This window comes from Pelobates fuscus, chromosome 6 (assembly GCF_036172605.1).
Source record: "Pelobates fuscus isolate aPelFus1 chromosome 6, aPelFus1.pri, whole genome shotgun sequence".
Classification (NCBI taxonomy): Eukaryota; Metazoa; Chordata; class Amphibia; order Anura; family Pelobatidae; genus Pelobates; species Pelobates fuscus.
Window position 1 is genome coordinate 201,449,840 of NC_086322.1, and position 144,179 is coordinate 201,594,018.

General features: G+C 41.7%; 2 protein-coding genes across 6 annotated transcripts; one reads left to right on the forward strand and one right to left on the reverse strand.

Moving 5' to 3' along the window:
• Positions 1-15,244: 15,244 nt before the first annotated feature.
• Positions 15,245-83,675, reverse strand: USO1 (USO1 vesicle transport factor). Of its 4 annotated transcripts, XM_063458654.1 has the most exons (26): positions 83,371-83,675; positions 69,499-69,585; positions 67,667-67,731; positions 65,527-65,600; positions 63,553-63,594; positions 60,767-60,864; positions 56,152-56,254; positions 54,893-54,948; positions 53,386-53,506; positions 49,428-49,606; positions 47,116-47,256; positions 46,227-46,315; positions 40,785-40,939; positions 39,502-39,707; positions 38,125-38,145; positions 34,070-34,180; positions 28,584-28,702; positions 25,974-26,155; positions 23,417-23,538; positions 21,006-21,144; positions 20,301-20,464; positions 19,753-19,824; positions 19,192-19,290; positions 18,958-19,059; positions 16,952-17,167; positions 15,245-16,314 (listed from the first exon to the last, which is right to left on the reverse strand). In XM_063458654.1, the coding sequence occupies exons 1-26, from the start codon at positions 83,437-83,439 to the stop codon at positions 16,201-16,203; spliced, it is 2,946 nt and encodes a 981-aa protein (XP_063314724.1). In that variant the 5' UTR covers positions 83,440-83,675; the 3' UTR covers positions 15,245-16,200. The 4 variants fall into 4 exon arrangements, with proteins under 4 accessions (XP_063314724.1, XP_063314726.1, XP_063314725.1 ...); XM_063458656.1 differs by lacking the exon at positions 63,553-63,594; XM_063458655.1 differs by lacking the exon at positions 38,125-38,145.
• A 9,888-nt stretch (positions 83,676-93,563) lies between these two features.
• Positions 93,564-118,352, forward strand: G3BP2 (G3BP stress granule assembly factor 2). Of its 2 annotated transcripts, none has more exons than XM_063458660.1 (12): positions 93,564-93,871; positions 102,975-103,093; positions 103,884-103,965; positions 104,509-104,682; positions 105,717-105,807; positions 106,306-106,408; positions 108,507-108,687; positions 111,624-111,725; positions 112,211-112,313; positions 113,311-113,439; positions 114,232-114,350; positions 115,915-118,352. In XM_063458660.1, exons 2-12 carry the CDS (start codon positions 102,999-103,001, stop codon positions 116,179-116,181), a joined length of 1,446 nt encoding a protein of 481 aa, XP_063314730.1. In that variant the 5' UTR covers positions 93,564-93,871; positions 102,975-102,998; the 3' UTR covers positions 116,182-118,352. The 2 variants fall into 2 exon arrangements, with proteins under 2 accessions (XP_063314730.1, XP_063314729.1); XM_063458659.1 differs by having other exon boundaries at positions 93,564-93,847.
• The last annotated feature ends 25,827 nt before the right edge of the window (positions 118,353-144,179 follow it).

Genomic DNA, 144,179 nt, shown 5'->3' on the forward strand with positions numbered 1-144,179 from the left:
ATTCTAGTGTAACAACGGCTGCCTGCACTGAGTTATCTTATGCTTTACCACAGTGGAGCACAAAGTAGTAGCTCACCTGTGAAGGACTGCTGACAGGGAGCAGTTAACCGGTTAAAAGTCACACAAGTTGCCTAAGTGCTAGCTGCATCTAAATAATAGGTCAAAGTATAAAGAGAGGGTTTGCAAACAGTTTTGAACAGGTTGCCTAGGTAGTAGAAAATGTACAGACAGTGACAGAGTAAGGCATATAGAATAAAGATTCCTGAGTCTTGTGCCTTCGAGAGCACCCCTTAATAAAATGCCTGGTCTTATCAATCTCCCCCCATGAACATAATAAAGGAAAAAGAAAGGGAAATAAAGTATGTACAGAGCACATAAAATTAGTGTTAAGAGTCTCCAATGTGCACTCCTGAGATGCTGGACATGAAAGAACTTGATGTTGGTAATTTAGCAATTGATAAGCAGAGAGTTAGGTGCCGACACCAATAATGTGTCAGTATGTGTCCAGAGCCCCTGACGTGCACGTTTCGCCAGTGAAGCTCATCAGAGGGGCTACGATGCCAGAACCCACTACTTCCTAAAAACTTTAAGGGGTACTGGTCCTAGGTTAGGTGGCCCAATTAGATAAAATATTTTCTGTTCTTAATCCATAGGCTAGTGGTCCCGCGAGGCCAACATCCCCAACCTCATACTCGGAGGTAATACGTCCCTCGGGCCAAATCATAGCTAGCCGCCTCGCATCAATGCAAAGCGAGGGCCTCATCTGTCACTCCCAATCTTTCTTATGCTTTAATTGACACCGAGAGGCCAACACCCTGCCACAAAGTTCGGTGGCCTCAAAACTTCCCCTCGGGCCCACGCATAGATAGTGCCTCTCAAGCCGCTTGGCAACTAGCAGGGACTCATATGTCACGCTCAAAAAAGCTTAATTGTTTTACCGCTTGGTATTTAGCTAGCCCACCAGTACCCACCCACAAAACCATTACATACGACTGACTATATATATTTTATAATTTCAGTTATGTCACTAACGCCAGATATCCCTGAAGAACCATCACTGCCTAGCACACCCGCTAGGCCTGCCACCTCTGGTCCGGGTACAGATGTGAATATCCCTGCATCCCTTAGATCATGGACCATACCACGTCTTACAGCAGAACTCAGAAGACGCTGCATCCCTTTCCCAGCTACAGCTAGAAGGGCGGAGTTGTATAGGCTACTGAACGCTACCACTGACAACTCCGAGGCAGGGGAAGGCCCTAGCGGGACCCAAGTACCAGCATTTCATGCTATGATGATGTCCCTTATGACATCCATTGGTACAATCAGCGACAGGCTGGACAAATTGGAGGCCGGTAGTGCTAGTCAGACCACTGAAAACACAACGGTCACCACTCAGCCTCTTTCTAATACCTTACCCGGTAATACCCTGACAGCTACGGCAGATATAGAATCTATTGATCCCTCACACATGGTCCCAGCTCACCTTAAAAAGGACATTCTGGAGGGCAAGGATGTTAACCTAGCTTCATTGCTCATTGCCTCCAAGGATGTCCTTGAGAACAGGACCTTTGCTTGTGGGGACATTTCTGTAGTCCTAAGGGCTAGAGACCCTCGCCTGAACAAAAAATTGAACATCCCAGAATTTGTATTAGGGTTTGGTATCTATAGGGATGTATATTGCACTGTATACCCAGGGAAAAGAGCCGAGCTGGATGCGTACATGCACAAGTTGGTGGATCTGGGGCACAAATACGGTGGTACAGCATTTTACGATTACCACCGTTCCTTCTCTGCAAAGGTGGCTGCAGCTCTGGCTCAGTTCAATTTAAGCATTAATTGGAACAAGTTGGACACTGAGCTATTCTGCAGGCACTTTGCAGGCCTCAGTCCCCCAACTTGTGCAGTATGCTCATCAGCAACCCACAGCACAAATTTCTGCCCTAATACAGCTGTGGACCGGGTTATGGGGGACAGATATAGAACATGGGAGCGGGACGGATAACAATATACCCTTACTGCTCGGCACTTCAGGCTCTACGAGACTTAAACCTGGAAGACGGGCAGGGATGAGCAATGGGAGACAAAGTGGGACACTGGCCTTTGACTGACCCTCTTAGTTATACCCATACACGGTGGGCCCATATTACATGAGGCGGAGGGGCTGGAGATCTCCACCTGGGGGGTCAACGACCGGGGGGTCTCTCGGGGGGACGGGGACTGCAGAGATGACGGAGACGGCAGTGTAGAATAAAGACCTGCAATCGACCTCCCCGTGAGGTACATCCCCCCCCATTTTTTCTTTTTAAGGGGGTTGCGCTGTTATTGTTTAAAAGTTGCACTACTGAAGGCAACAGAAAATTGCATTAGGCTTGTCAGTAAAAGCAAAAAATTCAAGAAACCACTGTGGTACTCCGCAGATGTGGCCAAAATAGTAAAAAACAAAAAGTTAGCATTTAGTAATTATAAAAAAAAAACCAGAGTGAGGAAGACAGAATGACCTATAAGATTAGGCAGAAAGAGGCTAAGCAAGTTATAAGAGCTTCCAAATCACACACAGAAGAGAAAATAGCACAGTCAGTAAAAAAGGGGGACAAAACTTTTTTTAGATACATAAATGAGAAAAGAAAAGTAAAACAAGGATTAGTTAGATTAAAAACAAAAGAAGGAAGGTATGTAGATGAGGATAAAGGTCTAGCTGACTGCCTCAATGAATATTTCTGTTCAGTATTTACAGATGAAAATGAAGGAAAGGGACCTCAGTTAAGAAAAAGGATAAATGAGTCATTTATTACACGTGAGTTTACAGAGGAAGAGGTTCTATTTCAACTGTCAAAAGTAAAGACAAATAAGTCAATGGGACCTGATGGAATACACCCAAAGCTATTAAAAGAGCTTAGTGGTGTACTAGCAAAAGCATTAACAGATTTATTTAACCAATCATTGATAACAGGAGTAGTCCCAGAAGAGTGGAAGTTAGCGAATGTTGTGCCCATTCACAAGAAAGGTAATAGGGAGGAGTCGGGCAACTATAGGCCAGTAAGCCTTACTTCAGTAGTGGGGAAAGTGATGGAAACAATGTTAAAGGATAGGATTGTTGAACATCTAAAAACACATGGATTTCAAGATCATAGACAACATGGGTTTACTTCAGGGAGATCATGCCAAACTAATCTTATTGATTTTTTTGATTGGGTAACTAAAATTATAGATCAAGGTGGTGCAGTAGACATTGCTTACCTAGATTTCAGTAAGGCTTTTGACACTGTTGCACATAGAAGGCTTATCAATAAACTACAATCTTTGAGTTTGGATTCCAATATTGTTGAATGGGTAAGGCAGTGGCTGAGTGACAGGCAACAGAGGGTTGTAGTCAATGGGCTTGTCACCAGTGGGGTACCTCAGGGATCTGTACTTGGACCCATTCTCTTTAATATTTTTATTAGTGATATTGCAGAAGGTCTTGATGGTAAGGTGTGTCTTTTTGCGGACGATACTAAGATATGTAACAGGGTTGATGTTCCAGGAGGGATAAGCCAAATGGAAAATGATTTAGGTAAACTAGAAAAATGGTCAGAGTTGTGGCAACTGACATTTAATGTGGATAAGTGCAAGATAATGCATCTTGGACGTAAAAACCCAAGGGCAGAGTACAGAATATTTGATAGAGTCCTAACCTCAACATCTGAGGAAAGGGATTTAGGGGTGATTATTTCTGATGACTTAAAGGTAGGCAGACAATGTAATAGAGCAGCAGGAAATGCTAGCAGAATGCTTGGTTGTATAGGGAGAGGTATTAGCAGTAGAAAGAGGGAAGTGCTCATGCCATTGTACAGAACACTGGTGAGACCTCATTTGGAGTACTGTACACAGTACTGGAGACCCTATCTTCAGAAGGATATTGATACCTTAGAGAGAGTTCAAAGAAGGGCTACTAAACTGGTTCATGGATTGCAGGATAAAACTTACCAGGAAAGGTTAAAGGATCTTAACATGTATAGCTTGGAGGAAAGACGAGACAGGGGGGATATGATAGAAACATTTAAATACATAAAGGGAATCAACACAGTAAATGAGAAGACTATATTTAAAAGAAGAAAAACTACCACAACAAGAGGACATCGTCTTAAATTAGAGGGACAAAGGTTTAAAAATAATATCAGGAAGTATTACTTTACTGAGAGGGTAGTGGATGCATGGAATAGCCTTCCAGCTGAAGTGGTAGAGGTTAACACAGTAAAGGAGTTTAAGCATGCGTGGGATAGGCATAAGGCTATCCTAACTATAAGATGAAGCCAGGGACTAATGAAAGTATTTAGAAAACTGGGCAGACTAGATGGGCCGAATGGTTCTTATCTGCCGTCACATTCTATGTTTCTATGTTTCTATGTTAATACCTGTTGCAATGTTAATATGCATGTATGTTGTTTTATGCTTACCTTGCCGAGTGGCGTCCTATTATATTATGTCCTGACTCCATGGGCTGGTGATGTCGGTGGATGTCGGTGGAGCGGGTGCAGTAGGAACCATTGAGGCCTCACCCTCTCTTTCATTTAATTTACCCATCCCGCTCTGATGGTGGTGCTCCCAGGGGTACACGTCTCGGCTTGACCACCGAGGTGCCCCCTGGCGGCCCCAACCGTCGCACGACTATTTCCTCCTAGACTTAGGGAGGTACCTCACCCTCCTTAGGAGGGACACCTCTACTTGGGGACTCAGTTATATCCCCATTTTTTTATATCCTGTGTCATTCCTTCCCCTCCCTCCCCCCCCCCCCTTCTTGGTTTTCCCTTGTTCCCCTGATGACCCCCTCCTATCTCGAACACCAACTCTACACTCACACCAACACACCTGACTTTGACGGCCATAGGAACTCCCTACCTTCACCTACATCACACGGGAATTGGGGGGACTGGGAGCAGACTCATCACTGTAACCTGATCTTCACAACAGGGATCTCTCCCTCGTCGGGGCGTGAGCCAAACGGACATTTGCGCCGGTCGCACCACCGGACACCCACACTAGGGGGCGGTAACTGCAAAGTAAATCTGGGGGGTTTCCTTTGAAGACCGGGTGGGGGATCTCCGTGTGCCTGGAGACGCCTACTGAGATGGCCAACTCCTACCAAGCTGCCCCACTGCTGGTTCTAAGTCTCAACTGCCGAGGCCTGAATGTCCCGGAACGTCGCACCCAACTGCTCCGTGACCTGAGAAAGTCACGTATATCGATAGCGATGCTCCAGGAAACCCATTTCCTGGACGGTGCTGCACAGAGACTGCGGAATCGACACTACCCACACAACTCCTTTAACAACCACTCCATATCACGCAAGGGTACTGGACACGATGTCGGACACTCAAGGGAGATTCCTATTCCTGAAAGGCACCATTGCTGGCAAGATCTACACATTGGTGTCAATTTATGTGCCGAACCAAGCGCGGTTCCTACGTGGCACGCTCACCAAATTGCGAGGATTCTCGGAAGGGGCACTAATAGTGGGAGGCGATTTTAATGCCCCGCTGGACCCCCCGGCTGGATGCGTCCACAGGACACAGCTGCCTACCACTCTCGAGTATCCAATCTATACGAAGATCGATGAACGAACTGGGGCTCGTTGACTGCTGGAGAGCACTACACCCGGACGCTAAAGACTATACTCACTACTCAGCTCTCCATAGTCGTTACTCACGTATAGACTATGTCCTACTCCAACAAGAGGGCTTACCACGCCTCCGCTCTGCTACCATAGGCCCCGCAACCTGGTCCGATCATAGCCCGGTGGTTGTGGAACTGGAATCTCCGCTATATAAGCCGGCTCGCTGGACATGGCGAATGAACGAGTCCCTGCTCCGAGACCCTGAAGTGATTGGGGAGATCACCCAGACTCTAGACCAATACTTCAATGAAAATGATGTGGGAGACACATCGCCAATCACGATATGGGAAGCGCATAAGAGTGTCCTCCGAGGCACGCTCAATCGCATTGCCTCCCGCAAGAGGAAAGCAGTTATGCAGGAGATGACGGAACTATACGAAGTCATCACGGCATTGGAACTTCAACACAAACGAACGCAACAGGCAACCACCCTAGATGAATTGACGGACACAAGGCGGAGGTTGAGGGATCTTATCATACGCAGGTACCATCGCTCCCTACCATCGCTCCCTACAATACTCAAAGAATTTTTTCTACCTCAACGCCAATAAAGGGGGCAAATATTTGGCCGGCCTCCTGAAAGGGGATACCCCGCGAACCTGGGTGCACAAAATACGCCTCCCCGGTGGCACAATGTCGGCTTTCCCGGACAAAATAGCCAGCGAATTCCAACGCTATTATCAACAACTTTACAACCTCGACACCTCCACAACAAAGACATCGGAACCAGAGACTGCTGAACGCACTAGGACTTACCTACGGGACAACATACGCAAGCGAATTAACCCTGACACGGCGACCCTACTGGATGAACCTATCAGTGTTGAAGAGATGGCGGCAGCACTGAAGAGCACTAAAAGGGGGAAGGCACCGGGCCCAGACGGGTTCCCGACGGGATATTATAAGGACTTCTCCACAACCCTCCTACCCTGGCTGACGAAAGCTGTTAACACCGTCATAGACGGTGGGCGCTTCGGCACCGAGTCGCTCGCAGCAACGATCACGGTTTTACTCAAAACAGGGAAAGACCCCGAGAGCTGCGGCAGTTATCGACTAATCTCTTTGTTAAATGTGGACACGAAACTCCTGACTAAGGTACTGGCCACTAGGATACAACGAGTGCTCCCAAGTATCATCCACGCAGATCAAACGGGGTTTATACCCTGAAGGGAAGCGAGGGACAGCACTTTACGCCTATTTTCGCTACAACACCGAGCGCGGAGGACACGGGATCGCCTTCTCGTCCTCTCCACGGATGCCGAGAAGGCATTCCATCGGGTCAACTGGACCTACATGATGGCTACGTTGAATGCCATGGGATTGGGACAGGGGATGATGTCGTGGATATCCGCTATATACAATAGGCCACGTGCATCGGTCAGGGTTAACGGGGCGCTGACCGACAGTTTCGAGATTATCAATGGGACTAGACATGGTTGCAATAATGAACCATGGGAGACGCCCGAACGTAGATAGGGGACATAAGTCTGATATAAATCCCATGGCTAGGAGACACTCCTTGAATCCCACACTCACACCTGTGTCTTCCCCTTCGACAGCTCACGTACTGCAAACAGAATCATAGACAAAAAACAGTAAAAAGAAATACTATGCCTTGAAATGTTGTCCAATTGTTAACTGTCTTATGTTATGATGTATCATATGTTATTACACAAGAGCCTGCGTGCTCCACTTTCACCTTGTAAACACTGAAAGTACTTATCACATGCTCTTTAACAATAAAACAGATTTACAAAAAAAAAGACTTGCTTTCTGTGACTTATCTAAATAAAGAATATTGGTCACCGTATTATGTCTTATGGTATTTTATTTTTGCTCACTTTTTACAGGCCTACTGCTCTGTCGGTTTCGGCACACCACAACCGACTAAATTCCAACTAATTGATATTAATGTTATTATATGCTATGATTCCATATTCCACGACCACAAATGTGAAGGCTTGGCCTGTAGTTGTGGGAGGGGCTTGGTTTCCCTATAAAAGGGCTACCAATCCACTCTTTCCCTATAAAAGAGCTACCAATCCACTCTCACCTTACCGTTAATGGTCTGGCGAGTCAGCCCATCCGCCACTCCCTCTATTACAAACACCCTCTAAGGTGGGCCCACTTTTTACAGGCCTACTGCTCTGTCGGTTTCGGCACACCACAACCGACTAAATCCCAACTAATTTATATTAATGTTATTATATGCTATGATTCCATATACGGCTATATTGCCACGACCACAAATATATATATATATATATATATATATATATATATGATTTAACTGTATTATTACAGGCTTATTTTAAATCTGTGCATATCTGGTGATCTGCATGATACAGTCAGTTCTACCCTGGATTGTTAAATTTTTAGACTTTGTTTCTTTAGTTGTTTGGTTTTGCAACAAAAACGAGGAAGGGCTTAGATTACTGCTCTCTCGTTATATCTATTCCTGTGTTATTTTATTTTTTTGACTCAGGTCATGGTCACAATAAAAACATTACAGAAGAAAACCAACTTTTGCATGTCATCAAACACTTACGGTATAGCATGACAAATATGATATCTAGCAAGGAATGGCATTGGACCAGGAGCTGAGGGAATTTAGTTTTGGGTAATGGGAGACAGCGCGTGTCAGTGTGCCTAGTGTGCCCAAGGGTTTGGCCTGAGGGACTAGGGGTCCAGCGTTGCTAAATGCAAATAGGCTGAGTGTGCTTATCGTGTTATAAGAGTGTTATGGTCAGTGTGGCAGGCTGGGTTGTACAGGGTGCATGTGCTCTATGGTATGGGCTTTTGGATTGTGTGCTCCTGTTTGGAGTGATACCCCTTAACCCTGGAGATGGGGGTGGGGGAGGAGGAAGAGGGGGAACGTTGTTGCAGTGCTCTTATGCTGTATATTTGCAAACATAAACATCGGGGAGAGAGCAATCCCGAGAGCCACGGAAGGCATGCCCATGTAACAAGAGGGCTGTTGGGGGTAGGTATTAGTCCCTGTGTTCTTCAGGTCTTGGCCGTTGTGAGGGCTCCTACTCCAGCCCATCAGGGGACGAACAGTGTCACCTTGGTATGGGCCTCTGTTGGTGGCTGTTCCGCTGGTTGGTTTGGTCCCGATGCAGACAGAGTCCTGCTGCAGCCCCAGGGTTGGTAGGGGATGCGTGGCGCCCTGCATATCTGTGATCTTGTACGATATGTTGCCGTGATGGATTAAGAGTGCCCGAGGCCGCCTCCAGTGGTATTGTATTTTGTGCAGGCAGAGGAGAACCGTGAAGGGTTTCAGCGAGCGGTGCCAGGCCAGGTTCGCCTCCGATAAATCAGCATAGAAGGAGAGCTGCATATTTTCAAACTCATATGGCGTGGTGGGTTCTCGTCACTTGAAGGACCGCTGATCTATCCTCATGGTTCAGGAAGAGCACCAGGAGGTCTCTCTGTGCTGTGGTCGGGGCTTTTACTGGTCATGGTAGGCGGAACAACCCCCCAGGGTTGTTTGTTTGGCCTGTCTAGGGGGCAGGAGAGCAGACTACAGGCGCCGGATGAAATGTGGTACCTCCGCCTTCGGTATCTCCTCATCGATGCCTCTTATCTTGAGGTTCAGGCCTCTTCTCTGATCCTCCAGGTCTGCGAACCGTTGGTCCAGTATGTGGTTGTGTGTATTTCTTTTTGCAGCTGCGCTGTGTCTTGCGTGTTTCGGCGGGAGTCGGCTTCCAGCGTGCTAAGGCGACCTGTGAGGCCTTGCAGGTCTCCGCGGATCTAGGCCATGTCAGCTTGTATGGTGAGCTGAAGGCCCGCTAGCAGTTCCTTCATCACCGCTGTGGTCAATGAAGAGTTATCTGCTTGTGGGTGAGTCTGGGGAGGAGCTGTCAAGACGGGTGAGGGGTGTATGTCAGCCCCGCTTGTAAAGTCGTCAGATAGATCCGAGCAGTCGTCAGCGTAGTCGGTCATGTTTGTGCCCATGTTGTTGTGGGCTTGCCGCCATAGGTCCCCGATATAGCCGAGATTTATTGGGCTTGGCCTTTTTGGTTTTCTGGCCCATTGCAGTAATTGCAACGGGTGGATCAGTTTGGTACCTTTTGCAAGTAATTTAGGTCACTTTAGGGGGTCCAGAGTGTATGAATTTTATGGAGCTCCGAATACATGCGGCTATTCATGTCAGTAGCTTGGCTCCACCCTCCTATGTTATTTTCTTTACTCACCTCCTGTAATTAAAACAAAGATTATAAATATGAAAATAGAACAGCATCAGGCAGTTATTGGTAGACAAGTTTAAGGGGGGTAACCCCAAATGTAAACTATGTATAGAAAGAGGGGTAGTGTACCAAACTGGGGGAGCTGGGATGGATAACAAGTATACAGGTACAAGTAATCAATCCAGATAAGGAAAAATCTCGATATCTAATATAGAAAATAAAAAATACTTTATTAATAAAAGAATGTTGAAAATTGCCAAATGTGCTGTGTACAAACAAAATGTGAAAAATTTGAAAAAACAAAAAAGGTAAGTTGAAAAAATACCTAAAAAGTCCTAAATAGGAAAATAATAGATCTAGATAAATGATTGTTACCTAGCAGGAACTATGGACGTGATCCCAAATAAATCAATTTCCTATTGAAGGATCGAATAAAATCTATCACAAATATACTGAGTGTATAAATAAGCACACACGAAGCAGAGGGAGGGTAACCAAGGTGGTGGAAATTAAATCATAGCTATAAGGGGTCTATATATGGTCGCCTCACATCTGTGTCCATATTTAAACATATAGTATGGAAACACAGAAGGCAGACATATATAAAGCTAGTTTACTGTGGTAAACAATGGGTCCGACTAAGTCTAAACTAGGACTACCACTCCCATTACTAGCAGGCATAAATATATGACTGTGGTTTGTTACAGTGCCTGTGGCTCAAATAGTGCAGGGAACAGAGGGAGGGAAATGGCACTTTTGAATATAAAATCTTATTTGCTTATAAATCAAAAGCTTGCGCGCACAGAATAGACCTAAACCACTGGTCTGATAAATAGAAAGGTTCATGTAAGGGTAATACTGCACTGGAAAAATAGCTGTGCTACACTCCCACCCCCGTGTCTTCGAGGGCACCTCAAGCTATACCCATGGTATCTATAGATACAAGGTCATTAGTAAAGTTAGTTAGCTACAGACGTGCAATAGCTAGCTTTGTACTGCAGAGAGCCCCAGATGGAATTTTTTCCCCAAGTAAGTGGGTTAATCTCATAAGAGCAGACATTAGGCTGTTAGAGTAAGACCTGACAAAGATGGGGTACATTGACGTTGTGGCAGGCTTATGCAATGTATCATATAATGCAACTAAATCATTATTTTTGCCTAGATTAAGGTGTTAAAAAAAAATAAAAAATCTGTCAACATTGAAGTTACTGTTTAGTGGATAAGGGAGTGCACTGGATCTTGTGTGTATATATATATATATACATACACACACACACACAAATACACACACACATGTTCTACCCAGAGGTGCTCAGAAATCAAGAATTTCAGTCCACGCACAATGGGGAAGGGGGACATGCAATCTCATGGTCAAGGATGTGCACAATTTGCCAGAGGTAAGCTCCCTGGGTTGCCCAGCCACAGTATCGTATCCAACTGCTTGCCTTATTGCTTTTTATTTCCAGAAATGGGTAGAAATTTTGGCAGAAGTCTGGATCCTGCAGTTCGCAGTTACATCCTCAAGTTTTACTCCCCAACATGGCAGGTTACTTCCCTGCGCCCCATTCGGTTCAACAAAGAGCAGGTTCATCTTTTCGACCATGAGGTCAAAGGCATACAGTCAAAAGACGCAATAGAGCCTGTGCCGGGAGAGGGGGCTTTTACAGCAATCCATTTCTGGTATGGGAAGAAGGCATATAGTTCAGGCCGGTTATGAACTCTTTTGTGGTTAACCATTGTTTCAAAATAAAGGGCATACATCTCTTCAGAGATCTTCTTTCAGAGAAGGAGATTGGTACACCTGGCTCAATCTCAAGGATAGAAAACAAAACTGCTAACTATAATAGAAAACAGAAAAGAGGGAGTCAGACTGTTAGACAGAAGCTCTGAAACTGGAAAGGTATAGGGATTCACCAAGAACCCATGAGAGAATATAGACAGATTATAGATACTATACAAGATAGTAGACAGATTATACATACTATAAAAGAAAGTAGACAGATTATAGATACTATACAAGATAACTGTGAGGTATTTAAACACCCTCATGTAGAGGGTGCTTTATCCGTCTCTGATGAAGTAGAGCTATTCTCTACGAAACGCGTCAGACAGCTAGAACAGCCAGAAGGAATATCCACACAATCTTTATCCAGCCAGGGTACCTCTGCAGAAGAACTCACCTATCCCGGATCCCAGGCGCATCACTGACACAGTGCTGTTCCCCCGAAGTGAGGCTCGAGGTGGAACGCACTGTGGAACGCACGCCATCCTCACGGGCAATTAGGATCTGGGCAAGAGGATTACAAACAGCATCCGTATCCATCTGAACTTAATCATAAGGTGGTCTTGCATTTTTTACCTGTAATTGACTGGCATTAACATTGTGGATATGTTATTTACTTAATTTTTTGAACTTTCGATTTTTAATAATTTATAATAAATAATACTTTGATACCTACAGTTGTTTCCAGCGAGATATATATATATATATATATATATATATATATATATATATATTGCCTAATACAAACCAGTTTTGTTGTACAGAGCTTGCTCACTCTATAAACTATTTGTTTGAATAGATGATAGGGGATACTTTGTGAACACATAAAACCATCTGGTTATTGTATCCTCTAAATTGATACTTATTTCTATTTTTATTTCTGCAATTGAGCAGTAAGGTTACCATTTATTCTATTTTCTTCATATATTTTTTCTACCTACTTGGGTTCCACACAATTGTGTCTCCCTATACAGTTTTATTAGACATTTAAGGGTTAATCCATACAAAGCATAACCTATATTTTAGACTACTTTTTTCACTCTCCAGTTTTATTAATTTAATTTTTTTTATTAATTTTTATTTATTTTATCTCATTTATTCTACTAAGTAAGCTCCTGGATAACGGTTACTATCTTGTATAGTCTCAATCTCAAGGATGTCTATCTCTCAGTGCCAGATTGTGGTTGCCTCCTGTGGTTCTGTTTGAAGGACATTCTGTGGCAGTTTATGTGTCTGCCCTTTTGTCTCAACTCGGGTCTGTGGTGCTTCACCAAGCTCCTTAAGGCACTTGTGGTAAACTTATGGAAGCACGGGTTGCAGTCTACTAAGACTATTTCCTTTTTTTTGCTTTGCTTGGAGGCATCATTTGTGCGACCATAGATGCTGTTTGCAGTGTGGTTTTTCGGGTCCCACACGGATTTCGTACTTGAATTGTATGCCAGCCTGTGGGGTTAGGTTGTTACCAATGAAAAAGGGTCAATGGGAGGACCTTGGATCAGCCTAGAAAGCTTTATGCACGTCAATTGCCTGGAACTGGTGGCAAATACATTCACAATCAACAGCCTGGCAAGAGACATGTCAAACTGCTGGATCCTCCTCAGGATATGTCAACTGTGAGGTCTATTAACAATCTGGCAGGTGCTCACAGAATACTTCCAGTGGGTCACATCCACTACAAGCCATAAAGGTTAACATCGTCTGATCGAACTCGGGAATCATGGCCACCTTATTTGACTGTGTACACTCGGAAAGCAACCGACTGTGTACACTCTCTAGTCAACCTACTAAAAGTGGGCAAGGTAGGACAACAGGTAAATAGGCGTCAGGGCCATTACAGACCTCTTTCTACAGGGATTTTTGCAATTACTGAAACAACTGAAACCAGCAAGGTGTTCTGGAGTGGTCCAGTCTGCCAAATATTTTGTGTGTCAAACTTTTTTTTTTTTTTTTTTATCCATGGTATCAAGGATAACCTCTGCATTGCCATCTCTAGTCAATCCCTGGCCCAAGATACCAATCTCTTAGTGGTGCTCACCCACAATTGTTTCACGGACTCAGGATTGTGAACATGCAGTTCAAGAATTTCATGTGTTGCAAGCAGTAAAAATGGGCAAGCTAAAAGATCTGAGTAACTTTGACCAGGGCCAAATAGCGATGGCTAGACGACTGGGAGCATCTCCAAAATGTCAAGTCTTGTGGGGTGTTCCCTGTATACAGTGCTTTGTACCTACCAAAAGTGGGGCAAGGTAGGACAACAAGCGTCAGGGCCATAGGCACCCAAGGCTCACTGATGCATGTGAGAAGCGAAGGCTAGCTCATTTGATACAATCATACTTCTGCAGTTCAAATTGCTGAAAAACGTAATGCTGGCCATAACAGAAAGGTGTCAGAACACACATGATAAATCCTGTCCACCACTGAAAGTGCCTTCAATGGGGTTTTCTTTTAGATCCGTTAGATGGCCAGTTGAGTTATTCTGCTGGGAAACCTTGGCATTCATGTAAACATTACTTTGACGTGTACCAACTACCTAGATATTGTTGCAAACCACTTAACACCCCTTCATGGCATTGGTTTTCCTTGATGACAGTGGCCACTTTCAGCATGATAATGTACCCTGCCACACTACAAAAATTGTTCAGGAACGGTTTCAGGAACATGACAGAGTTCATGGTGTTGCTTTGGCCTCCAAATTCCCAAGATCTCAATCTGATTGAGCATCTGTGGCATGTGCTGGAAGAACAAATCTCATCCATGGAGGCCCCACCTGGCAACTTGCAGAACCTAATTGACCTGCTGCTAATGCCATAGGAAACCTTTAGAGTCCATGCATCGATGCATCATAGCTGTTTTTCCAGCACGAGGGGGACCGACACGATATTAGGTAGGTGGCTTTAATGATTTGACTGTATATCGGTGTATATTTATAAACAACTCTCACCTGCTTTGGCCTGAATCTCACTAAGCATGCCAGGAGTTCATCTGAGACAGGCGATATTTTGCACTCAACTTTATGAGTCATATAATCTCAGAATGGTTTCTGTTATTTTACTCTGAGGTCATCTGCATCTAGAAAGGGCAGATCCAATTTATGTTTTTTCTTTATCGGAAATTAATTTGCCTGAGGGCAAGGCAACAGGAGCTTTGACACTGTCAGGGTTTACTAAAGTGAGCATTGTTGGAAATTCAAAGTGAATTTAAAAAGTTTATTCCCTTTGAATTCACTATAATTCTCACTGCAGTGAACAACCCTGACAGGGGAAGCCCCTGCCCAAGGTGTCTGCTGTGTGTGTTGACATCAGGTGCAAAACAAAGTTGCACAGAACTGATATTGTAAGCCAGGAAGATCATAATTAAGCTGGCTTCTAGACAGGTCTGGGAGGCACTCCTGCACACAAATATTTTTGGAGTTAAACAAGTTTACAGGTTTGTATTCTAACAAGTTCAGTAAGGAGGTATGCTATGGTATGCTATAGAGTGACCCGTTAAGAAAAGCCAACTTTAACTACTCAAAGTTTAAAGACATTTTTCCAAAATTAGCTCTGCCCATATTAATGTAGATAATGAAACACACACGGTTTAATGTAAAAATAAATGTCCAAGACTAGAGTTAGCTAGTTTTAAGTAAATGCATTACTTTATTTGTAAAACATGAAATTAATGTAATTCATATTTTTTAACTCTTAAAATGTCATTCTGAACGCAATTATATATGGCCTGATTTAAGCCAATAAATTATATAATTTGTTTTGTCATCACTTGTCTTCAACATTACAGTAAACAACGAATGCCAAATGGTAAATGTTAAACCTTTTGAGAAAATTGTATGTTAACAGCGTTTTTATGTTTACTCTGTTTCTTAAAAAAATTTATGATGCAAGTAAAAGAAAATCTAGCAAGACTACATAGACATGGGTTTTCCATGTTTTTGCAGCAATATTATGTGATCATAACTGATGTGGAGCACAGCTGTCTCAGGCCTGAAGGCACTAAACAAACATTTTCATGTCTACCAGCCATTTTTAAACAAGCTAAAATAAAAATATTTTTTAATAGATCTATATACTGTCCTCGTTCAGCAAGCTTTGCAATGTATACCTTTGGAAAGGGAAAATATTTTGGCTAAGGTAAGACTGAATAATCATTGAAACAATGCCCATTCAATTAGATTAACGAAACATACAGCCATCTGATGGATAGTGTTGTAAAAGAACAAAACTATTTATTGTTGGAAAAAACATCATTGACATTGCATAGCAATGTTTAGTAATAGCAAAGGCAGATCAATGCAGGACAGATGCAGTGGTACATGAGTAACACTACATAACACTTGGAAAAATATTCCAAAGAATATACCTCTATCAAGCCTCTAATCCTGGTCAGAAACGTGATCAGTTTTTTTAATATTTCTTTTACCTAAATATGGCAACAGTTTCTAAACCTAAATAACAGTCCCTTTGGTGAGCAGCCCATCATCTCCTACAATACAAAACTGCCATAAATGCTGCATTAAGGAAATCACCACAGGTTTTCTGTCTTTAAGTATGATAACCAGATCACTTTCAACATTCTTAAACATCTCCTTCTCTGCCAGCTTCATCATCGTCGTCGTCATCCTCCTCTTCATCCTCATAGTCTTCATCGCCAGCATCTCCAGACTCCAAATCGTCATCGTCATCTTCCACCTGTGGTGATACAGAAACATTTATGAGGGAAACACCTTATGAAGATCCCAACTTACTTGCTAGAATGCACACAATGTATTAGGAGTCAAACAGACTCTTGAGTAGTAAGGGTGTAGCATTACCAGTACTTATGGGCTAAAACTAAATTTGTATTTTGCCTGGTTAGAACAGGAGGTGTAGAATAGTTGATGACTATGGACTAATGGGTTACATTTATAAAAGAGTCTGGGGTGGATTTATCACAATGGAAAAATTGACACCACAATGCTAAATAAATCTGGATAATTACTTGCATGACATTGTATCAGTTGCAAAGCCATATACAACTGTGGATGTGTCTATGCACCACCACAGAATTGAAGGAACACTCCATTGGGATATCATCACTAACTAGTGCAATGTTGTGGACTACATCCCCTGTAATGCTCTTACACCCATAATGCTGACAAAGTATCATGGGAGGTGTAGTCCAAAACATCTGGAGTGCCGAAGGTTGCCTATGCCTGAACTAGTGGATCATGGATAATGCAGCAGTTTGGTTCTAGGCTCGGTCCCTTAATACCTATCTGCATACATTAAGAAGTAATGTACAATGAACACAGAGACCTTTGCCCACAATATTTGTGAAAAATCTTACTGGATGTCCAAGTTCCTTGAGTTTTTTCTTTAGTTCAAGAATTTTCTGATCTTGATCAGCTAGAAGAACTAAGAGGTCGTCCTGCTCTTTCTTGGACTCTGCCACGTCTTGCTGCAGTTTCACTTTTTCATCTTGCAGAATGGCTGATGTACTCTTAGCTGCATCGAGCTGCTGCTTCAAAGAGTAATTTTCTTCAGATGCTGTTTTAAGTTCTCCCTGGAAAAAACAAGGCAGCCATTTGTGACAACCAGTAATTTAAATATTACCCATTTTAAAAATTTACAGATAAATGATTGACTACTCTTAATTGGAATTAATTCACCTTTACTTATGAAGTGAAATGATCTCCAAATGTTGTCATACTAAATAATACCCTGAAAGGGTCAACTTTCCTCCATCAGAATTCTTTTGAATTTGCATTAGACTGGTGCATTCTGTTTATAATTATCGTATCCATTATTGTCATTCTAAAAATAGAGTTTAATCTGTTCATTATTGCTTTAAAGGGGCTCAAAAGTGATGGAAGTGAAAAAGGCTCTGTCTATGGAGGATTCCACAATCTCCTCTATAGACATTAGTGTTGTAAACAGAAAAAAAATTTTGAGAAACAAAATCAAACACCTTATTCCTCTCTTTAATTGTGTTTTTCGTTATTTAACAACGTGCGGCATTCCAATTAGCAAATGAGTGCCTCTATAGTCAAATAAAGGGAAGGTTAACAATTAATAAAACAAACTAACTTCTCCCTTACATGAATTTAGCAATATGAGGTTACATTTTGTTTTGCAAGAAATTTCCATTATTACTGACAAACTACCCATGTAACCTTACACCTGCTGGCTAGTTATTATGATTTACATTTCTACCAGAGATGCGGATGAGCTTTGGTTGATCAGGCCAATCTCCAGTTGTGGCAGAAGTGCAACTCCATTTATGCTCAGATTAAAAGCAGCGAAGTATAAGCCTTTGGCTTTAAGGCTGATACCCATTTGTTGTTGAACTGCAACTCCCATCACGTGTTGCGAGGAAGGAAACAATTGAAAACAATGAAACTTCATACTGCGCAAAATAGTTAATCATCAAACGCTCAGGTTGCTTTGTGTAGTATTAATTTAGATTGTATGGAATCATACCCTACCTAGCAACAAGTGATAAAGCATCACAATCAGTGCATTACATTGTACTGTGTTTCGCAGAAAGAGGAACAGAAGAGCTAGAGAAGACTGTTCTCTGCTATCAACACTCAAGAGAGAAGAGGAATAATATTGAAACAAAGTGCAGAAGAAAAGCTTTAGAAGGAGAAAAAGAAAATGAAAGGTAAAGACATTGTCAAATGAATGTAATTTATATTTTTTGGTATAATTCAATATTCACTACATATTGTCTTATTTAAAGGAACACTATAGGCACCCAGACCACTTCAGCTCAATGAAGTGGTCTGGGTGCCAGGTCCCTCTAGTTTTAACCCTGCAAAGAAACTGCTAGGTTTACACTGAGGGTTAATCCAGCCTCTGGTGGCGGTTAGTGCCGCTTCCGCGCTTCTTACTGTGAAAATCACACTAAGAAGACGCTGACGTGCATAGGAAAGCACTGAGAAATGCTTTCCTATGGACGGTTTGAATGTGCGCGCGGCTCTTGTCGCTCATGCGCATTCGGCGCTGACATCGGCTGGAGGAGGAGAGTTCCCCAGCGCCGAGGGAGCCCGGCGCTGGAGAAAGGTAAGTGGCTGAAGGGGTTTTAGCCCCTTCAGCCCAGCGGGAGGTGGCCCCTGAGGGGAAGGGGGGGGCGCTAGGGATTACATAGTGCCAGGAAAACGAGTTTGTTTTCTTGGCACTATAGTGGTCCTTTAAATAATTGTTGCATATTACTTATGGAATTGGTTGTAATTGCTAAATATGTTTTAAATGTATGTGAATACAACAAGAAAAGTATTTGCAGTAACAAATGTAACAAATCAAAAAAAATGTTACAAATCAAAAAAAACAAAAAGGACAGCAGTAACAAACCTTTAAAACTGTAATTTCCTGCAACAATGTAGCTACTTTCTCTTCAAGTTCGGGATTTGTGGAAGTAGACACTATATGGTCACCCGATCCAGTAAATGAGGTCTGCAAACAGAGGTATATGATCATTAAAGTACAAATATTAAGGAGTGGTAAAACAAAGATTTAGCGAAAACTGAATTTAAAAGTCAATAAAAACACCTATTAGTACACAGGTGAGAATGTAGAGAGTTTTACCTTGCTTTCTATGTTTTGTAGGAGTTCTGTTCTTTCTGCTTGTAGTCTGTTGATCTCTGTTGACTGTACGTGCAATTGGGAACGTAATGCTTCCAGCTCCTGTAAAAGAAATAAGAAATTAATGGAGTTCCATCAGAAATATAAATTAAAAATTATTAAAAAAGTTTAAAATAAATGCTATTTGATTGCTTTCTGACATTTTGAAATCTGTAAAAACGAAACAAAAACAATTACACCAATTCCAGGAAACTGATTTCAAACCAAGGGTAGTACTAACTTTAAGCTCTACTCACACTGCTAATCTCCAAATCTGGTTTATTAAATCTTTTCACAGACAGCGTTTTTTTCTCTTAGTACTCCCCATTGCCTCAGTAGTAATATGTCCATAGAAGGACAGCCCTGAGGATGCTCATGGGTATGCATGGTCCAGAGCAAATGTTTTATTGTGACATTTTTTACTGGTCTTTAAATATTTAATTACAATTAACAAAAGCAGCCCTCAGAAAATATCCAAGAGAAGACATGTCATACATAAATGATGAACAAAAAAAAGAATCATACCTTTTTATGCCCTGCTGCTTGTTCAGATACATCAGCTTGCTGCGCTGTTTGTGAATCAACTTGAGTCTGTTTCTGAAATTACATAAAAGGTCAAATGAAGGACGTTAAATGTCCTATTTCCAGCAATTGTCCTACAGATCCAAGAGTTCTCACCAAGATATAAAAAAAAAAAAAAAATCTCACGGCTATGATTACCCCTATCATGAATATACTGTAGATGCAATACATTGAACATAATAGCAATAGAGATAATGGGGTAAAGTATTATGAGACTGCGTTGTATGTTGGATAATGAAGAACAGCTGCGTTCTGCCGTGTGTTTTCCACCAATATAGTAAAACATTTATGAATTAAAACCACAGACAATTTTCTAAGTGGTGCGACTTGGTTCCATCAATGTGTGTGAAAATATTTTGTAACAAATGTTTGTTTGGACACTTGGTAAATAAATGTGATTTATACTCCAGTGCTTATCACAAATGTTATGAAGCATCTGCTTATTTCCAGTTATTGTTGGAATCAAGTTTTAAGAATAACACAACACTTACCAAGTTCTCTATTAGAGCATCTTTCTCAGACAGCTCTCCTCGTAGCGATTCATGTTGTTTTCGCAATTCTTCAATTTCATCTTTTAAGCGAATGACCTCCTCGGCCTGGAATCCATTCATTTGTGCATTGCTGTTATGTGCGTTATGATGCTGGCTATCTTTACCTGTTAGACACAAGTACAGGAGTATAATGTGTATCAAAAGAGTTTGTGGTCTTGTAGGTCTGTACTGGATTACTAACAAATCCTAACAGAGATATACTGCATTTATCTCCCATTACATGAAACTGAATCATTTTTTACATTTGCTGTAAAGAACTTGAAACTAAAATTTTAACTAAAAATTGTGAAACGTTTGTCATTATTTATTGCCAGCTGTTCTTAATGTTATTATATTATTGATATTTATTCAAATGTCTAGTAAAAAGTGGTTCTTACCAATTATACATTAAAAGTTTGTAGAGTATTGATTTCAGTAGGTAACCAAATTTTTAGCAAATGTCTGTAAAGCACAGCTAATTATATACTGTCGGGCTCCATCATTCTGGTCTGATATCTATGCAACTTAATCATTATATTTGCTACATTTACTATAATGGAATAAAAAGCTTGTGGGTAATATAGTAATAGACACACATAAATAGATGTATATTGTACACAGCACTGATTCCAATGCACAGTGCACATGCCTTATAATAGTATATACCTAGTTGTACTTTGAGAAGATTGTACTGGTCCTTGTGTTGCTGAATCTGGGCTTGCTGCTGTGATATTGTTGTCTGGTTTTGCTCGGTTTTAATTTGCAAAGCAGCAACAGATTGCTTCAGCTCTTCCAACTGAATATCCTAGGAACAAAAAAAACAAAAAACTTAAATACCCATTCTGTTTTGCAGTGCATTAGTTTAACTTTATGCTTAAAAAGAACATGATTGCGTTTGTGCTGCCCAAGTGTTTAGGCAAGTATCTCTGCTGAAATGGAAACAGGTAAAGAATATTGGTGACAAAACTGTAACAAATGTACAATCTGAGCTGTAATATAATTGTGTCTGTTTATTCTAAAGGGTTCTTTACGATTAAAGGACCACTCTAGGCACCCAGACCACTTCAGCTTAATGAAGTGGTCTGGGTGCCAGGTCCAGCTAGGGTTTTACCCCTTTTCCCCTTTCCAGAGCCGGGCGGGAGGGGGACCCTGAGGGTGGGGGCACCCTCAGGGCACTCTAGTGCCAGGAAAACGAGTATGTTTTCCTGGCACTAGAGTGGTCCTTTAAGTCACTATATATATATATTTATATATACTATGTATATGTACTGACCAAAACCCTGTGGGAAGGCAGACCCAGAATTTGCCCACTAACTGTGATTTAAGTATTCGTGTCTACATACTGTATCAATCTTTATACGCATTTTGTTGGTCTTTGTGCTCAATGTATTTATATCTACCATATTGTTTTCCTTGTATTTTGGATAGTGATAGCAGCATAGAATGCTCAAGAAACACAAACTTTTTATTTTATTATGATTATTAGTTTCATTGTAATAGACAGTGCTTTACTTATTCTTAGTTTGCTATCCATTTCCTTAAGCCAGGTGTCCTGGTCGCTTTCCACAGGCTGGCAATTACTGACTTGGCGGCCGTAAGGATAAAATACAGCAATGAGTTCTTGAATTTGGTCTTTTCCCTGCCCAAATGAACCTCGTGAACAAAGATTGAATGGTTTAAAAAAATGTCTGGGGAGATGTATTGGTATGGTGTACAAAAGATACAGAATTTGAGGGATTACATCCATCGATATAGCATTGGCCCATCCATCGGAGATTGGGCTTATCCCACACCTGCAGGTCTGCCTGTATGGCGGTCAGCAAACGTGGAAAGTTCAGTGTATACAGAGCGCTAGGATTTGCTGGGATGTTAACTCCCAGGTACTTGATTGATTTTGGGGCCCACTGAAACTGATATTCTCTTTGTAGTCGCTCTGCTTCCCCATGTTGTACCGTGAGGTTGAGTATTTCACATTTATCAGTGTTAATTTTAACGTTAGCCTCTGAGCTGTATTTGGTCATTTCATCTACCAATTGTGGGATGATGGATGGGACTTGGACTAATATATATTAATAGTAATATATTATTATTGGTATCTGATGTTTTATTCTCCTGGAAGTATTGTGTGATAGAGGTCGAAAGCGCTTGACGAACTCTGGAATTTTGTAGCTGATAGGGGTTAAGTTTCCATTGATATTTTGTAGCTGGTATAGTGGGGATTGCAATAGTTAGTGGTCGGCCCAGACAATATTACCAATATTAGTATCGCGTATTAATGAAAAGTCTTCTTTTGGGGTCGAGTAGAAGGTGAAATCTTTGGTGGTTGGGTTCTGGATTTTCAAGCAGTCAACAAGTTGACTACCATGTAGCTGCGCTTCTGGGCCCTAGCCGATGCGAGATGGAAGGGATTTGTAGCAGTGCTGTCTCTCTGGGCATCTAGGGAAATATTATAGTCACAAAGTCACCCCCTATGAGGAGGATTCCCTCAGCATGGCGTCGTACCACTGACATTATGCGTCTAAACAAGGAACGTTGTTTTTTATTGGGGAGATAAATATTTTGCAAGGTGACAGGAGGTGACAGGAGATGTTCCCACTAGCCCCTTAAGAATACTGTACCTCCCTGAAGTGTCCGAAACCTGGTGTTGGTACGTGAATGCTTACCATTATGGCCACTCCTGATTTACTCAAATGGAAGTTATGTTAAATATTTTTATCTCGATTGTTTACATTTGGGTAAATAAAAAAAATAAAAAATGTAAAATAATATGCAAGTTGAGGTAAAAACAAACTGTAGCAATTATTGTGCACTGGAGCTATGTGAGCAGTCTCTCGGTCTTATGTCAAACCGCTTCCTATTCAATTTTCTAAAAACTGGATGCATTTCCCTTACCGCAAACATGCCACTTAATTTAAATTTAAGTTCCTCATTATCGGCACAGGATAACACATTCACAAAATAAACAAACAAATTTTAAAAACACTGTAAAATTCAAAACAAAAAAACACAACATAAAACATAAAAGGCTATAAAACACTATAAAACATATAGTGGCCAGCTAACTATGAAATTTATACCTGTTCCCGGATGACATTTTTGTAATGAGATATAATGTTGTCATGTTGCTCAAGAGATTTCTTTACTTCTTCTTCTTTTTTGTCTTCCTCGCTGGATTTGTAGATGGCTTTTGTAATAGCAACTATAAACAAGAAGAAAAAAACCCACAAATTGCTAAGAAACCAATAAACAGCTAAAACAAACACTGCATTTGTTATTTACAAACACCTGGACTGTTCTTGTTGTATTGTCAAACAGTGATTAACATTAAAATAGCTATATATGTATACAGCACATGACCTAGATGTCCTAAAGAAAAACATTCCATTCAGTGAAGTGCAAGAAAAATGTGGGTACCCACATCTTTTGTGCAGAAAATAACATTGTATAAATTAAGGTGGTCAGAAAAAAAAAATATTTGAATTCTCAAAAGACGCGCATACATTGTTTAGCTCCTGCTTCCTTCGATGATGGTTATTATCACATCTTAGTGGTTTAAAGGTTCTCCATGGGTACTATTCAAAATGATGCAGTCATTGTATGTTATTTAAAAAAACAAAACTCATACAAGCTTGTGTAGTCTCTTCCCACCTAAGTGTACACCACAGCAAACAGCACACGTGTATACAATAAAATACAAATATCAGGAAAAGGTGGTCAGAATAAAACCCCAATTTTTGAAATCTCACATGCATCCTTTTGAATAGTACCCATCCAGATCCTTTAAAGAACTAAGATCCAGGGAAGCAAGAGCAAAGCACTTTAGTACACAATTATGTGCATCCTTTGAGATTTTAGAGATTTTATTCTGACCACCTTTACCTGGTATTTATACTATGTTATTTGATGCACAGAAGATGTGGACCTCATAGTATGGCTATTTGTAACAGTGACTGTGCTTACTGTGCTGATTAGTAAAGGCAGTTGAAGGAGTACAATAGTAGTTTCAAAGATGACACAGGATTCACTTAAAATCAGAATACACAATAAGCAAGATCATAGTTTCAGTGAATCATGCTGCAAAGCCCCACTGAAATATACTTTTCATTAGGTACACATTGGTGCATATCTCTGTGATTCAATAAAAAAAAAAAAAAAAAAAGGAGTGTGCTCTCTTGTAACTATGCATCACATCACAATTCCCAACTTTCACCTGCAATTTTGGAGAAGAAGAAAGCAATTTTCATCTACGTTTACCTTTTAATCAGCAAATTAACTCTCAATTTGGCCTGAATAATATATAGACAGTAAGAATGCCAACCTACAAGTGTCCTGATATTTCACATTTTGTGGCTGACAAGGCTCACTGTTGCAGAAATTACATTGTTAATTCGAATATGGAGTTGACAGAAAATGTATTCTGGCTGGCTCCTCCAGACATCACATTTGTTAAGAAATATGAAGGAAGAACAAACTTTAAAGGGACACTATAGTAAACAAAACAACTTTAGCAGTCTTGGTGTATTGATCATGCCTCTGCAGTCTAACTGCTCAAATCTCTGTCATTTAGGAGTTAAATCATTTTGTTTATACAGCCCTAGGCACACCTCCCTTCATGTGACTTGCACAGCCTTCCAAACACTGCCTGCAGAGAGTCATCTAATGTTTACACTTCCTGTATTAAAAATACGGTTTATTTTAAAATTTCATATCTCCTGCTCTGTTAGTAGCTTATAAGACCTCATAGGAGTCTCCTGTATATAACTGAAGTTCAATATACAGAGCAGGAGATAAAAACTTTTAGAGTAAGTTAAATCGGATTGAAAGTGAAACCATTTCTTTTCATACAGGCTGTGTGAGTAACAGGTGTGGCTGGGGCTGCATAAACAGAAACAAAAGTGATTTAACTCCTAAAGGGAACATAATTGAGCAGTGAGACTGCAGAGGCATGATCTACACACCAAAGCTGCTTCATTAAGCTAAAGTTGTTTTGGCAACTATAGAGTCCCTTTCAGTATATGCTTTTACACTGATAAACTGTGAATCAAAATAGAATTTTAGTCCTTTTAAAAATAGTTAATGCATAGAGTACCAAAAATAATTGGAAATTTTGCTGATCAGATAGTTATTGGCCAAATATTTTTTGCAGCATTGGCAATTTTAATACAAGAAAAAATAAATTATATAGAGGACAGAAAGTTCATGCAGCACAACACAATGCCAAGAACCAATAAGTGAACAGTGCTGTCTCTATGAGCATACACAGATTCAGCAAGTGAAGGACGCTGACTTTATTAGTGTTTGCATACTTGCACTGTCAAAGTTCTTTTACATTTGAATGAGGAAACTACTTCCTTATATGATGTGAGTGGGAAGGGCATGCTGCCTGGGCTTCAAAGACTGAATGGAAAAATAAAGAAATGGGAATGGAAAATAAATAAGTTTGCTAGTGTAGCTTCCTACATTTATAACCAATTCCAATATCCTCTGGGTAAATATCATCAGGTGTGGTAATAAGAAAGTTAACAAGTTGCCAATCCCTATTATAAGAGAGCACTCTGCATGCGACAGTAAGGTGACCCCGTTGGAATATTAGTGTGCATGCAACTTCATTATCAAATATTATGAAAGCCTCACCCTCTAGCTCCTTAATCAGCTTGGTAAACTCATGATCGAACATCATGTGGTCAGGACTGGAAAAAATTGGCTGGGGTTTCTGGGCCGCCTTCGAGTAATATTCGTGCTTGGTTATGAAGCCAAGTTTTTCTGTAAAATTTTCTTTTCCAATCCTCTTCTCTATTAGTTGCTTCAATTTTTCTCTGAAAAGACAGATATTTCCACCAGTTTAGCTCTTTGTTTGTGAATATTGTAGCAACACATAATAATAATAAAAAAATAATAAAAAACACAAAAAAAATAACTCTCACAGCTGCAGTGGGTGGTTAGATAATGGAAAAGTTGATTCGGAATATAGGGAATTATGGTTAACTGGTGGAAAGCAAGTTGCAAATTAAGACCAAAATAGCTAGAGGTGGAGAATAATCAATTTGGAGCTTGGTTGAGTAGGGTGTGCTTTTCTATAATTGTAAAGCTGCGGAATATGTTGGTGCTACATAAATTATAAGTTCTCTCCGAGTGGAGTTTTGGTCTATGTCACATTGTTCAAATATTTTGTATGATTTTCTTGCCTGTTATTATACCCATCAAACATTCTCTTTTTGCTACGCTGTTTATTACACATTTACATTTACTGCATTCTACTGCGTATGTTTCATTTAATTTTCTCAGTAAAACTTCAAATGATAATAAGCGCAGTCTAAGACAACTTTCTAAAGATGGAGCAGTCACCATGGAAATCATGCAGATTGCTCCAATGTAAGAATGTCATAATACTGCACGACCCCAACCAGCTTTACTAAGCAATTTACATAAAACGTAGACCTGTACCATGTCATGCAGTTAGGTTAGCCTGTTAAGGCGATAAGATTAGCTGGTTAATATCGTAATACTGCATCTTAACCCAGCTTGATTCAAAATATGTCTAAGTTGAACAATTCACAAAAATTAAAAAAGGAGGCATCTATGATCTAGAAATGTAGGGAGAAATGTTATCGCTGTATTAACCCTATTATGTTGCTGCATTTCCCCTTTCTTTTGAACCCTTCATATGTGCCTTAACCCCTTAAGGACCAAACTTCTGGAATAAAAGGGAATCATGACATGTCACACATGTCATGTGTCCTTAAGGGGTTAATAAAAGACTCACTACCTCATGGAACAAGCATTACATAGTAGTGAACCACCAGGTCAGAAGGATTGCTTGCATAGTTTTAATAGCCGTGTAGAAGCCTGTGCCTAGTTTATTGCGTCTAGCATTTTCACCTATGGGTGCAGCGAGTTATATATTATGGGCTACGTCATACCTTAGTGTGTTCACATTAATCGCACTGTCACATGCTTAACTATAGTATTACAGATCTAAAACCTTGCATTACATAGGCTATCTAGACAGACGTTGCTTATGTTTATAATATGTTTTCGTTAACTGACATAAAAATAAAAATTAGGCATTGCTATCCAGGAAATGCAATTCATCATTGTTAACGATGTATTAACCCTATACTGTATACCACTCGTGCATTTCCCTCTCTTTATTCTGTACCCCATTGCACATGCCTTAATAAAAGAAAGATTGACAAAAAAGTAGACCTGATATAAACAAAGTGCTTACAGACTTAATAATTCATCATATAGTGTACTGAAACAAGCAGAGCAGTGCAATGCAAAAGAGAACACAGAGTAAGAAAAACATTGTACTAAAAATGCAAGGATAGGCATTAAAGACTAGAAAAAAAAAATATAAAGTGATCGGCGTAAAAAAAAAAGGCAATTCACAGTATATAATTACGCTACTACGCGCAAGTGGGAATCTCCCTCACCCACCTCTAAGCATGCACAGAAGAAAGTGGAAGAAAGCTAGACAGCCACCAACCTCTAGAGTGGAGCGTGAGTGTTCTAATATGAACACCTACCCTAAATGGGAACACAGGGAAAGAAAAGACTATATTGTGTAAAAACATCTAACACTATAGTAGGAATAAGGTATAACTGGTAAAACTCATATGGATATGAGCCTCAAAAAAAGACAGGCTTAAATCATATGTACAGTGGTGTACTCAGGTGACTCAATTCCCTAGTTATAATGATTCTCTGGATAGTATTCTCAAAGAAAAGCAGAGAAGAGGGAGGTACAAGCTCCTAGTGAAGTATATCCAAGCATACACGGCAGATAATATAACCAATAAAGAACTGCTCACCTTGGCTAGAGCCCAAAAGACCTGGCACTAGGTGTTACTGCCAAGAGCCTATAAGGGAGCACAACTCTTCTATGAAGCAGATGGTTTGGAATATAAAAAATATTAAATATAACTTGTTAAAAACATTAAAAAAAACATAAGTAAAGTGCTGACAATTAGGTCCAAATTAATAAATCCTCAAACCTTGTTTCTCCCGATATCGGGTGGTATGTGAGTATGACCAGTTAACACCTTATTCCTACTATAGTGTTAGATGTTTTTACACTATATCGTTTTTTGTTGTCCAATTTTTATTAGAGGCTCCTGTGTTCCCATTTGGGAACCACTCACGCTCCACTCTAGAGGTTGGTGGCTGTCAAGCTTCCTTCCACTTTCTTCTGTGCATTAAAGACTATAAAACTTTACACACTTGAATCCCCAAACATCTTACCTGGTTGTGTTTTCAAGTGAATTATCATTGTAGTAAATGCAGATGCCCAGTAGCAATGCGCAGAGACCTTGAACAAGCTGTTCTTCTTCTCCCAAATTTTCAGAAATCTGTCCTGTAAGCTGAAGTAGTCACTAAGGAAGCAAGCTGTTGAGTCAGGTAGAAATGCGTTTTTATTCTTTAATTCAACTTTTGTTTTACATAGCAAGATCCAAGTACGTATAAAATACAGACTTCTTCCAGGAATTACTTAGCTTTACAAAATAAGTGTATAGGTTTACAGATAACCATATTTTGTTTTCTTGCACAAATCAAGCAATCTTACAACCTTGTCATAAGTCAGCTTGCAATCTAAAAGTCTACTTGATGTACACTGATCAGCCACAACATTAATAGCACCTGCCAGTGGCGTACAAACAACCCATGGGGCCCCGGTGCGAAAACTGATCCGTGCCCCCCCCCCCACGTGCGCGCTTACTCTGCGCGGACTGGGGCCGCAACACATGGCGGCGGGCACATGGTCGCAGGGCTGCGACCCCTGCGACCACGTTATGTACGCCAGTGCATGCATAAACACATACACTTAAAGGACCACTACAGACACCCAGATCACATCAGCTCATTGACGTGGTCTGGGTGCCAGGTCTCTCTAGTTTTAACCCTGCAGCTGAAAACATAGCAGTTTCAGAGAAACTGCTATGTTTCACTGAGGGTTAATCCAGCCTCTAGAGGCTGTCTCATTGACAGCCGCTAGAGGATTTTCTGCGATTTTCACTGTGAAAATCACAGTGAGAAGACGCTGAACGTCCTTAGGAAAGCATTGAGTAATGCTTTCCTATGGGCGGTTTGAATGCGCGCGTGGCTCTTGCCACGCATGCGCATTCGGAGCTGAGAGGCGGATCGGGGCGGAGAGATCCCCAGCGCCAAGGGAGTCCGGCGCTGGAGAAAGGTAAGTGCTTAAGACACACACGCACACATTAACTGACAGACACACACTCAGTGACAAACATACATACACACTCACTAACAGACGCACACAGACACACACTCTAATACTAACACACACACTCTAATACTAACACACACACTCTAACACTAACACACACTCTAACACACGCTCACACACACACACACTCACTAACACACACACACACACTAACACTCACACACACTCACACACACTCACACTAACACACACTCACACTAACACACACTCACACTAACACACACTCACACTAACACACACTCACACTAACACACACTAACACACTAACACACACTAACACACACTCACACTAACACACACTCACACTAACACACACTAACACACACTCACTAACATACACTCACACTAACACACACTCACAAACACACACTCACAAACACACACTCACAAACACACACTCACAAACACACACTCACAAACACACACTCACAAACACACACTCACAAACACACACTCACTAACACACACTCACTAACACACACTCACTAACACACACTCACTAACACACACTCACTAACACACACTCACTAACACACACTCACTAACACACACTCACTAACACACACTCACTAACACACACTCACTAACACACACTCACTAACACACACTCACTAACACACACTCACTAACACACACTCACTAACACACACTCACTAACACACACTCACTAACACACACTCACTAACACACACTCACTAACACACACTCACTAACACACACTCACTAACACACACTCACTAACACACACTCACTAACACACACTCACTAACACACACTCACTAACACACACTCACTAACACACACTCACTAACACACACTCACTAACACACACTCACTAACACACACTCACTAACACACACTCACTAACACACACTCACTAACACACACTCACTAACACACACTCACTAACACACACTCACTAACACACACTCACTAACACACACTCACTAACACACACTCACTAACACACACTCACTAACACACACTCACTAACATACACACTCACTAACATACACACTCACTAACATACACACTCACTAACATACACACTCACACACTCACTAACACACACTCACTAACACACACTCACTAACACACACTCACTAACACACACTCACTAACACACACTCACTAACACACACTCACTAACACACACTCACTAACACACACTCACTAACACACACTCACTAACACACACTCACTAACACACACTCACTAACACACACTCACTAACACACACTCACTAACACACACTCACTAACACACACTCACTAACACACACTCACTAACATACACTCACTAACATACACTCACTAACATACACACTCACTAACATACACTCACTAACATACACACTCACTAACATACACACTCACACACTCACTAACACACACTCACTAACACACACTCACTAACACACACTCACTAACACACACTCACTAACACACACTCACTAACATACACTCACTAACATACACTCACTAACATACACTCACTAACATACACTCACTAACATACACTCACTAACATACACTCACTAACATACACTCACTAACATACACTCACTAACATACACTCACTAACATACACTCACTAACATACACACACTAACACACACTCACTAACACACACTCACTAACACACACTCACTAACACACACTCACTAACACACACTCACTAACACACACTCACTAACACACACTCACTAACACACACTCACTAACATACACGTTTTTTTTTTTTTTAATCCCCCCAGCCTCCTTACCTGTGGGAGAGCTGAGGGGATTCCCTGGGGTCCAGTGGTGTCACCCGGCGGGCAGTCAGGTTGGCGGGCGCGCGAGGGAGCACTCTCCCCTGAGTGCTTCCTCTTCAGCTCCCTCGCGCGCGCCGCGTACTGATGCCGGAGCCGGAAGATGACGTCATCTTCCGGCTCCGGTTTCAGTGCGGTGCGCGAGGGAGCTGAAGAGGAAGCACTCAGGGGAGAGTGCTCCCTCGCGCGCCCGCCAGCCTGACTGCCCGCCGGGTGACAGCAGGGCCAGCCTCGGGGGGCCCGGAGGTGGCCGGCTCCTGGGCCCCCCAGGAGAAGAGGCTGGCCCAGTGAGTACATACCTGGGTCGCAGGTATGTACGCCACTGGCACCTGCCTAATAAGGTGAAGGCAAAGCAGCTCTGATGCATCAATGCATGGATTCCTCAATACATCTGGATGTGTTCTGTGGTATCTGGCACCAAGACACTACCAGCAAGTTTTGCAAGTTGCAAGGAAGGGCCTCTATGGATTGGATAAGTTGTTCCAGCACATCCTACAGACGCTCAATCGAGAATTTGGAGTTCAAGGTAACACCTTGAACTCGTTGTCATGTTCCTCAAACCATTCATGAAAACTTCTAGCAATGGAGCTGGATGAGTTATCCTGCTGAAAAGGTCCACTGCCATCAGTAATCACCATAGTATGAAGGTTTATGCAACAATCTGTAGAAGGGTGGTATGTGTCCATCCATATGAATGCCAGGTTTCAAGCTTTCCCAGCAGAACATTGCCCAGAACATAACACTGCATCCGCCGAACTATATTCTTCCCATAGTGCATCTTGCTGCCAACAACGGTAAATGACACACACGCACCTGGCCATTCACCTAATCTAAAAGAAAACCTGATTCATCAGAACAGGCAACCATCTTCCATTGCTACAAGGTTCAGTTCTGACGCTCACATCACCATTGTAGGCACTTTTGATAGTGGACAGGGGTCATCATGGGCATGCGACTATGCCCCGTATGCAGAAAACTGTGATTCACTATGTGTTCTGACAACTTTCTATCCTGATCAGCATTAAGTTTTTCAGCAATTTAAGCAGCTCTTCTGTGTGATCAGACCAGACGGTCTAGTCTTTGCTCCCCGCATGCATGAATGCGTCTTGGGCACCCATGACTGACGCCAATTCACTTGTTGTCTTTACACTAATTTTGGTAGGTATGTATTAACCACTGCATGCCAGGAACTCCCCACAAGACTTGCCGTTTTGGAGATACTCTGGTCCAGTCATCTATCCATCACTATTTGGCCCATGTTCAAGTCACTCAGAACTTTCTGCTTTCCCATATTTCATTTCCTGCTTCCGACACATGAAATCCAAGAACTGAATGTTCACTTACTGCCCAACACATCCCACCACTTGACAGATGCCATTGCAATGATAGAATCAATGTTATTCACTTCACCTGTATATATGACCATTGAAAAAAAGCTAAAGAATATGCTATGGGGATATAAAAAGAAATGGCATTACCTTCATGTGTATATCTTATATTATCGTCCAAAGAGGGTTTGTGCTCTGTCTTCTACTATTTTTGCATAAAAGGTGAACATTTTCAAAGGTAAAAAATCCTTACCTTCCCAATACATTGAGCATACGTTGGGGATGCAACACTCACTCAGACAGTTTTGCTCACATATTCTGGGACTGTGCTTTACATTTAGAAATGTATTCAAGCAGTTACAAGCTTTGACCCACTACTCCATTGAGAATGCTTCCTACTATAATAAGCACTGGAAATCATCAACCTCACATCCAACTGGTGTTGGAAGCCATAAAAAAAAATAAAAAATTCATAAAACTATCAATCTCTCCAAGTTCCAAACAAGCTTGGGAAATTCTGGACACAGCTAAATTAGAAATCAACCAAATTTCCACTTAGCAGCTGCCTTCGCCATCTCACTTTTCTCCTACATGTGCACCCGATCTTCAACATCCCTCTCTATCTCATCAGTCCCCATCTTCCTTTTTATGCTTTTGTGTTCATAACAAGTTTTGCTCTGTTACGATGTTTTGATACCAAGCCAACACAAAATTCGTATGTATGTAAACACTAAAAATTAAATAAATACAATAAGTAACCATGACCTTACAATGCATAGGCACATTGGTGGGCTGTAAACGTTAGTCAAAAATATACAAGGGTCTTTGATTGTCTCTAGTTCCCTATCTGGCCATTATGCCTCTGCAGCTCTCTACACACAGGTTAGTTAACCTAGCTGAGGTTATTTATCACATTAAGGAGCTTAATACCTGTAGTTAGTTTTTGGAACCGCGTATGCTATGTAAGCAAGATTAGGTCCAATTACCTTATTTAATCTTTTATATTAACTTCTAAAGAAACTCCGTAAGCTACTTATGATGTGTAGACTATTTCCTCCTGTGGGTATTTTTTTTAAATCAGTGTGAGTGCTTGTATGAATGTGCAATAGTACCCCATTTTTACGAATAATAAAAGTTACATTTTAACGCACGATCTCCCTTTCTTTTTCTTTGAACCTTGCCATCGTACTTTATTGGTTTGAGGGTTAGTTGTTTTGAGTATCCGCTACAGACAGATTTTGGCTATTTTTGCCTACATTTAGTTTTTACATTTTGTTAATTTTTTATTCTTACGTTTCCCTTATATCTATCTCCTGGACAGAACACATTGATAGTAAAAGGATACAAAGGGCACGTTGTCTGCATTGTGAAGAAAATGAGTCACAGCGATGGGACAGTTGGTCAACCAGGTACAAAGCAACATTAATAGTCCAACTCTTGTCTGTACTTTGCTCCCCTAAAATGAAAGGAAATGGAAAAACACAAGACAATGAATACATGTAGTAGATAAGTTGATTCCTTATCAAACAAGACACTGTATAATTTTAGCATAAGCTGTAATATCTATTTTGACAAGCTCTAATTGGGGAATAGAGTGATGGCTATTCGGCCTGATAGGTGTACCATGTCTAATTATCTATCATAACAATAAGCCTTGGAGTATTAGGGGGGTTACATGTATGAAGGCAGGAACCTGTGGTATCGGTTAATGCTCTATGTCAAAGCATGATCAAATATCTATATGTGTTCGAGTAAGTGCTGTTTAGTGAAACCTGAAAAAAAAATTTCTAAGATGCTTCTTTCTTCTCAGTCTTCAAGAACTGTATCAAATAGACTCCTCTATTAATATACTGAAAGTAGGATGCCTAGCTGATAAGTTGTTGATTAACATCATTGTTCAGTAAAGTTGGAATTGTCAGGAATTCAAAGAAAATTCAAAATTTTCGATTTTAATAGCGCACATTTTCCAATTCAGCTATTTGGGATTTAAAGGACTTTTGGACAAACCGGTCATGGCAGACATAGGTTTACAGCAGGAGAAATAAGATTCCCCGATAACAGACACGCAGAGCGCAGTCTTCTTATCCCTGTGCTGACTGATGCAGGTGCGGCATAAACTTAATGGACTTAGAGGAGGGGGTTAAAGGGCTGTTTTATCAACTCTGATGTTAGCGAATTCTAGACATTTGCTAGCAATTCTGCTAACACAATGTGCAGATGAAATATGATTCTCGATCCTGTAAGATTAATTTGTATATGTCATTATAGGTATCCTTTCAAATTTATAAAAATCATTTTGAATTCCTAACAATTCTCACTTTAGTAAATACGCCTGAAAGTATACTCATAAACAAATGAAAACCCCAAACTCCCCCAAAGGATATAACACTGCGGGGCACGTTTCAATGTTGTAGACAATTTGCCTACGTTTGTTTAGATCATAGCAAACCATTTTAATACACACAGAATAACATATCCAGCCAGGCAAAAGTTAACAAAAAACATCAAATGGGTGCTTTACAATCTTCTCTGCTGTCTGCCATGAATGTGCCAGTGGAAGAGGCTTTTGGACCTAATCTGCAGATTAGTGTTGTGGTCTTGTGCTCTGCACTACGAAATGTGTTACTATCATTATTAGCATGCCAGTTTTAGAGCTACCAGTCAGTAAGTCCAATGTATATAACCTACATAACCTAAGCAATCACACAACAAAGTAACACACAATTCACATGAATCTTGCATTCACAATCCAGAATAATACCTTAAAAAAGAGATAGCAAAGTTATGGATCCCCAAGAAGTTAGCAGTCAACGCATTCTGACACACATCTCACAGCACATGCCTAGAAGATCAACGCAGAACACATGCCATCTGAACTTGTGCAACAAACCAACGTTATAATATTCAACACACAATTTCTCCAAAATGTTTATAATTGCTGATCATCGTTGAATTTTTTTAAAAATTTTTTACTTGAAATCAGATATAAGGGATCATATTTTGGGCTTTCCCACCACTCTCAAACAAGGAATATATTTGCTATGAAAAATGCTTATTTAAATCACTATTAGGAAAATAAATACAAGCAATAAAAAAAGAAAACAATTAAGTATGAGGATGTAAGGTCGAGAGCAAGGATCTGCCACATATGGTGTTATGCTTACATGCAGATTCAAACATAGAAAATATTTTATGACATACATGAAAATTGTATCTTGTAATGTTACAGAAGGTTAAAGAGGACCTGTCCCAAGTGATATTTTTGATTTTTGCATAAGCTGATAGCAAAGTTAGTTAGGTATGCGATTTATATCTTTAAAATCCCCCCAAGCTGAAATCAGCAAGGGAACCCCACCATTTGCTGATATCAGCAAGAAAACCTCCTATTTCCTGCTTAAAAAAGGAACCCCATCCCTGCTGAAATTAACAAGGAAACCCCATCCCTGCTGAAATCAGCAGAGGTTATTACTCTAACACTACTGCTAGGGTTAGGGTTGATATGTTGTAAAGGTTAAAGGTATATAGGGGTATTGGTCTGCTCGGGAGAAGTTCCCGAGTACAATTTAGGGAATTTTAAATACTTTATTTCTCATTTGAAAACTAAGCAGAAAAAAAAAAATGTGTACATAAAAATAAAAGAGAACGCCACAAACTTTGGAGTAAAAAAAAAAATGGCACCCCAATAAATCTCAAAATATATGATGTGAGAGTCGCCATGATGTCCAGATTTGCAAATGGTATGTGTTTATGGAGTAATTTAAATATGTTAGCTACTAAAAGGCCTTAAAATGTTAAAATGCACCATAGACTAATCTTCAATTACAAAAAAAAAATGAAAAAAAAAAAAATAGTTCAGTCCTGCATTTTCATAAAAACTTGACAAGGGTATGTGAAGGGATTCATTCTGTATTTAAAAGATGTAGTAGATGTGCAATATATATATATATATATATATATATATATATATATATATATATATATACACACACATTATAATTATATATAATTATATAGAACCTCTGAAGTAGTTTGAAGACCACTTCAAAACAATCAACCACAAACAGGCCAAGCAACAAACCAGTCAAGTTGTTACGGTAACTTGCAATCTAATTCTGAGCTGCATTGTTCAGTTACTAAAAGTAGGCAAGGAAACATTTATATAATAATTTTATATAAATTAACGTATTCTAAAACTTGACAAAGCTTGAGATGATTTTGTGGAGGTATTCCAGAATTGTTCCAGTCTACTTCTGGTCTTACGGAAATTTGCAAAACCAAGCATAAAGGCAAAGGGAAAATCAAGGGGCACCTTGCTTACACCAACAGACCATAGGAAGATTACCAAGAATGAGAGTGGAAGTCCCTACGGGAAAGAGCTATTAAATGAACACTTGAATGAGCAAAGTTACGGGTAACATGGGATTTACAAATAGGAACATACAAAAATGGGGAATGAATAGGAAATAAACAAGAAATATTAAACATCAAACAGAAAAAAGGAAAACATCACAAGGGGGTAAAGAATAGTAGAAATAAACAAAGGAGGTGAAGACACAGGTAATACTGGAAGACGGAATTTAAAGATGAGCAGGAATGTTTAAGACAAGGAGAAGACTTGAGTAATAGCCAATGAGATCATTTTTTATAAATTAAACCATAAAACTAGTGAAGTGATGGCTAATTTAAAGATGCAGTTCGATTAGTTAAATGCACATGTTAAGACCATTTACTGAATGTAGTAATGTTTTGCAACATTTGACAAAAATAAAATCAAATAAAATCATGCTCTTTGAAATTAGATATAAATGCCATAAACCTATATGACTTAGAATGCATCTTTAAACCAGAAAAAGCAAGGTTTTATACATGAAATATAAACCATTACTAAATAAATTTGGAACAAAGACCTGTTTGAGGAGACAAAGAATTGTCATGCTGCTCCCGAGAAGCAACAAGCACCAGTTATGAAGCCCTGCTTCCTGGGGTTTGAGTAGGCACTTCATTCATAAGCAGAGGAGATGGAACTTTAGCACTTTCTATACTCGAAGACTAAAATAAACATTGTGACAGGAGACACAATGATCCTTCACTATATTGTTGTACCAGAGAGTAATTTTTGTTATAGAAAAGAGTGCATCCTACACTACTTATGAAGTTGCAGAGGGCTAAATTTCAGGCAACAGGCCCAAGAGATGACACCATGGAAGGAAAGGAGAGATGAGAGGGGTGTAAGGGTCAGAAAGGTACTGCTTAATAAAGAGAAAGGGTTCACCACCGCAGCAAAGTAACATGTGTGAGTAGAATCACATCAAAGCCGTTATTTAACAAAGACCCACATCAACAGAAGCAAAAAATAAACAGGACCAGCAGTGGCGGGAAGTTGTGCCAATGTATACATACCCGTCGGTTGATCTTATCCCCCTGCAAATTATATATTATAAATTTAATAACTGTTAATAACTGGTAAATTGTTCATCCATTCCTGTACAACCATTGCATTGATGAGATTTTAGGTCCCCAGTGGCCAAAAAGCATAATGAGGAACAAGGCACATTGCTCTTCCGATTCAAATGTTTGTCAGCCATCAGTGTTGATAGAAGATGTTCTATACTTCTTTTTAATGTTATTCATAAAGCAACAAAATGTTCTGACATGACTAACAATTTTAAAGTGGGGTTATGAGAATAAAATTGGGAAACAAGTTAAACATAAGTAAGAGATGTAGAGGGCCCTGCTTGAATGAGCCTGCAATATAGATCAGAGTCAACAAGCCAATTACTGCATCTTAGCTTTACCTCCTAATGTAAATGCAAAGAAAATAAAGCTGGCATAAAACAGATGTAAACCCAGACATCACTTATTTAAAAAGCATAAAAACAAAAAAGGGTGACACTAATATCTATATGTATATCAGTGTGTGAAAAAATATAAAGCAGCAACCAATGATAGTTACATCACCCAAAACACTAATTAAAAAAAAAAAATAGTGCGCTAAACAATTATGCTTACATAATTATTATACACTTTTTTTTATTAAGAAGTGTAATACTTTAACAATTTAGTATGTTTTACAAACCTCCTCTGAAAGAAACTAAAAAATATCGAGTGGTACAATGCATTGTGATAATAAATAAAAGATGTATACTGAAAGATTGCTTATTTATGGGGACAGTGCATCAATATCCATAAATCATTTGGACAATGTACAATGACTCCAAGTTACAAAACTTGTAAACCTCACCAAAAACACACAGAAGTGTGAGTGAAGCGCTAGATCCTACAAGGACTACGTAACCCTTTAGGGGCAGCATATAAACACATACAGATAAAAACAAATAATAGTGCAATACTGTATATAATGGCTGTAGATTATTATTATTACTTATAAAGCGGCAACAAATACCAAAGCACTGTATACAAGGAATGTGAGTAGTGAACACTCACATTTGGATGAGCCTTTTCTATGAATAGGCTCTAAATATGTAAGCTTCTGTGCCTTTAAGGCAGAGATGTGGTGAATATCTTTTAACAGTGGTTACAGGAAAGATATTTACAAAATTTCTGCAAAAGAAGATCATGTTTCTAGTACACCAACAGCATCTAACTCGTCAAGAGCCACCAAGTAAGTACCTATATGATTCCCATTTGTTTTAAAGATAATTTCCAGCTAGCCATTTTAGAAACTTGGACAGCACACTTTTGAGTTTGAAGGAATATGGTTTGCGTTATTTTAGGTTATCGTACATCTTTGCGTCATGCAGCCTCTAGATATATTACCTGTGAAAGAATGTTGGTGCACTGCTGCAGTAAGGAAACTGGTGGGTTACCAATACTTGTGGCCAGTTGCACTCTGAGCAACTGTTCTTTCTGAGTAGAGTTTTCTAGCAAAGCGTGAGCGAGAGCCACTGCTGCGCACCAGTTGGAAAGAGAGTCTGTAGAAAAGAGTCCTCCACATAGCAACTGTCCAGCTGACAACGAAGTAGCTAAAGAAAGAAATGGAAAACGTAAGTGACAATTTAAATAAACGGCGATTTCTCATAATTTCCAAACTTTTTATGGATATCTTCTCAACACTAGTCTTCACCAATTGCCCAAAGTGTTATGGATTTCTATTGGAAGCAGAGTAATTGTCTTTAGTTTGCTGCTTTAGTGCTAAGGCAGTAGTTTCAAATCAGACCTTAACAATTGTGTCCCTGGTTTTATCAATATCCCCATTGGAGCAGAATGGAAACTATCATTAGGAACAATTTGAGAGTTTACAGTATAGAACAGAAAGCCTCACAACATGTATACAAGGTGATATCCCTATTCCAAATAAAGGTCAAAAGTGGTGGCCAGCAGACTGAATGCCCAGAAAATGAGTACTCTTACAAGTAAACATTCAATGCTGCAGAAACTCTACACTGTCTTGAAAACACACTTCTTCATAGCAACCCACTTTGAAACCAACTCAATTCCTTTACTGGTCTCTCTTTGTCCACGTCAGCTGACCATGTCATCTTCCCATAATTCTGTGCTCCACATTGTAACCATCATACTGACCATTAACTCACACCTCAAATATACGTTCACCAACTCAGTTTCTAAATGATTAGGCAGTTCCACGTGTCATGTGATAACTTAATAATATGACATGGTTCTACCTACCAGTAATGATTATAGGAATATATATTTACAGCCTCATTTCCCCTGAACCCTATGACAGTATTAGCACTTATTCTTGGTACAAAGCACTCAGGAAAAGTACAATATTTAGGAATTGCTAAATTCATACATATCAACAACATATTGGGCATGCCTTAACAGGTTTCATGTATTAATAATGGCCATAAAGGACGATATAATACATACATTCAATGTAAATTTAACATTTTAGGCAGCAATAGTCAAAAATCTGAAAAGTTCTCCAAGTGATCTATATATATTTTTTTTTTTATTTTTTTTTTTTTGGTATGGCTATTTTGAGCTTATATTTAAATCTACTTTGAATTCCTGACAATTTATGAATAGCCCTGCTAGTGAATAATGTGTCTGGAAATAAAACGATTGTAAAACATTACCATCAATAGTTGAGGGAAGCAGTGTTGACACAATCTCTCCTTGTCCTTTCTGATTCTTGTACAGGAAGCACTGGAAGCAGTACAGAACAGCACATCTTAAGACAAACGGCTGCCTTTCATTCACCATGGACATCAAAAGCACTACAATTGCAGGCCTTCATAAAAAAAAGTACACAGGAATAGAAAGCACAAATTATGAACGGTTTGTTTTCTACAAAAGGCAAATGTGCATTCTTGCATAGGATTAGTAAACGATATATGCGTAATTGCAGTAATAAAAGTAGGATTTATTTATAGAGTTTATGTAGCTAATGAGATGTATCAAATAGGACAGTAAGAAATAAACAGTGCAAAAGAAATTGGACTACACTACAGCATTTATGATCAGATCTTGGATATATGCACACACCCAATGAACAAGTATTGGAATGTAACAGGTAATTAATACAATGCTCGGCTGAATCAGGTTTGCTGCTAGAATTTCACAGATACACTATATGAGCAGTGAATCACTACTGTGTGATGCCTAATTTAGAATCGTTTTCCAGGCATTCCTATTGTAATACATTAGCAATAATTAACACTGCTTAAGGGATTACTCAAACACTACAACTGCTTCAGTGATTTGAGACTGGTGTCTGGAAGTCAAACAGTTACCGGTACTCTGTTCTTCAGGAAAGGGTCTAAAACTGAGTTATTCCCACAGAAAGTAATGGGCTCAACCCTAAAGTTTATTCAGGTAAATAGAGTCCCGCAAGTGGGAATGATAACATTTTAAGAAAATAAAACTTTATGTATGTTGACTTTAAAATGTGTAAGGATTACACAACATGTGTATATACTGTCCTGTTTCTTAATCTCTGAAGGAAGCTGTTTTAGATCAATTAGTCAATGTTGTTTTTTTTTTGTCAGCAGAGGGAGCCCAAGCTTCAATAATTTTTAACAGTGTTGAGTAAAGCCTTAATGAGCTTATTTCACATTTTACTGAAAAAAGTAAAATAAATGGGAAAAAAAAAAATGCTCATTGACACTTCAGCTCCCTTTGCTGACAAATTACATACTGAAAGAGGTGTGGAAATTAAAAAATAAATAAATAAAAAAAAAATCTACTTCTCCATGGGAATAAAGGGGTAACCAAATTCACTTGTCCCTAATGACAAGCTACTTATCCTGACCTACAAAATAATTTTAATTAGAAATACTAAAGTCCCTACTGTGACCGAAAGCAAGGAATTGTGCTGGAGGGAATCTATATACCTCCCCAGATTTTGCAAGGTTCCTACTTTGTGTAATTAGCCCCAGGGAAATGTGTTATGTTATAATGAATATTGCACTTTAAATATGTGTATATTTGGGCCCGGGGGTGGAGTACTTGGAGAGTAGGGTGGGCCAGTGCTCCACTCCACATTTTGGAAGTTGCTTGGAACCTACAAGTGAGAAGTCCAGTTCCAGAGTTTGAATCCTAATTTAACTCACCTGAAAAGGATTGTCAATTACAGGTGCCATTAACCCCTTCAGGACGGAGTCAATAGTACACGTTCTGATCAAAACAAAACGTAAACAAAAACTGGAATTTGCGCTATATGTCTGTTCAACCGTAGTTCCCCTCTTTCATATTAAATGCACCCACACTTATTATATATCATTTTGTTCAGGAGAAACAGGGCTTTCATTTCATATAAAATATTTGTATATGAAACAATTTATTATGAATAAAATTAAAAAAAACTGAGAAATTTTAATTTATTTTTTTTAATTTGTAGTTCCGTATCACATTTTAGCTGTAAATGTCATAATACTGTTAGGTTTTACTGCAACAAAATGCACATATTTGTAATCAGCGATGTCTCACGAGTACAACAGTACCCCCCATTGACAGGTTTTATGGTGTTTTGGAAAGTTACAGGGTCAAATATAGAACGTTCCATTTTCAAATTGAAATTTGCCAGATTAGTAATGTTACCTTTGAGACGGTGTGGTAGCCCAGGAATGAGAATTACCCCCATAATGGCATACCATTTGAAAAAGTAGACAACCCAAGGTATTGAACGTGAGGTATGTTTAGTTTTTTTTAGTAGCCACTTAGTCACAAACACTGGCCAAAGTTAGCGTTCATATTTGTTTTTGTGTGAAAAAAGCAAAAAACTAATATTTGGCCAGTGTTTGTGACTAAGTGGCTACTAAAAATGACTGGACATACCCCATTTGCAATACCTTGGGTTGTCTACTTTTGCAAATGGTATGCCATCATGGGGGTAATTCTTATTCCTGGGCTACCATACGGTCTCAAAGGCAACATAACTAATCTGGCAAATTTCAATGTCAAAAAAATTAAATGCAAGCCTTATATGTGACTCTCTAACTTTCCAAAACACCATAAAACCTGTACATGGGGGGTACTGTTATTCTCGGGAGATTTCACTAAACACAAATATTAGTGTTTTAAAACAGTAAAACATATTACAACAATAATATAGTCCATAAAAGTGCCGTTTGTTTGTAAAAAATGCAAAAAACGTCACTTTTACTTAAAATATCATCGTTGTAATACATTATTTGAATTCAGCGAAGTCTCCCGAGTAAAACAGTACCCCCTATATACAGGTTTTATGGTGTCTTGGAGAGTTACAGGGTCAAATATAGTGCTTGCGAATTAAATTCTCGGCACTTTCTCCCTGTGTTGTCAGGCATGTCAATCAAATTTTAATTAATCAAATGACATAATTATGTTAAAAAATTACTTAAATATACACGTAGAATTTTAATATATATGCATTTATAGGTATATAAATTCTACGTGTATACTAATGTAATCTTTTATGTAATTATATGTATTTATCTCTATATATATATATTTGCGGTTATTTGTATTTTATATATAGATAGATATATATAGAATGTCATTCTAAGTGTATTCTGTTTCCAATATATATATATTAATAACAAAATACAGTTAGAATGAAATTACATATGAATATATAATTTATTTTATATTTTGTTTCAATATTTTATTTATTTATTTAATTATTTTATTTATTTATTATTGTAATTATACGTGTATATATATATATAATATATATATATGTAGATCTATTATATATATAATATATATACATATTATATATATGTAACGTCATTCTAAGTGTATTTTAATACTATATATATACTAATATTGATATTAAAATACATTACGTATGACGTTACCTATATATAATATGTATATATATTATATATATAATATATATACATATTATATATATATAAAAAGGCATTTAATTTATTTTATAACATTTTAATATTTTTTTTTTTTACACTACCTACCAGCAGGGGGACTGTCTAATATTTTAGACAGTCCCCCTGCTGGCAGATCCATAGCCAGCTATAGGGGACCATGTGATCGCTCTTTGAGAGCGATCACATGGCCCCCGGGGGCCTCATTTGCCGGAGGGGGGCTGCCTGGGCTCTCAGGCAGCCCCCCAGAAGAGGATCGCGGCGGAGGTGAGTACCTCCTAGCTCCTGGGGCTGCAAGCCGTTACGGCGTTCTATGCCGCCGCAACGGCTTTAAAGCCCTTTAAAGCCGCGACGGCATAGAACGCCGTAACGGCGTTAAGGGGTTAAGTACTCTCCTGCCAAAGGAGGAGAGAAATTGTGTTTGATTTCTGTGAGTGGAAACAGAGAGCTGAAAAACCCTGAAACAGTAAGGTTGTTGTTTATGTTGGGAAATGGACAAGCCATCCAACCCAGTTAGCTAATTATTTTGTTTAGTTAGTGCTCAGAAGAGCAAGGATTTTGTTTTATATATTTTGTTACAACCTTTTATACCTTACTGTGCATTTATTTTGGAACCACAATAAAAAGAGCAAGTCCTTTTACCTCATCCAGCGTGTGAAGTGTCTCTAAAGCCTGAAAAGACTGTGTGTAACACCCCAATCCCAGGACAAGGTACCAAGGGAAAGGAGTACTTTTGTCACACTACCTAGAGTGTCTCTCCCTCTGTCCTTACTCAGTGTGCTAGCAGCATGTATATGCTGTGTATAATGTTTGTATGGTATGTTCTGGCTGTGTGTAGGCATGTGTGCAAGGGTGCTCTATGTTTTTTCCCCCTCTCTCGGCTTACCTACAGTGCAGGTGGGGATTATGAACCCTGGTGGTCCATCAAAGGTTAAACAAATCCAGTAGGGGATAGAAAAAGTCCCTGGTGGTCCAGCAAGGATATACAATTTCTGGTGGACCAGCAGGGGTTAAAATATTACAGCATGAGGGCTTAACAACTAAGACACGGAAGGAAGCGGGAAGCTCAGTAGCTAGCAGCTAAGAATGCTCCTGTGCATTATGCCCCCGAGCTGACAGGAGAAGGAAGACAGCCCGTATGGAAGGTAGAGCATCCCGGAGAGCCATGTGAGAGAGCCATGTGAGGGAGCCTGTGGGTTGCAGCTCCTTCAGGTGCAAATCACATATAATTGTTCATTCATGGTCCAGTGCTCATTAGTGAGTGCAAGACTGTGAGTCAGCGATGACTTTGTTTTGAACCCAATAGAGATTCAAACCACACGCTCCCCGGCCCAGCATCGTGGCAGCCCTGCTGCTTGCCCAGCAAAAGGGGGTGAGGACTTCCAGCCAATGTCGGGCAATAAGAATTCCCCATCCCTGATACTGAATAAGTGATCTAAAAAAACTTTTTGCATTTCCTTCAGAGATTAAATAACATATAGGACCGATGTCAGCGGAGGAAGATTAGGCCGGGAGGTAGGAGGATTATGGAAAGACGACATGTAGGAAGGTTTACTCTGAACAAAAACTGTGTTTTCTTAAAACACTGCTTTTGAGTTGGAGTAAAAATTTTTTAAGTGTTCCCAGCCTGTCACATGCAGGGTTTTTGTGCAACTCAACAGCATACTAAAAGGTAGCCAATGGCAAATGGATTTTGTTTTATAATTTACACCTTATGCCAGGCTGTTATAGAAAAAGCAATTTAACTACCAAAGTACATGCATGGGTATGGCATTTCGGAAGGAACTCTCTATGTAATGGTACAAGTGAACTACATCTTGTTTGAGACCTAAGAGGAAATAACAAGGGCAAGCTACTAAGTATTGGTCCATTTTCAATCATCACATAAACTCTGCTACCCAAACACTAAAAAGTGTACCCAGAGTATAGTGGGGTGCTAAATATCTTAGCAACACAGCACAGCACCAAGGGGTTAAAAAAAATCAAAATAAAGAATAAAGAAAAGCTAATAATTAGTTACATATCAGGACATAAGCAGACATTGTGCAGACATTATTCAATGACAGGCAAAATGTAACTGTCCAGCTGAAATTTGATTTATTTAACAAACACTGTACTGTAAAAGAGGAGAAATGTTTTTAAAAATAAAAATTGTTACCTTTAAATTGTATCATTGCCTACGAACAACACAAACATACATACAGTTATTACCTTGGAGGATTTGATGGAGCATTTACAGAAGCAAAATAATCTTGATTAACTTGGCTGCCTCGGATAACTTCAGAAACTGTGTTTATGGTCTGTTGAAAACACACAAATCAAAGGAACTTAGCAGTTTCCAGTAAATATCACATCAGTTAGATTTTGACAGTGAGATTCCAAAATTTGCCAGTTCAGCAGAACCATAACAGAAGATTACTTCGTAGATAACTAAACCCCTACAATTTGGTCAGGGCACATATAGAGCACATAATGTAACATTTAAAGGGTTACTGAAGCTTTATTGTCCATTTTTATTAAAATAGCTTGAAATACTTTAGTGCTGATATTTTCCGGGATTCCCTTGTTTTGTACCTGAACAATCCAGTGTTGGGTCCCAGATTATTTCCAAACCTACTTTGTCGTCAACACTACGTCTCAGTCTTCCACGTTGCAGTCCAATCAAATGCTTCTCATAGAGAAGCAATGATGAACCGCAGGAACATTCAGAGGAAGAATGAGGTTACTGTGTGCCGTGGCTGCAACTAGACCCTGGCACTAAAGTGCAGATTATGCTGTATGTGCAACGTTTCCAGCGTATAAAGTATACTTGCTCAATGACCACTTCTAAAAGCAGAAATAAAGTAACCGTTTAAACAATCCATGGAAGATGGATAGCAAGTAAATAAACAGATTCCAGTTAGACTAAATGTAGACATATAGTAGACCAGTCTGAATAAAAGTGAGATTTCAGTTGGGCTTTATCAAAAGACTTGTGCTGCATTTCATTGCACTGCTTGTGCTCTGCAGTGCAATGAAATGCACAACGGGTCGTTTATTCTTCCACACAATTTATCTCAGTATATCATTTTATATATACAGAGGAAGAGAATCTACTTACCTCTGTCAAAATGTCAGCAGGAACCCCAGTTGCCATCAAGATTATGCAGAGCTGCTGTAACAGGCCACACTGGAACATTGATTTCTGACAGCTACTGGTGGCACCCGGAGGATTTATGGGAGATACCAGCACTCTGACAAGCTGAAAGAAAAAGGAAGCACAACTACACATCAGTCTTTTCTAGGATTTATTTTCTATGTCATGTTATTTTAAACAGGTAAATTAGAAGGTTACCACACTCACCAGGCTACCAAGGTACACCCGTTCCGGGGAATGCCAGGCCCCATGTAAAGTGTATAGAATAAAGTAGTGATCCAGGCACTCAAATTGATAACAAACAGCAGCTTTATTGGAGCAGAACACGCAGCAACGTTTCGACCCCACTGGGTCTTTGTCAAGCTGCGTGTTCTGCTCCAAGCTGCTGATTGCTATCAATTTGAGTGCCTGGACCACTACTTTATGTTATTTAAAATAAACAGGGTTATTTGCTAAAGTTAGAATTGCTGAGAATGCAAAGTGAATTTAAAATTGAAAGCTAAAATGTTAAATTCACTAAAATAAAAACAGAATTGCCTTGGAGTTTTGTTTTTTTTCTAATTTAGCTATTTTGGCTTTAATTTTGAAATTCACTTTTAATTACTGTTAAATCTTATTTTAGTGAATAACCCTGAAATAGACTAAAAAATACATGTACATTGTTTCAAGTTAAAATAGAACAACTATGTTTTGGGCTGAGAATGATGGAAATCACACTTCAAGGCAACAACCAAGATTTACAGCTGCTGTAATGAATTACGCATATGCTTGTGGGGTTAAATAACAAAAAATAGTTTCTCTCTCACAAATACTATTCCAGGTATAAAAATAAGGGAAGAAGGGCATAATTAACAAGAGCAGAAAATCACAGCTGTCAGGGAGTGAAAAAGCTTTAGACACGTATATACCAATATTACATATGTATATACCAGATGAATGTAATTCTCACAATGAGTCATTGCGTGTATCAGTGTGTGGTATAGCAATCCAATGCAATTAGATCTGAAGCGCTGGGATGGCAATCTCTCAGTCAGCCCAGTGCTGCAGATAGACTTACATTAATAGTATTGCAAGATACAGGACTATGAAGAATGTGTGGGGGAAATAGGGTCTTGGAGTTGTTCTTGAGGGGAGGGAAAAGAATATGAGTGCAACAGGCAGTATTGGTGGAGTAAGAAATGTACACTAACAGTAGAATTAGGAGGAGCTCCTGCAGCATAGAGGCAAAAAGGCAAAGGGGTCAGAAAATGTAAAAGGAAAATGAAACTAATATGGTTAGGATGACGGTGATAAGAATGGAGCAAGGACAAGATTACAGACAAGAAGTTTACAGATATGGAAAATATGAATATATATTATAATAGTCAAGTACTGAGAGTTTGTGAGAAGAGGAAGTTCAATGGGCTTTAAGTATTGAGGTAAAAAATTAACAGGAATATATGTTGAGAAAGCCGAGAGGGGAGACGTATGCTTTACATGGTAGGACAAGAATATAAAATGGATGGAGGGGCTGATGCACAAATTAAAGGAGCAGAAACAAAAATTAAGAGAAAACTGAGGGGACAAGAAATAACAAAAAGGAAAGAATGTGAGCAAAGGAAGTATAAAATAGCCTGCCTACTGCCATCAGACTCTCCCATAGTCTTCAATTGATTAACCCCTTAAGGACCAAACTTCTGGAATAAAAGGGAATCATGACATGTCACACATGGCATGTGTCCTTAAGGGGCTAAAACCCATCTCTTTAGGAAAGCTTATGGCCTCCCAGAGTAACCTCTACCTCACATACCTGTCTCTTGCTCTCTCCTAAAGGGCAGCACTCTATTCTCTCCTCCAGTCTGCTTCACTCCCACCTTATTCGATTGCCATTTCCTGTCCTATTGTATTTTATACCCCACCTCCTATAGACTGTAAGCTCGTTTGAGCAGGGTCCTCCTCAACCTATCGTTCCTGTAAGTTTTCTTGTAATTGTCCTATTTATAGTTAAATCCAACCCCTCCCCCCCCCCCCCCATAATATTGTAACGCGCTACGGATCTGTTGGCGCTATAGAAATGGTAATAATAAAGAGAATGTGGTTATTTATTTCCACTACTAGATTCCAGCATACAATATAGCTTAGACCAGCAGAGGAATGTTCTTCAAACTCCAATCACAATATTCAGAGATAGAATTCAACAAAACGGCTCTATTTTTCCCCACACAGGTTGAAAGTCTGGCAATATTGTGGTTCTAACGAGTGCTGTGCTGATGGATCCTTGCTGTAAAAATACATACCTGCAACATCAAATGAAGATTTGTCACTTTTTGGGCAGACCATCCCGAGTTGTCATCTCCAACTTCAAACCATGGTTTCATGCGTTGTATATATGAGCCTTCTTTGAAAAAGTTCTGATTGGAGTTGTTATATTTCAAAAGGTTTTGAAGTAACAACAGACAATCCTCAACTACAATACCTAGAATAATACAAAGGGAACTGAAATGTATATAATGTTCAAAGTTTGAAAAATGGTAGATAAAATTGATCATGTTTTTTATTTTATACTTTAAAGATTTGACATCAAGGAGAGGGTTACAAAATAGCTTGAACATTAATTCCACTGATGTGTTTAAAATGGACATAAACATCTTATCAACACTATCCCACTTTTTTTTTTTTTAAGTTTCTTTTTTCCTCATTCTTCACCAACAATTGTTAAATCTGTTAGTGTCTTTATTTTCTGGATGTAATAAGTGCCAGAGAAAGAAAAAGGTCAGTTTTACTTGTGTTCCACGGATCTAGTTTACAAATCACTGATCTACAATAGACCTGACACCAATGTAAACCCTTGTAAACCACGTTATAAAACATTTTTTTATCAGTGAATAAGAAGAAAACAGGGAGAACACAAACAAAAGTGCAGAGCTTAGGTTAGCATTTTTACACAGCTGGCATTTTTTTTAAATGATCAAATACAGCGTACAGGAAGGAGATATAATATAAACAAGGGATATCTGGGCAAAGTCTATACAGATTGTTATATAGGTTTTAGCAAGGCATAGCAACGCCCTGATGGGCATAGACCAGTGTAATAATGAAAAATAACATTATTTCATAAAGGTACTCTCATAAATCAATTTAAAAAACAAAAACACACTATATATATATATATATATATATATATATATATATATATAAAAAAAATACTATATGCTATAGTCAAAGGTAAGATAAAACACTAAGACAAAAGGAAAATATGTTAAAGGACCACTATAGGCACCCAGACCACTTCAGCTTAATGAAGTGGTCTGGGTGCCTGGTCCAGCTAGGGTTAACCCTTTTTTTTTTCTTTTTAATAAACAGCAGTTTCAGAGAAACTGCTACCGTATATACTCGAGTATAAGCCGACCCGAATATAAGCCGAGGCCCCTAATTTTACCAAAAAAAACTGGGAAAACTTATTGACTCGAGTATAAGACTAGGGTGGGAAATGCAGCAGCTACTGGTAAATTTCTAAATAAAATTAGATCCTAAAAAAAATATATTAATTGAATATTTATTTACAGTGTGTGTATAATGAATGCAGTGTGTGTGTGTGTATATGAATGCAGTGTGTGTGTATATGAATGCAGTGTGTGTGTATGAATGCAGTGTGTGTGTATGAATGCAGTGTGTGTGTATGAATGCAGTGTGTGTATATGAGTGCAGCGTGTGTGTATGAGTGCAGCGTGTGTGTATGAGTGCAGCGTGTGTGTATGAATGCAGCGTGTGTGTATGAATGCAGCGTGTGTGTATGAGTGCAGCGTGCGTGTATGAGTGCAGCGTGCGTGTATGAGTGCAGCGTGCGTGTATGAGTGCAGTGTGCGTGTATGAGTGCAGTGTGTGTATAAGTGCAGTGTGTGTGTGTGTGTGTGTGTGTGTTGCAGAGCCTTGGTGGGGGGTTTGCAATTTTTTTTATTATTTTAATTTTTATTATTATTATTATTTTTTATTTAGTTTCATTATTATTATTTTTTTATTATTTAATTTAATTTTTTTTTTTTTATTCTTACTATATATATTTTTCGTGCCCCCTCCCTGCTTGATATATGGCAGGGAGGGGGGCTCTCCTTCCCTGGTGGTCCAGCATTGGTAGTTCAGTGGGGGGGAGAGGGGGGCTGGCAGAGCTGTAACTTACCTCTCCTGCAGCTCCTGTCAGCTCCCTTCTCCTCCGCGCCGTCCGTTCAGCTCTTCTGTCAGCTCACACTCTAAGTCTTGCGAGAGCCGCGGCTCTCGCGAGACTTACAGTGGGAGCTGACCGAGGTGCTGAATGGACGGCGCGGAGGAAGAGGGAGCTGACAGGAGCTGCAGGAGAGGTAAGTAAACTCTCTGACAGCCCCCACAGCCCCAGTCTGTATTATGGCAATGCAAATTGCCATAATACAGACTATTGACTCGAGTATAAGCCGAGTTGGGGTTTTTCAGCACAAATAATGTGCTGAAAAACTCTGCTTATACTCGAGTATATACGGTATGTTTATGTTAGGGTTAATCCAGCCTCCAGTGGCTGTCTCTTGACAGCCGGTAGAGGCGCTTGCGTGATTCTCACTGTGAAAATCACAGTGAGAAGACGCCAGCGTCCATAGGAAAGCATTGATAATGCTTTCCTATGAGACCGGCTGAATGCGCGCGCGGCTCCATCTAACTAGCCCTCATTTATCGCATACAGCTGCACAGGGGGTAAGTTTAGTCCTCCTTGCCTCAAATGCTTTGCTTATAAATACTGTTTTATAGCATCAGAATGTTTACGGCTTGTCCTGAGGAAAGAGTTGGGACTGAAATGTCAACAACTGTTAGACAACTTTGTACAATACTACAGAAACTTCCAAGTGAATAAAGATTTGTTTTCTACAAGACCGTGAGTGCAGATAAACAACTTTGCTGTATTGTATTTGGAGGCCAATATCTAGCCCGGTGTGGAAATAAAAGTTGGGCATATATATATATATATATATATATATATATATATATATATATATATATATATATATACACACATATACACACACACACACACACACAAAGCTTTGCAATATTGCCCAACTCTTATTTCCATACATATATATATATATATATATAATAGATATATATATATATACACACACACACACGAAGAAAAATATGTTAAAGCAAAACCAGCAGCAATTAGTTTTACTGCTTACTTCTTCTGCCTTAATTATATATCTCCAGCAGAGTAGAAGCATCCTTTATCCAACAAGCCCTCATTTAACTTTGAATATCTTACATGGTTCCCTAGGCAATCAAAAAGACATCAACTGATGCCATTTTTTTTTACCTTATGTGAGATTTCCCCTGTTAAACAAAAAAAGCTCTCAAAGTGGAAGCTGCTGCTCTGTTGGAGATCCCCAATTACCACTGAAAATGTAAAGCTTTAAAAACGGAAGGCTTGTTTTATTCTTCTTTTTATATTATTGCTTATAGGGAATCTATTTTGACATGTATGCCTTTTATCAGACCATACCAAAAAAAAAAAAAAAAAGATATTCAACCATACTTTTACTGTTAAAGCAGAATAGTCATATTTTTGGGGTAAAACTCATTACCAAACCAAAATACTGTCTAAGTTTTTTATTATTATTATTCTACCTCGTTTCTCAAAAAACAAACAAATGTTTACATAATGTTGAGGTAATGCTGAGGGTACTATATCATGAAGCCTTCTTCCTAAAGATGACGGCCTAATCAAAGTTTTATGAGCTACTAGCATGCCGATGTAAGCTCACGTCATCTTCATCAATTTACAAAGCAAATGAAACCAACTGGCTTCTATAGGCACTAATAAAAAGTAAAGGCAATGATATTATATTTCTGCACCTTTTATTAATAACTTTTAATGGGTCACACCAAAAAATGGTGTATATGGTCAGAAATGTAATATAAGAAACACATGACAGGTTTGCAAAATGTATTGCAAGATCTAGAACTCTACTGCATGCAGATTAAGAAAGTTAAGCTGTCTTATCGTAAGCATGTTCAGCAAATTGTGTATGTGCTTAATGAGTCGAGAGAAAGAGCTACAAATGCTAAGTGGAACCAATTTTTAACAATCAAAATGCACTGAAAGGCTCTAATATTTTACTCTGCACGTATAAAGATGCAGAGAATGACTTGAGACCAAATTATAATTGCCGGCTTGTTCATCTTTTGAGAACACTTAGGGCTAAAATAGATTCATGGAATGGCAGAGAGACATACCTCCATCACTATTTCCTTCTTCTGATATTATGTCAAGAAGTCTTTCAAAGGCATTTTCAAAGGCGACAATTTTCTGAATAGCAGCATTACTTTTTGTCAATTGCTGTAGCAATAAAAGCCCCTGCAGAAGAAATCATTACAAAGAATTAACTATAACAGATGTATTGCAAGGCAGTATTAATAAAATAAAAACAAACTCCCTGTCAAGCACCATTTCAATGACATCAAACCATAGCAAATATTGAATCAATGTGCATAAAGTTGTTCTTGCTCTCTTCCCTATCACTCTCCTCCCCCCTGCCTTTAGTTATAACTCTCTTCCTTATCACTTTATTGAAAACCCAAAACCAACTCGGACATACATAACAAATAAATATATGAAGGGCAAGTGTATGATTGTACAGATAAGAAATCCAGAATGTAAAGCGAAACTGTTCAACTGTGCAATACCTCCCCCCACCCCTCCTCAACTTCTCTTCTGTAACTACACCCCCACTTACCCTGTTACATAACCCAATACGCACCACAAATAAAGAATTCTAACAAAATAATAATAAAAACAAAAAATCGATAGAGCATCCGTATCCCCTCCCTTTTCTATTTTGTACCCCTCCCTAACCCTTAGATTCAGAGCTGCAACAAATGTTACATACAGAGTACTATTGTATAAACAAACAATAGATACTGTAACCAAAGATGAATCGTACCAAACCTGTTTCTTATGTATGATTGTCATTAACAACGAAAATAAGCTCTGCGAACTTTGTAACAACAATCTTACTCCCTTGTTTTATTCTGTACCCTTACCCAAACGACAATGAAAACATTTCAAAAACATGTAAAATTAAAGAATTTAAAAAAAAAAAAAGTTGTTCTTGCACTTCTGGATATTTTCAGGCGATAGACGCAGTGTATACATCATTTATACAGCCACACTGGTTCCTAGAAACATCTTAATCAGGTGTGAATATCTCACTAAGGAACTGTAAATGAGCATTCTACATTTGTACTTAACGCTCTGATTGTATCCCCATGCTTGAGTTGAGCAATTTCTTTTTTTTTTTAAACATCCTATAAATGATACATAAAATGGTATTTGCAGAAATATTACATTATTCATATTTCAAGAGCTTGCATTTGCTGCATCAATTCAGGCTTTGCAGTTGACCTCCAAAGAGAAGCATTGAGGGCTCTACTTTACATGTGTGGCAACCAATGCACTGTGCCGGTATAATTCTCCTCATATAATGCTCACTGGTTGACAAATGTAAACATTGCTATTTCGCCCAAAAGGTAATGCTAACATTTGTGAAAGTGCATGGGGAGCCCCTAGGCACCAATACCACTACATTAAGCTGTAACAATTTTGATGCCTAGAGTGCAGCTTTAACCTAAACGGATATTAAATTGTCACTTTGCATCACAGAACAGCCCAAATTCCCAACATGGTTGGAAATGTGTCATGGCATATCGTGCAATTGTAAAATTTAAAATATAAATGACTTACATCGTTACGAATCACTTCTCTAGAATCATCTAGCAAATCCATCAATCTTGAGACACCTGCAATAGAAGTTGCCAGTCAGTCATTTCTAACAATCATCTTGCACCAGAAGGAATCACCTGCAACTTACTACTCCTTTTTGACAGATATGTTTAAAATCCCAATTATACAACAGTTGTATGGAAAATAATGGATTGAAAAACAATACTGGTTGTTTTTGCTTTCTTAGCCCTTAGAGGCACTGACCCACCGTGAACAAAAATATGTAATAAAATCACTAGCAGCGAGACGGGTCCTTGCAGCCCACTGGTTACAACCCCGCCCCCCCTTCCTCAGGTGAGGTGAGGGCCAAAATAGAAGATAAACATCTAATGGATCAACTATCAGCGACCCTGCATAACTCCCTTGACTCGTTCCACAAAATCTGGGAACCCTGGCACAGGTATAAGGACAGGCTGTATATTTCACGACACAGGGACAACATAGCACTCCTGGGTACTGGAGAGGTGGCCCTGGCATTCACCAGTATAGGGTATTGGGAACTCATATGGGTGGAGGATCAGAGGGGCGGGGGAGGTGGGAGCTGGGAGCTGGGAGAGGCGAGATTCCTCTTAACCCAGTAAACAGAATCCTGGGCCCTGCCCCCGGTAGGATACCCATTGGGTGTGGGTGGATTCCCTGGCTGTAGGTGGCGCAATAGGGCCCCCACATGTTTCTGCATGTTCCTGCTGGGTTTCACTTGACAGCATTCTTACCCTCCTCCTTCGCCCCCTACCCCTTCACTTTTCCTCCTCTCCTCCTTCCATCCATCTAATCAAACCCCCCCCCCCCTTTTTTTTTTCCCCCTTCTTCTGTTCGCATAAGATTTCTATGTACTAGGCAGAGACCAGATAAAAGAAATAGGATTATCGCTTAGAAGGCATCTTCGACATAGATCAGGTCAGCTCAGACGCTTATCATAAGCTTGGTTCTCTGCACTTGCTACCCTTTATACTTCTTTCCCTTTTTACTCAGTTCTCTATTATACTAAATATAAATATATATTTGAAATATAAAATCTTGCTGTGGACATGCAGAGTGCTTGCAATGACATTCTGGGGACTTCTTGTTGATTGATGTGGTCGTGATTATGCTTATCAACCTTTTGTAGGAAGTATTTCATGACCATGTTGTAAAAGCACAGTTTTTACTTGGATTGTGATCATTGCCTATTGGCATGCAAAAAGAAAGAATAACAAAAAACCAACAATTCAATAACTTACCCATTGGACTAACTAAAACAATTTGTTGAACTTGTGGTGCCTGCTGTTTAAGAAGGGTGGTTAATAGCTTCACCCCAGGCCAGCGCACATGAAAATCAAATTCCTGCAAACAAATAATAAGAATGTTTACAGACTAAAGTGTACCCCTGCAACATACCATGTGACCGCCATGACCTGTATTTAGTGTGCATTACCCTAAAGAAAACATTCTAGAAAAAAAATACACCCTCCATCACAGCTTTTAAGTTTTCTTATGCAATAAGCAACAGCTTATTATTGGATAGGGAGTTGGGGTCGAAGTTGGTTTTTTTTAGAATCGGCGGTCTAGGTGTTGAAAATGTGCCCGAGGAAAGGGAGAGATTGAAAATTTTTGTGAGAGGAAGAGCAAGAGAGGGAGACAGAGTGCGGATGAGATATGAGGTAATAGAATCAAGGGAACAGGTGGTGGGGCGGGAGGACCGGAGCAGAGCAGAAACCTCTTCCGTTGTAGTAGGTGCGAATAAGCATAGAACAGTGGAGTTGGGTGATGTATTGTAAGGGGAGGGAGAGAGGTTAGAGATCTCTTCCCTGATTGTAGAAATTTTCTCAGTGGAGTGAGTTGCAACGGTTGGGGTGGAAAGGTTGGTAGGGGGAGGTGGAGCAACAGGATGAAGGAGAGCATTAAAAGTGTGAAATAGGCATTTGGGTTGGTGGGACAGTGTGCTTATGAGGGTGTTGAAGTAATTTACTTTTGCAGAGGAAAAAGACAGAGTGTAGGAGCACAGCATGAATTTAGAGTGGAGGAAGTCTGGTGCAGAGTGAGACTTTCTCCAACAGCGTTCAGCAGTTCTGGAACATTTTTTTTGAGATATCGGGTCAGCTTGGTGTGCCAGGGTTGTAACTGGGAACGCTTTCTGCGTTTAAATGTAGAAGGTGCCATGATGTCAAGTTGAGAGGAGAGAGTGGAGTTGATCAAGAGATCAAGGCAGTGGAGATTTCTGCGAGATTGGAGAGTTGAGGGTGGTGAAATTTGGCTACGGGGTATGCCGATGTCAAAGGTCAGCAGGTGGTGGTCAGATAAAGGAAATGGAACATTGGAGAGATTAGAGTGGTACAGAGATTGGTGAACAGGTATAGTATAGTTGAAGATATATACAAAATAGGGCACCACTATCACAAATGTGTGAAATATAGTAACCCCTCAGGATTCAGATGAGAACATGGAAAAGATCATAAGAGAGCACATATGGTGAAGTATTTAATGATAACAAATATTAAAATCCAAACAGTAAAAAACAAACTCACAAGAGAAATGTGCAAAAAAGAGTGTTACAGCCACCAATGGGCTAGATCCCCTTAGAGAGAGTCTGCCAATGATATCTCTGGACAACAGTTAGTCAGTGTATGCCAATCCAAGAGAAGGTTTGTAGATAAGATGTAGAGAATCTCCGTGGTCCTGTAGGTCGCGGCTTGAATCTCAATTATTACACGTTTCGTCCGTGGACTCTCAAGAGCTGTATCCTCTCAAAGGGCTTCGGCCGAAGCCCTTCTAGAGGATACAGCTCTTGAGAAAGTCCACGGACGAAACGCATTAAGCCTGTACAAGTGCACCTAGCAAATAATTGAGATTAAAGCTGCGACCTGCAGGACCACAGAGATTGTCTCCATCTACAAACATTCTCTTGGATTGGTATACACTGACTAACTGGTGTCCAGAGGTATTATAGGCAGACTCTCTCTAAGGGGACCTAGCCCATTGGTGGCTGACACGTTCTTTTGCACATTAAGTTATACTTCTTTCTGTGCCATTTCACTTGTGTGTTTTTTACGGTTTGGATTTTAATATTTGTGATCATTAAATACTTTGCCATATGTGCTCTCTTATGATCTTTTACATGCTATCATCTGAATCCTGAGTGGTAACTATATTTCACACATTTGGGATAGTGGTGCCCTATTTTGCATATATCTTCAACTATACTATACCGGATGTTTGTATTATTGGGATTTGGAAGTGATCCCTTGTTGTGGCTTGTCTGCACTCAGTTTTGCACTTTTTCCTATCTACCAGTTTTTTACAGAGATTGGTGAAGAGGAGTTCAAGAGTGTTCCCTGCTGTATGAGTTGCTGAAGTAGACCACTGAGTGAGGCCAAAGAAGGATGTTACAGAGAGAAGTTGAGAAAGAATAGAGAAATAAGTGCAGGGCATGAGATGAGAGAAGGGGGGAGTGAAGCAGAGAGGGATTAATGTGGATGTGATTTTATTGTTGAGGGAAGTGGGTGTAAGGAGATATTTTGGTGCTGAGGGAGAGGAGAGAAGTGGAAAAGAGGAGAAGATACAGCATTGCTCAGATGAGTACGTACTTTGAGAAAAGCAGAATGGGCAGAAGTAAGGAGAATGGGGACTGAGTGTTAGGGGTTTAGGGAGTGTAGGAGTGTTCTGATTGCAGCTGTCATTTCCAATTATCTAAAATTGTATATGAGATTCTATCTATAAATTGAATAAAGAGCTTGAGGTTGGGTGGTGAGGGGGGAAGGGTGGCCATTTGAGAACTGTTCTGGTTACCAGCAGGGAACTTTTAACTCAGACTGTGGAAGACGGAGATGATAGGGTCAAAAAAGCCTGCAATAAAGCTATGGAATGGAGATGCACAGAGGAGGTGAGAATTGGTCAAGCAAGACATTCGGGTTGGTATCAATAAAACAAGGGGGGGGGGGGGGTTGCAGAAATTACAGATAAAGTCTTTAGATATAAGTAGATAGGTGAATAACATTTAAGTTAACAAGCCAACAATGTTGAGTGAGGCTGGGAACAACTAGTTTTAGCATTCAGGGCAAGACAAAGTAAAATATATATGTTTAAATAAACAAGTACACATACACACCCACAACTGTAAATACATATAAGGTATGGGCCGGACCCACTTTTGAAAACGGAAATTTTTTGAGACCCACTTGCTTTTAATGCATATTCTAAAAATGAACACCGTGCCAATCAGCTTTAGATGCATGCAATTGGCAGACCATTGCAATCAGTTTTAAAGGCATAAAATTGGCACATCATGGCAACTTTAGTTGCATAAAATTGGCACACCGTGGCAATCAGCTTTAGATGCATAAACTTGGCACATCATGGCAATCAGCTTTAGAGGCATACAATTGGCACACCATGGCAAACCATCTGAGCTGCATAAAATTGGCACACCATGGCAAATAGGCTTAGCTGCATAAAATTCACATATGGCAAACAGTCTTATATGCATAAAATTGGCACACCATGGCAATCCGTTTTATAAGCATACAATTAGCACACCGTGGCAATCAGCTTTAGATGCATACAATTGGCACATGATGGTAGTTTTAGAGGCATAATTTGGCATATCATGGCGGTTTTAGAGGCATAATTATGAGAAATCATGGCAGTTTTAGAGGGAGAAATCTGTTTTAAATGCATACAACTTATGTATGTGTGTTTTAAAGTAAGCATGTTTTTGTATGGAGTATGTGTGTGAATGTTGGTGTGCATTTGTGTGCAGTGTATACACTTCCACACACATACAGAGACACACACTGCCACACATGTAAATACACAGACAAACAAATACGAACACTGACACACCAATACACACATACACACAATGACAACAAGTTTCCCACACACAGATACACAGACACTCACTGACACACAAATACACATACAGAGACAGGAGGTGAGGGTGACAGTGAGGGAGTGTGTGTGTGCTGGTGACAGCATGGGGGCAGGGTGAGAAAGGGTTGCAGTGGGCAGGCAGGGGGAAAAGGGCTACAGTTGGGGGGGCAGGGTGAGAAAGGGTTACAATGGGGTGGCAGGGTGAAAAATGGATAGAATGGGGGGCGGGGTGAGAAACGGATACATGGGGGGGGCAGGGTAAGAAGGGGATACAGTGGGGAGATGGCAGGGTGAGAAGGGGTTGCAGTGTGGGGAGGAGGGCAGGAAGAGAAGGGGTTGCAGTGTGGGGAGGAGGGCAGGAAGAGAAGGGGTTACAGTGTGGAGAGGGGGTCCGGGAGAGAACGGGTTACAGTGTGGGGACAGGGGCAGGGAGAGAACGGGTTACAGTGTGGGGACAGGGGCAGGGAGAGAACGGGTTACAGTGTGGGGACGGGGAAGGGAGAGAAGGGGTTAGTGTGTGTGGGGGGGCAGGGAGAGAATTGGTTACAGTGGGGGGAGGGGTCAGGGAGAGAATGGGATACAGTGGGGGGGGGCAGGGAGAGAAGGGGTTACAGCATGGTAACGCTCTCGGTGCTCGCAAAACTTCTATCACACGGTCTGCAGCTCTGCAACCGGCTGGAAAGCAGTCAGGCCCGCGGGCCCAACTAACCAGTCTGCCTGACGGTCTCTTAGGTACCCAGTGGCCCCAGAGACCCACTGGGAATCACCCTGCGACCCACCAGTGGGTCGCGACCCACACTTTGGGAAACCCTGGTCTAGAATGTTTTTTTTAAATAGAAAGAAAGAAAAAAAATGAATATTGTAGTAAGCAGGGATGTAGACAGACATGTCTATAGAGAGGTAGAAAGATACACACAATTTGGGTTCAACCTGCTCATTACTCAATGAGATTTTTGCAAATTACCAAGTGCATATAAAACTACTCACCTCTAGGGTAGACAGCAGGAGAGTAATATTTTCTTGTTGCTTAATGAACAGTTCACAAAAATGAACCGCCAGGTCATCACTCACTTGCTGATTTTCTTCTGTAATATCAATAAGGTGAACATTAGCTCATGGTCCAATAAAGTTAGTAAAGAAAACAGTGTCCGAAGAAGCCGAAACAAAATATGGCTTTTGAAATAGGTTTGTCAAACAAAATTAGGATCAAAGTCTGGCAGCAGAGAGGCGTCAAATAAAGCTCAAACACTTTTACTGTAAATGCAAAAAAAAATCAACATTAATATTGTTAACAATGTTCACATTCCCTTAAGGTTGGAGCAAATTTGCAGTGACTTTAACCCCTTAAGGACCAAACTTCTGGAATAAAAGGGAATTATGACATGTCACACATGTCATGTGTCCTTTAAGGGTTAAATAAGTCACTGCATATTTGTAAGAATGCATCTCTTACACTCCATTACATTACATGTTCTCATATATTTTGGTAAGTTCATTGCACTCTGCCATCTTACAAGGGTAATGGGAATGGGTTGCACACCCAGAACATGCATTTCAATGTAGTGGTGCTGCCATTAAGGCCAAAATCTATACAAAATGCGGTTAAAGTTACAGCGCACACACAAACACAAAAATACAGTTTTAAATCTTACAGGTCTACTTAAAATCACATATCTTTGCAAACAAATATGGGGATTCAGTTCCATCATATGGCCATATTGTGTTAAGCCCACCACTATGTCACAGTACCCCAATATCGGTGGGTGCTACACTAATTTCAACATGGTAGATTTACATGCCAACTTATTACTTATTGCTTCCAGAGACTCTTCAATTTATGCTTTCCTGTGGTCACCTCCAAAGGGGCATCTATAGTAGATGGGTGGGGTGCTCAGTCCAAAGGAATATGGCCTCGATTCCAAACCTACACAGAAAAAAATGTACACAGCAATAATGAGAATTGGGAAATATCAAATTCCCATTTTTACTGTGTAGATTTGGAATCCAGACCAGATTCCTATTGTGCTGAACACCCCAACCATCCACTATAGGTGCCCCTTTTGAGGTGACTTCAGGCAAGGGGGTATGACGTCAGCCATGGAGGATCGGGCTGCAGGGAAATCTTGGCCTCGACAATGGAAAGAGATGTGTTTTAGCTTTGTTTCCAGCACAGCAAAGGTCACTATAAAAAACACCAGGGTTTTATAATAATAATAATAATAATAATACAAAATAAATACAAATTATTTTGTTGGAGTAGCCCTTTAACACAACAAGTACTGCGATAGTAGTCTACTTAGTACTACTATCTAGACTACTGTCTACTTAGTTAAACATAGAACTTAAACATAGAACACAAACATAAGATACAAGTTACATGAACTGGTTTCCGTTTGTTTCCTGTTTTAACCAACTGAACAAGTGATTGAGTGAATAAATAAACCGCTGCAAAAAGGCCAAACACCCACAACGAAAATAGCCAAAAACTCACATTTGCAAAACCAAAAACAATACACTAATCTGATATGATACAGTTATCGGTTACACACACAAAGAAAGAGACACAGGAAAACAAAAAACAATGCAAATGCAAACTTGGTAAATTGTAAAGGTGGAGTCTGACTTGGAACTGAAAGGGATCAAAGGTGCAGTACTAGTCAGGAACAAAGTGAACCAAGGATGGTTTCTATATTGCATAGATGACTTAATCAGATTAAGTCATATACTGTCCTGGGTGTTCAAGGTAATAAGTAACGTTTCCAGTGAATCGAATCATTGCCCGTCGGAGGTAGTATTTGGTGCAGGATGAGCAAAGTGACAAGTTCCTGCTCCCATGGGCATCCTTTATGGAGGAGTTTCTAACATATTTAAAGTACCTACTAAAAAAAAAAATCAGGCAAAATAAATATATATATTTATTATAGTTTGCCATTATCCTACATAGAACGGCCATTGGCGTGTGCAAGCGGGAGGGAGGGGCTGTTACAATTAATGGGAAGTGCCAGGTAGTTTAACATGCAAGCACATCAAAGATCATCTCTTTACCTTCAGAATCTGCAGCCAAAAATGACATGAAAGAAAGAAAGGATGGTAAGTTTACAATGAAAGAAAGAAAAAAAAAAAGGCAAACGGTAAGAGATAATAAATGTTCACATGGAAACACTGGGGGTCACTTTAAAAGAAAGGCACTTGTGGCCAGTGAGTAGGCAATGTGCATTCCAACACTGCAGCATGGCAGAGAGTTCTGGGACTTCTATATGACATTCCAGCCTATCAGCAAAGTTAATCTTCTGGGAATGTGCATTTAGCAAAAATAGTCAACCCATTCAACGGGTCTGCAAAGCAATCTACTACTTGCACACTGCTTTTTATAGTGATACTGAAAAGTCATGACAAGGGGCATGCAGGAAACCCTTGCATGGTTTAAACTGGAAAAAAAAATGGTGGGTAAAATGCGTGCATCCCAAGCAAGAGCATATTTAACAAAGAATCCACTCGCTAAACAAAGAGTTGAAGCTAGCCTCCAAAACCGGCAAACATGGGATGAATCTAGGCTTTGCTAGCAGAAAAGTGAGCAGTTTAAAGCGGTAAACAGGCTGTTCATTCAATTTGGATTAAATCTGCTCAAAAATATAGCTAATGATTTGGTAACTAGCACTCCATGTTTAGTGAATGGTCCCCTATGAGATACACATGCAAGTGATGCCACTGGACTAACAGAAGCAGCCTGTCTGCCTACCAGAAGCAGTGCTAATTTATGGGTGGCAGTTCACCTGTTTCCCTTGGAAGGATTCTCCATGGATGGAAACGACCAACTGTATGTATGATATAGGGAAGGTGAGGTTAGTTTAATAGATAAGGAAGCAGAGTGTAACCATGATGTACTTCAACAGTAATCCAATCACAAAGTGACTGACAACTGCCTTTATATGTATCTAAAATATGTAAGTAAAGAGCTAGTAACTTGTGCCTTACAGAACAACAGATGTGTGATTTTCATGTTGTTCTATAAAGCTGTTGTCATGTACTCTGGTTGGCTGAGCAATATTTAGTTTGCTCAAGTCACAACTAAGTAATTATTTTATAAATATGAAAGCGGCACTGTCATCCCCCTTGACAAAGGAGTACTTCATAAAGACAAAATCTTTATGAAATACTCATTATTACTGTGTTGGAATTACACTGAAATTCCAACCCAGTCAAGAGATATATTTTTTCCACACCTGACTTTTCTTGACACACGGCAGCCATCATCAGTGATGGCTACAGGGAATTGACTGGGTCTGTGGAGTATCCCGCAGGTTTGCGTGATCCCCCATAGACCTCATTGCTGTACTCTCACGCATGCAAAATAGTATTGACGTCAGCCCCGACGAGTAACCCTTAACCCCTTAAGGACCAAAATTCTGGAATAAAAGGGAATCATGACATGTCACACATGTCATGTGTCCTTAAGGGGTTAAAATACACTGTGCAATAAGTGAAGCAAAGAAGTGTAGACTCGTTTTCAGGAAGTGTGTTGGTTGGCTGTTGGCCAGGGAAGGTGCGGCTAGGGCTGCACAAATGGCAGTGAAATGGAGCATTGAGACTGCAGGCGGATGATCTATACATCAAAACTTCTTCATTAAGCAAAAGTTGTTTTGTACTTAGAGTATCCCCTTAAGTGCTTAACATTTATTTTGTTTAGTTATAGATATCAGGTTTTCAAATTCCTAGACTCACAGTCATTATGACCAATTAAAACAAAAATGAAAGAAACACTCAAGATCCCTAAAGGTAGAGTGGAGCTGAAGGAAGGAGACCGTCTCACTGCTGGATTAGAGGCGACAGCTTTGATAGAGTAATTAAGGGGTCTGAAAGCGACTGGACGCCTTTAAAAAAATAAATGTAAAAAAAAAAAAAAAAAAAAAAAGGATGTGCTAATTTGCACCATGATAATGTTTGTAAAGTATTGATGTAGGCAGATGTAAAGAGGCTTATGTAATATGCAAAAGTATGTAGTAAGGATCACAATATGTTTGTTTGTGTTAAAGATTAAAAATAGGCACAAAAAAAATAAAAGGGAAAGCGACTTTGAAAATGGAACTGTTAAACAAGCTGATAGCAGCCATATCACATGTGCTAGAAGCCTATCCACTGCACTGTTCACTGTTCTATTAACCAAGCTGTGTACAGTGATCGTCAGATGTTAAATACTGCAATTTCTAAACATAGTTAAAGTGAATCTGGAGGTGAACACTCTCCAGAAACTCATCTTAGTGAAACCACAGGGGTTATATACTAATTGCTAAGTGTACTTAGTTACAATAGACATAAGATTTAAAATACGGTTTTAATGCATCACAGATCAAATAAATGTAACAATAGCTTAAAAACACAAACCAAAAAAAACATTTAAATAAATACTTTTTGTGTCAGTAGTGCAATGTGGAAAGGAGGATTTAAATGAGAACTATTTGGTCAAAGAGGATAATATGTTATTTCGTATTAAAAATATAGGCTTAAATGTTCCTGATAACCAAAAACAGAACACATTTTAAAATTGCAAAGCCCTGGATTTTTTGGTTACATGACAGACAGGCGCTTACTGTTGTCCTCATTGCACAGGGAAAACTGTTTACACTACATATAGTGAGGAAAAATAAACAAACACCCTGCCCTCTAAAAAATAGACTTAAGTTTCATAGCCTGCATATGACAAACCATTAGTAAACAATTAAAGATAAAAATACAGGTTGGTAACTTACCAGTCTCCTCCGCATCGTTCGAGATAATATTATACAAAGTATCCAGGGCAAATCCGATAATTTCTGAATCAGAACTAAGGAGAGACGAGAGGAGTTCAAAGATCAAAAGATCAGCAGCTGTCTAAACCTGTGCTTCTTACATTACCTCCTGTAAATTTTGTTATCATATAACAACCATGTTTTAATAACTATCATGCAAATGCTTTTTTTTTGCGCTTGCAAAAGGGCGATTGCAAGTTGTACTTCTCCTTTCCAATTGCTTTCATCTGCTGCTATGGTAGATCCATTAGTACTTTACTACATGTGTTAAAAAAAAACAAAAAACAATCAATGCAGTACAGTCAAAAAAGCAGGCTGCTTTTTTGACTGTACTGCATTGATTGTTTTTTTTTTTTTTTTTTTAACATTGTGGTCCCTGAGGAAGTCCCATATTCTGTAGAAGGGACGAAACGCGCAGGACCATTGTTTGTATTTATTTTATATTTTTATACAAATTAAAGCCGCTTTTTTCATACCTTCACCCGGAGTCCTGCATTTGAGTGGAAGTATCCAGGGGATTCCCCCAAGCACCCCATATCATCAGGGGAGGCACCATATATGCCTGAACTGTCCAAGATTCTGTGAGTGCATTTTATATTGCGCAGTGTAAATATTGTAAAACTGTATCACACTATATTTATTTTGTTCATTTCCATTTAGACAATAAGCTGGTTCCCTCGTTGTGTTTGTATACTCATTAGTAAATAGACAAGAAAAACTAATCTCTAACCAAACTGGACTACATTTTAACTCTCCAATTCAAAACATTGAACTGAGAACTATGAAAGTGTATTTTAGGTTAACAGGATAATATGAAAGTGTATTTTGGGTTAACATTTCTAAAAGTGGAGCTACTTTTCCCATTTGTTTCTTATGGTAACTATGTCACATTTAGAATGTTGAAGCAGAAGTGCACTATAAAATGAAATGCTAAAATGCTCTATGCAGGATTAAAAGAAAATGCAGTCATTCCAGACAGGATAATAAAGTCAAATGCCTATTAACAGCGAACATCCAATGGATAATTGGAAACTTTAACAGCCAGAGGCTTCAATAAGGAATTACATGTAAATGTTCAATAAAAAACAAGGTTGCAATGATTGAGTGATAAAATGAAAAATAAAGTAAAGATGAAGATTGCATGATACAAAATAGGAATGCAAATACATTTAAAAATTTAAATGGAAATAACAATACTAGTAATCGAATCTAATTGTGTATTTATATATTTACAATATGATAATACATATATGCATTTCATTTAATGTGGTTTCTGACAATAATAAAGACAGAGAGAATAAGAGTAAATGTTCCATTTGCTTTATTTACAACTTTAATTAGATCACATTAGGTTTTCGTGGCTGCAGTCTACTAAACCGATATATTCGTAATTCACATTTTAGAATTATTATAGATATGGTTTTTAATTAGTGAATTATAATAAATTATGATAAAGTATAACTAGCATTTTGCAGATTTTCTCATTGTTCCAAGAGCAGTTTTTGTACAATTGTTGTTCCTTCCAAAGAGGGAGGCTACTATTTGCAGAACACCTGATATCTACAAAGATTCTTTGAGCATTCCAGCTCAGCAAATTAACTAGCATTTTAAATTATTTCTGTAGAACAGTAAATGCTCAGACACGTGTCAGAATATGACTTATAAAGTTTAGTTTTACACTCTCTACAAAATCTCTTTGATTGACAGGTTTTTATTTTATAGATGCATTTATAGGTTTAGCAAATTTATTTCTAATCTTCCCAAATCCAAGGATTAGACACACTTGGTAGTCTTCGACTTTCAATACCTCCACTACCCTTGAGTTTTTGGGCCAAATTTTCATCAAAGTTTACATTAACCTGAAAATGTTATGAATGCGTGTGTGTGTTCGATTGGGAGGTTTCTAGAGGCTTCATAATTAACTACAAAACAAAAGGTCTAGTTTTTTTATACATGCCATTATTTACTAATAATGCATGTTTCACTGTTAGGTATATAATTTAAATTGTTCACCTTAAACAGTCGTGTGTATGAAAAGCATTTAATGGTCAATTCACAATTTTGAAGCTGAGAAGTAAAACACCAGCCAGTCTGTACTTACCGGTCAGTCTGCAAGACATTCAAAAGAATGTCCAACGCTTGTGTTCCCACCTCAAGGCGATATTTCTAAATTTGACAAAAACATAAAATAAACTTAATTTAATGTCCAACATAATAAGGAAAACACAATAAAGAGAAAAACAAACAAAACACACAGAGGACAAAACTGCCAAAATTCACATTGGCAGATCTTTATACTATTTCTGCACTCATGATACCAAGAAAATGACCCATAAGCTCCTCTAGTGACTGTCTGGTAATTATTGCAGTTGCTCAACTGCATCTTTGATGAGTCTTCACATTTAGAAATAAGTGATTAAAATACAGTCTTGTTGACTAGTGACTGAAATTATGATTTAAAGTCGACTGGTTTTAAATAAAATGCACCTACACTTGTATGTGGACTTGAATTGTTAAAAATAAATTCTGCAATTGTAATTGATCACTGGCTCATCTGATTCCACTTACAACAATGCTGGCTAATGTTTTGTGATCATGTTGTCTAATGTTTACTCTTACAGGTCATGAAAATGTTTTTGTTTATTTTAAATAATAATAAGGTTATCTATGTACTAATTCTGGAATTAACGCATTATATAATTTAATATGAAAGGTTGGCAACATAAAATTCAAAATAAGATTTTAATGGGGCAGTCTAAGCACTATAATTACTACAGTGTGCTCTAGTGGTTATGGTGGCAGGTATTTCTTGCTCCTATCTAATGGTTAGAAAGTATACCAACTTTACCGATGTCCCTCAGACAAACCCATAGTCTTTCCCAGTCTATTGTGATTTAGCTAAAGCAGAAGTTCCCATTCGGGACACTAAAGACACTTAGACCACTTCATCTCATTGAAGTGGTCTGGGTGCAGTGTCCCCATTAGTACTGCAATGTAAAACATAGCATTTTTTGAGAAACTGCAATGACTACATTGCAGGACTAAAACTGCCTCTAGTGGCCGTCTACCAGACATTCACTAGAGGCACTTTCTGGAATCCGAGTTTGACTCCGTTAAACGATGCTGGACGTCCTCATGCTCTGCATGTAAAAACCCCTAAGAAATCATTGACTCGATGCTTTCTTATGGGGAAGGTCTAATGTGCTCGAATCACGTAAGTAACAACGTTTTTTTTTACCCCTTTATGTGCTCTGGAGAGGTGGGGAGGCTGCAAGGGAGGAGGGACCAGAGGGCACAGATTTGTATTCCTAATACTATGGAATCCCTTTAAAGGACCACTATAGTCAGCTCAATGAAGTGGTCTGGGTGCAAAGTCCCCCAGGTTTTAACCCTGCAGCTGTAAACATAGCAGTTTCAGAGAAACTGCTACGTTTACATTGCAGGGTTAATCCAGCCTCTAGTGGCTGTCTTCTTGACAGCCGCTAGAGGCGCTTCCCCAACACTCAATACGAAAATCGCATTGAGCACACAGAGTGTCCATAGGAAAGCATTGAGAAATGCTTTCCTATGGGCGTTTTTAATACACGCACACGGCTCTGGCCGCACATGCACATTCGGCTCCACTCCTCCCCTTCAGCCCAGTGGGAGGGGACCCTGAGGGTAGGGCGGACCTAAAGATTATAAAGTGCCAAGAAAACGAGTTTGTTTTCCTGACACTATAGTGGTCCTCTAAGCAGTAGTAATTTAGTCCTTATTGGACATCTTTTATTGGCTGAGTGTCAAGTGACATTGAGTTATGACATAACATATGCAGGTACAGTAACCAGAAAGAAAGGTATTTTAGAAAGGGTGAGTCTGTGTTAAGATGCAGAGTGTTGTAAAACTGGTATTTGAAAAATCTATACAAAAGTGAGCATACAGGAAAATACAAACCTTTGATAGAGATTTCAGAGCTCGGACCGCATCTCTTCGATCATCAAGTAAAGTTGATGAAGCAACTCTGTCGCAGAGTTTCTGGATCTGAAGGAAAATAAGAGAATAAGCATACAAACTAAACATTAATAAACTGTGATGTACTGTGCTTCTGTAAATAAGTTGATCATTTCACCTGCTTGTCCTTTCTGAATTTAAATTACCTGCAGAACTACATTTTTAAAATTAATATAAAAATTTTATACAATGTGGAAAATATACTTAAAATAAGTGAGACGACATGATGTCAGATGATATTTCTCCAACCTCTGCTTAATTAGTATTGGTCATTAAGGGAGATTAAAATCTCTCTTCTGCCCCACTCCTATGTAAATAATGAAGGAGGAGGGTGCCTCGCGAGTGGGGGCTATTAAACTGAACGGTGGACTTACCATGCCCCCACCCATGAGCAGCACGTGGAGGCCCGAAGTAACATGGGGGGGCCTATGGTCTCCCCCCACGGCCCCCCGCTCATGAGCGATGGATGGGGGCCAAGAGTAACAAAAGGGGGGGGAAACCCATTGTCCCCCCCAACCCTCATCCATTGGCGATGTAGACCTCCCCCCCACCAACAATTGAAAAGGGTTCCCCAAGCCCCTAGTCACCCCTCTCCGTAATAATATTAAACTTTACCTATCTACTCATCCTAAAAATAGTGAGGGGGGAACAAAAAACTAAATACCTGTAAATAAAAAAAATTATACTTATCATTAGATGTCTTCTTTTTTCTTAAACCTTTTTTCAACCCCCAAAAAGGCCAAATAAAAAGCCATAATTCCTGTCGAACTTTGAAAGTAAAAAATAAAAACAGACGTAAAAAAAAACAAAAAAAAACACATGGGTAAATTTGAGCCTTGCAAGTTACCAATTAGGCAAGGCTTAAATTTACCTATCAGTACAATCTTATTGGTTGGCCTAAACCAACCAATCAGAGCGCTCTAAATCAAATTGCAAGACGTGAGAAGGCTTTATAAGCCTTTCGCCACCGTGCAGAGCTCAGTCTGCGTGGTGCCCTCGCTGGGTGTAGAAGGATTGTTATTTTTTTTCTTTTTTCAAAGTTCGACGGGAATTATGGCTTTTTATTTGGTCTTTTTCACGGCTGAAAAAAAAAAGGTTTAAGAAAAAATAAGAATGGGAAGTATAAATATTTTTTTATTGTTTATTTACAGGTATTTTGTTTTTTGTTCCTCCCTCACTATTTTTAGGGTGAGGGGGTAGGTAGGGTTTAATTTTATTGGGGAGGGGGGTGACTAGGGGCTAGGACCCGTTCGCCGCCAATGGGTGGGGGCCAGGAGGAGACAAGGGCTCCCCCCCTTTGTTACTTTTGGGTAGGGACGCTAGGTCCCCGTTCAATTAAATAGTCCCCACTCGCGGGGCACAGGTGGTCCCCTGTTAATTATTTTAGAAGATGCCCCACCATGGGGACCTGTGCTAGGTCCCCCTTTATTTGATTCGGGGAGTGGGGGGCTTTTTTTTTTTTTTAAAACAGTGAGCAGCCACTGGCTGCTCTTGTTTAGTAGACATGCCCCTACTCGCAGCATAGCTATAGGGGCATTCAGGAGATTTTAATTTCCTTTGTGCTAATATGAGGGTCCTATGACCCTCATAGAATGACAGGGGCATGGGGGGAGCTAAAAAGTGACTTCTATTTTCACATACAGTATTACAAGTAGGGAGCCGCGAGTCGGTAGCTCCCTCCATGTAATAAAAATAAACAAATGAACAAAGAGGTCTTCGTTCATTCATTTGAAATTTCTTTTCATTCGTCTCTTTGACGAATGAGTGAATAGACAAAATTCCCGTCCGAATGCCCAAGTGTTTAACTGGGCATGCACGGGAATTTCATAACGCCATCTAGTGTGGGCAGATGACGTGTCCTACAGGGCCTTCATCTGCCCACACAAAGATGTCGGCGCCCAGGACCAAGGTCCGGGCACAAAATAAAAGTTTTAAAAAAGGTAATATGGGGGACCTAGGGGCATTTGGGGTTGAATAGGAGGGGAATTAGAGATGTAGTGTAGTAGCATGAGGGGTTAAATAAAAAACAAATGCGGCCGTGACAGTGCCGCTTTAAGTGCTCTGTGTGTGACAAGTGTTTTCTCTTTTCATTTTACAAAAAGATGAAGAAAAAAAAAATGTGCAGGTTTCAACAGAATTTGACACATTTATAAATTAACCTTGTTACACCATCTGGCTGTCAGACAATTGGTCCTGTTAATTCCTGGTTGCTTAGTTCAGTGGAGCTAAACTCAGCGGGCAAGCAATTGCTCAGAGCACATGCCTTGCTAAGGCTTATCATTGAAGTTCATTGGGAAGTCTGTGATTTGTCAGACACTGAAAGTCTGGGCAAGATGGGGTTAGACAAGAGATCTGCAGCTTTTTGCAAGCTGTTTTTAGATATATGGTTATATATAGAAAAGTGGAACCCACCCAGAATACGTGAAATATAAAACAGAATAACCTGTTAGGTAGATATTCCGGTATATGTTTCTGTATAAATAAATCAAAAAGCTAACATAGCGTAAAAAATATATTAAATATTAGGTCTCAATATATGTGATATAGGTACACTCACAAACGAATGAGAAAAACGAGCCTTTCACCCACTCAGGGGTACTCTGACGAAAATGAGCAGTAGTCTTCCAACCAGATATGTGAATAAAGAATAAAAATATAGTGAAGCACGTATGTAAAAAAGTATAACAAATTTATTGGTCGCACTTACACTTCAGTAGTAAAAAAGAGGCATATCTCCAAATAATTATGGACCTCCTGATGTTTGGAAATCCAGAGTTCCGTAGTAGGAGTCTTGGAGCAGTTATACAGTGGTAACAATACATAAAATAAACAGTATAAAAATAAAAGTCCACAGGGAATAAAATCTTCAGGGACTGAAGAAGTCCAATATTCTACAAAGGACGAAACGCGTTGGATTTTATTCCCTGTGGACTTTTATTTTTATACTGTTTATTTTATGTATTGTTACCACTGTATAACTGCTCCAAGACTCCTACTACGGAACTCTGGATTTCCAAACATCAGGAGGTCCATAATTATTTGGAGATATGCCTCTTTTTTACTACTGAAGTGTAAGTGCGACCAATAAATTTGTTATATTTTTTTACATACGTGCTTCACTATATTTTTATTCTTTATTCACATATCTGGTTGGAAGACTACTGCTCATTTTCGTCAGAGTACCCCTGAGTGGGTGAAAGGCTCGTTTTTCTCATTCGTTTGTGAGTGTACCTATATCACATATATTGAGACCTAATATTTAATATATTTTTTACGCTATGTTAGCCTTTTGATTTATTTATACAGAAACATATACCGGAATATCTACCTAACAGGTTATTCTGTTTTATATTTCACGTATTCTGGGTGGGTTCCACTTTTCTATATATAACCATATTTACTTAGGTGGCTGTGGAGTACACCTGGGATCACTTCCAGTAATACGTTTTCTTATCTTTAGTGTATATACTCTCTTTTGTCTTTTCATGTTTTTAGATATACCCTCAATGAAAATGCATACTTAAATAAATGCATGTATGTATGTATGTATGTGTTCTTTGGGGTTATATCTACTAAACTGTTTTTTGTGTTTTTATTTGATCATGGGAGTCTAAACTGTATATTCTATGCACCTCTTTGTCTAGAACAAAGATTATTATCATGATTAAAACATTATATTACTACCGTAATTGGATGAGCTTTGTACATAACTCAGCCCTGGCTACCACTACTAGTGTATGTTTCCCTTATGCTAACAAACTTCAAAGCATACCAAGGAAAGGGTGAAGACCAACCAAACAAGCCAAAGAATTTACAGATATGTGTTACAGTGGTAATAGAATCAGTGACAAACCTTTGATATCTTAAAGGGATACTCCAAGAAAATGTGGGTTGCCTTTTTTTGTGTGGAGATAATGCAACACATAGGAATAAACTAACCCCTTAGTGATGCTAGGGTATTCTATGCAGTCCTACATAAAGTGGGCGGCATTGAACACCCTGCAGATTTGGTGTGTACAGGGTTAAATCTATGCTCACACCAGGGTGCCCCGGTATCAATTCTGTCTGCTGGGGCCAATTTTAGTGCCCCCAGACTTTTAGATGAGCGGTTTGCAGCGCTGGAATTTGTTAGCTTAAATAGCTTGGCGGGCGCTCTCAGCCAATGAATGACCAGTGGGATCAGCAACTAACTTTTGCAAAAGATAGATGCACATCACCAGCAGGATTCTTGGCAGCCCTGCGTGACCCACGTAGGAGGGCAGGGTACTCCTGGCATCTCAACCAATGCAGTGGGCTGTATTGGTTATGATACTAAGAGTAACGCTTTAAATTAATGTTAGAAAGTATTTGCAGTTGTGGTTACGCGTGATCGCTGTACAAACTGTACAGCGGTACATCTGGCATCATGACGTGTACATAAGGCATAAATGATTATGGAGCTTTAACCTTGGCTCAGTAATTTTCCCTATACAACCCCAACAAACCAGAAGCATCAGTGAAAACATTCTACAAACATTTAGCCAAAAAAAATTATTATGACTATTGAAAAAGGAGGAAAACTAGTTTTAGTTCTATGAAGAATGTGTATGTGAGTTGAAATAAACAGGCATTTTATGTTTAAATCTGTTCTCAAACAATATTGTTCTTGTCTTGTACACACAAACACTATATATATATATATATATATATATATACCCCCAATACAGTAACAAAGAAAAACTGTTCATTTTGCATAGTATAGTGTTTATGAGATTTAAAATAATGAGCTGTCATAGCTTCTTCCCAATCAGATCATCACAGTAGTTACAAGGGTTATTCACTAAAGTGGGAATTCAAGGTGAATTTCAAATTTAATGCCAGAGTAGCCAAACTGAAAGTATAGCTGACAGAGCATTTTTTTCCCAATTTGGCCATTTTGGCATTAAATCTGAAATTCACTTTGAATTCTCACTTTAGTGCAAACCCCAGCTTGTCTCTGAACAGATTAGTTCACTCTTTTTTTTTCTGTATAATTTTGAGAGTATGTGGCACTAATAATTATGCTTCTTTCTTCTGATTATAATTTAATAAAATGAGAAGGATATAAGAAGCTACACATAATTGTCAGTTTTTCTAAGGCCGCAAGTAAATGTCAACTGTTGAAGAGCCTAAATAATTTCCTAATGCTCTTCTCATATGAAGGGGATACATCTGTTCAATAGACATTTTATGTATTTTTTTCTCATGTAATGAGGAAGCTTCAATTGAAAACTTTTTATAGGTAAAGGCACAATTGTTCAAACACTACCAAAAGCATACAAGAATTATGGATTTAGGCTACTAAGGTAATGATTAAATGACACTATTTGTAATCATGTTGGCAGACCTTATATTCACAAGGAAAATATTTACCTTTCTGATGGTCTTGTTATGATTAGATAAGAGGTTATTCCTGACTTTATCAAAATCTCCTGACAATTTATACTGCGATTCATCTTCCAGACAGAATAACCACTACCACTTCTGTTCAACTGAAGAAATAATACGGAACATAACCAACACATCGGGATTATTAGCAATTACATTTTATGGCAAGACTTCATATTTTCTTAATCCTTCTTTAGTGAACCTCCCAGCAGCAAAGAAACGGTTAAGTGATATAAAAATGTTTTTAACCAATCAGAGTATACAACAATATCATGTAGTGTCATCAACCTCCTCCCAACTCCTCTTTCTTTGCTGCTTGCCTCCAAGGTGAGTCTATTCCAATTATATTGCCATACAGTAATACTTGTTGACATATATTACAACAGTTTACCATTTGATGTTTATCTTGTTTTCCACAATGCCTCTTTAAAATCTCCACCTGGACGTCGGTAGACGACCAGCGGGTTTTTTCACGGGGGTTTCCCGCGATTTTTGCTACAGTTTAGACCGCAGCCCACCTTATTCATACAACTTCATTTTTTACTGCGGACTCCATTTTCCAGAGTCCGCGGCTCTCTAGTTGGCACCCTTTCTGCAATTACCCAGACTGGAATTGACTCATCCTTTGGAGCACACTCAGTCAGGGAAGCAGCCGCATCCTCTGCCTTTGGAGCAGGCAGTTCCCTGTTTTAATCTCTGCGGATTGGTCCAGAGAATCCACGTTTCGTACTTTCTATTTCAAGCCTATGCCACATGCTGCATCTTCTATCATACAGGAGCATTAAAACAGCAAATATGAAGCGTCATGTCTTGCCATAAAATTAGGGATTATTCTAGCTTTAGTGAACAAATAATCTAAATTTTATTAACGACAGGATGCAAATATTTTCCCTCCCTTTATATCTCTTATTCCCACCTTTTAAGGCAAGTTATTAGATAGTTGCGTACATATCTGTTCCAACGTTAAACCTATGCACCTGTCACGGTAGTTTACCCCAACACGCAAGATTTAGTCCAACAATTGACAATATAAAGCAGATACGTCTTACCAGACCTTAGAATGGCCGGACTCGACGTATAACAGAGAAGTGACAGAGTAAGGAACAAGCCGAGGTCAAGGGAACAAAGAGACAGCGAAAACAAGAACTAGCCAAGGTCTGGTACACAGGAATCATTAAGCCGGCAAACGAGACAAAACAGGGATAAAGAGAAAAACTGAGTCAAATACAAAGCCAAGGTCAAACACGGAAAAACACAACTGAACAATACAAGCGCTAAAGGGAACTGAAACAGAAGCCACGATAGTGCAGGGAGTTAAGGGAGAGGTAAGTATAAATACCCTAGTATTTAATTTGATTGGCCCCTGTCATATCCACGCCCCCAAAATGTGAGTGTATGGGGAATGTGGGATGACAGGGGCCAATGGGAGACAGTTTTACATTTCGGCTCCCACTGTCCCTTTAAGAGCGCGTGCAGGAACGCGCGGCGGGAATAGAGGACCTCTGCCGGCCCCCGGACAAGGTAAGTACTGCTACAGCACCATCTGCCATAGGTAACACACTCTAGTATTATATTCAGGAATTTATCATTCTCTCACCAATGCTTACTATGAAGTATGCCAATGATTGAGATTCACTATATGTGTTTAATAGACTTGATTTTCTCTGGTATGAGAACCTATACTTTCACGGAATTCTCTGTTTCTTTTTAGTGTGAAGACCTTTCTACGGTCGTTATAACATGGAGCCTGCAGCTCATCAGTTCTCTGTTTACAAAGTAGACCAAGTACAGGACCTTCAGTTTCGTCCATTGTTCATGAAGTTATATTGTTTACATGGTTGAGCTCTGCTAGTCTCCGCTACAGCAAGAAAGAGGAGTTGGAAGGAGCTTGATGACACTATATGATATTGTTGTACACTCTGATTGGTTAAAAAAAAATTCTCACGGTTAACTGTTTCTTTGCTGCTGGGAGGTTCAGTAAAGAAAGATTATGAATCTTGCCTCCTGTCGTTAATAAAATTTTGATTATTCGTTCACTAAAGCTAGAATAATCCTTAATTCTCATCCATTCCAAGCAGTGACACTTGAACAGGAAAGGAAAGACTACAGGAACACGAGATTTCGAACAGTAAAATGTTTTTACTACATGACAATAGTTTTGTAATATCCCGCAGAGATACCATGTTAAATTATAAGATGTGCTTTGTAGAATGATTTTCCTGTAGTATTGTCTTTGGATTCGTAAAGTGACACTCTTCGCACCAAAACCACTACATCTTATAGGAACACTATAAGTCTCTCAATTATTTTTATACCACAGTGCTGAGACAGCTTTATCTGATCATTCAGTGTCTCCTCCCTCTGCATGCAGACACTGAACTTTCCTCATAGAGATTGATTCAATTCATCTCTATGAGGAGATGCTGATTGGCCAGGGCTGTGTTTGAATCATGCTGGCTCTGCCCCTGATCTGCCTCTTTGTCAGTCTCAGCCAATCTTATGGGGAAGCTTCAAATCACATTCTCTCACATCCTGCATTATTACGTTTTATGCTAATCACGTAGGAACTGCTGGCCAGCAGTAACAGCACCTTATAAATTACCTTCTACCTATTCTTATCACCAACAGTTGTGCGGGAATGGTTTTTGTTTTAATAAGCAGAATAGTTTTAGATGGCTGCTAATCAGTAGTGATGTTGTTACAGATCCACAAGACAGCAAATGTGCCGTTTCAACACTATTAAAATAAAAATTAAAAAAATGTAATATGCGATAAATTGACTGCACTAAATCTTCTCAAAAACCTCAGGCTTCAGGTCCCAATTATTTTTGATCCACCAAGAGCATATTCTGTATTGTCAAGGGGTTCTCCCAACATGTGATGGATATATAGGAACACTATATAAAAAGGAGCATGGAGCAGCCACGCTGCCTCCAGTGAAGTCTTCAGGATGGATGGCTTTTGTCCAACCCAATGCTTCTCATAGGGAAAGATGGCACTGAAACTGTAATGTTTATATTTATTAGATAACAAAAAATGCAGCATGTATGCACTAGAACCACTACATTAAGATGTAGTGGTTTTGGTATTTAGAGTGCCAATGAGCACGTCCCTGTCCTGCTTTGCTTAGCTCAGTGGGAGGCATTTCCAGCAGCAGGGGAGCAAGCCGGGACTAAGGAAAATTGTCCAACTGTTCTTAAACGGTTTGACTATTTGCTCTGATAGGGCGCCAGGGCAACATAACCAATATAGCAGACTGTAGTGGTTATAGTGCTTGCAGTATTTCTTTAAGACATTTTATTCAGAATAGTCAGGTTCATGAGTGCTTAAATGGACATTGTAACCATAACCATTGAAGTGGTTATACTGCCTGGCGTCCCATAGTACTGTCCCTCCCCATTCAGTATTAAAGCATTTTAACATTTTTGAGCATTTTAACATTTTTGAGCATTTTAACATTAAAATATGGATTCCTGGCCATCCACAGCCCAGTCCATGCTGAGGGTGTGCCTGAGGCAAATAATACACACTTCTGACTAGCCAGATCATTTTATACTTGCAATAAGTGCTGTAATAGACTGAAAACTATTAGCTGGCATCACAGCTGCCCTGCCTGCTGCTCAGGCAAATGCTTTCTCATTAGCACAGAGGGAAGTGGCTGAAAGGGAATCTCATTTGTCATTAAAACTGTTTAAACGCTCAATGGAAGGAATCTCCAGAGAGAGACTATAACCACTTCAATGGAAAGAGCAATTACAGTGTCTACAATTTCCCTTTAATTTTAACTCTGACATTGCATAATATTGATTCCTTCATTAAATCAAAAAACGATAATTGTATACACGATAATTAAGTGCAAAATATGAATTTAAATGTTTTGCATTAACATATTAGAAAGCACACAATGGAACATTACTACACCACAAAACTTTAGTGTGATTTAATGCATAGTTAATTTCCACGAAAGGTATGGGGTAATCAATTCACCAAGGTAATGTTTTAAGATGGAGAAGTGTGTGCATTTCCTGTTTTGCATTACACAACTCGCACTGAGCTTTGAAACCATGTTGCTATCCATCACCACACATGCATGTCCCTTACAGCTATCCATATCTCTGTGATACGGTAGCCCTTGCTCTTTGAATGCTTTTATCATCCACCTTTGTTGTCCATCCATATCCTATTGGGATACATTTAATTGGCTGAGATCATCAAGATTAGAAATCTTAACCAAGGAGGCGGGGTAGCTGCAGCAAGACCAGCGTGCCGTGGAATATAAGGTAAAAAAATCTTACCTTTTAAAAGCATAATGGGACACTATATATAAGCACCCAAACCACTTCAGCTCATTTAAGTGGTGTGGGTGCAGTGGTCCTGTCAGTTTAATCCTGCAATTGTAATTATTGCAGTTATTGTTAAATTGCAGGGTTAACTCCATCTCTAGTGGCTGTCTACCAGAGGTGCTTCCGGGTCGTTGGGTGACTTTTGGTTGCATAACTGATGCTGATGTCCTCACTCTCTGAATGAGGAGATCCAACTGCAGCTATAGTGCCATAGGAAAGCATTGATTCAATACTTTCCTATGGGGTAGTTCTAATGCGCCGCACATGCGCATTAAGTCCATGACGTTGGGGGAGGATCAGAAGCGGGGCCTGGCCCAGCGCCAAGGGGCATCGGTACTGGATTCATAAAGATACATAAGGATTTTTAACCCTTCTGCGCTGTTGTGTATTCCTAGCACTATAGTTTCCCTTTAAGGGTGCCTAAATAGTGAGGAGAATTCTATAGCACAGATACAGGAAACTTATTCCAAACAATGTGGACTACATCCCCCCTGATGCTTTGTCAGCATCACAACTGTAAGAGCATTAAAGGAGATGTAGTCCACATCTGGAGCACTGAAGCTTTGCTATCTATGATATAGCATTGGGAATACATTTTTTCTTTCGCTAAGCCCTAATTACTTACAAATTCAGCATTGGCTAACTTATGCCATCACTCTAATGGCACAAAAACATGTGGGGGAAAAAAAAAAGTACCATGAAACCTACTTTTTGAAAGCTGACATTTTTAGAACAGACTGCCAAATTATAGATCTGTATTCTACCAAGCTCCAAAACTGGCAACATGAAAAGAACTGCAGAAAAAAACAATGTAGTTTAACCCATCAAGGACCAAGGCTATTTTGAGATGTGATGCGTTTGTGACCAAGGATTTTTTACACTTTCATGCATTCATTCTTCCACAATTTCCTCCTTTCTGCTTAAGTGCGCCCCCATATTTCAATTAATTTTAAAGGATAAATAGGGCTTTTGATATTTTATATGTATACATAATAAATAACTTTGCCTCAGTTTTACATTGAATAATTTCTACAAACCAAGTGACCTTAAAGAAAACAAACTCAAAATAGATTCACTAATTAGTTTTGATTGTTTAAAGGGACACTATAGTCACCCAGACCACTTCAGCTCAATGAAGTGATCTGGGTGCCAGGTACCCCAGGTTTTAACCCTTCAGATGTAAACACAGCAGTTTCAGAGAAACTGCTATGTTTACAGTGCAGGGTTAATGAAGCCCTGATGCGTAAATCGCATTCAGCGTGCAGAACGTCCATAGGAAAGCACTGAGAAATGCTTTCCTATGGACTGTTTGAACGCGTAAGCGGCTATTGCCGCGCATTGCGCTCCGCTCGGGAGCTGACATCGGCAGGGGCGGAGAGGTCACCAACACAGAGAGCCCAGCGCTGGATAAAGGTAAGTGGCTGAAGGGGGACCCTGAAGGTGTGGGGGACCTAAGTGTTATATAGTGTCAGGGAAACGAGTTTGTTTTCCTGACACTATAGTGATCCTTTAAATGCCCTATATGTCTAGATTTTCAATGTATTTGTAACATTTATAAAAACATAGTTTGCAAGAAGTGAATTATTTTGTTTCAAAGCAAAAACTAGTCATAGAATCCAAAACCACAAGTGTATATTTGTAGAAAGCACATCCCCAGGCTGTTTAACCAGAAGCATTTTGACACTTTTCATTTAACCATTTTATCACAAACTTAAATCAAAATATTTCATTTTCTGGTATTTATTTGGGTGAGTTCACAGGCCACATATTTCCTACCACTGCAAACACCCCATGTTTGTATTCTGTTACGTATACATTTTCCCCTAATACAAACCTTACACCAACCCATAATCCTATCTATAATATCTAATCCCTAAAACATACCCTAATCCCACTTCAGCTGCATTGCCACTGTTGATATTTGCACTGACATCAGCAGTGGAATTTCTCTGCTTACACAGTCTGTGACCACAGTGTGATTGCAACATAAGGGAGATCTTCTTCTCATGCTACAGCTCCTACACAAATTGATAAATGCTGGGCAGCTGACAAAGCCCTGCACCAATCAAGAAGGGGCGGGACAGTGCCATATTCAATGCTACCATGGCTAAGAGCATGTACACTCAGATGTAGTATTTAAATGAATTTAAAGGGCTATGTGTCACGCTCACTGTTAGTGCAGCAAATATTTCTTATTTTTGCTTGATATATTGCACATACAGAGTTATGTTTAATTGTATGCTGGGAGCTAGTTGTACCCCAGAACTCTAGAGCTTCCTAATGTAAAATTCTGTGCATATTTTGATTTTGGCATCTAGGGACAGACATGATAAACTTCACATCTGTGATTAGGAGACCAATCACAATTATAAAAAAAGAAAAAAAAAAAAAAGGACTATAATCAACGGAATGTTGCACCCAATGAATGATCTTTCACACCCCCTCCAGCCTCACTGGGGTCACACACAGTCCAATCACAGGCATTTTGCCAGCTCCGAGCAATCTGAGCTGGTGAAGGGAGGGAGTGGATAGGAAGAGGGTAGGAAGGGAGAGTTAGCTTTCCCTTGCAGGATCTCTGCCTGCAAGGGGAACATTTTCACGTCTGTCGCCAGTGTGCGCTCATGACAGCCGTATATTATGCACTGAATTGGCATTGGTATCTAATATGATCCCCTTTAAAAGAGGATCTAATCAGAGACAGGAACAGAGTTCTGGAGTGCCAATGTCACGTTTCAGTATGTGCTGATTGCAGTAACCCTTTAAAGGATTACTCCAAAGTGTTTCTTTGCGTTTACAACATGCGCCCTCTCTTTCGTTATTTTTAAAGAGATGATTTTGAGAGAAATTGGCACTTATATAAACCCCATTGGTAACACCTCCTGACATCTAGAAGGATTTTCCTAGCCATGAGCTCTGACTTGTGTATCCAAGCGAAAGCTTCTCATAGAAAAGCAATGAATACAATGCTGGCAGATTCTGGAGATGGTCCATCATGCATGACCCAATGCTTCTCTATGAAAAGAATTGGATTGGTCCAGGGACAATCATTGGTCACCCAGGTAAAAAGAGGAAGCTCCAGGATCTTATTTCAACTTGTTTAAAGATAACTTTTTTTTGGACACAGTGCAGGGCCCTACAACTAAAATTATAAGGAACACTGTATTTGTTTCTAACATTTACATCTAAAAATACTAAGAACTGACAGTTCCACATTAAAATAGGATGCATTCAATATTCTACAATATATACATTTGCTGAGTACTGTATAGTATCTAAAATAAGTTACACATGTCTCTTCTTAAGAAACATAATACAGAGGAGTGTTTGATCATTCACCCAGTTTGTATGCAACTGAAATGAAAACCTGGATTATTTTTCTTTTAATACAAACAGCATATATAGAATAGAGCTCAAGCCTGGTTATGAACGAATGACACTCACTACATTCCACGTGAATGCTCATTCTGTCGTAAATAGTCTGAGATTGTCCAATGACAGACAACATCAATTGTGCGATTTGCATCTTTTCTAATTAAATCCAGTATTTCAGCTTTGGCACGTTTAGTGTTTTAATAAGAGGAGTTACATGTCCCATAATTGGAATGATGTATTGGAAAGAGAGACACATACGTGACACCCATTTTTGCTATATGCCACATACAACACCATATATATATATATAGTACATACACAAACGCATGGTTGGCAACATAGTATTTAAGAGTATTTTTATTACTCAGAGGTCAGTGAAGCAATTGATTGGCAACATCATATATACCCTCCGCACCCTCTCTCGCTGTGCGTCCAGCTCGTCTTGTTGTAAATACATGTCTGTTAGTCCACCTATTGTACAGCGCTATGGCATTTGTTGGTGCTTTATAAATAATAATAATAATAATAATAATAATAATATGGTTAACCTTTAACTCTCCAGCTGCTGCCATGCACCCTCCCAGTGACACTCAGCGATTGGTGTCTATGGTAAGGGCAGTGTATAGCAGCTGGAGAGCTGCAGGCTGCCCATGGGGGTCATGCAGGTCTCTGCTATCAGCTTGCTGTCACTCACTGTCTCGGACCCTGATGGCTGGGGACCTGAGGGCTGCTGTCCTCCCATAACTCCTCGTAGGAAATTCATGGCGAGCTCTGTGCGGGCTGGACCTCTGTATGCGGGTTACCGGGCGCGGTGCCAGGCTGTGTGTGGCTTGCCAGGGCACGGAATGGGCTCAGATGGATTCGTGGCAGGCCCCAGATGCGGAGGAGAGAGCGGTGGGGGTGAAAGGTGAAGCAGGATAGGAGGCGGGGCCCTTGCACTGTATTCAGCGCAGAGCTGTGATGACGTGTGCCCCTGAGTACCGAAAAAAACCCACAACCCGGAAAAGGTCGCTTTCGCCTGCGCATGCGCGCGCGAGAGACGTGTGCTGGTGACGTGTCAGACTGAGAATCTTGCCATCAACGGGGCGGGGTCATTCCATCACGTGACCACACAATGGCTTGCTGTTGCTTTGTGGTGAGCAATAAGGCCCCTGCAAGCAGGTCATCTGAGCATGAAGAGTGCTGCCACGTTTTATGTGTGGTGGACTCAGGACTGAAGTTGACCTACATTTATGTATTGATGAGTCAAAGAAGACATTTGAAATTCCTGCATACAATACAAATATCGAGGAATTTGCAGCCTCTGCCATGAGCTCTCTTTAAACTAGCAGGTGGGATGTGTCCATTGGTTTAATATTTTTATTTTATAGTTGCATATTTTAGAATTAAATAGAAAAACAGCTATAGGAAAAGATAAGTATAAACCGCAATACACATGCAAACATTGCATCAATTAGAAATAATAATAATCATCACAGTCTCCTGAGTGTAAGAGAAATTGCTAAAATGAAAACCAAGTGTACTACAATGAATTTAAAGGAACATTATAGCATTAGGCATAATTGCCACCATTGGGAGGTGTGCAGAATGGGACAGGTAAGTGGGCCTGAGAAGTGGAGTCACCAGTAAAGCTACTTCTGTCACTGGTGACACCCATAATGGGCAGATTAAGAAAACCAGATGTCCACACACAGGATATATGCACACGAGGATTTCTCAAGCATCTCAAAGGCTTGTGTGAGCAGCCGAAACATTTCCATTCTACTTCAATCAACTCTGCATATTGGATATATCCTGTGTGTGTCCTTCAACAGAAGGGGCCAGCCTCTAGCTTGCAGCACCTTGAGAAAGCACTGCCAAGGCTCTTGAGATGTGCTAAATGCGCAACACCATTGAGCTAAATCAGGATGGTTAGAGAGGACTATGAAATCGGGACTGTATCCATAAAAAAGGCATTTTACATACGTTATTACTTGGCGTGCTGCATGCCTTCATTGGTTGAGATTATCAACACTGATGATCTCTGTCAATTCAATGCATCTCAATAGCAAAGTAATGGGCTAGTTTGCATTCTTGGTAATTGCCACGCTACAACCAGAGAAGGCAGTGTTTACACTACGCAACCTGCAAATGCAGGCTCTTTGCCCTTGGACCACTACATTAAGTTGTAGTGGTTCTGGTGCCTAGAGTGTCCATTTAACCCCTTAAGGACCAAACTTCTGGAATAAAAGGGAATCATGACATGTCACACGTCCTTAAGGGGTTAACTGTAGGAAATTCATCCACAGAGTGAGGCAGAAGGAAGATGAATACAATGTATAATAAATCCAGAGTCTGTGCCAAGTTATCAATAAAACCCCAAAGACATCTATGAGAAGTGGGAACTGTGTTCAGTCTGTTCCTGATGTGCGCAGACACAAGCCTATCTCATGAAGGCACAAATACTTTAATGTCCATTGCCGTTTCTCTTCGGCCAACAGTGACATCTCCAGATAACATAAAGGGAGCCACACAGTGCCAAAGTCAAGTGTACAGGTGCCACTTAAACTTGCTAATGCTAAAGTCCTACTGAAATAGTGAAGGATACAGGTACATATATTTACACTACATACAAAGATTGCTCTGGAACTCATTGATATTCATACATGTCTCACTATAAAGGTGTCAGGATTATAGTTGATCCAGCATGCAGAATTGTATCACACCTATATGATACAAAGACTAAGGATAACGTCTAACCGGACATTAGAATGGCCGGACTTAACGTACCAGAGAATAGTCAAAATACTTGCCGAGGTCAGGGACACAGAATGAGACACAACGATGAGGAAAGCCAGAAGTCAAGGATACCAGTAATCAGGGAAGTCAAAACAAAGCCAAAGTCAAATACCAGAAAAAAAACACGATCAGGAACACACTCTCGCATAACCAGCTAGTGGAAACTACGACAGGGCACTGGCAAAAAGGTAATATGGGTTTAAATAACCCTCCTTAGGCTGTAATTGGCTGTCTCTGACCCCAAAATGTGCGTGCACGTCTGTGACGTGATGTCGCACGCACGTTGGAGCAATCTTTAATGTGGGAGACGGTTAGTTTATTATAAAATCTTCAACCGCAGCGGCCAGCGTACCAAAGAACGTCGCACCCGCTGGGACCGGAACAGAGAGAGACCGGGAAGCTGCCCGCTGCGACCAAGGTAAGTTTGAAACCTTAGAAAAAAGGAAGAAAAAAACCCAAAAAGGGATGTTTTATATAAAGACCGCCCAGAGGGTAAATACCCAGTCCAATCTCAACAGTAGTGTAGTTGCCACAAAATAAAAAAGCCTTTATTGAAATCTATTAAAAGCCTGGGTTATCAGTGATGGACAGAATAATATAGGGAGAAATATGTATGGTAGGAACAGGGCTAGTCAAGAGCCTAATAGCCAAAAGGAACCCTCACAAAAAACGGAGAGGGGATAGAAGGCAATAGGTACCCCCATACATAACTCAGGTAACAAAGCAGTAGGAGAGAACAAGGAAAGGGAGAAACACACACTCCCAACCGAACAGTAGTGCTATGCTAATACCCTATCTACTATAAAACACCTTCGTGGGTGTTCTAATCTAAATGCTGTCATAACATCTGAAGCCCCAGGTTACACACACATGCTAGAAAACCATAAATGAAAAAGGTGCTCAGAGCAAAGTGCTCAAAGAGTATTAAAAACACAGAAGAACCCGACGTACGTTTCGGCGTGACCACACGCTGTCCTCAGGGGTATCAGCAGATCAGGTCTTTATATAAGACATCCCTTTTGGGGTTTTTTTCTTCCTTTTTTCTACAATTTCCAGGGTTACCCCCTTTTAACCAGTCCAGGTGACCTCTATACTCTGGAGGCTCGGCAGTGCGATACGGGAGTGTCTTTTCCTCCCCCCCACTTTCCAGCCTTTTGAGTTTCCTTTTTCTTGTTATTTAAGTTTGAAACCTTTATGTCGGCGTGGCTGCCTAGTTAATGTGCAGCCACGCCGACAGGAGAGCCGTGACAGTACCCCCCACTTGAAGACCACCCACTGGGTGGGCAGGGCCATGCTTGAGGGGAAACCTGGCATGGAAGGAACGGATTTTGCGTCCTGCATGTACGCCTGAAACAGAAACCCAAGAACGATCATCAGGACCATAACCCTTCCAATCAACCAAATACTGCAGAGACCCGCGAGAAAACCTGGAGTCGATTCTAGAGAAGACTTCATACTCAACCAGTCCAGAAACAGCCAAAGGAGGGGGAGGGACAGAAGGGGTGGTACTCCTGTTACAGATAAGAGGCTTAAGTAGGGATACATGAAAGGTATTAGGAATAAGCAGAGAGGCGGGGAGAGCCAGAGAAAAAAGACACAGGATAAATCCTACGCATAATTGGAAAGGGATCAATAAACCTGGGTGCAAACTTCATGCTAGGGACTTAATAATCCTTGTGGAGAGCCATACCCGGTCACCCACCTGGTAAACAGGGTTGACACCCCGTCTCTTATCAGCTTGTAGTTTGAAACGAGCCGTAGCTGTTTCCAAAGCCGTGTGGACCTTAGTCCAAGTCTCACCAATTCATGTGAGACGGTCATCCAGAGTGGGAATAACAGCATCAGAGAACACCGGAGGGAGGACAGTAGGATGACGACATCTAGGTGAGTCATGGGTAGCATTATTTCTGGCGAATTCGGCCCACGGTAACAAATCAGACCAGTTTTCCCAAGTGCCATTAATAAAAAATCTCAAATATTGTTCCAACGATTGATTGGCTCACTCAGCCGCACCATTGGTTTGAGGATGGTATGAAGATGAAAACAATAATTCTATACCCAACTGTTTAGAAAATGCTCTCCAAAATTGTGACACAAATTGGGAACCCCTATCTGACACAATATTTAGAGGAATACCATGTAATCTGACTATTTTGCGTATAAATATATGAGCCAGCTCTTGGGAAGAAGGTAGGTATCTTTTTGAACTTGCTAATGCTAAAGTCCTACTGAAATAGTGAAGGATACAGGTACATATTTTTACACTACATACAAAGATTGCTCTGGAACTCATTGAAATTCATACATGTCACACTATAAAAGTGTCAGGATTATAGTTGATCCAGCATGCAGAATTGTATCACAGCTAAAGATTAAGGATAACGTCTAACCGGACCTTAGAATGGCCGGACTTAACGTACCAGAGAATAGTCAAAATACTTGCCGAGGTCAGGGACACAGAATGAGACGCAACGATGAGGAAAGCCAGAAGTTAAGGATACCAGAAATCAGGGAAGTCAAAACAAAGCCAAAGTCAAATACCAGAAAAACTTTTTGAGCGCAGCAAAGTGTGCCATTTTAGAAAAGCGTCAACAATCATTAGGATTGTGTTATAGCCTTTAGAATTTGGGAGTTCCACAATAAAGTCCATAGACAAGTGAGACCATGGGGCACTGGGTATAGGGAGCGGTTGCAGTAACCCACAGGGTAGTTTATGGGGAGCCTTAGAAACCACACAAATAGTACACACCTCCACATACTCTCTGATGTCCTTTCTACAAGATGGCCACCATAAGGATCTAGAGACAGGGGACATTGTTTTATTAAGGCCTGAATGTCCAGCTGTCACATTATTGTGAAACACTCTTAGTACCTCCTTTCTTTCCAGTAACGGAATAAACAACCTCTCTCGAGGTTTTATCAGTAGGTGCTTGGGTCTGGGCTGCCATTATAGCACAAAGGAGAGGAGAAGACAAGGAAAGAACCATGGAGGAAATGATACATTCAGGTGGTATAATGGGAGAGGTCTCTTGTTCTGCCTCTAGGTCAAATTGCCTAGATAGGGCTTCAGCCTTAACGTTCTTAGGACCTGATCTGTACGTGATAATAAAGTTAAAGCGTGGCAAGAACAACAACCATCTAACTTGTCTAAGCCTTTTAGCATCACCAATGTATGCCAAGTTTACTGCTCGGCACAACTTTTCCTGTCAGGATGGTAATGCTGCTTGGCACAACTTTTCCTGTCAGGACGGTAAATGCCATTAACCAAATTTTTAGGTGCGGATGAGTACATGACAACAGGCTGTCGCTGAAGTGTTTGAAATGCAGAATCATTTCATACCTCTTCCTCGACATACAATGTGAGTAAATTGGGGTAGAGCAGATGGGGATACTGCTCCATTAGAAGTGGATTAAGGGCTTCTTTATGATGCCCATCAGCATAGTCAATGCCCAGAAATGTTTTAAATTCTGGCACATCGATGGGTGCCCATTGCTGCTTTGCCAAAAAAGACTCAGGCTTAGAAGCAAGGAACTGATGGAAATATAAATTAGTTTGGGCGACAATGTTCCCCAATACATCATCGCTCAGGAACAACTCCATAAACTGTTGAGGGCTACATCCTGCGACATCCACATTGATGCCAGGAGTTGCAGTAAAGGGTGGGATATCTGGCCTCTGGCGATGAGGCACTGCCCACTCCTCAGCAGTACTGCCAGCTGGAGCAGCACATCTCCTTCCGACAGGGGGACTAGCAGCCACAGATACATCATAACTAGATACATCTCTAGCAGCAGACACTGCATCTAGTGATGATGTATCTGAGCACCTGGCAGGGAAGTGATCGCTCCGGCAGTAAGGAGAGATATTGCATGATGCCTCGAGGCATCGCTGCAATACCATCAGAGCGATTGGAAGTGATCATGATTGCTTCCAGCCCTCAAATTAGCTGAAAACGTATCAGGTACGTCCACGGTCCTTAAGGACTGTTTTTTTGTCGGATGTACCTGATACGTCCCTGGTTGGGAAGGGGTTAAAGGCTGAGCGAGTGGTCTCCCATCAATGGCCTCTACGGCCAGGGGTGATGCTCTCCCCTTGATGGGTAGGAAGTGATTACTGGCAAATTGTATATCGATAAAGTTTTCTTAAGCGCCTGAGTCAATCAGGGCGTTACACGTGAAACTTATCTCATATTATTGAACAGCAACACTAAGGAGAAATCTACTTTGGGGAGTACCAGGGGACATATACATCACACCTAAGGCCGGTCCCCTAAGGGTTCTTAGGTGCGTAAGTTTTTCGGACGTATGGGACAAGAATTTCTTATGTGTCCTTTCTTGCCACTTTATAAGCAGAGGCCATCTTTTCTCCTAAACTTTTTCTCTGTATCTGACAGTCTCATAACCCCTAACTGCATAGGTTCAGGTTCAGACTACAGAAGGGCCAAGGACAACAGGATTGGCGAATCTAGGTGTTAGTGACATATTCATACGTCTGGTTCTTTTTCTAGTCATCTCCCTGTTCCTAAGTGATGTATTTATTTAACCTCACTGGCAGTTCTTTGTCTGCAATTTCATCAAGGATAGCTTTGGATAATCCCTCTGCAAATGCAGTGGTTAATCCGTTATTAGTCCAGTCTACCTTAGAAGCCAAGGTGCGGAATTCTATGGCATAATCTGAGACAGAACGGTTCCCTTGTTTGATATGCATTAGGGCAGTGGAAGCGTTGTTCTCCCTTCCCAATGGTTCGAACGTTATTTTGAATTCCGCAAGGAATTCTTGGTAATTATGGGCAATTGTCCTATCACTCTCCCATAATGGATTGGCCCAAGTTAAGGCTTTACCTTTCAGTTGGATCATTAAGTACCCAATTTTAGCTCTGTGGGGAAGCACCCAGGCGAGGCTTCAAAATGGTATTCAATCTGAGTATTCTTGAGTATTCCCTGCCAAATGCTGGGGTGGAGATAGTAGGTGCCTTATACACTATAGGTGTAGGTACAGTAGGCGGGGGTGTAACTGCCAGAGGAACTTCATGCTGCAAATTGATCCATACGATGATCATTTTCCTCTAGCTTTCTCTCGCAAACTGCTATGTTCTGACACAGATCTGCAGGATCTATGGCCATGTCGTAATATCAGGATTATAGTTGATCCAGCGCGCAGAATTGTATCACACCTAAAGATAACGTCTAACCGGACCTTAGAATGGCTGGAATTAACGTACCAGAGAATAGTCAAAATACTCGACAAGGTCAGAGACACAGAATGAAACGCAACGATGAGGAAAGCCAGAAGTCAAGGATACCAGAAATCAGGGAAGTCAAAACAAAGCCAAAGTCAAATACTGGAAAAAACACAATCAGGAACACACTCTTGCATAACCAGCTAGTGGAAACTATGACAGGGCACTGGCAAAGGGGTAATTTGGGTTTAAATAACCCTCTTTAGGCTGTAACTGGCTGCCACTGGCCTCTGACCCCAGAACGTGCCTGCACGTCTATGACGTGACGTCGCACGCACGTTGGCGCCATCTTTAATGTGGGCGAAGTTAAGTTTATTATAAAATCCTGAACCACAGCGGCCGGCGTTCCTAAGAACGTCGTACCCATTGGGGACTGGAATGGAGGGAGACCGGGCAGCTGCCTGCTGCGACCAAGGTAAGTTTGAAACCATTCTCTCGGCGTGGCTGCCTAGTTTATGTGCAACCACGCCGAGAGCCGTGACCAGGGACGGCCTTAGGCCTTTAGGCGCCCTGTGCGAAATATCTGTCATCCATGTATAGTGTGTGTATAGAAGTGTAGTGATTGTATAGGGGATTTATTAAATTAACAATAATTTAAAAATAAATATTCATTACACACACAGAGTTGCAGACAGACACACACACACAGTTACAGGCAGACAATTACAAAAACACGCAGGTACAGATGGACAGTCACGTTCATACAGCCACATATACAGTGTCACACACACACAGGCAGACAGCCACACACACACAGAGGCTGACACACACACACACAGGCAGTTACACACACACACAGGAAGTCACCACATACAGGCAGACAGACACACACAGGCAGTCCCACACACAGGCAGACAGTCACTCACACACACACACACACAAACAGGCAGTCACAAACACACACAGGCAGACAGTCAGTCACACACACACACACACAGGCAGACAGTCACACACACACAGGCAGACAGTCACACACATACACAGGCAGACAGTCACACACATACAGGCAGACAGTCACACACATACAGGCAGTCACACACAGGCAGACAATCACCCATAATTACCTCTATTCATTTTGGAGGTGGAAGTAGTGCTGCTCCTGGATTCTCGTTTTTGGGGAAGTAATTAAATGGCACTTCTAGCCCTGCCCCACCCTACCGCACACTAAGCCCAGCCCCCGCCACAATGTTTTTTTGTTGTTGTTTTTATCCCGGGTGGAGAATAATGAAATCCTCTACCCGGGTAGCCAGCAATGTTTGAGCTGTGTCGGCCGCAGGGCACCCCCTGCTCCATGGTGCCCATGTGCGGCCCCACAGCTCGCACACCCCTAAGGCCGGCCCTGACCGTGACAAATGGTGAGTTTTATTGTGTTCAAGCGACTTATTATATTTTTTCTATATGTTTTTAATAATGGAACTAAATAAACAGAGGTTTTATGCAATCCTGGAACATCTGTGAATTCTTTTTTTTGCTTTTCCCAGACACACACTGTAAATCAGTAAAAGTACAAATCAGTAATACAGTCTCACATCTACATATGCCAAATTTTATATACATGGCCTGCATTGCACCATACCTTCCAACATTGGGAGGCTTGGAATATGGACACTGGAGAATTGACCCCAACATGCCAGTGCCCTTTTGACAGAGTGAACAAGCTTAAGGAGCCCCTTTTGCTGTGCTGCCTAATGCAGTTACCTGGGTGGGGGGGGGTGGGGGAGGGGAGAATCAGGACAGTGGAAAAGCACCCTAAAATGTGGGCTATCCTGCCAAAAGCGGAACAGTAAGGAAGCCTGATGAAGAATACAGGAACTTTAGCCAAGTTATTCTATTTTGGGACTGTCCAAGTTAAATAAGGAACGGTTAAAGCCACATTAATGTACCTCCCTGGACTGACAAGGAAGGGAGGAACTGACTGATGCCTGAGTTAAGGGGTTGGGATCAGAATGTATACATTGTTGCTAATTGACAGAAGGAATAAAAAGGGGGGAGAGGGGAGGGGATTCACCAGTACGTCAAGAAAGGTATAGGGTTTCTTTGGGGATGCTTGCAGAGGAAAGTAAAGTTTTAAAGGACGCACTGGTATCTGGCCATTAATAAAGTTATATCAGTTGATCACGTTATGTCCCAGGCACCAAGATTGTAAAATATATTGCACAATGTATTGTTTTCTTTATGACACCCCCGATGGTGCCTGGCTGTAAACAAAGCTATCTCAGTTGATCAAGTTACGTCCCAGGCACCAAGGTTCCAGGATCCTGAAATTTATTGCGCAAGGTATTGTTTTTTTGATGACCCCCTGTTGGGGACTGTTGTATAAAAAAGCTTAATCCATGGAGAAGGGAAACCCTGGCGGCGTTACTCATGCTAACTAGGAGCGGTCCAAGACAGACGGTAACTTCAAAATGTATGCCAAAGTAGCCTATTTAGAGAATTTCTCCAATCCAATTCTGCCTTCACTTTGTCTTTTTTTCAATTCCTTAAATTTGAAATGTACTTTTTATCCCCAGCAATTCTCAGTGTAGTGGATAGCCGGAGTCTGCCCAGGTTGGTGGATACTGTGTGGGACACTGTGTTACCTGGCAGACTTTACTGAGGTGGCATCACTGATACTGGTCACACAGAACACTCTGAAATAATAATAATAATTCGCATGGAATCTTGTTATTATATGCTAAACGTGGGTTTTCACCGGTGTAGCTGTTGTTGTTTACTATGTGAGACATTCTCAGTGTTGGACGCTGGATACACTGCGTAACACTAACAACGAAACTGCTTCGCCCCATAGCATTATGTCAGCGTGTTCACCATTGTTGGCTTCATAAAGTTGTATGAAGAGAATAACAAGCCAGCCAACCAATCAGACGGCGTGACTCGGCTTGCTGGAGCGCGCTGACGTCAGAGAGTGGGTGGGGCGACGTCCGTTCCCGTGCGGGTTTTGTGCGGCGCAGACGCTCGCGGCTTCGGAGACGGGGGCTGGAACTGAGCGAGGTTCCGCGTAACCGAACGAGAGCTGCGTCACGCCCGTGACGTCAAGTACCCGACTCCATTATCCCGCCCAGCAGCTGCCGCCCAGCTACTCGGAGGAAACCGCAACTACAACGTGTCCGGGGGGAGCTGAGGAACGAGGCCGCCTGACCGCCTCTGTCTGAGGTGATTGCGACACGGCCACTCACTGTGTGTGTGTGTGTGTGTGTGTGTGTGTGTGTGTGTGTGAGTGAGAGTGAGAGAGAGAGAGCACCGAGCTCCATGCACTGCTGTGTACGTACATAGAGAGAGATAGGAGCACGGCATGGAGACCTCCTCCTTATATAGCATTCAATGATTCTACACATACATAGACAGGCAGCTCTGTGTATCAATAACATGAATATATACCGTGTGTCTATATATATAGAGAGAGAGAGAGAGAGAGAGTGTTATAGCTCTGTGTACTGATAAAATATATATACACACACACACATTCTGCTTGCATACATGTCATACATACGGTCAGTGAAAGGCTGGCATGCTGCATACATGTAGATAGGTTTCCATTCTGGTAATGCCTACATACATATAGAGAGGATTTCATGGTGCACATTAAGTACGGTTTACCTACATACATATAGACTGACATGCCAAACTGTGTGTACTGCATTTAATATACATATAGAGCGAGCATTCCATGCTGCTCTCAGTACAATACATATGTACAGATAAAGGATTCCATGCCAGTGTATGCAGTGTCCAAAGTTTAAGCACTGCATACTGGCATGGAATCCTCTCTCTGTATATATGCGCAATACAGAAGGTGTAGCAGAGAATCCTCTAGAAGTAGGCAGTGTGGCATAGAATCCTGTATCTGTACATATTTAAAGGGACACTATAGTCACCAGAGCTACAGCTTATTGAATTTGTTATGGTGAATAGTGATGTCCCGAACAGTTCGCCGGGAACCGTTCGCCGGCGAACATAGCGTGTTCGGTCCGCCCGCTATTCGTCATGGAGGTGGGAAGGTCTGGGAGGGAGGGTCTGCTGCTGATTGACCCTGTACCTCAGTCAGCAGACACATTCCAGCCAAAGTTTACTCAATGATGACAAATAGGGGCGGACCGAACATTGCGCGTGTTCGTGACTGTGAACACGCTATATTCGCCAGCGAACTGTTCGGGACATCACTAATGGTGAATAGAATCATTACCTTCAGGCTTTTTGCTGTAAACACAGTCATTTCAGAGAAAATGCAGTGTTTACATTACAGCCTAGTGATAACTTCACTGGCCACTCCTCGGATAGCTGTTAGAGATCCTTCCTGGGTCATACATCCAAACATTCATCAAAACATTGTCTCCTCCCTCTGCATGCAGACACTGTACTTTCCTCATAGAGAATAATTGATTCAATTCATCTCTATGAGGAGATGCTGATTGGCCAGGGCTGTGTTTGACTTGTGCTGGCTCTGCCCCTGATCTGCCTCCTTGTCAGTCTCAGCCAATCCTATGGGGAAGCATTGTGATTTGATCAGACTACCACTTCTGATGTCAGCAGACTGCTTGTTTTTCTGAGACAAACAGCATGCAGATATACAGCTTCAGGCTTGAATACAGTAAGATTTTGCTACATTTATGGAAGCATGAAACATTTATAGAATACACAAGCAACGTATACCCTTAATGGAAGTGAATTAGAGATAACAACACACGAAAAGGACTTGGGAATTGTTATAGACAACAAACTATGCAACAATGTGCAATGTCAATCAGCAGTGGCCAAGGCCAGTAAGGTATTGTCATGCATGAAAAAGGGCATTCATTCTCGGGACGAGAATATCATTTTGCCTCTCTATAAATCACTGGTAAGACCACATATTAAATATGCTGTGCAATTTTGGGCACCTGTTCTAAAGAAGGATATCATGGCACTAGAAAAAGTGCAGAGGCGGGCTACAAAATTAATAAAAGGAATGGAACATATCAGCTATGAAAAAAGGTTAACAAATTTAAACCTATTTAGTTTAGAAAAATGTCGCCTGAGAGGGGATATGATAACATTATACAAATATATTCGGGGCCAATACAAACCATTGTGTGGAAATCTATTCACAAACCGGACTTTACATAGGACACGAGGCCATGCGTTTAGACTGGAAGAAAGAGGATTTCGTCTAAGGCAAAGGAAAGGGTTTTTTTTACTGTAAGAACAATCAGGATGTGGAATTCTCTGCCTGAAGAAGTGGTTTTATCAGAGTCCATACAGATGTTCAAACAGCTACTAGATGCATACTTGCAAAGACAGAATATTCAAGGATATAATCTTTCAATGTAGGGTAATAACTGCTTGATTCAAGGATAAATCTGACTGCCATTCTGGGGTCAAGAAGGAATTTTTTGTCCTAGCTTGTTGCAAAATTGTGCTTCAAACTGGGTTTTTTTTTTTTTTGCCTTTTGGATCAACAGCATAAAACAGGTGTGAGGAAGGCTGAACTTGATGGACGCAAGTCTCTTTTCAGCTATCTAACTATGTAACTATGAGGGGCCCAGGGGGGCTAGATGGTTTTAACACTATAGGGTCAGGAATACATGTTTGTGTTCATGACCCTGTAGTGAGAGCAGCACTGATTGCTCACTCTCTATGTATATATAAAAGCAGTACATACAGTGGCATAGAATCCTTTATCTGTACATATGTATTGTACTGAGAGCAGCATGGAATGCTCTCTCTATATGTATATATAAATGCAGTATATACAGTTTGGCATGTCAGTCTATATGTATGTAGGTAAACCGTACTTAAAAGTGCAGCATGAAATCCTCTCTATATGTATGTAAGTGTTACCAGAATATAAACCTCTATCTACATGTATGCAGCATGCTAGCCTCTCACCAACCGTATGTATGACATGTATGTATGTTGGCAAGTAGAGTATGGCATATCAGACTAAAACTATATATATATATATATATATATATATATATATATATATATATATATATATATATATATATATATATATATATATATATATATATATACACACACGTATACACACACGCATACACACGCATACACACGCATACACACACACACATACACACACACATACACACACACATACACACACACATACACACACACATACACACACACATACACACACACACACTATAGTCATGTTAGCAGTACACAGGACTAGAACTCTATATATATATATATATATATATATAAGGCATATAGCATTAGATATAACTCTGTCTCTCTCTCTCTCTATATATATATATATATTTATAATTTTTCATTTTCTGTGCTATCCAATTAATCTTTTTTGGAGATGGGGTATGTGATGCCCACCCTGTGGGATAGGCATACATACCTATGTTTCTCTCATAACCATGTTTTCTCTCATAACTATGTTGATCCTGGAATATGTCACGAATATGGGGCGGGATGTGGATGCCCACCCTGGGGGATAGGCAATCCTCCCTTTTGTCCATGGTGGCACTGGCACAGGACCTTCATTACTTTGAAAAATCTTAATAGTTTCCATGTGCCTCAGAATTGTAACTCATTATGATGATGATACAGAGGTTTGAAATGTATGGGTTTTTACTATATGAGACAGTTGCAGCTCTGTTTAGTATTTCATATTAGGAGTATCTAGTTTATTTCTAGTAACTACACTAGTCAGTATTAGTTTAATTGGGTAGTCTATTTGGAACCACTTAGGTGATCCACCCCTATCTTAAACAACTTTGATTTTGTTAACTCTGGTGATACAGGTGCTCATGCATTGGTGTGTCACCCTTTTGTTAGATTATCTTGTTATCTCGTATTGGCTTTGTTGGAGTCCGTTGTATATACTAAGAAATCGAATATAGTGCATCAGTTACCGTTCTATGTGGCCATTGTGATCAATTTTGAGATCATTAGTAGTTATTATTATCTAGTAACTGGCCAATCTCCAGTGAGTTTAATTGTGAAGTCTATTTTGGAATCAGTTAGGCGATCTACCCCTATCCTAGCAATCTTCTGTGGAGTGAATTCCAGTGGGACATATGCCCTTATAATGTTTAAATATGTTTTTCGATTAGTTTTGTCTGAACTTTCTCAGAGTCTCTAGTATTCCTGTTGGTTTTCAGCCCTGCTTTCTATGAGTCCAGTTTATACATTATGAAGGATATTCATTGCAGTAGTTACTATTCAATGCTGCCAGTGTGACTAATGTTTAAGTAATTGATTCCCCTAGCGTAAAATAGTTTAATTGAATGTTTTTCGATTAGTTTTGTCTGAACTTTCTCAGAGTCTCTAGTATTCCTGTTGGTTTTCAGCCCTGCTTTCTATGAGTCCAGTTTATACATTATGAAGGATATTCATTGCAGTAGTTACTATTCAATGCTGCCAGTGTGACTAATGTTTAAGTAATTGATTCCCCTAGCGTAAAATAGTCTAATTGAATATTTTTTAATTGCACGATCTATGTGTATGGTTGCACTTTTATTATTGTTGATATATGTCACCATGGTGATGACCATGGAGTCAGAGGCTTCACAAGTGTGGTGAGTTATCGTTATCTTTATGGTATATATGTGGGTTTATTTGTCTGCACAGTATGTCCTGACGAAAGCTTGAGGGGATCAAGCTGAAACGTTGACACCTTTGATGTTTTAGTGAGTAAAATAAAAGTTACATTTTATCAAGTCCCTGGAGTGCTATCTTTGAATCTTCCGTTATATATATATATATATATATATATATATATATATATATATATATATATAGAGAGAGAGATAATTAATTAATGCAAGGTTAAACACAAATACACACACCAGACAAGCCATAAGACATGCTTTTACCACAGAAATCTCACTTTAACAGTGATCTCACTACTGCAAGGGATTCTGGGTAGGCATTTGCAAATGAGCTCAACAAAGAACCACTTTTTTGCCTCATAATTCCACTTTATACATGGATTCCTTGGGGTATGTCTGCTGCATACGATGGCTTTGAAACACAACTCAGGAAGAGGTGCAATGCCAGTGAATCAATCATGGCCAGCTTTTTCGTTATTTCAACTCCTCAGAATGAGAGGTTCCTGTTTATATATACGGTATTTTCATGTTAGCAGTACACAGAGCTAGGACTCTCTCTATATATGCGTATTATAGTGGTTATGGTGCTTGGAGAGTTTCTTTAAGCCTTAAAAGAACTCTCCAAGAACCTTGACCACTATAATATACTGTAGTGTTTACAATGCCAGGAGTGCAGGGGCACCCTCTTAGGCTCTACTTCTCCAAGAGAGTCCTAAGCCTTCTTCACTGAGCAAGCCCAGCAGTCCTCATGCAGGCAAAGTTGTTATCCGTTCGATCAATCATGTGATTTTAGTGTTATCTCAATTACATGGAGTTAATGGGTGGGATTTGCTTCTGGTGGCTACCTCCGTTGTCAGACAATCCCCCGATTGGGTCTGGTTAGAAAATGGAGTATCCTTTCTCTCGGAAGGACTTGAATGTTGCTTTGCTGCCCAAACGGAGTTAAAGCTCTTGTTTTGTAAGACGACATAGCACTCCCTAATGTTGTCAATGGGCCAAAGGATTTCTTGAAGCACCATGACCACTTTAGTGTTTTGAAGTGGTAATGATGCTTGTAGTCTGTGCATAGTTTGTTTGAAATGCAAAACATACCAAGTTTAGCCCTTCACTACCAGAGGTGCAACTCCACCTCTGGCAGTGTTATTAGCCAGTTTGCAACAAGAGTTCTTGAAACTTTGTTCCCGGCTGCCTAATATTCTCAGCATATTTGACGTCTAGTCAGCACACACAGCACATTGGCAGCAGATGCAATAGTGTTCTGCCTTGCCGGCTGGGGGACTGTAAGGGGAAAATCACTTTATTTATATTGCTTTTTTTTTTTTTATTTAATCATCAAAGATCCTAAACTCCCTCGTTGGCTCAGATTGTGTGCATGCATATGGTAGTCACCACTTTTGTTAGCTTGACAGACTTGGCAAAGGAAGTGGAACTTGCCTTATTCTCCACCCTTTGGCAGGATTGTCAAGCTTGGGAAAATACATAAGACAAAGTAGTCCCTGCTTTGACTTATGTTTTAAAGAGAAATAGGTCCAGAATAAACAATAGAACAGATTCAGAAAGAGGGAGAGCCAAGGAAATATTAGGAGAAAAGTACATTTGAGATGACAAAGCCATTTGTAGCAGTGACCGTAAAACCCCAGAACTGTTTTGAATTATTGTGACTGTTGTATTCATGTATTTCGGCAGCAAAGAAAACTGCATCGACACTTCAATTTACTTTAAATCTCATGTATATCTATTCAGTAACTTGTGGTTGCAGCAAGACTAGTTGGTGCATAGGTAAACTGTTATTTAGGTTGTAACACCTTTTCTTTGCAGGTTCGTAGGCTGTTTCTGTCCTGACCTGCTTTACAGCAAATCAAAGAATGTCCAGGCACTTGGCAAAGTGAATTTAACAGCTTTTTACTGAAGCATTACACAGGGCAACGTTTTGGTCACCATCTGTGACCTTTATCAGATTGCTTGATAAAGGTCACAGGTGGTGACTGATATGTTGCCCAGTGTAATTCTTCATTAAAAAAGCTGTTAAATTCACTTTAAGTGCCCAGACCTTCTTTAATTTGCTTGAATCCTGTTACTAGAGGTTACTAACTCCATGCCTGGAACACCATGACTATACTTTGGATTATTTGCTTTAAGGAGTCTTATCTTTTTGAGGGTCCAGTCCCCTTCACTGGAAATTGATGCTGACCTGCTTTATCTTTTACCATGTATCTCTTGAGTACATACGCTGCATGACCAACTAATTTGCAGTCTTCAGTTTGAGTAATTGTTCTAACTCAGGGATTTATTTTACGTGGCTATAAGGTTGCAGGTTACAACAGGGAGGAATCCAATTAACACACATCTCTTCTTGGATGTTTGCATTGGCATTCGAAAATATTACTGTATGTTCTTTTGATCTTATGGCAGTTTATGCATGCTCGGACTGCTGAATAGCAAATACTGCATGTTATTAACGAAGAAACACTTCATGATTTGAAAATCTCACTTTTTTCTCTCATTTCCATTAAGCATTTGACAATTGCTTTTGTTGCCATTCAATATTCCTCTGAAAATCTAGAGAAATTGATAAAAATAACAATCCATTTCACTGCTTCCAAGATAAATAAGAATCACAGTTTAATAGCTTTCCATAGTAACAGTCTACCACTTATGTTGCGATTAAATGTCTTTATTTTCCTTTTTCAGGAGATGCTCTAGTAGTGTTGTGACAGTACATTTTATGTGCTATTTATTAAAGGGACACTAAAACCTCTACAGTTGTATGTTCCGGTAACGATAGCCTCTCCCTGCAGTCTGAGCAGTGTAAACAATGCTTTTTCAGAGAAAAGGCAGTATTTACATTGCTGCCTATGTACACTTTTAGTGGCAGTCACTCAGACTGCCACTAGAGGTACTTCCTAGGGTATGCAGCACTGGCATTCGGCGTCTCCATGCTCTGCATGTTCCCCATAGAGATAAATTGATTCAGTACATATCTATGAGGAGATGCTGATTGGTGCTGTGCTTTGCATGCACAATAGAGGGTGTACAAGTGGAGATAGATACAATACTAGTACCTTGTTACCTATGGCCATATGATTCCTTCCTTCAATATTAGAACCAGTTTCCACCTTTACCACTGTTCTTTTATATTCCTTCCCCCTTATCTGCCATTTCTTTGTCTATTTCAGTTAGTGTATCTGAGGCATACCTTAATAAAACCTGATTAGCTACACATTTACTGATTTTAAGTCTTAGCCCTCCCTTAGCTACCCCATACACTATTTGATACTTTATTTTATGCTGTATACAACACTTACCAGTTTTTGGACCTAGTGTTCCACCATTTTGTAGTTGTCTAATCTACCGGATTCATGCCTAGGATAGACTGGTACTATCCTCTCTGGTTCTCTTTCACTGGACCTGCTAGTCGAGTGAAAAAGCTGTTTAGTGCATGCACAATAACCTCCCAAAGCTTTCCTATGAACTAGCATTGATTTGGCTGAGATCATAAAGATTGATTAACTAGGCCACAGCAACCCCGAGGTGGGGGAAAAAGGGTAAGTAAAGGCACTTTTTCCATGTGATCAGAAGGGGGACAGTCCTCTAAATACTTAAGCACTATAGTGTCCGGAATGCCTGTTTCTTTAAATGGGGACTTCAGACTATTGATTATGACTCCATTGTAATTGTATATAGATAATTGTAAACTAGAAACCTACCTTAACGCTTTTGCTCAGTAGATTATGCTTCACAATTCTGCACATCTTGGCAGCAACAGTAGTGGCTAAACTATTTTAGTCTGTCCTATGCATCCATATGGTGAAAATGTTGAATAAATGCCAGTGATAAAGTTGTCATAAATGTTATTCCTTTTGTGTGAGTAAACTGTATTACTAACACTACTGTGTCATTTTGCCTCAGCTCCCCACAGTCCACTCCCCCAGCCCTGAAAGAAATAAGGAAATGGAAAAAAAAAAACTTTTTACACCTTCCTGATTCCAGTGTTGAGCGACAGATTAGCCTCCTCCAGAGGCAAACGTGCAATCCAGGAACCCAGTGCGTGAGCACCAAGTGCATTAGGCCTTTCCCATAGAAAAGCATTGAGGACATCCACTGTAGTTAAATTCTGTGAAACTGCAGGAATCGCCTCTAGTGGCTGCCTTGAAGAAACAGTAGAGGCAGTCTTAACCCTGCAATGTAACCATTGCAGTTTCACTTGCAACGTTAAGGGAACTGGGACACTGCACCTATACCACTTCATTGAAATGAAGTGGTCTGGTTGCCTATAGTGTCACGCTAATTAGCTAGAATTAGTTCATATAATGTGTAAAAGTAAGACTGCCAGTATATAAGGGAAATTCCATAGCATGTTTGTGTGTATTGTATGCCTACAAATGTTTTCCATTGGTGGATAACCTGTATATAACAGATCTCATTTCTCTGCCTTGGCACCCAGTTAGACGTTGGAATGGCTTGTTACATGGGCTGAAAAGAGACATTTGTCCATCGATTTCAGCCTTCCTCCCATTTGTTTTTTTGCTGTTGATCGACAAGAAGGCCAAAAATAACAGTTTGTAGCACTTCCAGTTTTGCAACAAACTAGGCTGGTGCCTGCCAAAGCACTTTAGTGGTTGACAATGATTTGTTAAGTTCTCTCCTATAACTTTACGTTTTCAGTCTTCTTAATGTTCAGTGTTTGATTTAGTTTTGTTTTTGTATTGCAGCACATCCCATTCTGTACCAAAGAAATGGTTATGGAGAAGCCAAGTCCCCTGCTTGTAGGGCGGGAGTTTGTGAGACAGTACTACACCCTATTGAATAAAGCTCCAGACTTCTTACACAGGTACGAGTTTCAAACAAGCAGTGGGTTATTCACTATGTCACATATCTAATCCAATATTTACTTTTGCTGTCGTTCTGTTAACACACACACATACATTTTCGATGATATATATAAGCAAACATTTTTTGTTTATTTTTTAAATCTTTTTATTGCCTTTTTCCCTTGCCAAATAGATTTATTGTCTTTGTGTGTTCATGGACTGTGACCTTTGAGAACTTAGTCTAAGCATCATAAGCACTTTGACTTAAAGGGACACTATTGTCACCAAAACAACTTTTAGCTCGCTGTGTCTCACACAGCCAGCATGAAAAAAAGAATTTTCAATCAGATGTTAAATTACTTTAACATCATCTGCTGTGTAAATTGAACTTTAATTTAGAATTTATGTTCTGCTTTGTTTATAGCTTGCTAGACCCTGCCAGAACCCCCTCTATGTGATTAAACAGAATTTGCAATAAAGGAAGTGTAATCATGAGATGACTCTTTACAGGAAATGTTTAGGAAGGCGGTGCAAGTCACATGCAGGGAGGTGTGACTAGGGCTGTATAAACAGTGATTTACACCTAAATTAACAGTTGTTTTTGGTGACTATAGTGTCCCTTTAATGTCGGAATTGAATTAGACAAGACAATCATTTTAATGAACATATCTTCAGAATGCTGTATACACTTGTATATGTAATCATATATTCTATCCCCTCATGCCTTGTGGTTCATTTCATGCCTATAAATCTTTTTTTCCATTTGTTACATTTTATCAATGTTCAATCTTCTGTCAATTTGTATTAAAGGTTTTATGGAAGAAATTCTTCTTATGTACATGGAGGACTGGATACCAGTGGGAAACCCCAGGAAGCAGTTTATGGCCAGGCAGTATGTATTGGCTTGTTCATTTTTATTTATTGCATTCTTAAAATGCCATGCAAGCAAGACTTTCTAAAGCTAATCTTTAGAAGTACTTTGGTTCATTGTACTTAAAGGAACACTCCAAGCACCATAACTACTATGGCCAACTATAATAGGTGTGGTGTCAGGAGTGCTCTCCTAGAGTAAATCTTGATACCATTCAAGAACGGTTTGACAACTTACCTGGAGTCTGACAGATACCTGTGACTGCTTTCCCTGGAGCTGGAAACTCCTGCATGGAGCGTCCATTGGCTACACTGAGCTAAACCCTGCCATGTAGGGCCAGGCTTAGGTCAGTGGCAGAGCTTTCCAGCTGCAGAAGTGTCTGTGGCATGCATCCTGGGTACCCCAGGTAAGTTTTCACTTTTTTTGGTGGGGGTGGGTTATTTTGCCATGTAGTGTGTATCCTAGATACATTTATTGATTACATATTCTTATAGAAATCCATTTAAAACTATAAAGTAGATAATTCGCCATGATCTTGTACAAAGTGTCAATGTTCTTCTGCAGGAAATTCATAAGAAGGTAATGTCCCTTCAGTTCAGTGAATGTCGCACAAAGATTCGTCATGTGGATGCTCATGCTACGTTGAGTGATGGGGTCGTTGTGCAAGTCATGGGTGAACTTTCAAACAATGGACAGCCAATGAGAAAGTTCATGCAAACCTTTGTTCTTGCTCCAGAGGTAAGTGTCAAGTTGTGTGTGTGTGTGTGTGTGTGTGTGTGTATAACAACGTAATTATTTTATCTTACACATATTTGCTTTCAGTTGCTAAGTGGAGTGCCACTCCTCATCAATTTTTAATTTGTTCTCAATGTCAGTAGAAGCATTTTTATATTGTATTTTTGATATGTGAGTGACATTCTTGACAGGTGAGTGTAGTGGTCCTGTATTTCTGAAAATATTGCAGCATTGCCTTGAGCACCCTAGTGTCTGCCCACAGGACAAACTAGTCAGGTAGGGGGGAGGAGAGCACAGGTTGTCATCCTTGGGCTTGGTGATGGCAGGCCCCCAGTCTGTATGCTAGGTTACTTGTACAGTGAATCTTTTCCTCATGCACAAGTCTGGCTTAGCCAAATGTTTGTGGTTGCTTTGTTTCTGAAGCTGAAAGGAAACCCCTCACATGGATTGCAACACTCTAAACACCAAATTAACTTTACACCAGAACTGCTTCATTAAGCTATAGATTTCATGCTCCTTTAGTCACACTTCTCAATTCTCTGCCATTTGGGAATTAACACACTTTCATTATTCACTGAGGAATTCTCTTATACTATGCAAGGGGAGGAGTAGTGATTGTGCTCTTCTTTGCCCTTATAATGCTTTCTCAGAGTGAATGTCAGGCTCCTATTAGAGAAGTATTTCTGGCTGAGTACTTTTCTAAGAGGCATTGGGCTAGTGATCTCTTGGAATGGATGCTCTTGATGCAGACTTGGTAGGTCACCTCTTATTTCACAGGAATGGGAGCTTCAGTAATAACAAAACTCCAGCATTATAAATGAATTTCTAATGCTTGAAGGGTTCTAAACCATGTTAAATCCTGATCTCATTGCCATGTGAGAGGAAAATTTGCAGTATGGTTTTCATTATCACAATGAATATTAACACAGCCTTGTGTGTAAGTATGAAGTAACATGGAATCCACTTTATTTCATATAAGCACGTTGTTGTTTATTCACCTTATTATACAGTCTCTAAGTAGTGCCTTCTCTTTATAGGGATCGGTTCCAAATAAGTTCTATGTACATAATGACATTTTCCGCTATGAGGATGAGGTTTTTGGTGACTCAGAAGCAGAACTGGATGAAGGTACATTGCTACTGTATTTAATTAATCTTTTGTTTCTGTTCGCATAGATTAAATGAAACTGTCACTTATGAATTTTATTATGTTAACTTATCCCTATATTTGACAAATGTATATTTGAGAGATTTAAAAAAAAAAAAAAAAGTAAATGTAGAAACCCACACCAGCCATCCGTTACCTGTCAATTGTATGGAGAAGAGGCATATATTTTTTATTTGCCTGACTGAACCTTGTTTAAAGTATGTAATGTGCTAAATCTGTAATAAGAATTTAAAAGAAAACAGAGCATCTCGTGAAAGGTTAACACCTGTTAAAGCTCATTTTCAGTGCTTTATTCTGTGATGTAAATTCCAGAGAAGTGACAGTTCACCTTTAAGAAATGCATGTTCACTAGTAATGCGTAATCTTTATATCTAATTGAGCTAAACATGCCCTGAAGTTTGTGTTTAGTTGAACGGTTAAATTGGCTTGAATAGAACTAACAGATGATATGTGCTGCAGAATCAGAGGAAGAAGTTGAAGAAGAGCAAGAAGAAAGACAACCATCCCCTGAGCCAGTACAAGAAAATGCAAACAATTCTTACTATGACTCTCATCCAGTGTCGTAAGTTGTCCGCCTCAGACAGTTTTTAATATTATAAGAGTGGTGTTTGTAGGGCTAGTCATTTACGGCTTTCCCTCCAGATTACAGGAAATGCTCTACAACTGGGATTTTCTCTAATCTTTTCTCTAATCTCCTCCCTGTGTACTGTAAATTGCCACAATCCCAAATAACCCCCAGTTGTGAGTTTAGGGCAGGCTTATGTTTTCTGTGTTTTTCGGAGCATGGTGAGGAAGCTGCGGCTCTAAAGGCTCTGCTTCTGTACCTGACAGAATTTACTATTTCTCATACACACTCCAGCAGCTGTTACTTATTGCATCTTTTAGCTTCACGTCTGGCAGCACACGTTGTCCCAGTGGCATAGGCAAGGTGCTACAATCAGAATGTGAATAATTGATATGCATTGCGTATACATTAAAGAGAAAAAATATGCTTGTGTGAATGGTACTGGTATAATGCATCATAGTCCATTAGAATTGTTGGAAAACTTTTCATACATCAAGGCACGTCATTATTCTCTCCTTCGTGTTCTGTGAATGAGATGGTGCTAGTACATACATGACTGCATCTGTAGCCTCAGTAATAATGAAACTACTCTATACATGTGGGCTCACTTAAAGGGACACTATAGTCACCTGAACAACTTCAGCTTAATGAGGTTGTTCAAGTGAGTGCTACAGCTCCCTGCAGCCTTTTTCTTGTAAGCACTGTATTTTCTGAGAAAATGCAGTGTTTACATTGGAAGCTTGGAACACCTCTTGTTGCAGTCAATCAGACGGCCACCAGAGGGACTTCCGAGTTCAGAGGCCCTAAAAAGGCCTCACGTCTGATGCATTCTGGGTGAATACTTCAGACGGGCTATCAGCACACAAAGCCACTGTGAACGCGCTTTGTGTGCTGAGGCTGTCAGCACTGCTGTGGGCGTGGCTTCAGTTCTTTGGAACTATATGGGAAAGTTCTTTGGAACTATATTCGTGAGGTGTCTCTCTTGTTCTATTGTGTGGTACATGTGCCTCCCATCCCTTGCCATTCTTCACTCCCTCCTCTCCTTCAGTCTTTTTAGTCTCTTTTGGTTTTTGGGTCGCCCGGTTGTCTTTCAATGCGTCCCCCGCTGTTAATTGGTGGGGCATGTCCGTGGGTTGTCTCCTTGCAGTCATATTAATGGGCTGAGAGGTCCCCCAGATCCTGTGGTGTTTGTGGTGCCTGATCGTGTGTCTGGCCTCTGTTTGTCACCCACTGTTGACCTGTCCATCTCCCCGTTCTCCCTTCTGTGTTTCTCACGAAGGCCGTTTCCCCCCCGTCCCTTTTGTGCCCCCGTTGTGGTCCCCCCATCTTAGGTAGTTAGTGCCCGTGTCTCGGACCCGGATAATTACGGTGGTAGCTCAGGTGGGGGTTGCAGAGCCCTACAGACATTTACAGCCCTTAAGACATTTGTGGTACCTCATACTAGCTGCTCTTGTGGGGTTGATTAAAAAACAGGTTAGGGACAACCCTCGGACAGCTCATATAGAGCGAATGGTATGCCTGTTAGTGTAACATTCTCATAACTACAGTTTAGAAATAAAAAAAATGTATAAATAAACATTTTAGAGTAGTATGTTATCTTCTTTGGGGCCACCCTTGGACAGCTGATGCAGAGTTAAAGATATGCATATTGGTATAGCTCTCTTGCCTAGAATTTAATGTGAGCAGTTTAAAGTAGCCCCTTAGTGGCTCATGTGGAGCTTGAAAACTGAAAAGAAAAATGGGGAAAAAAGGAAAAAGAGAAACTGTCTGGTATAAACTTGTAACCTCTCGCTGCAGCTCTACTGTGATACGTGGAAGATGTGCTAAGTAACTTGTATAGGTGCCTTCATAGACTATTGTAAAGACATTAGATGTATGTAGCCTTATTATGTAATCCTTACTGTTGCTCCTGTGTAAACCAATAGAAAGGAATATTTTATCCTGTGCTAGCTTTTTATAAATGGGGAGGGGGTGCAGAATTCTACTCTTCAGGGCTAAATTTTAACACTAGAATTGATATGGGTGAGTGGAAAATTTGAGCTCCGATAGCCATATTGCAAAACTTAGCTTTTTGTTCTGTTCTGTTTCCATTCAGAAATGGTATAGAAGAGTCCTTGGAAGAGCCCAATAATGAGCCCGAGCCTGAGCCAGAACCAGAATTAAAAAGTGAGGAGATTAAATCAGAAACTGAAGAAAAAAGCCTGGAAGAACATGAGGAAAAATCACCAACCCCACCCCCTGCTGAGCCAGCCATTTTGCCACAAGAACCGCCCAAGGTAAACTTTTAAAATCCTTTTTTTTTATTTTTTTTTTTTAAATTCTTTATTTTTTCTGTGCATAGCATAACAATACGCTTGTGAGAGCCACGACAGCTGTGACAAGCCAGACAGTAAACAGTATTAACATCATTGTGGCATAGAAGTGACTGCACAATTTTATAATAAAATAACATGCTTCAACGTTTTGGGAAGAGAAGCTAGCTAGCATGAAACATGCAGTGCATCTCCCTGTTGCTCATTTCCATTAGTGTAGCAATCAATACTTCAAAGGTCATGTGTGTATATAAAGGTTAAGCTAGGCATGTCCACAACAGCAGAAATGATGTTTTAAAGTTGTGGTGGTTAGGCAGTGTTTGTCAAAAGATTATACATACATACAGCTTTAATCTGGTTAGCCTTGCAGTATATAAATGTACTACGTTTGTCTAACAGTGTGGGTGCGCATTTTATAGGTATATAATGCCCGGGGGGTTGGTAGTCTAGTATGAGATGATTAAGTAAGGCAAAGGCCTATAGAAGAAAAATACTAAACAATGAGCAGAATCGCTAAACAAAATAAAAGGAATAACGTGCAGGGTCTGAGAGGCATAGTGGCTGCAGGGTTATGTACCATTTTTATAACATATGTCCAAGCAATTGGTAGTGAACCTGTAGCTCAGATGCAGTCCAAGCGATAAAAAGTTCAGCCAATGCCCAGGGAGGGGGGGTTGCTAGCATGCGGAAGTTTCAGGCCTGCTCCGATGTCGCCCCGCGGCTTGCTAGCGTTGCTTCGGCCGGTTCTTGGCTTGTTAAGGCCATGTTCCTTCCAGCTCTTCTGCAGGGCCTCTAGTTTTGTGTCCTTAAGGGTGCCCCTCTTTCGGGGTGCAGCTCCGCCGCTAGACCCCGGGCTGGACCTCCAGGTTAGGCCCCTGTATGTCGCTGGGTTTGTGGAATGTGGGGGAGAGTTACACGTGGGTTGGGCTCTCCTGACACTCCAGCTCCTTTGAACACGGGAGCGAGCGTCGGCAGAAATACCATGCGGCTCCCCTGCCTGTTTAGGTGGTCGCTGTCGCCTGCCTTGCTGTGCGGTCGTTTTAGGGGTTCGCGGTAGGGGCCCATAGCAGCGGCGCCGGGTTACCGGTCGGATCCAGTGTGCCACCACCTTCACCGCTCTTCTGCGAGTCAGGCCCTGATTGCACAGTATCTCCCAAAAGCGCTTGCACTGCTGCTCAAAGGCCTCCAGGGGCCTTGCGCCCACAGAGTGCTTTCTCTCGGGCAGCATGGGTTCAGTGTCACGAGGTGGGATTGCAGCCGCCATCTTGAGAGGGGGATCTGCATGCCGGGCAGGATCGGGTGCAGTGTCTTCATTTCTCGGTGTGGTTTGTAGCTGGCCTGTGGGGACCGGGATAACCCCCACCGGTCCAGAGGGGGGGGGACGGGTCAGCAGAGGCATGTCAGTGCGGTGCTGTATGCCGTGCGGGAGAGCGGCCGCCTCGCCGCCCGGCTATTTCTCCAGGCCTCGCCGGGATCTCCGTTATAAGTAGGTTGTGGCTGAGAGTCTCGGGTGTCAGGGTGCCCCGGCAGGCTCCTGGCTGAGTTGTGTTGCATACTTCGCCTTTTTGGCTTGCTGGGACGCAGTATTGTTGCCTAATTCTCCAGTTTAGCGTGGAGCTCTCTTGAAACGCGTCCAGCCGCCATGAAGCTCAGGCCCCGCCCCCCTTTTAAGATCCTTTGAGTGCAGAAAATGTTCATGCTTTGTGACCAGTAATGTTGACTGAAATTAATTCCTACTAAAATGCCTAAAGGGACACTATAGCCACCAGAGCAACTACAGCTTAATATAATGAAGAGCGCTCCAAATGTGAAAGAAACACACACTATTGCCAAAAAAGTGGGTCACAGAGGGACAATGGGCATAACCCAGTACATATATGAAGAGAGATACTGAGGTTAGGGTTCCATCTACAAGGGTGCTTGCAATGTCTAACTCCTCAAAACTACTAACTCTATATACCTAATATTCTTTAGTGACTGGTCTAGTAGTGTATGTCTTTTGTAAAAGACCTCTTTACTTTTTGCTACTAGGTCTAATCATTGAATGCGATTTCTAACAGTTTCAGCTTTACTCTCTAGACATGTGTATCCCCATTTTATATATGGAGACAAATGACCGCTAGATACATTTTATAAAGAGGAATTTTTGATACCTCTACTGAGAGCCTCTATATACCCCATTCCTTTTTATATAACTTTACCAATCTTTTGTTTATATTTTTTCACTTTTCCTTTTCTTGTGTGTGTTTCATTGTTAATTCTTGTGTGTTGACATTTAATAAAATGTATTACCAATAATGACATTTTATTTGGAGGTAATTTCAGTGGGGTGGGGGTTTTCCACTCTTGTAGGTGTGGAACCCTAACCTCATTCAGTTTTGTTTTTACGCTTCATACAGCTTAATATAGTTGTTCTTTTCAGTACACTTTGTCCATGCAGGTGTTTTAATGTGAACACTCCCTGGGTACACTTCCAGTGGCACTTACTCATACGACCACTAGAGGTGCTTCCTTGGATCAGTGCTGCACAACATGGACATTCAGCATGTCCACGCTCTGCATGGAAATGCCCAACATTCCTTGTAAAGGTGCATCTGTATGAGGAGTTGCTGATTTGGCCTCACTGAGATTGTCAATTCTGATTATCTAAGCCAAGGAGGCAGATGCTGCAATACAACAAATACTGTATTTTTTTTTTTTTTTTTTGTAAAACAAAAATGTCTTTAGGGGCTTCTCTTCCTCCTCTCCCCCCGACCCCTCCTTTTATTTCTGGATAGAGAAAGTAAGCATTGATTTACTCTATCGCTGCTTTTTTCCACCGATGTGAAACTTTTAAACTATGAATATTAATATATTTCTGTTAATTTAAGGGTGACTTGCTAATTTTTTTCTTATATTAGGCTTTCTCTTGGGCATCAGTGACTAGTAAAAACCTGCCTCCTAGTGGAACTGTTACATCTTCAGGAATTCCCCCTCACGTAATAAAAGCTCCTGCCTCACAGGTAATTGTTCTGTGACTCATTTAATTGGCCTTATGAAATCTTATTGAAATATTCCAAATCCCTTAAACACTACTGCATGTGGTAGTGTTTTAAGGTGATAAAAGCTTGTCCAATTTGTCTTTCTTAAGTTTTTTTATTTCAAGAGAATTAAACACTTGTGTTAGACCCTCCTACCCCCTGGTAAAATCTCCTGGCTATTTATTTGGGTTATTTCCCCAGATGCATAATTCAAATAATCGTGTTTAGTGTATTTTCTTTGTTTTTTTTTTTTTTCCCATTTCAGACGTTACCAACCTCTTAGTCTTTCAAGCTTTCTGCATCTCAGGCATTGGTATATTCGTCATCCTCAATGTTTTCTCTACCCTCTTTTTCCTGTTTAAATGACTTTAATTTATAAAAAACATTAATATTACTCATTAACAAAGATGTGTTTTTAGTGTATTTTCATGTGCAATAGTACATCTTTGCCATTTGTTTCCTTGCAGACAAGAACTGAAAGTAAGGCTGAAAGTCAAGTTCAGTCTCCCCGTGTGAGAGAACAGCGTCCTAGAGAAAGACAAAGTTTTCAACCAAGAGGTCCAAGAGCTGGTAAGATGGAGGGCTAAGTCTTTCAGTGATGGGTGGTAGAATGAGACTAAAGACCAAATACTGCACAGAACCATAAGGTTTCAGTAGGTATGTGGAAAGTTTGAGAACCTTCCCCCTCCTCCCATAGTAGTGTTGCTTACTTATTTTTCCCTTTTAATTACTACTGTACAGGCATTTATAGGATAACATCAGTCCCTTTAGACCAGAATGAGACTTCTGATTGGAGTCTCTTCTTTGCAGTGCTCCAAAGACTCTATGCCAGTATGCATTTAATTTCCTAATTTCATTGACATTACAACAGTCAAAATACATCTGACGTGGCATGGACCATTTTGTCTTATGGTTAAACATAAATCTGCCAAAAGCAAGTGCTTCCACAATTTAGCTTGGTGTGTTCCCAGAGTGGCATCAGGCTACGTCTTTACCTGGCTTTGTTTGTGGAGAATCTCGCAGGACATTTTATAGACCAGTTTTGTACTCCCGAGCATGCATAGCAGTGCAATACTGATGCTCCTGTTGGATGTAGCTCCAGAAACCACGGCAAGAAATAGTGGCATCTGTGGGATGACTGTCGGATAACACACCCTAGCGGGTATGTTTCCTTCTGGAATGCTTGCACAATATATAGACTGTTATAGTTCTAAATAAACACATTGATGTTATAGGTTAATTAAAGCAGTTACTTGTCTTTAATCCAGTAGCAAGAGTGTCTCCTTGCTGCAGTTCCACCCAGTGATCAATAGTAACTGCATATATTTATGGATGTGGAGTGTTCCTTTAAATGCATAATCTAAAAATGTAAGCCATATTTGTAAATCTTTACATACCATAGTGACCAGTCTTGTTATTTACTCTAAAATAGCCTAAAATTGTTTAAATGCATTTATACTGTCAACATAACTTTCTCCCCCTCCTATGTATGTATTACATTTAAATTGGATAGTGTAAAGGTATTAATAGCCATAACCCAAAGTTTGTTTAATTTATTTTTTTTTAGGACGAGGAGACACTGAGCAAGGAGAGTCTGATAATCGTCGCATGTTCCGCTACCCTGACAGCCATCAACTCTTTGTTGGCAACTTACCACATGATATTGACGAAAGCGAACTGAAGGAGTTTTTCATGCGTTAGTACATTATCAAAAATTGCCTTTTAAAAAGACACTATCAACCGGGTTATAGTGTAGATGTATACACGAATATTGGATACATACTTTGTATCCCATATTTGCCTTTTGCAAATTCAAATTTTAGTCTAGGCAAGTAGAAATTCACTGCTCGTGAGCATGCCATGGACTCTTCACGCTAGTAACTTGTAAGGATGGGCTAGTAGAGTTGCATTTGGTACCCTGCTAACATCTACAACTTACTGAAGAGGTTTATGTTGCACTCTATTTGGCTATGGTCCCTCTTGCTGTGAAACCACATAAACCCAGCCACACTTATATATGTAAGAGATGCAAGTGAAACTGGTCCTTTGATTAGTTTATTGCAATTAAATCGCTGTAACAGTGTGATGTATGTATTATAATCGGGGGGAAAAAAGCACTTTGTCTACTGATCGCAGTTGGGCATATTTTGGTTCCCTAATTTCTAATATAAAATAAAAATTTTCTTGAAGAAAAAAAAAAACCCTTGCACATCTAATTTTAATTTCTGTAAATACTACTTTAATATTTATCATGTAGATGAAATTTGACTATATGCTTTGCTGGTGTCAGACTGGAATTATTACAAGCAAGCACAGATTTCTTATTCGCTGGCTGTTTTATTAATAAGAGCATTAAATCCTCTATTTGAGATTGATTGTATGAAAGATATTTAAATATTGGTGTATTAAAACACTTTTCTAATCCCTACTGACTATTGTAAATTACTTTAAAAGTACCCTGATTAAGTTTTATTTTTTTTGCACGCAGATTATGGAAATGTGATGGAACTACGAATTAATACCAAAGGTGTTGGAGGAAAACTTCCCAACTTCGGTTTTGTTGTTTTTGATGATTCCGAACCAGTTCAGAGAATTTTGCTGGCAAAAGTACGTTTGCGAATCCATCCTTAAAGGAACACTATAGGGTCAGGAGCACAAACCTGTATGTGTTAAAAACACCATCTAGCCCCCCCAAAATATACTAAAATCTTTCCTCCAGTTTGCTGGCGCTGGCTCTGCCTCTGATCTGCCTCCTTGGCTGACATCATAAGTGATGATTTCAGACAATCACAATGCTTTCCCATAGGAAAGCATTGGTTTTGCTGATATTATCAAGGAGGCAGATAAGGGGCAGAGCCAGCACAAACCAAACACAGCCCTGGCCCATCAGCATCTCTTCATAGAGATGCATTGAATCAATACATCTCAATGAGGAAAGTTCAGTATCTCCACGTAGAGGGTGGAGACATTGAATGTCCGTGCTGCGCAATCTCCCAGGAATCACCTCTAGTAGCCATCTGAGTAGTGGCCAGTGGAGGTATCCCAAGGCTGTAATGTAAACACTGCATTTTCTCTGAAGAGACAGTGTTTACTTAAAAAAGCCTGCAGGGATTGGTTATACTTACAAGAACAAGTACAGTAAGCTGTAATTCTGGTGACTATAGTGTCTTTCTGACAATCACGTATGCCAAATATACTGGGAAGTTTGCTAAAATATTTTGAAGACCTCTGAAGGTAAAAGCCACTTTAATATAAGAAAATGAAACTTACATTTTATATTAAGTCATGCATGAGCTACATGTTAATGGTTGTTTTGGTGAGCCTAGCATCATCTTTCCTTATCATAAAGGAGTAAATGAGTTGAGCTTGTCCAGTACAAATGTTTTTCTTTAGCCGTATAACCTCCCGAAGGTCAAACATTAGAAATACAAAGCTGTATTTCTAATGTTGTTGTTTTCCCAACAATTTAGACACTTCCTTCCCCACACCCCCTTATAAAACTTGTAAACACTGTTTTCTCAGAAAAGTCTTTGTTTATATTACTTACAAAACCAAATAGATCTATAGAAAACCCAATCATAGGGTTATACAGTAAATGCTCCAAAATTCATGTAAGTGGTCAATGTCACTCACAAATCACTTTAGATTGAATAACATATCCCTTTAAAACTACTTTTGATTGACTGTATAGCATATTTAAAATAAGGAACCAAACTCCTCACAATAGTGATACTGTTTATATTTCTTATGCTGTAGGGACAGTCTTTGTCCCAGAGCCACTATGTTGAGCTGTGGTAGTTCTGGTGGTTAGCATGATAACTTCATTTGTATATTGTAATGTACAGATTTTAGCTACAATGTATGTAACATTCCTACCTAATCCAGAATTCAGGGGTGTTGTCGTCTAAGAATGTTGTGTGCCACCACCTCTTTTGAGATTTGCTATGCATCCAGTTTGTCAAGTACATTATTTCTAGTGTTTCCTTATTTCAATGTCCTACTGTTAAGGTCACACTTATATAAAAAAGGGACTTAAATGCAATCTGTTAATTTGCTTAGTGTCTAGATAATATTGTACTGTATCACTGTAACTTTCATGGACCGCACACAGTGACTAAAAACAAATTTTTAATGGTTTTTACAAATTTTTATTTTGCAATTCTCTCTACAGCCAATTATGTTCCGTGGAGAAGTGCGCCTGAATGTGGAGGAGAAGAAAACCAGGGCTGCTCGGGAAAGGGAAACTCGTGGTGATGACCGAAGAGATATACGTCGAAATGATCGGGGTACTGGTGGGCCTCGTGGAGTCATTGGTGGAGGGATGATGCGTGATCGGGATGGCAGAGGTTCTTCCCTACGTGGTGGAATGACACAAAAGCTTGGCACCGGGAGGGGTGCCATACCCATGGAGGGTCGTTTTACTGGGCAGCGTCGCTGAAATGATTCACAAATACAGTTGAGCCTACAGTGGTACATTATTTGTCGTGTTTGCATTCTTGTTAATTTTAGCTTTGGAATGTGACACAGCCTATTTTTTTTTTTCTCCTCTTCCTCATTTCTTTGATGTGAAAACATCTTTTTGTTAGCAGATTCGATTGAGGTGAACTTTCTTTCCCCCAGTTTCTCAACAGGATTTAAACTGTTTAATTTATACATACCAACTTTGAAAATCAAAGGACTGAATTGTACATTAGCACTGCAAATAATCACATGGACGTTAGAAGGCCTTGTCCTATTAGGTTTTCTTTTGAAACCCCTCTGTTGGTACATTGCAAGTATTATCGTTTCTTCTTTGGAAACAAAAGTAATGCAACAAAATCCTCACGATCCCTCCTTAAATGCTTTTGGCACAAAAAGAACCAGTGGTTATGCGCTCTTCAAAATGCACGAACTGTGTCCTCTTAAAATAAGTACTAGAATCCATAAAGATGTTAAATATCCAGAAACATTTTCAATTCTGAACTTAAAATGTTCCAATATGTCAGAGCATGATCAGGACTACAATTCAAAGTTTCGTACGTATGAGGAACTTTTGCACTTGCCCCTCTGAGAGAAGAAGAGAGGCTGGCTGCTTTACCTGTTTCATCCTTCTCCACCTCCCCAAATCCCTTTTTTTTCAGCTTTGTACAGTGGAAAAAAAGATCTTGTATTTTTAGTTTTCTGGTAATATAATAAGCATGATGGTGCCTTCTAATACATCATTCCAGTCCTTGCTGGTGATTTTGTACAGTCAATGAATTACTGTGCTGCAAAGCCAAACCGCTTCAATACATTCAAGAATCATTGAGAGTGAAAAAAGCCTGCCTAACCAAACTGCAGTATCTGTATCAGTAGAAGTTGATTAGAGTCTGTTTTGCTACAGTTCACATCTAAACTGCCATTGGTATTTAATTGCCAATAATGGGGGGAGGGATTTCAATGTATGGGAAGGAGTTGATGGTCGTGTGTTTTTATTGGCCCTTTACTGTAACTCCGTGAAGTGCATACCAAGGGGTATAAACCTGTGGTGCCCTGCAAATAATCATTTGCACATTTCTGTTAACCTTTTGAAGTTCTCTTGATCCTTGAAGGAGAGGATGTACTTCCAATGTCTGTGAGAACAGCAGCTCTAAGTGTCTGCACTTTACAGTACTGTACAGGGGTGGGTGTTTTATTTTTTTGCACAATTATTGGAAAACAGACAAAATAAACATTGCTGCTCCCTCCAAGAAGAGGATATCTATATTATCCCTTCCTCCTCTCTCATTCAGATTTTCTCAGATGGGCGTTTGAAATGAACCATATCGGGACTGTTGCTTCCTAGATCCACACATTCCAGTAAACTGCAGATTGACCAAGATAGTGACCAGCCCGGTGCAGTAAAGTTCAAAGATGCTCTATAGAGGGGGGAAGAAGTGTGAACACTTAAAGCTGCTTCTGGAAGTGCGGGAAAATCTTCTGCAACAGTGCACGTGGAGTAACCTGCTGCTGTTTACTTATGCAACTGTTTGCTGAGCCTCTTCTGAAATTGATTGTGCACACTTTTTTTTCCCCCCTCTTCAGTCCACTAGGCAAAATAAAATAATGCTTATGTAAATGTTTTTTTTTGTTTGTTTTTTTTTGTCTTTGATGGCAAGTCTTGCACTATTTCATACATTTCTGGGACACAGATTTCTCATGGTTATAATTTTATATATACATCTATATTTTGTGTTATAAAAGTCTTACATTTGCAATCTGTTACCTGGAAGTATTGTACTTGAATTCCTTAGCATACACAGCAAATCTTTTTGGACTCGTACAATTTTATTTTTTCTTGTCATTCCAATTTAACACCAGGTTTTTTGTTTTTTTTGTTCTATAAATTCTCCCTCTTTCTTCCTATCTGCTGTTTAATACCCTGTCACCAACTGAACTGTTATGGCAAATGGAACTGGGACTAAACTAAAGTGTAACATACCATTCTAGAGGAGCATCAGAGCCATTAAGCTTTCAAGTCTGCTTCAAGATTAAATACCTTGAATGAACATTTAACATCTGGGACGTTTACTTGGTGATTGTTCACCTACTCTGTATACATTTAAGTGTTATTGTCTTAATCTTTCAGTAAATGTACCTCATACAACCATAGTGACAGTTTCCTTTTTCATTATTGAATGAGTGTATTGATTTGTTTTTAGTTTTAGTCAATCATTCTACTCCTGTTTCAGAACAGCTAATCTAACATATTTAGCGTTTTCTGGTATAGAAGATATCGATTTGCTGTAACGTGTTGAACATTGTATGCCAGTAAGTAAATCTGTTGCTGTTGGAGATTATTTTTCAGTACACTTCAGTTTCCATATTTTGAATGTTTTCAACCTAAAACAACAATAATAAACTACTGATGTCTGCAGCATGGGCAATCTTCCGGCTCTCATTCTAGATCTCCAGACTACCTTTAAATTATTACTCCACAAAACCAGACTAATCCATTCAAATTTGATTTTGATACAATTTATCTGTGTGTATACTTTAATACAAAGGTGGCTAAACAGACCACCCATCTGTATAAATAGTTGATGATCTACCATTTGTCCCCCAAATCATTTAGCATGTTCTGATTTCCAGCCTTCTAAATAAGCTTCTGTTTTTGGCAATATATATACATTTATTCTGTTTTCAGACAGTTTAATTTAGAGTGTCGGAAAGCTGGAACGTTTAAATTTTTCCACATTTTTAGTCCACAGCCACAAAACAAACTTCCTTGGTATAGCCCTGGATGATGAGCGGTTTAATCAGCAGCTTGCATGCCTCGTTTTGGCATTGTGTAAATGGTTGGTGAAACCAAGTTTAACATGTACAAGTTGGCAACTGTGTGGGTGTATGTGATATATAATCGATCCCTCTTTAAGGGCCACTCTATTGTAGATCTGACAGTAAAGCAGCTCTACCATAGCAATATCCCTTGAGTATTTCTTAAATACAAAATACTCAAGTTTAATGCCATCAAAATAAATCATGATATAGTATTTTATGTAGTCGTCTGCAAAGATGACAATGTAACAAATGCTTAGAGGTACAATATAGTTACCAGAACCACTACTGCTTAATGTAACGGTTCTAGTGCCTACAGCATGTCCCTGCAGTTTTAGCACTGTAAACACTTTTGAAAGAAAAGGCAATGTTTTTTCATTGCTAGCTAGCAGTCACACAGACCCCCACTAGAGGTGCTTCTTTGTCAAGTGTTGCTCAGTGTGCAGCATTGGCATTCAGTGTCTCAAAGTTCTGTAAGTTCCCCATAAATATGCATTGATTCAATGCAACTTTGAGAAGATGCCAGCGCAGCGTTTTGGACCCAATACAGCTTTAATTCATTTAATGTTTTCGTACTTAGTCTCCTTAAATTTTATTTTTTTAAGTTCACAAATGTCTAACTTTTTTTGTGCAAAGATGAGCAAAAACCAGCTTGAGATCTGAGCGGGGACCCACCAAAGGGCAGGCTATTTCAGTTGCTGCCCGTTCTCAGTATTCTCTTGCGCCCTGTTTTATGTTCTGCAGCGTGATGCAATATTAACCTGCATCTTTAGACACACCTCTCATGCAAGAAAATACTTCCTTATCAAATGCATGCATACAGCTCACTCCATAACAGCAGTGATTTGAGTTGCTTTTAATTCACAAACTGGCTGCAGACAGGCAGAGAAACTACAAACAGGTAGTGGTATCTTTACTATACATCACCCTAGGCATTATCTTCTAATGCTGTTTTTTTTTTTTTTTTTGTTCAGATCATTCAGTATAGTCGGTGGATGAGCCGTATGCATGCATTTTTATTCTGGCATTAGGAGGTGTGGTTAAAGAGGCAGCTTATGGTGCAGCATTCTGCAAAACGTTTAAAGATTTGAGCATGTGGAACACATCAAATGCATTAAAGTTATATGGGTGCCTAGAATGTACCGTTTGAAGCAATCAAGCTGCTACCTCAATGTAGTGGTTTGATGCATTACATTAACCTAAACACATTTTTGGTTGCAGTCAGATGGCAATCCATTAGAAGCACTATCTCATCAATTTTTCTTTCCCTTCCATTACTTTCCTTTCACATTGTTTTTGCATAGTTTGTGAGGTCTCAGCTGTGTACTAGAGATGCTATATCCATACAAGACTGTGAATAGTTACATGTACAGGAATCACTTTTTTTTTTTTTTCTTTCCCCACTCTACATTTTGTAAATGTGACAAATGGGTGGAGCTTAACTATGCTGCACTTGTTTAATCACAGGAAATTCACCCACAATACTCTCCTCTGTGCCCATCTCTGCTTTCTCGATTTGTTTAATTTCTATTGATAATAGACTTGGGCATTCGTTTTCAGATGGATTTCGGCTATTCGTTTGTAAGACTAACAAATACAAATTACAACGAATGAAACTGAAAACATTGCTTGTTGGATGAAATTTCAGCTGTGCTATTTGAGTGTTAATTTTGCAAGGAGGGAGCTACCTGCTTGGGACTCCTTGTAATATTTAAAAGTGGAAAAGCGCCTTGACGCTTACTAAATTACCCCTTTCCCCTTATGCTTTACCCTTGGCCTATGGGCCACATATTATACCACATATTGTTATAAGAGAGGTTAAATCCCCCCCCCCCCTCCTAGCAATACCTGCTGTGCTGTAAATATGAGGCATGTCTACGAAGTTGCAAGAAGCCACTGCTGCTATTTAAAACAGGTCTCAAGGGGAAACCTAGCTTGGGGGCCCTCCATAATAAAGTGGGGTTGACATATTGTCACAAACCCTGACCCCCACTTATTTTATTAGGTTCCCCATCATGGGGCACCTATGGCAGGTCTCCTTTTAACTCTTTTTTTTTTTTTTTTTTTTTCCCCCACTTCCACTTTGAATTAGTGACTAGGCAGCAATAGTTTCCTACTTGCTAGACTTTTTAGTTTATGCCAACCAGGGTGCTCTCGCAGGTAAATCTTCAGGCTTAAATTACAGCTGTGGCTGCTCATGGTTTAGTAGAAATGCCCATACTTGTGGCATAATGGGTATGGGCATGAGGGAGGATTTAACCTCCATTTACTAATTCTAAGGATTTCTGTTTACTTTGTATTTGTAACGTTGCCTGAAAGCATGCTTGAACAGCTGAAGTGACATTACTTGGAAGATGGAGGCGCAAATAAGGATCCAGTGCCATGAAGATTAGCAAAGTTAGAGGTAAAGAAGGGTAATTTTGGAGCAAATAAATATGGAAAGGGGAAAGTTAGGGGTTGAAAAATGGGGGGGGGGGGGGGGAATAAAAAAAAGGGACAGCCGCTTAAGTTATGGTATGTGGAGGTGCCCTGTTCTGTGCTTCTGCCTCTACAACAAGCATGTCAAACTCAAAGGCTAGCACGAGCCAAATAAACAAGGTTCAAGTTTGTGGGCCACAAGAAAAAAAACAACACCTTAAATTGTTATAGAAAAGTAGATTTTTTTTTTTTTTTGAAAATACAGTATTAAAAAAAATTTAAATCCCCTTCTAAACCCCAGGACTTTCCTCTACTAAATCCCAGTCTCCCCCCTCTACTAAACCCTTGGCCCTTTTTAGAAAAAAAATAAAATATATATATATATATATATAGGTGTGTGTGTGTGTATATTAGCCAACAAGCAGACTCCACTCACATTGCTGCTGGCAGTATGCGATTCCAGAGTCCCACCTCTGGTATACCCCCAATGGCGCCGTCCGCACACTGTGCCGAAGTGGTCCTCCTGCTACTCCTTGAAACCCTGTGAAGGTGGAGCACGTTGACGTCACGTCTGAATGCCTCTGTGCACCTCTAGGTCCTCCACTGACCAGCTGCAGCCATTGCAACACTGACAGACACACACATTTACACATTCTTGCACACACTCGCAAAGCTTTTGTGTGTTGGGCCTTTCCCTGGGGTCCATCTTCCTGGATCTCCTTTCCAGCTCTCTTACAGGCTCAGTTTAGTGATGCTGGGCCGCAATTACGTCATATTCCAACACCCGGCGTCACCACAGAGGGTGCACACGAGGGAGCAGTGAGGAGCAGGAAGAACAGACTGCTTGCTCGCCTCCGGCTACGTAAATTTTAGCAGAGTAGGGATCTTCAATGTGGGGAGAGCAGTTGCCTACTCTGCCTTAACATGTCAAACTGAATGAATATCTTTGTGGCCCAGCGAGCCGCTAGTTTGTCATGCTTGCTGTACAACATCTTTGTATGGTGTGTATTGTGTGAGGACACTCCTTTCAAGTACCAACTAAATTTGGGTGAATCTGAAAGAGCTCAAGCTGCTGTTGTATGTATTGCATAGCCCAATTCATAAACCTGTACTGGGCTTTCAAATATGGCAGCAATACTACATGATTTTTTTCAGTTTAATCTGATACAATAACGATTCTAAAATAACCTTTGCTGATAATACATTGCCAATCATTATTCTTATTTTTGGATGTATTAACCCTTATTCTTAAGGGATTTTTCCCCTGCTGTTCCCTAAAGGGATTTTATAGTGTAAGGAATACAATGAATAGTTCCTTTCGCCATACCCCCACCCTTTTGGCATGGAAAGGGTTTTAAAAAAAAAAAAAAGCCAAACTTTCTTTACGCATCTGATTTTAGCGACAGTCTCCCTTTGTGCCAAACGTCCTCTGATGTCATCCGATGGTGGGGCTAATGCGCATCCACAGTAAGGGCATTAGGCCCTCCCCATAGGAAAGCATTGTTTCAGTTCTTTCCAATGGGGATGTCCTCATGCCGAGTTTGAGTATGTCCATTGTCAGGCAACCAAAAATTCTGTTAGCCACCTGGAAGTGCCTTTAGTGGCTGTCTGACAGCCACTAGAGGCAGTCTTAGTCCTGCAATGTATTAATTGAAGTGTCTCTAACATTTCTAATTCTTGCATTGCAGGACCAACGGGAACAGGAACACTACACCCAGAACATTTCAATGAAATGATGTGGCCTGGGTACCTATAGTGTCCCTTTAATCACAACAAATGGCAGCATTGTGTTTTCATCATTTGCGTTTTAAAACACTTTATTATTTTTTTAAATGTCCTATGAAATATGTACAGGTGTAAACAGATTTCTAAAATGTATAAAGTATTTGCTGTATACAGTGTAAGCATAAATTCTGATGAGTGAAAACTATATACACATTATCTCAGTCTCTCTCATCATGTAACATCACCAATCCCATTTCTCTTATGTCAAACCCTCTCACATTAGCTCTAACAATCTTGAGAGTATTCCCGAAATCTAATTCTTATAAATAAGCTCATTCCATTAATGTTGTATTTTTCTTCCACATAGTTGCATCAGTCCTCTGAATGGGTAATTTGTTACATCTCCAGGTAACTGGGATTAGTGAGTTTGAAATAGTAGGAATAATAATTCCAAAACACATTTCTGTGAATAATGGATTGTCTAGGTATGTGTCAGGGTATTAATGTACAGAAAGAAATACATGTAGGATAAGATTACGAGAGACAGGCAGAATCTGTTGGCAGGGTAAGTACACAGATATCAAAAGTCACCAGAACAACTTGATGTAGTGGTTCTAGTGTCTATAGCCTGTTCCTGCAGGCCTTTTGTAATGTAAACAGTACCTTTTCATAGAAAAGGCAGTGTGTACATTACTGTCTAGGACAGGCATAGGCAACCTTTGGCACTACAGATGTTTTGGACTACTCCTCCCATGATGCTTTGCCATGATTATGGGTGTAAGAGCATTATGGGGGGTGTAGTCCACAACATCTGGAGTGCTGAAGGTTGCCTATCCCTGGTCTAGGAACACCTCTAGTGGCAGTCACTCAGATGGCCACTAGGGGTGCTTTCAGAATATGTGCAGCAATGGCGTTCAGTGTCTCCACGCTCTGCATGAAGACTCTGAACTTTACCCATAAAGATGCATTGATTCAATGCATCTCCAAGAGGAGATGCTAACTGGCACAGCAGGGCATTTTGCCGCGCATGCACAATAGCCTCCCAATGCTTTCCTGTGGGAAAAATTGGATTGGCTGAGATCATCAATTTCAAAGTGTTCCAAGGGAGGCTCTGTGTATTAAAGGAAAACTCCAGTGCCAGGAAAACAATCCGTTTTCCTGGCACTGGAGGTACCCTCTCCCTCCCACCCCCCAATCCCCGGTTACTGAAGGGGTGAAAACCCCTTCAGTGACTTACCTGAGGCAGCGACGATATCCCTCGTCGCTGTCTCCTCCTCCGCGCCGCTCCTCCTACTGTCTCCATCGGCCGGTGGGCGAGACTGATCCCGCCTACCGGCCGAGGAGACCTAATGCGTATTTTCAATGCTTTCCTATGGGGAAATGAGCGACGCTCTAGCACAGATAATCTGTGCTATGTGTCAGGAAGTGACCTCTAGTGGCTGTCTAGTAGACGGCTACTAGAGGTGGAGTTAACCCAGCGATGTAATTATTGCAGTTTATAAAAAAAAAAACTGCAATAATTACACTTGCAGGGTTAAGAGTAGTGGGAGTTGGCACCCAGACCACTCCAATGAGCAGAAGTGGTCTGGGTGCCTGGAGTGTCCCTTTAAACACTTGTATTCCTGCCACTATAGACTTTCTGTAATACAAATAGGTGCAGTTTGGTAATAAGTAGCGGAGATCCATGAGCTAAATCTAATATTAAGACAGCATTTAAATTGCTGTGTAGCTTATCTCACTCTCAGCCTCATCTTTACTTGTATATTATTTTCCTTTTATGTCATGGTCTTTACTTGGCATTTAAATTTGCCTGACTAGATGCCTAGATAAGTGTGGGGAGAAGGGGCCCAGACCCATAGAATAGGCCCATTGATTTAAAAAAAAAAAAAAAAAAAATTTTTACTTTTTTTTTTTCTTCACACACTACTCTTAGGGATTCCACCTAGCTTTTATTTTATTGGCACAGCCAGTATTTGAGGCTGCCTGGCTGGTTCCAATATTGCAGTGATACTGGGAATACAAATGCTGGTATTTTTCTCAGTATAAACAAGAGATTACTATGCAATACCAGCACTGGCCAGTAGGGGTTGCTGTGTGTGGAGACAGGCAGGGATAGGAAGTTCTAGCATATCCCTCCCTGCCTATCTATACTCACTGATCTGCAGGGGTGCAGCTACAGAGAGTCTAGGCAGTAACTCCCACCCTACAGAGACAGCCTACAGCTCAGGGAAGTAAGGGATGTCCCCAGGTCTCCCCGTCTTCCTAGTGACATGGGGACCCTGGGATACATGAAGACACAAGAAGACATGGGGCATTGAGAAACTTTGATACATAGGATCACTGGGAGAACTGGGGACACGACACTAGGGGACACTGGGAGACATGGAGCACTATGACACTGATACATAGGAACACTGAGACCTGGAGTAATCGACACATAGGGGCACTGGGAGACATGGGGGCACTGGGAGGAATCCATCTATACAGCAGATTCAAACTAAGTAGTTTTTGGGTGATTTTACAGCATTTTCTCTTATGTCACTCCTTGTGATTTACATCATGTGATGTCATCCATACATATTTAATTATTCAAATTAGCAAGGCCGGTATGTTTTTCCAAGAAAGGTGGCAACCCTAACTACTTTTCACATACTCTTAATTAAGTATGGAAACTTAAGAGGGATGTATGGGAACAAAACTTTTGTGGACTGGCTGACAATGAATATAGTTAAAGGGACACTGTAGTCACCAGAACAACTACAGCTTATTGCATTTGTTCTGGTGAATAGAATCATTACCGTCAGGCTTTTTGCTGTAAACACTGTCTTTTTTCAGAGAAAATGCAGTGTTTACATTACAGCCTAGTGATAACTTCACTGGCCACTCCTTAGATGGCTGTTCGAGATCCTACCTGGGTCATGGTGGCCTAAAATGCATCCAAACATTCAGTATCTCCTCCCTCTGCATGCAGACACTCAACTTTCCTCATAGAGATTCATTGATTCAATTAATCTCTATGAGGAGATGCTGATTGACCAGGGCTGTGTTTGAATCATGCTGGCTCTGCCCCTGATCTGCCTCTTTATCAGTCTCAGCCAATCCTATGAGGAAGCACTGTGATTGGATCAGGCCACCATTTCTAATGATGTCAGCAGACTGCTTGTTTTTCTGAGTCTAACAGCGTGCACAGTTACAGCTTCAGGCTTAAATACAGTAAGATTTCGCTATATTTATGAAGGCAAGAGGGGCCCAGGGGGGCTAGATGGTGGTGTTAACACTATAGGTTCATGAATTCATGTTTGTGTTCCTGACCCTATAGTGATCCTTTAAGGTAATGCTGGTTTTGGTCTCTCTAACACTGTGGTATGTTCCCTTTCTTCTACACTCATTACATACAGCTTTTCTCTGTCCCAGACTATATACCAGGAGCTTCTGCCTACTAGTAAGAAGGTAAGGAGACAAGTGGACCAGCGAGTGCTAGGAGACATTCCTTAGAAAGCGTTGAGCGATCGCATCATTAGATGCATTTATGCCAAGCTCAGGGTGCTGTCTGCATAGTATGCCCTTAGTTGGCCAGCTGCATGATTGGTAGGCAGCCTGACATGCATTCATGCCAGGCTGGCCTTCTAATTCTTTGGGCAGACATGTCCTCTTTTGGGGCATTTTCGCCCCTTTTGGCAGGTCATGTGATTTGTGTCAGTGGCACACCCTTCTCCGTGCCCATTGACTTCCTGCTTCACTGGACACTGCTGTTAGGGTTATGGATTTACTTGAAAGATGAAAACATAAATTAGTGAGAGATTAGCCTAGGGTATGTGTTTTCTTATAGCTGCTGTTTTCTTTCTCTCCAGCACCATCTCCATCAGATACATGACGCTTGTTTTACTGTTTTTGGTCGATATGATTCTGTAATTAGGCCCGTCATAATTGTCAGCACCAGGCCCACTGGGCTCTTAATCTGGCCCTGTACCCGCCATTAAGTATCAGAACTCCCTCTCCATGAAAGGACAAGGCCTCAAACTACATAACATAAATATATATCAGCTGCATCACCTTTACTGCCATCTACATTAGTTGGTAGTCGATAATTCAGGTATGTTTTTTTTTTATAAATTCTTTATTTTGGAAGGTTTTTGTTTTATGGGGTGGGGGTACAGAAAAGAAGATTGGGAGATGATTTGTGGTACAGTGGTTACATAATACAACATACATTTACTGTTATAGCAGTCGTTCAACATAAGTGTAATTGCTGGTCCAGCAGGTATAAATACTACAGTTGTCCGATGTTGTGATAACATTGCCATATTCGTAGTGTTGTTCTTGCATTTTCCTGTTTATAAAACAGTTTCTTACCGTCTTATGTTCTAGGATATTTTAGTGTTGTTAGTGTGGGGGAACAGAAGTAGGGGGGGGGGGGTAGGTGGGAACATAGTTTGAATACGATATTACATATTACACTTAGGCATTTAGGAGCAGGTTGTGGAATCTTTTACAGTTCTATGATCTGCATAGTTGTTTGTGAGCGTGCTATTTCCTAAGTGTTTTCGTGGAGGCGCGTGTCTGTCTTGATGTATTGGTTGCGGGTAGGCTCAAGGTGTATGTTGTCTGGTGGTTATTGGCTTTTTCGTATGATTGGTGGTTGATGTTTACTTTGGGTTCTTCTCGTTCCCTTTTGGGGGTTTAGAGGGGGTAAGGTGAGGTTGGGGGTGGGCCGAGGGTGTGGGGGGTGTGGTGGGGTAGTCACAAGGATTGGGTAGTCCTTGTTATGGATAAGAGGTCGTTGCGGACCGTGGTCCGTGGTGGTTGAGTTTGTGGGCTCGTAGTGAGGGCACTTTCTGTGTCAGGAGCTATGGTCCTGTGTGGGTTGAGATGGTCTGTGTCCAGTCGTGTGTGTGTCGAGTGTTGTAGGTGTGATTCTGTCTCTGGGTGTCCCCATATGCGAAGTCTCGTGATCTCTGTGTGTTGTGGTGCAGCGTTCTTGGGGAGGTAAAGGCGGTGGACGTGTGCTTTTTGGAATGTGTGGAGTAAGTGGGTTTATGTGGGGTGGGTTGAACGTGTTGTGAGTGTGGTGTGTGTAAGTAAGAGAGTGGGGGGAGTGGGGTGGGGTGGAGAGAGGTATGGTGTTTGGAGGGTTGTGGGTAGGGTGGGGGGTCCTGTGGTATGTAGGGCTGTGCGTCTCGGGTGGGCTCACCCGCCTGGTCTATCGTGTCGTATGAGGTTGTTTGAGATAGGTGTGAATTCCCATAACCATGGGTCCCATATTTTATTGAAGGATTTGGTGGTGTCATGGATTAGGGCTGTGAGTTTATCCATGTTCATAGCTTCGTTAATCTTACGAGTTATCTGTGACATTGTTGGGGTGTCTGGACTTCCCCATGTTTCAGCTATCGCTCTCCTAGTGGCTAGCGCCAGTTTGGCTAAGAGTTTATTTTGTGCTCTAGGGATGTCTTTGAGGGGTCTTGATAGCAGCCAGAGCCAGGGGTCCATCGGTATTTGTGTGTGGAGTGCTTGCGTTGCTTTTTGTGCAATTTGTTGCCAGAGGGTAGATACTTTGGGGCATTCCCACCATGTGTGTAGGTAAGTGCCCGTGTTCCCGCATCCTTTCCAGCAAAGGTCAGAGTTTGATTGTTTCATTTGTTTTAGACGGAGTGGGGTTAGGTACCATCTGAAAAGGGTTTTGTAAGCTTGTTCTTTATGATTGACACATATGGATATCGTTGCAGTGGCTTCCCAGATGTCAGTCCAGTCGCTTTGTTCCCCCGTGGGGCCCAGATCCCGTTCCCAGGCTGCTATGTATGGCATGGAGCTTTCTCTTGCGTGTCTACTTAGTAGGGAGTATATCTTTGATATTTGACCTTTTTGGAGTGGGTGGTTTATGCATGCACTTTCTAGTGGCGTGAGTGGGGTGATGCTGGCTTGTCGTATGTGTGGGGCCTCTAGGTAGCTGCGGATTTGAAGGTATCTGAACAGGTCCCTGGTTATGAGGGGGGTTTGTTGGGGGAGGTCTGTGAAGGATATGATGGTTTGGTTTCTGTAGAAGTGGTGTATGCGCGTTAGGTTGTTGTCTTCGAAATGGGCGAAGTCCCTCGGGGACATGCCAGGTGTGAAGGTTGTGTTCCTGAGAATGGGCATTAATGGAGAGGGGTGTGATATAAGTTTGTGTTTTTCGGTTATTTTATCCCATGTTTTGATCATAGTTAGTATTGCCGGGGAGGTGGGGGGGGTCGGTGGCCTGGCGTTTTTTGGGAGCCAGATTTGTAGGGAGGGGAAGTCTGAGCCGAATATGTTATGTTCCAAATCTACCCACCGTTTGGCGCCTGGGGTGGCATGAATTTGGATCGTTTGTGACAGTTGGGCTGATTGGAAATATTGGGTGAGATTGGGGAGTCCTAGTCCACCCTGTTTATTAGGGACGTACAAGGTTCTGCGAGCTATCCTTGCCCTTTTTCCGGCCCATATAAATTTGTCTATCTTGGTTTGCAGTTTCTTAAAGTCTGATGCGTTGATCGGGATTGGGAGTGTTTGAAAGAGGTATAGAAACCGAGGGAGGAGGTTCATTTTAATGGATGTCATCCTGCCTATCCATGAGATTGCCATGTTGTTCCATTTTTCAAGGTCTTGTGAGGCAGTTTCGATCAGGGGCGTGAAGTTCAGGCGGTAGGTTTGCGTGAGGTCTATTGGGAGTGTGATGCCTAGGTATTTGATATTTGTTTGTTGGTAGGTGAATGGGTGCTGTACTCTGAGTGTCTGAAGTGTTGGTTCGTCAACCTGGATCGGGAGGGCTTCTGTTTTGTCAAGATTAAGTTTGTATCCTGAAACTTCTGCGTATTTCGCCAGTTCTACTGTTAAGGGCGGGAGAGAGTGTAGTGGGTCTGTGATAGTGAGGAGAACATCGTCCGCATATGCTGCGATCTTGTATGTTTCATCCTTGATGTTAATTCCCTGTATTTCCTGATTGTGTCGGAGGGTCTGGAGGAGTGGTTCAAGCGAAAGGGCAAACAGTATAGGGGACAGTGGGCATCCTTGTCGTGTGCCGTTCTTGATGGGGAAGGAGTGTGGTGTGTTTGAGTGTAGGAGGAGGGTGGCTGTAGGGGACGAGTAAATGGATCCTAATGCGTCAAGGAAAGGTGTTGGGAAATCGAATTTCTGAAGTGTTGCAAAGAGGAAGGGCCAGAGTAGTCTGTCGAAGGCTTTTTCTGCGTCAAGGGATAGAAGAAGGGTTGGGAGGCGTCTGTGGTTTGCGTACCAAATGAGGTCAAAGGTGCGTCGGGTGTTGTCGCTGGCTTGTCTGTGTGGGATAAATCCCACCTGGTCCGGGTGGATGAGGAGAGGGAGCAGGGGGTTCAGTCTTTCGGCTAGTATTTTTGTAAATAGTTTCATGTCTACATTCAGTAGGGAGATTGGTCTAAAGTGTCCGGGGTCAAGGTGGGATTTGCCAGGTTTAGGTAGGAGGCATATGTTTGCTCGCAGCATGTCGGGGGGATGGGGTCACCTTTCATAAATGAGTTGAAGAGTTTGCATAGGTGTGGGATAAGTGCTGATGTGAAGGTCTTGTAGTAGAGGCCTGTGAACCCATCCGGGCCTGGGCATTTGTTGGGTTTAAGAGTTTTGAGTGCGTTAGCTATTTCTTCCGATGTGATTTCCGTTGACAGTCTGTGGGCTCCTTCTGGTGTTAGTGAGGGTAGGGTGAGTGAGTCTAGGTATTTGTTGATTTTAGTCATCAGGAGGGTGGGGTCGTGTCTATGGTGGGGACTGTGGTCATATAGGTCTGTAAAGTATTCTTGGAATACCGTAGCTATTTTGTCTGGTGACTCTTGAGATGTTCCGTCCTTGGCCCTAATTTTGGTGATGTTTTTGCGGGCTGTTCTATTTTTGAGTTTGTGGGCAAGGAGAGTGTCTGCTTTATTAGACTTTTCGTAGAAAAGTTGGCGGGTCCATTGGAGGGCTTTGGTGGCATCTGTGGCCATAAAATCTTTTATTGCAGTTTGGAGTTGTTGTATTTTAGCTAATATGTCTGGTGTGGGATGAATTTTAAAGTCATTTTCTAGTTGGCGGAGTTCTTTCAGGTTGCTTTCTAATTTCGCTAGACGTTGTTTTTTATGGTGTGCGGCTTGGCTTATGAGGGTGCCCCTAATTACAGTTTTATGTGCCGCCCATAGAGTTCCCGGTGAGGTGACTGAGTGTGTATTTAGAGTAAAGTAGTCCGCGATGGCCTTGGATGTGGCGTCTCTGATTGTGGGGTTATGGAGTAGGGTAGGGTTTAGGCGCCAGGACCATTGGCGGGTGGTGATTGGCGGGGTCAGTGTGAGTGAAATATCAGCGTGGTCTGACCACGTGATTGATCCTATCGAGGTGTTAGCGATCAGGGGTAGAGTGGAGGGGGATATCAGGAATAAGTCGATGCGCGAGTGGGATCGGTGAGGGTGGGAGTAAAATGTGTAATCTCGCATATTCGGGTGTTGGATCCTCCAGACATCTATCAGGCGGGTGCGTGCGAGGAAGTTCTGAAGTAGTTTGTCGGATTGTGTTGTTTGTCCACGGTTTTGTGGGTGCGGGCCTGTTCTGTGCCTGTCTATCACTGGGGAGGGTGAGGCGTTACAGTCCCCTCCTATGATATGGTGGTGTGAGGAGAATAATGCTATGTGTGCTTGTAGGGCCTGCCAGAAAGAGGCTGAGGGAACTGTGGGTGCGTAGATCGAGGTGAATGCAAATTTCTGGGGGCCCATTTTGCCAGCTACTGTAATATATCTCCCTTGGGGATCAGCAATTGTTTTGTCGGTTATGAAGGGGCATGCCTTGTGGATTAAGATTGCCACCCCGTTTTGTTTGCTGGTCGGCGAGTTTGCCAGGAAATATCTGTTGAAGTTTCGGTTTAGAAGTGGGAATGTCTTGTTTTGTTGGAAGTGTGTTTCCTGTAGGAGGATGATTTGGGCGCGGGTTCTGCTTGCCCAGCGCATCGTTTGGTGTCTCTTGAGTGGGTTATTGAGGCCCTTACAATTGATTGATATGCAGGACAATGGTGGAGCCATGTCCGTTCTTCCTTATCTCTTAGCTTAATTAGGGGTATAAAGTTCTTACTACAAGTGTATGAAGACCAGGCGGGTGGGCTGTGCGAGTCGTGCGGGTGAGGGGGGGTGGGATGGGTGTTGTGGTGTTGTGGTGTGGTGTTGTGTCTGGTGTGGGTGAGAGTGTTGAGTAGTGGTGTATGAGTACGGTAGGCGTTTTTGGTAGTCCTGGTCTTACGAGTGATATGCCAGGAGTGTTGGGAGCGGAGCAAGTCTCCTTGTCTCACTGAGGAAATGGGAGGTCAAGGGTGAGGTGTTAGCGCCGGATTTAGAGGTAGAGGGGGTCTAGAGGATCGGTGAATCATGTGCCTTCTCTCCCCCGAGCGTGTGAGTTTACGGTGGGTGTGTTCGGTTAGTAGTGGAGTGGAAATGAGCAATAGTGTGTGGGTGTGGCAGTATCCTACGGTTCTAGATGAAGTTATGTTTGTCACGTTATCCCTTTTCGGATATTCTATGGGTTCATGTGTACTGGTTGTGTCCCTTATGTGCGTTGTTTCCCTTGTGTGTTAGGTCGGTATGTGCGCTTTCTGTGGATGGGCTTCCTTGTGGTCCAGGTGTTCCTGTGTGTAGAGCTGTCGCAGTTTAGGTCTATTGTGGGGGGGGGGGGGGGGTAGGGTGGGTCAGTTGTATTGCAGGGCTTATGTCCCTTTGGATCTCAGGTTTCTGTCCGTGCGGTCTGCAGGGGGGTTGTGAGAGGGGTGGGGAGTGCAGGTCTTCATCTCGGGGGTGACTACCTGTCCTCCTTCTGGGGGAGTGGGGTTTCTACGGGGAGGGGAGTGACGTTGATAGGGGTTTATTGCTGGGTGTGAGGTGTTTTGGTCATGAAGGGGATGTTGGAGATGCTTACTTGGCGGGTTTGGGTATCACCTTCATGCGGTGTTCCTCTCGTTTAAGGATAGGTGCCGTTTCTAGTGATGTATGCAGGAGGTCATGTGGTCCCCTTCCTGCGGTGGGTAGTTGGCCCGTGGGATGTGTGGGTCAGCGCCATTTCCTGTGTTACAGCAGTTGTACAAGAGGGCAATTATAACATTTCAACTTTACAACATTTCAACGTTTCAACTTACATTAATAATACATAACAGTATGTGTTACAATAAGTTCCCTTAGTCGGTCTGTGATAATGTCTCTAGTGAGATAATGGGGAGTGGGTGTGTCTCGTCTGGTTGGTGCGGGTGGTTTTTCTAATCTGTGCTGTTGGGGTATGAGCTGTCACCCGGTCCTGTGGTTTGGTTTCTAAGGGTCTTCTGAGTTCAGATGTAGTCGGGCCGTAAGTTTGAGGCAAGTATACCCCTGAGTGTTGGTTTCCATGTTCCGGGTATGTTTGGAGGGGGTTCGGTTGGTTGTCGTATGTCTGGGGTTCTCTAGGACGAGGTGGGTTCCCTGGGCGTGGTTAAGGCATTGAGAGAAGTCGTCAGGGGGAACCACTTGCGTCAGGTCGTCTGTGTGCTAATTTGTACAGTGTGCGTCAGGCCTTGTATCTCGTTTCCTATGATTACCCAACTATGAGTCCAGTGTCTTTGAGTCCCCTGTAGCCCAGTGCAGGTCATATAAATCACAGTTACCAATATTTATACTCAGGGTTTAGCAAGCAGCCCGTGGTAAGACCGTACGCTAGGAGTCATTAGTTATTAGTTCTAGCATACATGTAACACAGAAAGTTCCATATTAAAACTGTTATAAAGCATACAACATAAAAAGTATACAACATAAAAATAGTGATTGTGCGTCTCTGGAGCCCAAGTTCTGTTGGCCTCCGTTACCTCAATGTCTTCGCTGGGGATCTTGTGGGTATTCTGACCAGGCCTATCTGGGCTTGAGTTGAGGGGTATCCCCGTTGAACCATGGGGTGACAGAAGGGGGGGGGTATTCGGGCAGTTCGTGGTTAGGCCGTCTGGTCGTTGTAGAAGGTAGGGGGGAAAGGTGTGGGGGGGAGGGGGGGTGTTCTTCTTGTGGCCCATCTAGGGGATCTCGTTTGCGGCCAGTTCGTTTCCAGGTTGGGCGAGTAGCGTGTAGGGCCGGGGTGGTTGGGACCTCCTTGGATGGTCTCCGCCGGGTTGAGGTTTGGCTCTCTATTGCTGGTGAGTATCCCCCTTGGGGCTGGGTGCACAGGTATGCGGGGGGAGGAAGGGGGGGGGGGGATCGGGTTTCGGGGGTACAATAGAGTAAAACCTGTTCTGCAGTCCTGAATAGAGGGTTGTCCAGGTAAAGGTTTCAGCGTCTCTGGTCTCTTTGCAACGAGTGTCGGTCCGATCATTTCTTGGGAGTTTGCATTGCCCGGCCTCTCTGGGACTGGAGCTGCGTGGTGGTGTCTCCTCCGCTGGTGTGGCGAGATGGTCGCGCCATTTCTCTGGGAGTAGGGGCCGTTATGGGGTTAATTGGTACTCCGATGTGTTCGGCGAAGTCCAGCATGTCTGCAGGGTAATGAAGGGTGTAGGAGCGGTTCTCTTTTCGGACCATTAATTTGAAGGGGTGGCCCCACATGTATTTCCAGCCATTTTGTGTTAGCGCAGTTGTGAGGGGTTTAAGTTCTCTTCTTTTGCGCAAAGTGACAGGTGCTAAGTCCTGGAACAGTTGTAGTTGGTTTCCTTGATATACTGGTGGTTTCGTGCGGGCCGCGGTCATCAGTTTTTCTTTTGTGGTGAACAGGAGCAGTTTTACAATTACATCCCTAGTCAGGTTCGGTGTGGGGGGACGTAATGCTCGGTGTGCTCTCTCAATCTGGAGATCGCTGGCAGCAGCTTCTGGCCACAGGTTGGAGAATATTTCTTGAACGGCTGGAAGGATGGCTTCTGTGGTGACCGTTTCTGGCAGGCCCCGGATTCTGATGTTACTCCTGCGGGATCTGTTGTTGAGATCCTCCAGGCCATCCTCCAGTTGGACTATTCTGTCCTGCATAAGAAGTAGCTCATGGTCATGGGATTTAGTTGCCTCAGTTAGGCCTGAGATGTTGGTTTCGGCCTGTGCGGTGCGCTCAGCCAAGGCGTCCAAGTCAGTTCTGAGGCCCGCCATTTGCTTCTCTAGTTCCGCTGCCGTGTGGGCCTTGATGTCCTCGGATGTTTCCCTAAGGAGTTGTCGCAGATTGCCCATCGTGATGGGAGCTGTAGTGTCCTCAGGGACCTCGCTGTCGTCTGATTCTGAGTCGGATCTTTGTGAGGATTGGGCCAAAGATGGCCGCCCCCGTTCCGAGGTGCGGAAAAGCGTGGCCACCGACGGAGTGTGTTCTCTCCGTTTTCTATTGCCGCCCATAGTGCGGATGTGGAGGGGGTAGTGTTGGCGTTGTGTATTGCTCTTTTTTAGGAGCTGATGGTCGAATTTTAACGCTGATGTTGGCAGATTGAATGCTCGGGGTGAGGGAGCTCAGGACTCACACGTCCGTCTTCATCGGCGTTCAGGCTCCGCCCCCTCTCTTTATTTTTTTTAACTGGTGGTCCAGTGGTTGAAATTCCCTGGTGGTCCAGTGGCAGCAGTCCCTGGTGGTCCGGTGGGATGACTGTTCTGTCTGATTCAGGTATGTTTTTGATTGGAATTCAGTAATTCTGCTAAACACCTGATTGGCCTGAATACGGCCAAATTGCAGTTCGTCCAAAACAAATCTCCAAGTCTATGTAACTTTCGACTGATTGTCATAAACAAATCTTAGCACATTCCCAATTTTTTTTCTTTTTTTTTTTTTTTTCTTCTAGGTTCTAAATGTTAACTGTACATGTTCATACTAGAACCAAATCTCCATCAATAAGCCATCACTTTCTACTGTAGCCAAAGGTGTGCAGAGCACATTACATAAGGACATGTAGTGAACAATTACCATCTAAACTTATTAATAAAAATACTAGTTTAGGGGGGGCGGAGCTTACCAGCCGAGCAAGCCTACCACCGGATCGTGCCGGCAGCGGACGATCACCCTCGTATCCAGGAGGGAATGCTGAACCCGGAGACACCCGTTTCGGGGCTCTCCGCCGCGGAAAAGCCATCATCTCAACCCGCGGCCTGCACGGGTGGGAGCCGTGGAGAGACGGCTGCTCTCTCGGTTCTCAGGCTGAAGAGGAGACACTCACACGCCACTTCCCCCCCCCCCCTTTGGACCGGTGGGGGATATCCCGGTCCCCACCAGCACGAGACACTGCAAGGCAAGTCAGCATAGCAGACGCCACTGACCTTCCAAGCAGAATGGACACGGTGGCGCCCAAGATGGCGGAGGAGCTCAGCATCACTACACGTGGCCTGCTGCAGCCACGACACAGCGATGACAAGCAAACAGCAGTAGGGAGAAAGAGGGCAAAACATGGTAAAAGCAGTACCCTTGCCACCCCACCCAAAAGCACCCAGGAGTTTTTTGACCGACTCTGCTTTAGTTTATGGTCACAACTCCGGCATAAGATTCGGCCCTTTAACCGAGCGGTCCAGGCACTAGCACTATGGGTCAGACCAGCTACAAGGCGGCAACTATATAAGCACCCACAGCGAGCCCCCAGGGCAGCCTCCAGAAGGGGACGAAGGCAGAGAGCAAAGCAACGGGTGGCAGCGAATCGCCCCTCAGGCGCCAGCATTCTCCTTCCCAAGCGACCACAAGCGGCGGAGAAAGCCCCAGGACAAACGCCTGCCCAGCTCCAGCATAGCCAAGCCGCACACGGACAAGATGGTAACCGAGCTCCAGCGACGGCTCACAGCCGGAACCGTACAGCCGATGCGCAGGAGGTAACCCCTACACAGAAACTCTCTGGTATCGGGTAAATGGGGACACTGGCAACAAAATGGCAGTCTGATAAGCCACTGTGCACGGCCAAATGACTAACTTGCACCCCTGGTACAGTTCATGCTAACCTCCCAAATATTGCGATCACAGACTCATCCAATGTGTCTTTGTGGTCACTGTTACTGCACCTTGTTTATTGCATATTTTAAAAGTGTATAATTGAAAAAAGTTTGTGTTAGGCATTATAAGTTCCCTATCTTACTGCTTATTCTAATTACAATATCTGAGCCTGTCGCTCTGCTGCCCCCTGGTGGATAAACTTACGCCTACAGAAATCTATTATTAATAGTGACCTTAACTCGCGTCTACACGTCAAAACGCAGCTCTCTGTTATGTTATTCACAACATCTGCCCAGCAAGAATGCCGACTTAGATATGTTAAGCGACAGTTATCCTGATGCATTTCTAATAGTCTACTAGACCAATTATAAATCTGCCAAGCTTAGCGTGTTTAAACCAATCTATTACTGTTATAAAGCCTGATATCTCTACAGGGAGTGCAGAATTATTAGGCAAGTTGTATTTTTGAGGATTAATTTTATTATTGAACAACAACCATGTAGCCCCATGTAGCTAGAGCGCAGCTAAGCGGAAAAAGGCCTTGACAGGGGTTAGGAGGCGGGCTTAGGAGGAAGTGAGCAAGGGTTGGATTATGGGTAAGTAGGATTGGCTATTTAAATGAGCAGCCATTTTAGGTGAGTCATTCTAACTTTCTACCCGGTTGAGTTTGTGTTCACCTCGGTGTGCGCGGACTTTGCTCGGTTGGATTTTCTTTGTCTCCTCTGCAGGACCAATGGACGACGTGGAGCGATTGCTGGAGGGGATCAGGTCGGCAGCACGGCATCAGGGTGTGGACTGGCTACGGGCACAGCTTGGCCCTGCCCTGGCGGAGGCGGCGGATCGGGACGGCGATGGCGGGAGACCGGTCAGGGCCCGGAGGCCCCCGAGGAGGCTGAGCCCGGGCACGGGGCCCGGTGAAGTTGTCCCCGGTAGCAGTGGGGTTCCGGTTGCGACCGGCAGCAGGCCCGGGAGCCGCGTGGTCGAGGCCTTGCCTCCCCGCGTGCGGACGGAGCCTCGGACGAGCACTCGGAGGCAGAAGGATGTCGTGGACGGGGGCGCTGCTGCTGTCGGGTCGGACGTGGCTGGGCGGCCCCCTGGCGTTGCAAGACCCACGGAGGGGAGGTCGGGGCGGGCTTCCCCCCCATCGGAGAGTACCGAGGATGACGAGGCCAGATCCGGGAGACCGCATGGCCGGCCTGGGAGGCAGCAGGCAAGTGCAGGGGGCTCCGGCCGGGGCCCTCTTGGCGGGAAGGTTGTTAAGGGGAGCTCTGCCAAGGAGAGAGGCGGGAGTAGGCCAGTGGGGGGTGCCCAGGCCTTAGTCCTAAGGGGGGAGGGTCCCGGGGCCCCTAAGCGTAAGCGTAGATCGAAAGGGGTGAGTTCCAGGGGCAGGGGGGGGTCTCGAGAGGTGGCCAGGTCGGAAAGCGGGTCCCCCGTAGGGGTGGTGGGTAGGTCCGGGCTGTCGGGGGCTAGTCAGAAGGGGGGTAAGGGTAAAGGGGCGGTGGGGATAGGCGCAGGAAAAGGGGTTACGGAAGCGGTCAGTCGGAAGAATGCAGGAGGTCGGGGATCGGGATCCTCGGTAGTGGTCGGGCGGCGGGGGGGCCCGGATTCTGAGAGTGGTAGTGATAGTCCATCACCCGTTAGGTCGCAGGGGTCCCGGGAGGCACGGGGGAGGTCGGGTCGGCACTGCTCCCCCTCGGACAGCTCGGCAGGGGAATGTGCGGCAGCCCCTAGGTATGGTCGGCAGGGGCGGCCTGCTAGTAGAGACGGGAGGAGTCGTAGCCCCAGGGGTCCCAGGGTGCCACGTGGTGGTAGAGGTCAGCGGGAGGCTTCGGTACAGAGCAGGCGCTCCCGGGGTCGTGACGGGAGGGGTATTGATGTCCGTTAAACCCTACCCAGGACTTCTTCTCCTCGTCCTAGGTCTCGGAGCCGTTCCGCCTCCTTGCAGGCTGATCACCGGGTGGGCTCCCCGGTCGGCGAGACAGCAGCGGAAGTTCCTCTTCCTGGATGTCGGGCGATCCGCACTGCAGCCCCCGCCGTCCCGGTTTCGGGGGGCTTGGCCGGTGAGTCCAGTGGGTCACTACACTCTAACGCATTACTTACCACACTTCAGGCACTACTCCACTCATTGGGGGCGGGGGGTGACACTAGCGGCATTGGTCAGGTGTGGGCCCCGGGCGTTGGAGCTACGGGCTCTCGGGTTGGGAACTCCACTGGGCCTAGTTCGGGCGGGGATATGGTGTTGCCGCAGGACGTGGGGGAGATTGGGAGCGAGAGGGCTGAGTTGACAGGGGGCATTCCCGACGCGGCTAGACAGCACGCGTATGTGTCGTTTGCGGGCCCGTTGGGGGTCCATCTGAAGCAGGAGGTGAAGGATAAGATATGGAAGGGGGAGTTTTGTGAGATCTTCTCCCTCCTCCCCTTGGAGGACTTTATAGACCTCAAGGAGGAGGATAAGAAGGACGAGAAGAAGGAGGAGGAGGAGAAGAGGAAGCGGTATCGCAAGATTCCGAAATCCTTCGGGAATTGGTTGAGGGCCTTTTGCGTGCTGGCTAGCGTGCTCGGCGAGAAATCGCCGGGGTTATGCTCCTCGCTGTTTTGTTATTTGGATGGTATTTGGGAAGCGTATCGGACTTACGGAGGGTTGGTGTGGTGGCGGTACGATGAGCAGTTTAGGCAGCGGCTGGCGGCTAACCCGGGTATGCGGTGGGACCAAATGGACCTGCCGCTCTGGATGAAGTTAATGATGGCGCAAAAGGCGCAGCCCTTTCAGAACTCGGCCGGCGCTAGGGGGCAGTCCGCCTCGTCGGCCGCCTTACCAAAGGGCTTATGTTGGCTCTATAATGAGGGCCAATGCAAATGGGGGACCACCTGTCGCTTCAAGCACGAGTGCTCCGGCTGCGGAGGCGCTCATGGGCTCAACTGCTGCTTCAAGAAAGGGAAGTCCGGTGGCGCCGGTGCTGCGGCCGCGGCCGGTGGAGGGGGAGCATCCGCTTCCCCTGGGCTTAACCCCAGTGAGGCTAAGCGCGATGGAGCCATGGCTAAGCCGCTACGTTAACAGGGCGGATGCCGCTGTGCTCCGGGCGGGTTTTGAGAGGGGGTTTTTCATTCCGTTTCAGGAGCGGGAGGGGGGATCGGGAAGGCTGCGCAACCTGAAGTCTGTGGCTGACTTCCCGGACGTGGTTAGGGAGAAGCTGGGCAAGGAAGTCGGGCTAGGCCGCATGGCGGGCCCATTCACAGTGCCTCCGCTGGAAGGCCTGCGGATTTCCCCACTCGGGGTGGTTCCCAAAAAGGAGCCGGGTAAATTTAGGCTCATTCATCATCTCTCGTACCCGAAGGGTGAGTCGGTGAATGACGGTATTCATAAGGACTTGTGCTCGGTGTCTTATGCGTCTTTCGACCGGGCGGTCGATTTGGTCCGGCGGGCCGGGCGTGGGGCTCTGATGGCGAAGGTGGATATTGAGGCCGCGTTTCGGCTGCTGCCGGTCCACCGGGACTGTCATCACCTGCTGGGGTGTTTCTTCGAAGGGGACTACTTCGTGGACTTGTGCCTGCCCATGGGTTGTTCCATCTCGTGCTCCTATTTTGAGAAATTTAGCACTTTTCTCGAATGGGTGGTACGGGTGGAAGCAGGGAATCGTTTTATTGTACATTATTTAGATGATTTTCTGTGCGTGGGGCCGGCTGATTCCTTGGAATGCCTGCGCCTGCTGCGGACGGTTGAGTGGGTGGCGGGCCACTTCGGGGTTCCGCTGGCGGCGGACAAAACTGAAGGCCCGACCACGTGTCTGAGTTTCCTGGGTCTGGAGATTGACTCTGGGTTGGGTGAATGCAGGCTGCCTCGGGATAAGCTGGACAGGCTTCGAGGGGCGGTGGCCGCTGTGGCGGGGGCGCGCAAGGTTACCCTGCGGCAGCTCCAGTCTTTGATTGGGCTGCTCAATTTTGCGTGTCGGGTAATCCCGATGGGAAGGGTTTTCAGTCGCAGCCTGTCGGCTGCTACTGCGGGGGTTCGGTCTCCGCACCATTTCATCCGGGTGTCGGCGGCCATGAAGGAGGATTTGGGCATTTGGGATGCCTTCTTGCGGGATTTTAATGGGACAGTGTTGTTCAGGCAGGAGGGCCAGTCATCGGCCGAGCTTGAGCTTTTCACGGATGCTTCGGGTAGTGTGGGTTTTGGGGCATACTTTGGTGGCTGTTGGTGTGCGGAGAGGTGGCCGGACTCTTGGGGTTCGAGCCCTCTTATGCGCAACTTGGCTTTCCTTGAGTTATTCCCGTTAGTGGTTGCGATGGCACTATGGGGCGACAGGCTGCGTAATCGGAAAGTGGTCTTTTTCTCGGATAACATGGCGGTGGTTCACGCGGTGAATCGTCAGTCTGCGGCCTCCAGGCCGGTGGTTAGGCTGCTTAGGCGATTGGTATTGCTGTGTATGTCTCGGAATGTTGTTTTTCGCGCGCGGCATGTTCCCGGTTATTTGAATGAGGTGGCTGATGCTCTGTCTCGTTTTCAGTGGTCCCGATTCTGGCTGGTGGCGCCGGGGGCTTCGAAGGACGGGCAGGCTTGCCCGGACGAGATTTGGCAGCTGGGAACATCCTGCTTGGAGGACTTGTGAAGGCTTCTCTGGCACCGGCCACTTGGGCCTCGTACAGTAAGGTTTGGGGCCTGTGGGAGCGGTCGCTGGACGGGCTGGCCGTGGACAGCGGGGAGGCCCTGCGGGATGCTTTCCTGTGGTACACTTGTCAGTTGCTGGCAAAAAGGGCGTCACCTGCCATGGTGGACAGGTCCATGGCGGCGATGGCGTTTTGGTTCAGATGGCATGGGAAGGAGGACTTTACTAAGACCTTCATTATCAGGCAGGCCCTGAAGGGCTATCGCAAGGGACGCAGGTCGCCGGATACCAGGCGCCCGGTGTCGGTTCGACTACTGGGAGATTTGGTGGGTTTGTTGCCTGAAATCTGTTTCGATGGGTTCGAGGCTTCTCTGTTCAAGGTGGCGTTTATTTTGGCGTTTTTTGGGGCATTCCGAATTGGGGAATTGGTGAGCGCTAATAAGATGGTGCAAGGGGGCTTGCAATTTTCGGGGGTTCGTGTCTTGGATGGGAAGGTGGTGGTGCACCTGGGCAGCTCCAAAACGGATGTCCGCGGCGTGGGCCGGGACGTGGCACTGGGGGCCTTGCCGGGCTCGGCTTTGTGCCCGTTGGCTGCTACGGCAGAGTACCTGGCACGGAGGCCAGTGATGGGGGGTTCCTTGTTGGTGCATGCCGACGGATCCTCCCTCTCTCGGTTTCAGTTCACGAAAGTTTTTCGGTTGGGCTTGGGCAAGTTAGGGCTTCATGCTGAACGATTTGGAACACACTCGTTCCGTATTGGGGCTGCCACGGAGGCGGCTCGGTTGGGATTGGGGGACGAGGTGGTGAAACGGATCGGGAGGTGGGAATCAGTAAGATTCCGTTCCTATGTCCGATTGGGTCTGTTGGAATAATGAGTTTAGGGACCGTTTTATGCAAAAAAAAAAAAAAATGTATATATGCTGGGGATGAGCGACTTTTAACTGGCTGTACTGTAACGGTTCTCTGTGTTATTTGGGCTGGGGTGGGGGTATCTGTCGGACTTTCCTCATCATTTGTTTTTCCCCCCCAGGGCGTGAAGCATGGATCGTGGGACATTCTTTTGTCTTCTGGGCCGAGAGGAGGGCCGCAGCTCGAGCGCAAGGCCAGCAGCTGGGTTTTCCGAGAGGCCAGTTGGCAATTCGCTGGTTTGGGTATCGGGGTTTCTGCTGGGGGGATGTTTGTGGTAAACTGTTTGGGATGCTGGCGGCGGGATACACGCCAGACTTACTGGTCCTGCATATTGGGGGTAATGACCTGGGCCTTACGCCGCAACGACGGCTGGTGAAGTGGATGAAGCAGGACATCAATAAGTTGAGGGGCCTGCTTCCGGGGGTCATGTTGGTGTGGTCGGAGATTGTCCCGAGGCGCCGGTGGCGGCACGCTCGGGATCCGGTAGCTATGGATAGGTGCAGGAAGAAGGTAAATAGCTTGATGGCAAGCTTTGTGCGAAAGGTTGGGGGGGTGGTAGTAAGGCACCTTGAGCTGGAGGAAGGGTTGCCGGGATACTACCGCTCGGATGGTGTTCACCTCTCGGAGGTGGGTTTGGACCTGCTCAACTTGGGTTGGCAGGATGGTATCCGGATGGCTCTGTTTCTTCGGGGTGGCGGAGCTCAGACAGCTTAAGGGGTCAAGGTCTGAGCTTGTGGCGGGACGGGGAGCCGAAGGAGAGGAAATAGGCTCCCCTGGATGAACGTGAGGTGGAATAACAGATTGTGGTCATCGGTGGTTGAGAGGTTTCGAGTCCTGGAGGTGACTCAGAACCTGGTGTGGCAGGGGTATCCGGGTATACCCCTGCCGTGGTTAATGGATGGTTGGCACTTTGGAATGTTGGTGTATGTTATAAATATGTTATAAATATGTATATGTGTTATTATATGGGGGTCATTGCCTTTTGTATGGTAGCCGAAGGAACAGGATGCGAGGGGGCGGAGTATGGGGGGCAATGACCCATGTTTAATATGTTAATTTATTATTGTTATTAGTATTATTATTATAATTATTATTATTATTATAATTATTGGTTAATAAAGCTGTGGACAAATTTCCCCATAATACTTAGTGTCCGTGTGTTATTGGGTTAGGTTATGGGGGTGGTTTGTCCTGGATTCCGACTGCCCAAATGGCGACTATACACCTGTCATGTAGCCCCATGTAGCTAGAGCGCAGCTAAGCGGAAAAAGGCCTTGACAGGGGTTAGGAGGCGGGCTTAGGAGGAAGTAAGCAAGGGTTGGATTATGGGTAAGTAGGATTGGCTATTTAAATGAGCAGCCATTTTAGGTGAGTCATTCTAACTTTCTACCCGGTTGAGTTTGTCCCACCCACCCTCCCTTTGTTTGTTATGTGTTTATTTAACCCGTTTCTTTCACAGCGGCGGGACGGGGAGCCGAAGGAGAGGAAATAGGCTCCCCTGGATGAACGTGAGGTGGAATAACAGATTGTGGTCATCGGTGGTTGAGAGGTTTCGAGTCCTGGAGGTGACTCAGAACCTGGTGTGGCAGGGGTATCCGGGTATACCCCTGCCGTGGTTAATGGATGG

Coding starts and splice junctions, on each gene's coding strand:
- USO1 (XM_063458654.1), bottom strand. CDS start 83,439: ATGAATTTCCTACGAGGAGTTATGGGAGGACAGCAGCCCTCAGGTCCC. Junction 47,257..49,427: donor ATCTTCATTTGATGTTGCAG/GTATGTATTTTT, acceptor TTTTTCTTTCAG/CTTGTCAGAGTGCTGGTATC. Junction 19,060..19,191: donor TACAAAACATAGAAAGCAAG/GTAAAACTCTCT, acceptor CTCTGTTTGCAG/ACCTCATTTACTGGATCGGG.
- G3BP2 (XM_063458660.1), top strand. CDS start 102,999: ATGGTTATGGAGAAGCCAAGTCCCCTGCTTGTAGGGCGGGAGTTTGTG. Junction 108,688..111,623: donor TGCCACAAGAACCGCCCAAG/GTAAACTTTTAA, acceptor TTCTTATATTAG/GCTTTCTCTTGGGCATCAGT. Junction 113,440..114,231: donor ACTGAAGGAGTTTTTCATGC/GTTAGTACATTA, acceptor TTTTGCACGCAG/ATTATGGAAATGTGATGGAA.